This window comes from Podarcis erhardii, assembly GCF_964252035.2.
Source record: "Podarcis erhardii genome assembly, chromosome: 16".
Classification (NCBI taxonomy): Eukaryota; Metazoa; Chordata; class Lepidosauria; order Squamata; family Lacertidae; genus Podarcis; species Podarcis erhardii.
The window spans coordinates 3,531,870-3,676,048 of NC_138514.1; the positions used below are offsets into that span (position 1 = coordinate 3,531,870).

General features: G+C 43.0%; 1 protein-coding gene and 1 long non-coding RNA gene across 6 annotated transcripts; one reads left to right on the forward strand and one right to left on the reverse strand.

The window, feature by feature from the left end:
* Nucleotides 1-4,584: 4,584 nt before the first annotated feature.
* LOC309331298 lies at nucleotides 4,585-29,912 on the reverse strand. Of its 5 annotated transcripts, XR_014151790.1 has the most exons (6): nucleotides 29,729-29,912; nucleotides 28,486-28,641; nucleotides 22,641-22,788; nucleotides 22,021-22,156; nucleotides 8,767-8,818; nucleotides 4,585-4,992 (listed from the first exon to the last, which is right to left on the reverse strand). It is a non-coding gene; the product is annotated as an uncharacterized lncRNA (long non-coding RNA). The 5 variants fall into 5 exon arrangements; XR_014151791.1 differs by lacking the exons at nucleotides 4,585-4,992; nucleotides 8,767-8,818 and adding an exon at nucleotides 16,045-16,068 and having other exon boundaries at nucleotides 28,462-28,641; nucleotides 29,729-29,911; XR_014151792.1 differs by lacking the exons at nucleotides 4,585-4,992; nucleotides 8,767-8,818; nucleotides 28,486-28,641; nucleotides 29,729-29,912 and adding exons at nucleotides 16,045-16,068; nucleotides 24,041-24,119.
* Nucleotides 29,432-101,037, forward strand: ADAM28 (ADAM metallopeptidase domain 28). Its single transcript, XM_081843282.1, has 25 exons — nucleotides 29,432-29,591; nucleotides 45,443-45,549; nucleotides 47,626-47,702; nucleotides 52,290-52,368; nucleotides 65,412-65,488; nucleotides 66,777-66,969; nucleotides 68,770-68,832; nucleotides 70,514-70,585; nucleotides 72,465-72,634; nucleotides 73,155-73,239; nucleotides 77,707-77,837; nucleotides 81,369-81,546; nucleotides 82,839-82,928; nucleotides 83,818-84,013; nucleotides 84,435-84,537; nucleotides 85,727-85,883; nucleotides 87,309-87,389; nucleotides 89,338-89,416; nucleotides 91,410-91,512; nucleotides 92,301-92,397; nucleotides 94,704-94,769; nucleotides 95,647-95,703; nucleotides 98,117-98,194; nucleotides 98,974-99,042; nucleotides 100,460-101,037. The coding sequence occupies exons 1-25, from the start codon at nucleotides 29,540-29,542 to the stop codon at nucleotides 100,490-100,492; spliced, it is 2,493 nt and encodes an 830-aa protein (XP_081699408.1). The 5' UTR covers nucleotides 29,432-29,539; the 3' UTR covers nucleotides 100,493-101,037.
* Nucleotides 101,038-144,179: the final 43,142 nt, after the last annotated feature.

Below are 144,179 nucleotides of genomic sequence, written 5' to 3' on the forward strand. Positions count from 1 at the left end.
CTCTTCCATCCCTCCCTCCCCCCCCCAACCAGGGACTTCCCTCAGCTCCTCTCTCTGATTTATCTGCACATATTATTCTCTGCATGTTATAAAATTATACATATCCTTGTGTTGTCTATCTATCATGTTATCAACCAATAAATTTGTGTATGTTTATTCAAAACCTGCCAAGGAGTCCAGTTCATGTTGCTGTCTGTCTTCTTTCTTTTCTTTTTTTTTTTTTTTTTTTTTGAGTTGTTAATCAGCCCATCTGGTGTGTAGATGCTCATTTTGTTGTTCTGCCTGAGGTCTCAAGTGAGTAGCCAGATGATTCAAGGCTCCTTGCAACAGCCTTCTGATAATTTTAGAGTGAATAAGCATCTCCAAATAGACTCTACTTGTGAAGCCTCTTTTTAAAAGCTCTCTGCCTACTCATTCTCTTTGTTTTCCAAAGCTTATGAAGTGAAGCACAAACAGCTAAAGCTGTCTTGTAAAATGACATCACTGGTGGATGGAATGGATTGCAAACAAAAACTGTCTGCAACTGTAACCACCTGAGCCCAATAAATTGGGGAAGTAGTGACACAAAAGGTACCAGACAACATCACAAAGGAATGATATTTCAACAGCAATGAGAAAGCAATGAGCATCACTGATGCTGATGTTATTATCATTGGGTTGTCTCCAATTAAGTCTTACTCAGAACAGATCCATTTAATAATAATAATAGTAATAATAATTATTTATTTATTTATTTATTTATTTATTTATTTATTTATTTATGCCCCACCCATCTGGCTGGGTTTCCCCAGCCACTCCGGACCTAAGATAGCCACATTCATTAATTTTAATGGATACAATCTTCCACCTCAATTTTTCAAAATGTTCTACAGAGAAAAGAGAAAACCAGTCCATACCCACAAATCAACAATCATGTAGACGTGGCATGAGAAGAAAATGGAATGTGGAGGGAAGAGAAAAGCAAGTTTTGGAGGCTTTGATCTCCTACCCCTCCAAATTTCTCTCCAGGTTTCAGGGTGTGTGTCCTTTGAATTTGCCATTCTTCCACTTTAAATACAGTGGTACCTCAGGTTACAGAAGCTTCAGGTAACAGACTCTGCTAACCCAGAAATAGTACCTCGGGTTAAAAACTTTGATTCAGGATGAGAACAGAAATCGTGCTCCGGTGGTGCAGCGGAAGTGGGAGGCCCTATTAGTTAAAGTGGTGCTTCAGGTTAAGAACAGTTTCAGGTTAAGAACAGACCTCTGGAACAAATTAAGTTCTTAAAACCTGAGGTACCACTGTACTAGATCTCACAGGAATGGAAATAAAGAGAGACAAAATATCAGGAAACAAAATAAGATGTGAGATCTCAACATAGTACTGAAAAACTGAATATCATCAAGTAACAATAATAATGGTAAGAATAAAGGGGGGGGGGTGTTGTAAAATAATGAAGCGAGAAAGGGACAGATGCTTATGGGGCCCACCTGATCCCAGGGGATGGCACTTATAGACACACCTGGTGGCCACACAAGGGAATCATCTGTAGGGATGTGATGGGGTGATGGTGGAGAGAGGACATCTTAAGTTCCCACTTTCCCAAAGAATAAGCAAACTGAAAGTCAGCTTTCCTTTTAAATTTGCACTTCTCTGAATTTTGCGATGCAGTTCCTCAACCAAGGAAAGTCTACCAAGAATGCATATACAGTGATACCTCGGTTATCAAACGTAATCCATTCCGGAAGACCATTTGACCTCTTAAACGTTTGACAACCGAGGCGCAAAGGGCGGTCAGCAAAGTCAATGGAGAAAAAAGAAGAAAATGCAGCAAAAGCCATTCGACTTCCAAGGAGCGTTCAAAAACAGAAGCAATTACTTCCAGGTTTTCAGCATTCAGGTTTGATTTCCAAGATGCTTGAAAACTGTGGTACCACTGTACTAGGAGAAGGTTCACATAAAAATGCATATATTAATATACATATGTATGTGTGTACGTAAATTTGTACAAATGCATTATGATAGGGGAAGTTGCTTGCAAATATGTATGTTTGGAGAAATGCACACTAAAATGCTCCCAAATTTTTATGAGGGTTTTTTAAAAGCAGTTTGCAAACTGATGGGGACATATGGCAAACTGAATTCAAGAAATTGAAATTGGCAGATTTATCCATCCTTATTTGTCAGCTTATTTCTTCCCAAAGTCTCCTGACGAAGTGTTTCTGCAAAGCAGAACAATATTTATTATTATTATTATTATTTATTAAATTTATATACCACCCGTCATCAAGAGATCTCAGGGAGGTTCACACATTGGAAATCCCCCTTCTCAATTCTCCTTGAGTGCCAAGAGGAGCTCTGAGCGATTGCAGCTAGCAATCAATCAATCAATCAATCAATAATTTTAAACCATCTCTCTGATCCTTCCTCAATGTTATTGATATACCATCACTCTGAAGCAATGCCAAGTAGGGGGCACTGGGAAATTTAAAGGGCAGCTTGCTCACTGCAGCAGTGCCCCCTTGCCACCCTCATTTCCCAGTATGTTCTCCAGAGAAAAGGACATTTGGAGGGGATCTGGGAAACTGACAGCAAGTCTAAAACTGATCTAGGAAATGCTCATCTCTACCTACTTCCTCCTCCTTGACATGCAAGCTGTGCATGTGGTAAAGAACCATTTGCTGTGGGGGAAGTATCCAAACATTCAATCTCCTTCCTCTAGCAGTCTGCATTTGTAGAGCATTTCAGCTATAGTACATTATGTAGGGATTCTGCATGTCTGTCTTAGCTTTCATCTCCATAAATAATAGTGGCAGCTCCAGGTTTTAGAGAGACCTTGGGAAAGCTACTCACTGGGCCCTTGTCCTTTGGGAAAGGACCATGGTCCAACCGTAGAGAATCTTCCGTGCATGCAGAAGTGTCTCCAGATAGAGCTAGGAAGACCCTGAAGGGCCACTGCCAGTCAGAGTAGACAATACTGAGCCAGATGAAGAAATTGTCTCACTCAGCATGAGGCAGCTTCTTATGTTCCTGTTTCCTGAGTGGACCCACCACCCCTTCATTTTTCCTCTCACTCTCCATGCACTTGATTTCTCCCCCTGGAATCAATCTGTAGAATCACCCAAAGAGGAAGGGCATGGTAAGCAAAAGATGTTCTTCCCACCATGCTTAGGTGAATGACTCGAAGAGGAGGAGCAGAACCAGAAGGCTCCTGGTTTGGTTTGGTTTTGATTGTCGAGACATAAGGGGTCAGGTGGTCCCTCACATATGCTGGACCCAAGTTTTTAAGGGCCTTAAAACCTTAAAACTGGCCTGGGAGCTTATTCCAGTGGGTCTCCTGCAGTGGAGTGGGCCTTGCCAGGTGACCAGTGATGTCTGCAGCCCCTTTTTCTCTCTCCCTCTTTTCCCACATTTAATATAATTTCCTGGTATGCACCACGTGAAAGTCTGTCACACTGAACGGTTCTTCATTACACATATTTGACACAGATGGAATTTGCCATGGTAGATTATCTTTATCCATTCTTCTAGGATTAGAGCTGCCCCATTGGTGGAACTCTTGGCTCTTCAAGAAGTGGTGATTAGATTATAAAAAGAGGTTGTGACAATAATAAGTAAAGGTTTCGTGTGATTACGTAAGGTCACAGTGCAGCAGGAAACACCATGGCCTGGCCTGTTTCCCCCCCAACAGGCAAGGCTGTGAAAGCTCCATCAGGCAAGGGTGCCTTGTAATTATGTGATGGATGAGGGAACTTCAGTTTATTTTGCTCCAAAATGTGGTTTCAATCACCCAGAGAAGGCCAAACCAGATATGCACCCCAAAGTTGATCTTTGAGGAAAAGCTGTAGAGGAAACGTCCATTGGCCTGTCCCTCATTGCCATGGTCCTTATCCAAATTGCTGAGCATGTGTGCAGCTGCTATTTAACCACCTTTAAAAGTAAAAGACCCAATATATGAATCTTCCATTTCAGATACATATACTGGTCTGGCCTTATGATATGTTTGGTTGCAGCTTTAGGGAACAGCAGGCATTGGGCAGAAGGATTCCGTTTCCCTTCCTCAGTGCCTTGGTCTCAACTGACTTGGGTGTTACTACAACTGCTGGCCGGAACTAGTGGGAATTCCAGTCCAAAACAGCTGAATGACACCAGGATAGGGATGACTGACTGAGACAGTGAATGCTGATTTGGTGGGTAAACAGTGAATACTGATTTGGTGGGGAGCCCTGTTACCCAGAGCTTAGCTGCAGAACTGCTGGGTGCATGTGAGAAAGTGATGGGAAACCTGTGGCCATTGAGTTGTTCTTGCACTCCAAATCCCATCATCAGCATCTAGCATTGGTCAGAGATGATGGGACATAAAAGCCAACTCCAGGGGGCTATGGGTGCTTGGGCACTCATAATAATATAGTTTCAACATCTGAAGGGTCACAAGCAGGGATGGATGAACCTTTCAGTTTCAGTTTATCTTAGCTTCTCATTTTACTTTAGTTCAATTCACTACATTTTCACATCAGTTTCCAATTAAAAAACCAATAATCAATGTCCCCATGAAAATTTATCAGCATTTGTTCTATTTTGTCTAAAATGCATGTGTTTGCAGTGCATTTTGTACATTATTTCCCTTCACATTTTTAACATGTTCTTTGGCCGGAGAACTGTGTAATATCCAGTGCTGGCCCACCCATGAGGCAAGGTGAGGTGAGTGCCTCAGGTGGCAGGACCCACAGAGGCAGCAGATCTGGTGTCTAAGTAATGCATCGCCTGCTGCTGCTACTTCTGCTGCTGCTGTGGTAGCAGTGTCATCTGCGGCATGCTTCTTGGAGGCCGGATCTGTCATCCCCTTGGCAGCCCCTTCCACTGCCACCAGTACAGACACCTCTTGGTGAATAGGGACTGCTGGTCTCCTCTCACCCTTGTTCCTGATATAGATCTCCACTCAGCCCTTATTCCTTGGTGGAGAGGCACTATTTTGTGGTTCACCTAAGCTGCCCAAATGTCTTGTGTTGGCCCTGGTAATGAAATATCATGTATGAAATGAAAACGGAAGAAGAGCCCTGTCCAGTCCTCTTTTAAAGCTATCCAAGTAGGTGGTCATCACCACATCTTAGGGAAGGCAGGCAGGCAGGCAGGTGGGCAGGGCAAGGAATAAGGCAAAAGACAGCAACATTTAAACATCATTTAAATACTCCTTGAAATAAAAAAGTTCATCTGCAGATGGAAAGCCAGTAGGAAGAGAAGCAAACAAAGCACTCTGGACAGAGAGTTCCACCCAGCCTGGACTCCATCACATTACATGCTGTTCATGCCAACTCAGTTGCAATGCAGGAACACTTGTATTGCTGTATTATTTCCTCTTAGTTGCAGGAAAGAAGCTTATGTGTTCCTAAGGCTTATTCTTGGCAAATCAATTCAACTCTTGCTCAAAGCTGGGTGTGTAACTAAACTACCCACTAAGCTCAGAGAATGTCCTTCCGTCCTAAAGGGGGTGACAGGGTCTCCCAATTAGGGATTACTCTGAAGCAGGGGTCAGTCCTGGGACACGTGAAGAAATATAGATTGGGAGTGCCTGTGGCTTTGTGCAGAGGACATTTCCTTCAAAGCATGAACAAGAATGAACAAGAATGCCAAATATTAAAGATTAAGGAACAGGATGCAACTGGCCCCAGTTTCAGCATGGGCTTTAAGAAGTTAATCACTAGTCCTCACATCAAGCCCACAGCTAGGAGCAACCTTTCCTTCTCAGAAACCTTATGGGGGGCATATGCCAGGGGTGGCTGGGGCTAGAGGCAAAAGTGGACAGATCAATGAATGTGAATTTTTCCTTTGTACAGTACAATAGATTGATTTCCACACACACATACACATCCTTCTCTATCTTCCATCCATCCAGGCAAGCAAGTAGCACTGTTTGTGTACAAGGACATGTTCCAGGCAGGCAAAGCAAGGCTGGGAAGGGTTGTGGCTGGGGAGGGTGTGTAGCCTGAGGAGAATCCCAAAGGCCAGATTGAAAGGCATGGAGGACCACATTAGTCTCTTGGACCTGAATGATAGTATCATAGAATGATAGGGAAGGGACCCCAAAGGCAATCTAGAATCCCTGACAGATGGCCATCCAACCACTTTTTAAAACCTCCAATGAAGAAGCTCACACTGTCTGATGGACTAGATTAAAGGAGAGCTGGGTCCAAACTGCCAGGCTCACTTCTTCATTTCCCCCTATCATAAATTCAGTTCTCCACATTTCTGCAGCAATTTATGGTTTGTTCGTTGTTGTTGTTTTTTAAAAAATCCTCATGAAGATATACCAGCAAATTTCTCCTAATGTGACTAATGTGCACATTTTTCAAGAAATGTCTCCTAATACAATGCATTTTTCTGTGTTATTTTCAATAATGCATTCATTTCAATAATGCATTCATTTTTATGTGGACTTTCTCCCAGCCTATATATTTTTTGTAAACACTGGCTGGATAACTGCATTTCAGAGTTCAGAGAAATGGGAATTTGGAAGGGTGGCTGTGTGTTTTGGTAGCCATATTGTTTCAAAAATATTTGATAGTTTTGGCTTTAAATGCAAACTGAATTGAATCCCCCCCCCACCCTGATACCTACACCAAACTAAAGGCCCTGGTCTTAGTGGGCATAAGACAAACCGTAAGACAGGGGTACAGAAAGTCAGGTGTTCACCTTTTACAAGGTGAAAGGAGGGTAGTGCCATGCTGAGCTGTTTTGCAGTGTTTGAACAAGGCCATTAATAAGGCAAAGCAGACATCTAGCTGTCAGGGATGTCTTCTTCACTGAATATTGTGTTCTGGTTTGCTGCCCTGGGTGTGGGCTGCTCATCCCTCGCAATGCAATCGAGACCTGGTCACAGAGGCCACTTGAAATGGCGACAGGTCAGTATGGGATGCCAACACACTGTTCAGGAATGAATGTTCCAGGGAGAGTGATCTGTGTGATGCAGCCAAGAGCAGGGGGGTAACTTCAGGGAGATGTTTTTGAGGTACTTTGAGGGGTTTGATTAAGGACAATGAAGATTAATCAAGCTTGCTGACATGTGTCCCATATATCATTCTTTGTACAGCTCTGGGGCTCCTGTGAATCGTGGAGAGTAAACAGGTTCAGAAAAGATGGACCAAATATGAGCTGCTGGTCATTTATTTAAGTTTAAGTTTTCTCTGTTATTATCATTATTGATAAATTTATATATATACATATAAAAGATTTCATACATATCGTTACAATATAGACATGACAGCACCAGTTCCTTAAAAGCAAGTGGCCCTAAAAAGAAGAAGAAGAAGAGGAGGAAGAGGAGGAGGAGGAGGAGGAGGAGTTTGGATTTGATATCCTGCTTTATCACTACTCGAAGGAGTCTCAAAGCGGCTAACATTCTCCTTTCCCTTCCTCCCCCACAACAAACACTCTGTGAGGTGAGTGGGGCTGAGAGACTTCAAAGAAGTGTGACTGGCCCAGGGTCAGCCAGCAGCTGCATGTGGAGGAGCGGAGACGCGAACCCAGTTCCCCAGATTACGAATCTACTGCTCTTAACCACCACACCACACTGGCAAGATACAAAGGTTCACCCTATCTATACTTAAAAACACTCACAATACCAGGAAGAATGACAAGATAATAAAATAATCTTAATAATTATAGAATTTATTTATTTTTTAAGAATGAGTGACATAAAATATATTCCATGTTTGCTACAACTATATTTATTATTATAATTGACCAAGGGACTTTGGGAATTTTAACTTCATAAGGGAAACAGGGGTCGCCTAACAACTCTCAGGGACACGGGTGGCGCTGTGGGTTAAACCACAGAGCCTAGGGCTTGCCGATCAGAAGGTCGGCAGTTCAAATCCCCATGACGACTCTGGGGTTGCAGCGCTCATCTTGCTTTACTGGCCGAGGGAGCCGGCGTACAGCTTCCGGATCATGTGGCCAGCATGACTAAGCCGCTTCTGGCGAACCAGAGCAGCGCACAGAAACATCGTTTACCTTCCTGCTAGAGTGGTACCTATTTATCTACTTGCACTTTGACGTGCTTTTGAACTGCTAGGTTGGCAGGAGTTGGGACCGAGCAACGGGAGCTCACCCCGTCATTGCGGGGATTTGAACCACCGACCTTCTGATTGGCAAGTCCTAGGCTCTGTGGTTTAACCCACAGCACCACCCTCATCCCTCATTTGCAGAGTACTCTCTACAATTTTGATGGGTCTGATGTTATTGTGGAGTGTTTGTTGCTAGTCTTAACCTTTAAAACCCTTAATGACTTACATGCTCACTACCCCAGCAACCATTTGAAAATTGCAGAGTCTTGCAATGCACTGTGCTAGATCCTGTATGGTTTTTAATTGCATTTCAATTGCTATTATATTATATTATATTATATTATATTATATTATATTATAATTATAGAATTGAATTGTATTGTATTCTATCATATAATAATTTGAATTTCATAGAATTCATATAGAATTCAAATTGTAACATAATGAAATATAAGAAGGAATACAAATACCATGAACAATCAATATTTAATCCAATAGATGTGCCATCACCACAGACTACCTGAATGAAGCTTGTGGTCCACTGATGGCATACAAACCACAATTTGGGAACCTCTGGCTTAGGATCTGGACTTCCTTTTTGTTTGTGGTCCTCCGTCTCTCTGCACTCCTGATAATGATTTGAGGCCCTGCCTCAAATTCCTCAACGGCAAGAGGCAAGACTGGAGTCAACCAGGGAGAGGACATTTCTAATGAGGCACCTACCTTGTGCATTGCCAGGCCTCATCACTGTGTGCTTCAGGTGAGTGGTGAAGACCTGGATTTTAAAAAAGATCACGCAATTATTTCTGGCTCAGGCCGATATTAAGAGACCCCACACAGACCTACTATTCCCAGAATTCACTGGAAAGAGAGGTTAAAGGTTAAACCACTATGAAAATTGTAGTTCTATGAGGGGAATAGGAGTCACCTTGCATCTCTCAGCACTCTTAACAAACAACAAAGATCATTTGAGGGAAACCATGACTGGTATGATACAGCTTTCAATGTATGGAGTGGATGTAGCCTTATTACATGCCATTGCCAGTTGGCTGACTTTTGTACATGCAATGGTAGAAGACAGTGTGCCAGATTAATCCCTGGGGATACCCCTAGGCAGTCCAAATTTGAGGGGGGGGGTGTCTTGCAAATTATATGCTAATATGTTTTTGTAATTTTCTTTCAAGATCAAAAAAATATTACTTTGATCTGTTGTTGTGGGCCCCTAAAAGGCTGGTGCCGACTCTGCCTCTTTGGTAATCCGGCACTGGAGACACTACCTTGTTGTTTGCCTCAGGCAGCAAAATGTCTTGAGCTGGCCCTCCAGTGCTGGCTTTCTTTAGACAAAAACATTTTTGTGTTTGAGGTATGGGTGTGCACACAGAAGATGTATCAGGTATTAAAAGAAGGTGCTGATCTCAGTATTGTAATATAATAGCCTTTCAAGGAGAAAGGTTGCATCCTTAAGAAGGGAATCCATAATAATAATTCACTTCAGCGAAAGCTTGATAATTGTTTCATAATTGTTTTGCTTGGCCTCCTGCCAAGATCTGATTCTGAACTCAAAGAAACAGACAAAAGGAGAGTCATGCCAAGTAGATTTATGTGTGTGATATGAGGAATGTTTGAAACCACATTTCACTCATGTTTTCACTTGTTTCTGGTATCCTCCTCAGCTGTCTAAAGTTGGCCCAAGGCTTATGCAGCATTAATGTTGTATCAAAACACTTTGGAGTCAGCCAGTCGGGGGCCATTACTTTGGTCCCAACTGGACTAAAGTTACCTGCAACAAAATGTCATGGCAATCAACAGGAGCCAGAACTAACTACAGCCCCATTTTGATTTTAGGAGAATTTAAACAAGGCTAACTTTAGCTGGATGGGGTCCTTTAGGTTCCATACTGTTCTCCACCAGATGGAAGGTGGGTGTTTGCTCAAAGCTTTTCATCCTTTTTCTACCATTGATATCCTCCATCACTTGATGGAGGAAAATCATCATCATCAAACCTTTATTGGCATCACTTACAAACATTCAGAATAAATAGGCCAATGTGATCTCGTCGCCATTTCAACAGTACAGTCATTTGCCAAAGAGAAGAAGAGGCGAGCAATCTATTTCACCTCTGTGGGACTCCAGCAAGGGCAGGGTCCTGTAGCGTACTTCGGCGGCAGAAAATCAACTAGAGGAACTTAGCTACTATCTTGGTGAGCTTCTGGTCTCTCCCCTGTAATAAGAAGTGTATAACCTGTCTCTGGTTTCCATGTATGCTCGTTAGTTCGAATCCTTATGTACTGAGGATGTGGTACCTGAGGGAGTGGATTGATTATATGTTCTGGCACTCTCGCTGGAAAGACAAATTTACATTGAAGGGGGAGATGGTCACTAAGCATAGGATCACCTATGTGGAACTCTGCCACGAGGGGCAGCAATTTAGTGGGGACCAGAATATAGTCTACCACACTATTTCCTTGTGGGGAGAGGAAAGTAAAATTGCCAGAGCCTTCCCAGTCTGGCAGCCCATTAAGCCACACCAAAGCCTTGGTAAGCTGTAAGCCCGCAAGGTTGATTTCTAAGTCCCGTGATTTCCGTTCCCATAAGCAGAAGTCAGGAAGACCAGTAGAGTCCAAGATCTCCCAAGCTTTTGCATATACTTCTTGCCCTTGGCCTAGACGGGCATTAAAATCCCCTGTCAGGACAATAGGTAAATTGGGGCAAATGGTGTTCAGATTCTCAAGCAGATGTGCAAGGAGATCCCATTGATGGTTCTTGGCTGTGACAACAGAGGTGGGAGGAATATACATATTGACCAGTAACATGACCTGGCTCTCCATCTCTATCTTTGTTGCTAAAAGTTTGCAATTTGCATTGGCTGAGAGAATATGTTCACATTTTATATGGGAAGCCACCCGAGGTCCTGCCTTTCTTGTGGAGGAACCGCAAAGGCGTTATAGCCGGCAAAGTCAATGTGCCTTGTCGACCAAGTTTCTTGTAAACAAACTATGTTGTGCTCTCTTATTAACTTAACAAAATCTGGACAGCATAACTTTGAGGACCATCCTGCCATGTTCCATGACAGCAGCTTCAGGGAAGAATGCTGCACCGGGATCCCCGCCCTGGCACATAGTCAGTCTAAGTGGGTGTCATTAGATTGGCTATCACTAGGGGCCCCGGGCGGAACATGTAGCATTTCCTCTAGTGCCTCAGGGGTGCCAGTTGCTAGACCATGGTCCCTGGTGTCAACGCTTCTTGAACTGTCTGCTGTCAACTCCTTGTTCAAAATCGAGTAGCCAGTTTGGGAGGTGAGATCGCTAGGACTGAGAGCATCGACAGGAATGTGCATCCCAGAAATTGTTCCCAGGGGTTCTTCTTCTGTTGAGGTATCCTCTAGTGCCGGCATAGCCAAGTCAGCATTTGCAAGGCAAGATGAAGGTTGGCTGATGTGGTTCTTGCAGATGGGCTTTGAATCAGTCCTGGGACACAGGTGGGAGAATAGGTTGCTTTGTACTTTGTTAGGTATTATGTTACCTAGCGAAAAAGTTTCTGGTTGTTCCTTGGCTGGAGGCAATTGCAGCTCAGCACTCAGGGTGACCAGCTTCCCAGTGTGCGTCTCCTGATCGAGTTCAGACAATCCCCCAGACATCTGTGTACTTTCTGATCTTGCTTGCTCGTCCTCTGTGACTGTGGTCAAAGTCTGTTCTATGGACAGAAGTGTGGATGAAATATCTATAGCGTCATACATGTTGATTCGGCGTATAGTTGGATCCAGTCCCTGGGTCTGCAAATGCCTTTCTTGGTTGGGTGAGCCCCTTACCGGGGATTCCTCCTGTAGAAAAACCAGCATCTCCTCTTTGATGGAGGAAAATGTTACAAGTGTGTTTTTTTCAAGTACACCGGAATTATACAGGAATTATATTAATGAGGTGAGGTGTTGTGTTCCACCCAAAAACATTTCAAAGCAAGAATGTGGCCTCCGGGTCTCTCTATTCAGTCCTTGTAACTCTCCCAGGGCCCCTCAACTCCCCAGCCCACACCCTCCCTGGCCTTGTCTGCCCCTTCTTGAGTGCTTGGGGTTGGAATGTGCCCTTGTAGGATGATAATGCCTTTGCCTTTTGCTGGCCTGGTTGTAGTGATGGAGGTGGGGGAGATTGTGTGTGGAAACCTCTGACTTTTGCATAACTGGAACACAGCTTACGGTACAAAAGGAAGAGCCACATCCATTACACCACCAACTTCTGCCACACCCACCACAGCCCTCCCTCTGAAAAAGGTGTCCCACCTCTGTTTTAAATGAACCATCAGTACACTTTTTCTAAGCAAGTGCCACTAAAATGGCTGGGAGCTGTGAGATATATTTTGATTATCTGCATGAATGGGTGAGAGAGCAGTGGTGGTGGCAGAAGCAAAGGAATCAGAGGCTTAAGATGAAATTGTACACGTGTCTACTCAGAAGCAAGTCTCACTTATTTACTCCCTGATAATGGTGCTTAGGATAATGGTGCTTAGAATGGATTAATTCCATGAAAAGTAAAACCTTGAAAACTGTTAAACAACAAACGAATGAGGTATCTTTTCGACACCTTCATACTCAACACATTTGTCCAGAAGATTGTATTTCACTGGACAGCTCTAGCAATAGCATCCTTCTCATGAAGCTTCTGTAGAAGAGAATACAGTATCAAGTAAATGATTTTAATTTTGTTTTCCATTTATTGTTCTTGTTTATAAAGGTAGAAAAGCTATTTTGTATACTTGTGCTCCTTGCTTCATTAATCACGGGCACATATTACCCAAATTCCATTGAAGGGCAGGTGGAGTATGGAGTAACCGGTAAATGAAGTACTTTCTCTAGTTCTAATTTATAATGGCACACAGGAGTCAGACCATTGATCCATCTAGTTCAGTATTGTTTACTCTGACTGGCAGCATCCAAGGTTTCAGGAAATGCCCTTGCCTTACCTAGAAATGCTGGGAATGGAAGCATAAACAGAAGCTCTGCCCTTCCCAAATAATGGAGGGAGTACTTTGCGGATGTGCTTTTCTGTGTTATGTAATATGCTAAGCATTTTATGAATTTTATCTCTCTTCCTGGTTTCAGTAAGATAGGCTTGTACTGTTAGAGCAATACTGCAGTTGTGGGAGCTGAGTCAGAGAGAACGGCGGCTTGGCTAAGGCCACTTCATGAGTTCATAGCTGTGGTGAGATTTTAGCTAGTGCTGAGCTACAGATGCTATCCCATTCCAGTGGGTCTATTCACCGGCCACAGAGTGAGGGACATCCACGAGAATCCTAAAATAAATAGGCTTATGGGGGCTGACTTTGACAGGGGACAGCAGCTTCTACTCCTTCTTTAAACTGAGAGACAGAGTGGAGCAACCGCCTTAGGTGGCAGAGGCTAAGGAGCAGTGGTGGAAGCCCCCCATCTCGTTTCTCCTGAACCCCACAACTATTCCTCCAAATTAGTTTGTTGCCCTCAAGTGTAAAAGAGGACATGATCCCACCACCAGAGTAGCAGTAAGATTTAACTGTCAATCCTGTTGGCTTCTGTATACAGTGTAGTGGTTAGAATGAGCCAATGTGGTATAGTGGTTAGAGTGTTACACTACAACCTGGTATACTAGATCTCAAATTCCCACTTGGCCATGAAACACCATCAGTCTATCTTACTGCAAAGGTTTGTTGTGATTTTTGATGATAGAAGGCAGCTATTTCCATTCTGACCTGTATTTGTCACTATCAGCACTGTTTCCATTCTGCAATAATTCAGTTACAGTGGTACCTCGGGTTACATACGCTTCAGGTTACAGACTCCGCTAACCCAGAAATAGTACCTCAGGTTAAGAACTTTGCTTCAGGATGAGAACAGAAATTATGCTCCGGCGGCGCAGCAGCAGCGGGAGGCCCCATTAGCTAAAGTGGTGCTTCAGATTAAGAACAGTTTCAGGTTAAGAACAGACCTCCGGAACGAATTAAGTACTTAACCCGAGGTACCACTGTAATGCGGTAGGAGATCTGAAAATAATGTCAATATATTTCACATCTGGCAACCAAGGCACCCCTTCAGTTTCAGATAGTACATGGGTAGACAAGTCTAAAAAGCCCAGGACACAAATTTTCACAGCTCTCTTGCAGCTATAGTGGTTCATTTACCAGACGTAATGTATTGGAAGTGTATACTCAATTCTGACCAAACTAAGCCTCCTAGTGTTTATTTTACTCTGGGGGGCTTATGATAAAGCCCCCTCAGATAGCAGGGGCACAAGGGATGGGTGGAACTATTTGTATTCAGCATATCTTTTAAATGTACTCATTTATAAATCAATCCTATCCCAGTTCTGCATTAATCTCTGGAGAGAGAGAGATTCCATTCAAACATGAATGTTTTTGAACATATATGATCACAAAACACACATTTCTAAAGGTATTTTATGGAGAAAAAACCCCAAACCCATGCATTTTAAGTTAATCCCTTTTTTGAGCTCAGAACAGCACTGCAGAATTTCCAACCCACACATTAGCATGTGAGCTACAGATCAGGAGAGTTCATACTGGAATTTGCAAAGAACAGATTTCTCCAGCATTGTGCATAGAAGGGTCTCCAAAATGCATCTCAGTTTGGCAGCAGGTTATTCTGAGAACAGGCATTCCTTCAGATGCTTAGGTTCCAAACAATGAATGGCTACAAGCACCGGCACATCATGCTTCATGTACAATAAGAGAGATCTAAATGGCCACAGCCGGATCTGGAATGCTGTGATTTGATGAGGCAGAAATACTTCCTCAAGAGCTGCAAGAAGTCATTCATTTATACAGCGGAATCTTCTTGAAGCCTTCAGATATATCCAAGGGTGTGTTACATAAGGTGCTTTGTTCCTTGCTCTTGCTCTTTGGGATTCAGCTGTGACTGTGGCCAACAGCATGCAGTTTCTGTGCCCACACGGAATTGTTAAGGTCTCTTTGACTTGGAGTAAAGTTCACCTTGGTTGCACAGTTGGGGTTGGGGAGTGGGGTCCTGAGGACTCTGCCTTCCAGAAAAAAAATGTGGCACCCCCTAGACTTTCCCCCGGTGCTCACCTCCTTAGGAAAACTGCAGGAAGAGAGAGTGATCCAGCAACATTTGAGCATTTTGTATTATCCTTGGTTCTTCCCAACTGAAATTGTTTCCAGATCCAGAATCATCAGAAGCCAGATGCAAAAGTGCAAGGCTCCTGAATCTTTAAGTGTTCTGTAGAAGAGGCCATTTCAGCAGGTAGAATCACAGACACTTAGGTTGGCAGCTAAGTGACTATTTTATTCACAGAGTATCCTTCTTTTATTACCTAGTGGTTTGTAACAGTACACAAGTCTCCTTCCACTGGCAGTAAAACAAAGATGTAAAAAGATTTCAGACGACTTAAAATAAAAGTACTTGATTTTGTGCAATATTTGGGTTAATGAAGATGTAGGCTGCAAAATCTTTCTTTTGGAGAAATTAAGTTCACTTGATTTTTCTTGCAGCTGGGAGGCATCAGCCACATGACTCCTTCTTGCTTGTTCCAGGAAGCATGAAGAGAAGAAGTGAGAAGCAGGTGCTGCTGAGAGCCTGCAAAGCCACACCCACTTGCAACCTGAGCTCTGGGCTCAGGTTAACTCTTTTGTGCATGCAAGTGTGAGTCAGTAACTGTATATTTCTACACTTTTTATATCAGCTGTGCAGAAGTGAGATAACCAGATCAAAATGTTCAGTGTATAAACTAGTGGGTTGGGAAATAATGTGATCTATCAAAGAGGACATTTTGACAGGCCAGCTGGTTAAAAATATTTGTTTCTCTCTTTGTGGGGATTGGATTAGAAGCAGCTTTACCTGTGAGAATAATTAGGGAGCAGGACATTAAGGGGGAACGTGTGTGTGTGTGTGTGTGTGTGTGTACATTAAGTTAAGAGAAGGAAATCAGGCTTCCAAGGTGAATGTGAAAAAGCAGGAAGGGTTGCATTCTACTCAGGATGCGAACGGGGCTCTGGAACGGATCCCGTTTGCATCCAGAGGTACCACTGTAAAAAAAAGAAGAAGCAACAATTGATTGTCTAAAGAAAATGGAAATGTTTAGAAGTTTTGCAACTTGCTTAGAAATTGCAAAAACATTTGTAGGATACCAGGATGGTGAAAGCTTCTCTAACCATGATTTTTGCTCTATCCATAGCTGAGATTATTTGTGTGTGTAATTTATTATTTATTTCAGTTTTCAAAATATAACAAAATGCAGATAAACAACTGAACAGAGTATGTGATGTTACAGCTTAAGAGTCTACTGAACTATACACACCTGCTAAGATCATGCTGCTTTTTGTATTTTTTCTTTGTTACAGGTTGTGTTTCTGGAGTGAGGTATACAGTGCCATATAGTCGGGGGGGGGGAAGTTCTCTCAGACTATCATGCAGTTCAAATTCTTGGACTGATTGCCAATTAGCTACTGGGTGCTGTTCAAGGTGCTGTTTTGGGTGTATAAAGCTATACACAGCTTGGAACCGGGATATCTGAAAGATCGCCCAGATGATTATTCTGCAGGTGAGGACCACTTGCACATGGCACCTTATCAGAAGTTCCATTGTGAACAGTATGAGAACCAGTCCTTCCGTGTCATTACATCTACCCTTTGGAATTCCCTCTCGTTTAATATTAGATAAGCACACCTCTGTTGTCTTTTCAGACCTTCTGAAGAACTTCCTTCTTCAACAAGCCTTTTAAGCTGAGATCTATCCCAGTCTACATCCATATTGGAATTCTGTTTAGGATATTTCAAATATGCTTTTATTGCTTTATCACTTGTTGTTTGCTGAGTGAGCACCTTTGGGAGAAAGGGCAGGACATAAATTCAAATCACCACCACCACAATTTGGGTTGGTCTTTGTAAAGTAAAATTGTGAATATGCAGTCAAAAAAAAAAAAAAAAAAGCCAAATAATACGAGTCAGTAGGGGATGATGTGTGGGCAAGTGAAGCTGTCTTGGAGGAGTAGGTATTTGGGGCCAACCTCTACTCTAGGAGTGGGAAACCTTCTCAGACTGAGGTCCACATACCAGTGCTGGGAAGATCAGGAACAAAAGTAGGTATGGCTACAAGTGTACAATTTTGCCCTTATGCAGGATGGTTCATCCTCCATCCAGGTGAGCAAAAGCCTTCCTCACAAGGACACATCCCACCCAGGCAAAAATGATCAAAGAGGATGCAAAGTTGCAGTGGTAAAAGACATGGCCTGAGGGCTAGATAGAGAGGGTGGGGGAGGGGCTGCTGCATTTGGCTCTGGGTCAAATGGGGTAAGATCCCCACCCCTGCTTATTCTGTTGCAGGCTTCAAAAATCATTATGTGCAGCCATAGCTACAGGTTTGTTTTGCGCCAGAGGTTCATGATATTAGTTTCCCATTGCTTATCTCTTTAAGAACTGAGATTTCTGCACCTTTCTGCAAGGAGTGCCAAGCAGGACCTCAAGAGGCAAGATTTAGCCAGGCCTGTGACCTGTATGTAGCTGGGCACAACTCCCACCATCCCAGAAAGATTTTTATTAAAGATTTTCTTGGTTTACAAAAGTATGTGCAATGCCTCTCTCTCTCTCTCTTTTCAAGTAACATTTTTTTACAGATCAGTTTTGTTTGTTGAGACATTAGGAGGAAAAGCGGGAGAGAGGTGGAGGGGGGAGAGGTGGGGTGGCGATGTTTCTATTTTATATCATATATGTAGGGTTTGGTGTCAGCGTTGCTTGTACAGGTTCTTTGCTATTCACTTGTGTTCCTTTGATGGTGAGAGAGGTTGGGGTTGGCCTGGGGTGTGGTTGTTCATTTGTGGTTGGCTGTGGTGGTCTTTGTTTTCATGCGTGAGTGGGGTGGGTGGGTGTTTTGGATTAGGTTAGCCATATTGATTTGTATGCTGTTGGTGGATTTTTGTCATTGTCTTGTTGGGCTGTGATGTGATGAAGGAGTGTCTTCTTCTATTTGTCCCTGTGTCAGTTTCAGTTTAACCATCCCAGAAAGATGTCCATGCTGACTGGGGCTGATAAGAGTTGGAGTCCAACAGCTGGAGGGTTCTCCATCTGTGGCTTAGACCTTCCTTTTCAGACTCAAGGCCTTTAGAATAGGTTTTAGCACACAGTGCAGCTATGTGGACACAAGATGTTTTGTTCCAGCAGTGCAATGGACACATGATGTAACAAGCAGATGGGAACTAATGACGTGAGTGGTTTGCAAAATTACCTAATCCTTACGCTATGTCTTGTATCAGCTGTACTGCTAGTTCCAGTAAGGAGGACAACGGAACCAACAAGGAAGACAGTAAACATTGTTGCCATCACTGTCTTCATTCAAGCAAGAATGGCAGAAAGTTTTATTAATGAAGTACTGTGGTGTCCAAAATGGACACGAATGAAAGGAGAGGGAGGAATGGGAACATGTCATGTAGACTCACATAATTTTTACAAGAAATCAAATGAGGAAAATGACAGATATTATGAAAGGTGTCAGTATGTATCATTCTTCCCTGTCTCTGAGTCAGGACATACAAAGAGAAGCATTTCTTTAAAAATTTCATGACAAATGTCTGAAATTTAGTACTAGATGATGTGGCAATTGCTTATCAGATTAAAAAAACAGGCAAATTCATATACAATAGGTCTATCAATGGATATTAGTCATGAGACAAAATGATGACTGCAGGATAGGAAATGGACATGGGACTAATATAGGAGGGAGGGGCTGGATCTGGTGCATGGGCCTGATCTTTCCCCCACCCTCAGGGGGCCAAATTGGAAAGGTGAATAGAACCAAGTGAGCTGAGCAGTGAACGTGGGCTTGTCATTTTGGCCCAGCTCTAGATCCCCCCCTAAATATAATTATTAACAGCTACTAGTAAACAATTGTTGCATTTATCTGGAACTCCTTCTTTACAAAAAATGTGTACTGAACATACAGTAGAAAATGTTTCTGATCCTGAAGAGTTCACATAGATGCCTCCAATTCTCAAGCCCTCTTCAGGTGTTCTTACTCAGGCAATGAAAGGGAGGGGATTGAAATGAGCAGTTTGGCCCTACTCCCTTTGTCCATCCTTGTTACCTGTCTCATCACCTCTCACATGTTGGGCAGGGAATGTCAGCAGTGGAGAGCTTTCACTACTCATGCACTTAAAGCTCCCCATGCAGTTCAGACCCATAGAAGGTCAAGGTTCTAGATCTCATGGGGAACCTACACAAATGAAGCAAGCTCATCCAGGCTTCAACACATTGAACGGGATAGAGTCAGTGATGAGAACATGACTGAGGGGGTGGTGCCAATGGTCTCATTCCTGCTGTCCTCCTTACTTGATGATAATCATGGGGGGGGTGTGTGTGTGTCAGGATTCTGGACAGGAGAATAAACAGCTGTTGATGGCTTAAATGTGTGCTGCAAGTAAGCTTGGCTAGAACACACTCCTGACAATTTTATTTTATTTTTTAATTTTTTATATCACTTGATTTCTTTAAAAAATAAAAACACCTATGAAAATAAAATATTAACATTATTAATAAAAACTGTTTTAAAAATATTCAGCAGCAGCTAAAAAGAAATAAAGCACATGTCTAGATAATCTTGCCAAAACAATGTTTTTTAAAAGAAGGCACCAAAAATAGTACAGCAAAGGTGTCTGCCTGATGTCAACAGGCAAAGGGTTCAAAGTGTAGATGGTACCACACTAAAAGGTTGTTTTCTTGCAAATGTAGAATAAGTATTACATGGCACCTGCAACAGTGCCAGTTCTGCCATCCGTGTGAGCATACATGGGTTAAGGTGAATCTGCAAGTAAACTGGTCCTAAGCTGTGAGTAGCACCTTGAACACTTGTCCTGGTAGCAAACAGACAACCAGTGCAGCTCTCTAGGCAGAGGTGTTATATGGTGGCAGGGTCTCACTCCTGCCCTCAACCATGCTGCAGCCTTCTGCACAAAGCATAGCTCACTAATCCAGTGCAAGGATATCCCCGCATTGCTGTAATACAATGTTTGAGTCACCAGTGCCTGAAGTACTGTAGTTAATTCCATCTGGTGGCATCCTAAGTGTATAGGGGACCCAATGGGAAATTTCTCGAGTCTCCTTAAAATTCCTTTGGATTTTCCTTGAAATTTGTCAGACATTTTGCCTAAGAAACCTCTACATTTGATTTTTGCTCTTGGTGACATGTTGGTGGCAAATCAGGAATTATTTGGCATCTTATCTCAACCTCACAGCTGTGACTGCAAAGTTTCCTTAGATATATATTCACCAAACAAAATGACAGAGCCATGTGACTCAACATGGAGATACAGCACCAAAAGGGATAAGTGAATTATATTATCTATGCACGTTTGATTGATTTTCTTTTTATGTATTTAGGTCAAATTACATAAACAGGGAAATTCAGCTAGATGTAAAACCAATGAAATTTTTAATGGGGAGCAAAATGCAAATCCTGAGATTATCTTGATAGATTGCAAAAACAAATATTGTTTACAACCTTCCAAAGATTCTCCATTTCAGTTCTAGTAATGTCTTGTTTTATGTAAGAGAGTGATATCAAAACAACATTCCTTTGCATCAAAGCTCTTTGTTGCAACATGTTCTTCTGTGGTTTCCAGATCTGCTCCTTTTTTTATCAGCGCACCAAACACTTTCAAGTTCCCCACTTTAGCTTGTGAAAGTACAGTTTGTTGCTGTTTTAAATTACAAGAAATAATTATGAGGCCAGCATGGACATTGCAGCAATAATGTTGGCAATGATTCAAATACATTGATTTCTTTTTTAAAATGACCCTGGAATAATCTATGCATCTTTATGCAAGACAGTTCATATTATAGTAATATCAAATATTTGCCCAAGAAGTTGACCTATGAATAGAATGGGAAGGAACAAGGGGTCATACCAAATTTTAACTCCACGGATATCCACGAAAGCCTGACCTGTGATTAAAGGTTTGTGGATGGTCTGGTGACTGGGTTTGTTACCTGTAGGTCATCTTTGTTTACGGGTTATGGGATGCAGCAGGTAATACTATTTCAAAGCAAACTTACAAAAGACGTAGCAGATGGAGCTCGAGAGGATGGCAGATGCGAAAAGCTTGCATGGGTAGAATAGGTGGAAGGGACTTGTTTGGGTGGAGCAGGAGAGAGAGTCTTAAGTTAGTGGATTGATGTGGTGGGGTGTTTTTTTTAGCACCCCCACATGTGAAAGGCACTAGCAGGCAGTCATCTAGTCCAAGAGCAGAAATATCTAGTAAATGGTCTTCACTGCTGTTGGATATGATGTCTGTGTATATGATGTCTGTGTATGATGTCCTCCAGTATTTGAAGTGGTATGCTTCTGAGAATACCAGGTGTGGGAAATGTATATGAAAATAATGAAGATTGAAGTGTCGAGTGCACAGAGGAACTTAGAAACAGATCCCAACTTTTTAAATGCATGGATACAAGGTGAATCATGAGGGCCATGCACACCACTAATCCTCTGCATGTTTACCCAAAAGGAAGTTCCACAGCAGTCCATACTCACATGTTGCTTTATTCACGTTTGCATGGCATGGCATTGTTATCAAAGAAAGCATTATTGGTTCCAGATCCCAAGTTCTGGAAATATGAAGCCAGAAGGCAAGAGGAACTGTGAGCACATTCATAATGCCTTTACTTAGTAACAACAGTCAACCCACACAGATCTGAGATTCTAGGTGATCCAACACCTCTTAAACTATACATCCAGAATTTCAGCAATGTGGATTATACCTGCTGAATTACAAAGAAAATACAGATAACTTGTGCTCCTGAATGCTACACCCTGTATGTTCTACACTTATTGTACATTTATGCTATATAAAAATGAATAAAGTTGGAATTCCTTCCCTCTCTCTTTCTCTCTCTGTGTGTGGATGCATGAGAGAAACCATTTGAAGATACTTAGTCTGTATGACAATAAACTTTCTGCGTCATCTGGATAGAAAGTCTCAATGTACTCACCTACAAAGATTGTTCCTATCCCAGGAGAGTCATGTTACAAGACTGGGATGATGAAAGTTCATTCTTTTTTATCTACTGCAGGAATAAATCCTGTCACTCACAGCATGGACGTATGTCATCTTTTAGAGTGTTATATCTGTAAATGAAGTGACACATAGTTGTCGTTTCAGTTACAAAAAATACATTTTTGTTACAGATAGGTAGCCGTGTTGGTCTGCCATGGTCAAAACAAAATAAAAAAATTCCTTCCAGTAGCACCTTAAAGACCAACTGAGTTAGTTCTAGGTATGAGCTTTCGTGTGCATGCACACATGCACACGAAAGCTCATACCTAGAACTACATTTTTGTTGGCATCTGTCTGTCTCAAGAGACAATGGAGTGCTTACAGGGAGGAAGATAAGGTTGGCATGGTGCAATCAGACCAGAAGGAATGCTTCATTGGCTCTGCTGGTGCATTTGCACTGCACCAGCCTCACTGCTGCCTCACTCTTCTCCCTCTACCTTCCGGGAAGCAGCAGTGATGTAACCAACCAAAGGTCAGGTGAGCGGTGACACCCCACCATGCTGTCTACAATTGGAAACATTTCCCCTCAGGCACTTTGATTGTCAGAATATTCACCTTTTCCCAATCTAGTTAGCTGTCCTTTCCTCCCAAACTGCTTTTGCTTCTGTGCGATATCAACACACACCCTTCCTAGCGACCGCTTCTTCCTCCTTCTTCAAGGAATTAGTGAAATGGACAATCCCAGGCAATTATTGATCATGTACTGAAAGAATATCATGATGCTACATATTCAGTCAAGTGCATTTATATGATGATGTCACTGGGAATGACAAATATAGTTAGGGCCACAGCGCCCTGTTTTACTGCTTAAGGCGAAACATTAAGTACCACCCCACCCCGCCACTGCCACACTGGCCTGCTCCCACACCATCTGCCCTGTTGCCTCCATCACTGGCAAAGAAGTGGCATGACATCTCTCACACTATGAGATCTTGTGAGATTTTGCTAGAAATTGGCACTGATGCTGGTGGTGGAGGAGCACTCATGGGGGCTTCTGCTGCCTGAGAAGGCTGCTTCATCCCACCTCATGAGTGGACCAGGCCTGAATATAGCTATATGGAAGTGAAAGTCCTGCTCAACTGATCAGTCATATGACTGATTCCAGCTGATCAGGGATAATAACACTACATTACTCAATGAACCAGATTTATTCATGTTTTGAAATCACTAATGAAAATCAAAGCCAACTGAGAGCAAAATCAGGCAATCAAAATGAATCGATGAACATTTTTGAAGACATTTTTGAAACATCATCAAAGTGGAAAGGGAGTGTTTTTCTGATAATGTTTCAAAATAAAATGAATAGCTTTGGGCACTCCTTATAAGAACTCAACCATAGTATATAATTCTGGGTTTCAAACCCTAGTTTTATCAATGCACAGATTCTATTTAATCATGCAATGCTGAATTTTCTCTGTGTTTAAAACCAGATGTGAGTCATGGATCTAATTCCCCCCCTTCCACAGTGCATTTTCTGGTATTGTTCATTAGCTGAGAAGCACAATGGTGAACAGCCCAGCATGGGTGGTTAGAGAAAAGAAATTATGCAGAGTGTGTGTGTAAAAATTAAGCCTTTAGTGTTACCGGTGATGCACTTGAGATATATTTTGGCATAGTTTTCACTGGAGGCCCAACACTGATCTAACATTGACAAATTCTTTTTTACTGTACAAAGAATTATTACTCATGTCTACAAAAATGACTTTAGCTTTAAAGCGGATATGACATGTTCCTGATTGCCAAATAAAGCCAAGTGGTATGAAAAATATCTGGGTCTTGTTTTTTTCAACACAGTTGCTATTAGTTGCAGCAGCTTAGCCTCTCCACCACCACTTGGTTCTGGGCCAAAGACAGAACCTCAGAATATAAACCTTATCAGCTAAGCAATTCTCTTTGCCACAATAATCTGTAGTGGGCAATCAGAATTTAAGAGCATCAGTATCAGGTTTGCTCACCAGTCTGAGCAACAAAGACACCTGCTCTTTCTACCAGAATATTACAGTAGTGCTAAAAACTATGTATTGACTGCCAGTTCCATGTATTATTGTCAAACGTATCCATTCTTCAGGAAATCAGCCCTGAGTGCTCACTGCAAGGACAGATCCTGAAGCTGAGACTCCAGTACTTTGGCCACCTCATGAGAAGAGAAGACTCCTTGGAAAAGACCCTGATGTTGGGAAAGATTGAGGGCACAAGGAGAAGGGGACGACAGAGGACGAGATGGTTGGACGGTGTCCTCGAAGCTACAAACATGAGTCTGACCAAACTGCGGGAGGCAGTGGAAGCCGTGCTCTGGTCCATGGGGTCACGAAGAGTCGGACACGACTAGACGACTAAACAACAATATAAAGAGAGAGAAAATGCCCAAGACCGGGTTACCTGAAGGTCCTTCTTCTCCCTTATACATCAGCCAGATAACTATATAAACTGGTGAAGCCTTCCTGACTATCCCATTATTCTCATATATTTGTTTGATTTCTATGCATATCAAGGCTTTTAGCAAAGTGGCACCAGTTCTTTGGAACACTGTTCCCATTGAAATCGGACAAACCGCCTGCTGAAAATATTCCTGTTTCAACAAGCACTTTTCAAGAATTAATTTAATTCAGTATTGGTCATCTATTCTGTGTTTCATGATTTTATGATGTTTTCATGATTTTATTGCCTGCTGCCATGATTTTTTAAAATGAACTGTCCGTTTGGAAATAGTTCTTATAAATAAATTTGTCTACGGGAAAAGCCACCAGCTATGATGGGCCATCGTATTTACAGTTCTCATCACCACTTTCCCTTGCTGTTCCCAACCCCAGCAGAACAAGATAGTTATAAATATTCAATTAACTAATTTCAGATCTTACGCATGGCTACTCAGAAACTGGTCCATCTGAATTCAGTGGGACATCCCCCTACATAACTGGGTTTAGGCATTATCCTTCAGCTTTGCCAAATACAGAAATTCACCAGAGAACAGAATGAAACATGGACCATATGTATGGGAGATAATATGAAGAAGAAACACCTCCGTAGGTAGACTGACACAAATGTGTTCACGTTTACAGAAATCATTTCGTGAGAAGAGAGATGATGCAAATTTCCTGAAACAGGTATCTATCATCTTACTCTGATTGTGCAGCTTCTTCATCACTTTGTGTGTGCATGTGTGTTGTCTAGTATAGTGGACAATATCCACTGATTTGAAAGCAGCACATGAGGTTCTCTTGATGGTCCCTACTCAGTATGAAGTATGTGGTGTGGAGTCCTGGTCCTGGAGCTTTCCAGTGGTGGCTTCTCACGAGTGGAACTCCATCTGGCCCCATTTATTTTAGAGTTATGCTTAATCTGGGTTTAAACCCTGAATGGTGACATGGCTGGGAGGATGGGGAGAGGAGGGCATATGTAGGCTGCTTGTGCATCTTCTTCTCCCATCCCCTCTGGCAGGATCCCCCCTTTTGACAGCCCCAGACAACTCTAGGTGGGCCTGATCTAACCCAGGGTGATCCAGAGCTGCCCCAATCTGATCAGGCAAATCCATTTGGGATCTAGGTTTTGGATGGATCCAGTGCAGTGTGCTACTGGACACAAGATGAGATCCGACTAGTGAGGAATAAAGTGGAATTTAGAAAATGCTGCAGATTTTTCAGCTTATGCTCCCCTTCCCTCCCCATGAAAATCATTAACATAGATGGGAAGGAAAAACTGAAATAAATGTTCAGCAAACTGTGGTATGCTCAAGGTTTGGAATTCAAGAATAATTTAATAATGCACAGTTGCTTCCATTTCAGAAACAAGAACAGAGATGGATGGATCAAATCAAATTGATCAGATTTCTTCCCTACTATCTACTAGATCTTAGTGTGGTTTCTTTTTGAGAATATTTAGCAAGCTGCTTTAAGATCCTCTATAAAGTGGGATGTAAATATCCTAAATAAATATCACCTGTTTATTTAGTGCTGAAGGAAACTTGATAGGCAGGAAGAGCTCCATCCAGCCTCTTCGGCTGCAGCAAGAGGACAAAATTACATGACTCTTGCCTATTGAATTGCCACCCCATCCTGGGGTTGAAAAGAGGAAAGATTTGCCCAGATTCTGTTTAGAAAATATGATGGGCAGTTCCCCTTATTTGTACTGCAGAACTTGCAACAAAAGAGGAAATGAATCAGCCAAAATAGCATAAACATGACACAGATTTGCATAACTTTTGCATAGACTAGATGCAAATTTAGAAATATTTAGATACAAATTTGGAAATAATTACCATAATGTAATTATATAATACACCTCCCCATATGGGGGAAGACTGTGCTCATGGGTCCTGTGTGCCTGCTCAGTCTGCTGTCCAGGCAATTTCAAGGCCCTCCGACTGGTTCTCTTATCAATCTTTTGCTTATTTATCTTTAAATTAGACTTCTTTGAATTAAGTCCTCTGTAAAGGAGGAGATATTGCTACCCTAGGAAAGGGTTAAGCAGCCCTTCCCCCAGCTCTGCTGCCTCATCCAGACCACCGCATTTATCCACATATCTGCATATAAATTCCTTTGTGTTGAAGTTGAAGATCCCAACATGGTGGCTCTTCCTCTTCACATGTATTTTGATCTTGCATCTATCTCCCTTATTTTCACCAGTTCCACACCATACCTTTAAAGCACTCTTGTAGCACTTCAACAGTCATGGCTACTCCAAGAGAATCCTGGGAACTGTAGTTTGTTAAGGTGCTGGCCTCAAAGAGTGACAGTGCCTAGCACTTCAGTTCCCATAATTCTCTATGACTGTTAAAGTAGTTTAAGATTTCTTTGAATGTACGGTGTCGTTTTGACCCTAGTAGATTAAAGTGCTCTGTCATCCTGGAACAACAAGATTAGACTTTGCATACCCTCCAAGTGTCCTGATTTTCCAGGGTCAGTTCTGGAATTACAAAACCATCATGGCTTCCAATTTGATACTGGAATGTCCCTTTTTTCCCTGCCACTGCCACCAAACTTGGAGAGCAGGATGAGCCAGTACTTGTCCCAAGCGACAATGGTGGATGTGGCAGCGGCTGTGAGAGAGCATCCTGTTGCCACTCTATGGCCTCTCCACGGCTGCGGCTGGCCTCTGCTCTCGGGCAGCTCATAGCAGCTGCTGGAGAGTGGGCAAGGAGAAGGAGAGGCTGCCGCTGCGAAGGCCCAACTCCACATGATGTGCCAACTCTGAGGGGCAGGCAGAGGGCAGGGCCACCCTGGGTGGGAAGAAAGGGGGAGTGCAGCAGAGTGTAAGGAGTCTTGATATTATATATATATATGCTTTGTGCATCCATGCCTAATCCTGCTGCTTTCTAAAAAGCATTTATTTATTGGTGTGTTTTTCATTTTGTAAATCTACAAAAAAAATAAAATAAAGGGATTAAGGGGTTTTCTTAGGACAGTGGAATATATGTGTGCTGTGTCCTGTTGGCATAGTGATGGTGGCACTCGCCCTTTTTCTGATAGGAAATGCTCTGTGAGGAGCACAAAAATTGGAGGGTCCAGGAGGCTGGGGGGGGGGTGAGAGACTGAGAAATGTCCCAATTTTCATCTGAGAAATGTTGGAGGGTATGTCAATAAAAATGTGAGCAGAATAAACAGGGATATGCACTGTTTTCATAAATTATGAAATGTTTTATACACATTGGTTGTTTAATTGGCTTGTGCATTTAACTGTGTGTTATCTATTTTATGTGTTTCTTGCTTGGAGAGAGTTTTGATCAGGCAGTTTATAAATCTTCTAAAGAATTAAAGAAAAGAACCTTAGCATCCTAAGGTGCTTCCCATCCTCCTTTAAACACCAATGTTCAATGGAGGATGGAAGGTGCTTCAGAGAGTAGTTTGCCAAACTGCTCTCTGAAGTGCCACTCTGTTTGCCTGGGCCTCCTGCTACCTGCCCTGCTTGCTTGCTCACTGGCCTGCTGGTCTGTCATTATGCTGGAGTTGCCATGGCCTCCTGCTGGCAGCCATGTTAACTGCAGCGTGATGACAGCCTTACTTTTTTATTATACCATAACATAAAAGGGCAAACATATGTATGTGAGCCATGTTCTTAAGTAGCCATATAAAGTAGGGCTGTCAGCAAAGATTAGTAAACTGCATAGCTCATTAATTAATCAAATTTGGAGAAAAAGAACACATTACCAAACTATAAGCCTAAGGCAATTTAATAAACATACAGTGCAATCCCATGCAACTTTACTAAGAAGTGTCCCACTCAGTTCAGAGAAATTTACTTTCAAATAAGCACACATTGAATTGCTTCCAAAACCTGCCACCTATGTTTAGAACAAAAGACCATTGTTAATGTTTACATGTGCGTGTGTTTAAAAAGTCCATACTACCACACAATCATAGAACAAAAGAATCTCTCTCACCAAAACAGATTCAAGTTTGCAGACCTGATATAAAGTAGCTGAAACTAGATCTTCATCTTTTCCTCTCTTTCCCCCCAATCTCTGGAGATTTTCACCTTGCCTTTGTTAGGATCCAGATGCTGATCATTCTTTCACACCCACTTTAATTCTGAGCCTGCTCCTGAACACCCAAGATTTCTGCTGGAGATGGGGGGAAGAGAGGGTTTGGGGGAAATCACCTTGATGCAGTCAAATGATTCAGTGTGACTTGTCTCATGTCTATTGCTCAAGCCCTTCTCTTTCCCTCAAAACACACATCAACAGAAACTGGAACTCACAATGCATGAACAGCAAATTCCAGGGGGGAAATTGTGCTGAATCTGTTGTGGCAAAGTCTACAAAGAGGTCCATTAAAGAAGACAAGATTTATTATGGCATAAGATTTTGGGGGCTAGAGCTTGCTTTGCCAGATGCAACTAGTCTTTAACCCACACCATGATAACTCTGTTAGCATTTAAGGTGCCTCAGAAGTTGTCATTGTTTATTCCCCTGCCCCCCAAGCAACAAATGGTGATATAACCAGAACCTAGTAAAATACTTCCTGAACTCTTCTATACTTTATTAGAAAATTTGTTGTTTTCAGAACATTGTAGGAATTAGAACCCTCTGCTATCCTCTCCCCCTTCCTTTACATTTAATAGCCCCATCAACAACAACAAAGGTGTGTGGGGAGGGGGCAAGTTCAATAAAATACCCGTTCTATTAACATCCAGGCCAAAGAAAACCTCAGACATTGCCAATTTAATTTGGTCTTTGGGGTTTTCACTTGCAAGAAAAACGCCTTGCAAGAAACTATCCGTCACCTGTCGACTGACCCCAGGTAAGTCAGCTTGAAGTTCTGCCCTGCAGTGGCACTGTTGCAACTTGGAAGTTGAGCAACACCTTTGGTAAACACTTCCTCATGTAGCAGCAAGAATAAAGCCGAAGCAGTCATTCTTTGCTTTGCACAGTCAAAGGCAGGCTGGAGACAGCTCAAGTTGGCACTTCGGCTTCTGAAATCAAAGGGCTACTCCGTCGCCTCATCAACCCCCTGCCCAAAATGATCAAAGGCCTCTTTGTTACGACTTGCATGGTACTTCTTCACCATCAAGGTAAGGTGTTTTTTTTTATAAAGAAGCCAAACAAAACCAAAAAGCAAAACTCCATCAGACTTTGAAAACTTGTGTTGTCCCTGATTAGCTTCTATAGCTTTGTCAGTGTTTTTAATGATTAACAAGCCAGCACATACCCAGTATGAGTTTCTACAGCCGCACCAAGGAAAGTTTCCTAGAGACTTTGTTTCTGTTCCTGAGCGGATGCTTTTCTTTTCTGCTGTTTTATCTTTTTACATCTTGAAACAGGGCTTGAGAATGTCAGTTGGAAAGTCCTGAGAATGTCACGGTGTGGAACAAAAGAAAGTATTTCAGTCATTTGGGAATGAAGAGTTCCAAGAAACTAGAAAGGGAGGCTTGGTTTGTTGGAAGAAGTTGGAAGAAAGCAGCATTTTAACAGGAAAAGTGTGTTCAGTTTTAAACGGGCTGCAAGGGTGAGATATAAATCATAGGCACAAACTTGCATGATATCAGTGATGACGAGCAGCCTGATAATAACTAAACTATATTTTGAGTAACAGTGGATTGAACTGTATTCAAGCCATCATGACTCTAGTTACTTTGTGCAGCAGCTTACAAGAATGGAAACCCCACAGGGCTGATCTGGCACAGACCACAGCAATAAAGGAAACCATTTTTCTTCCCTTCAAAAATGTAAGAATAATAGTGTTTTATATAACATTTTAGAATGTTTGAGGCAGCTAGCACACATTATCTCAATAAAGGGCTTTCTTAATATTCAGACTGTCCAGATCCATTGCTCAAAATTATTTAATTCGTTTAGTGAGAAACCATGGGAGTGGGTGAGAGCCAAGGGTGGTGTGTGTGATTTGCTCAAAAAAACAAACATTTAATAAGATTAAGGAATGACAATTGTAATGTTAAATCTGTAAGGCTGTAATCCTATACAGTGGTACCTCAGGTTAAGTACTTAATTCGTTCCGGAGGTCCGTACTTAACCTGAAACTGTTCTTAACCTGAAGCACCACTTTAGCTAATGGGGCCTCCTGCTGCCGCCGCGCCGCTGGAGCACTTCTGTTCTCATCCTGAAGCAAAGTTCTTAACCCGTGGTACTATTTTTGGGTTAACCTGAAGTGTATGTAACCTGAAGTGTATGTAACCTGAAGCATATGTAACCCGAGGTACCACTGTACACACTTAGCTGGGAGCAAGGGCCATTGAATACCGCAGGAGTCCCTTCTTGATAAATGTGCATCAGATTGCTATGCAAACAATTTTCCAGTTTAGAGGAATGTTCAGAACACTATGGCACAGGAGGAAATCCCAGTAATTTCAATGGGCTGTCATGTAGATTATTTCTTTTGCAAGAGCAATCCTGCCTGCGTGCTGCAGGGAGGGACTGATGGCAGAGGCTCTGAGAGGTCCAAGGTCATAATGGGTACATGGCAGCTTGGGATGAAGGAGAAATTAGATTTGGTTTGTGTTTAAGGGGGAATCTACTTTGTTCACACTTTTCAACATGATGTGCAAATACAGCCATCCTTTGAAATTAGCATTTCTCTGAATTTTGCAGAGCAGTTCTCCAGCTAAAAAAGATGTACAAAAATGTGTATTGCAGGGTAAAACCTGCCTAACAATGCACATATTCAAGAAAATAGCACACCAAAATGCATTAGGTATGGGGAAATGTATTAGAAAAAAAAAAGTGTTTTGCATTTGCATTTGCTTTTCGCTTTTCAATTTTTTCTAAATAAAACTGATGCCTCTCCTGTGGGAGGGTGAATACATATGTCAGGTTAGGATATGACCTCTCTCCATTTGGCAAGGCTTCCCCTGATCCATCTCCTGCACACCTCCAACATGCCCACAATCTGCCCTTCTACCTTCCGCTTTCCTTCTCAGTGAAGACTTTCATACATTGATATGCATCACAAAGAGCTGTCACATTGAATCATAGAATTGTAGAGTTGGAAGGGACCCCAAGGATTATCTAGTCCAACCCGCAACAATGCAGGAATCTCAGCTAAAGCATCCATGGCAGATGGCCATTGAGGCTTAAACATTGTGGTCATCTGTCATGCATGCTCTAGTTGAGATTCCTGCATTGCAGGGCGTTGGACTAGGTGACCCTAGATGATTCTAGGATTCTATTATTCTGTGCAGTTGGCCATTTACAGTTAGCAGCAGGACAGTATTCCTGGGTAATATTCAATGCTACCCACTGAGTAACTTGGGTTCATTAGTTTCGATGGGTGTACTCTGTGTAGGACTTAGTGGAATACAACCCTATGACTTATTCTTAGTTGACATCAAAATAACAAAACCAAATGGTAAATTGAAATACAGCAGAGATTTTTTAAAAAACAACATATTGCATATTGTCAAGAATAAGAATAAGATAGTAGTGCAAATAAGATTAATGCAGTAAAGTTATTCATGCTCCATCAACCAGTATCTTCCATATTAGTTAAGACTGTACCTTGTAACTCACATCCTTCACTTACATAATAAACATCCTCCAAACAGATATCACTCTCCATTTCCCTTATTTTAACAACATGAATAAGTGTGATCATACTTAAAATATCCCAAAATTTCACTAGCTGTTAATGAATTGTTATGTTCCTCTTTTTTCTAGTTCTAGTCTTGAAGCTCTCTATCTTCCTTTTTTTAAAATATGGCCCAAAGGGCCACCAATAGGTCTACTGGGAATTTCTAAGTTCTTTCAAAATTCATTTATTTTGGATAAGTCCAAAATAGATGACGTTTTCTGATGGTGTGGTTCCTCTCTTGATGCTATGCATAAATGACCAGGCTTCTTACTGTGCTGAAGGAAATGGCCCCCATATGGAGCACAAAGATGGTGTCCTATGAGCCCCACCCACATTCTGAACTAGTACAGCCCAGATACAGACTTTTCAACCTCACTGAGCATCCTAAGAAACATTGTTCATACTTAGATGCTGAACATGAGTTCTGAACTCCTTTGGTCATTATGGAAAGAGGCTTGTATGCACACCCCAGCTCTGGACCCTTCTCCATTTGTGCTTCAGAGTCCTTCTTCTCAGGCTTACATGGCCCCATAAATATCTCCCTTCAGTAGGTATGATTGTCTAAGGCAAATTGAGGTACCTGCTCCATTCCCATGCTCTAGGGACACTGTTTACATGCCATAAGAGGCTAAGTGAACAGCCAGTGATGACAAGGAGTGCTGGGAGCAGAGGGTCAGGAAGCTCCAGGAATTGGTAGTGGGTGTTCTGCAGGATTGTGGGCCTTGGCAAATGCCTGCCAGTGCTGACCCCTAACGCTGGCACATTGCTATTAAGAAATCTCTGATTTCCCATTCAATTTTTCAACGTTCCATGTGGCAGTGTGGTAGCCCTCCTAGTGAGAAAGACTGACTATGGCCCTAACTGCCACTTCTCCCTCCTCTTTCTCCATTCTTCCTTGTAACATGTACCACAGGAACCTTTGGCCTGAGACCAGCCCTCCAAATCTCAGAACTCTCCCCAAGCTCTCCTCGGGTCATGCATCTCACTGGACCTGCTTCACACTATCTTTGAGTGTTTGGGCCGTGCTGGATTATATCTCATACCCTCTAACATTTCTCGGACGTTCTATTCAATTATTATTATATTATATTATATTATATTATATTATATTATATTATATTATATTATATTATATTATATATTACATTACATTACATTACATTACATTACATTACATTACATTACATTACATTACATTACATTAATACCCTGTCCATCTGACTTTCCAACATATATAAAACACAATAAAACATTAAACATTAAAAGACTTCCCTATACAGGACTGCCTTCATATGGCTTGGGGGCTGGATAACTCCATACCCGCCAACATTTCTCCATTGAAAGTAGGGACGTCCTAAGGAAAAGTGGGACATTCCAGAATCAAATCAGAAACCGGGATGGCTTCTGTAAATCTGGGACTGTCCCTGGAAAATAGGGACACTTGGAGAATCTGATATCCTTGAACTCTGATAATGCTTTTTGGATGGCAGAGAGTGTATCTAGAAATTAGTCTACAGTACAAAAATAACATTAGCATTCATTGCTCCACCTACCTCTGGCTCCTCCTACCCCTGGTATGTGGCCCTATAAAGGTTGCTTAGAAGGGGATGTGGCCCTCAGGTGAAAAAATGTCCTCCACCCCAGTGTACTATAACACAACTGTGCACCTTTATGCCCCCAACTGACAGTCAATTGTGTGATGAAGGCCTGGAGGAAAAGCACAACGACCACACACCATATTTTGTGCAATACTGCTTGCAAATGGGTAGATCGGGGAAATCATGCAACGGTGGCAGTTCTACCAATCTTGCACTGTGTAGTTTGGTACAAGCTGCAGCAGCTAAAGCAGCAGCACACTGCTTGTTTCAGGGATGAGGGGTTGTTGTTCTGCCAGGGTCCTTAAATAGCTCTGAGTGAAGTCGCCCACACCCTGCATTCTGCTAATCAAGTCCTATGTTAGTTGTTGGCATGTTCTGTTCTCCAGGTTGCTGTTGAATAATTTGCCTTCAGGTTTGGCATACCCAAAATAGGTCTTCCCGCCCACACAGAGAACAAGATCCATAACGCACCCTCTTACTCATGCCATCTGAGATGGAATAAATCCAGATGGAGTCCACCATCAAAGTATCTGTGTGATATTCACAATTCCCAAATGCCTGTCCCTAGTCCATACTTCACTTACATGGAGCACGTGGCAAACCCTCTAAGCAGCGGGTGGTTCATTTGATCACTAGATCCATCTGTTTGAATGCAGTATCATTTCATCAGTTAAATGAAGACTGCTGACTTTTGGGTCTGCTAATAAGCAACTTTTAAAACAGGCTAACCAGCAGAGCCATTTACTACTACTACTACTACTACTACTACTACTACTACTACAGTGGTACCTTGGGTTACATACGCTTCAGGTTACAGACTCCGCTAGCCCAGAAATAGTACCTCGGGTTAAGAACTTTGCTTCAGGATGAGAACAGAAATCATGCTCCGGCAGCACGTCGGCAGCAGGAGGCCCCCATTAGCTAAAATGGTGCTTCAGGTTAAGAACAGTTTCAGGTTAAGAACGGACCTATATTCCCCCCTCATTCCCCCTCTTGGAATATTACCAAAGAATCCTGTGCACACTTACTTAGGAGTAAGCCCCATTGAACACAGTGAGACTTACTTCCAAGTAGCAGCCCTTGTATTTAAAGAATGTGCTCATCTCCCCCACCTCAGTCTTTTTTTCTTCTCAAGATTAAACATACCCAGTACCTTCAACCTTTCCTCACAGGCTTATTTCCATTTTCATGGCCTTCCCCTGATCTTATTGTCATTTGTCTACACCAGGGAGGAGCAGCTGCTGCTGCTGCTGCTTCCTCCTCCTCCTCCTCCTTCTTCTTCTTCTTCTTCTTCTTCTTCTTCTTCTTCTTCTTCTTCTTCTTTTTCTTCTTGTCTTTTTGGCCTGACAGACCAGATTGTTTATCTGTCTATACCTTTGTGAACCAACTTTGACAGGTAGGTGGGTGGGACAACCCACCTGCCACTCACCTGACATCATTATGATGTCACATGATTGACTAATGGGTCGTCCTGCTTGTGTTGTGTTTCCCAAGCACCCAGCTGGTTATGGAGCACATGGGAACTGCAAAGGGGGATTTGCCACCCATATGCTATGGGTCTGGGAAGCACTGAGCAATAGGTTGGCAAAACTACTATCGAAAGGGATCTACTGCATGATCAAGTTTCCCATGGGAAACTTAGTTATGCAACTGATCCAGCAGGCTTCAAGTCCCTGCCCTTCAGCTACACTCTTCTGAAAGTGAGCCATCACAGAGCTGCACACCTGGCACACTTTGACCCATTTCTGTAGCATGTGGGAGACACACTCTGAATAAGGGGTGTGTATTGGGGCAAAGTTATCCAACATTCTGATGCACTGAGTAGTGATGAGGCCTCATTTACTCCCTAATTCATTTCCTGTTATTCAGTAGGAGTTTAAGTTCTATGCATAGCCCTTTCCAGTGAAAAGCTAATTAGTCACTACTACTACTACTAGCATTTCATAGCCTAAGGCCAATCTTATGTCTGGGCTGTGCTAAACATACAGGCAAGTCTCTGAAAGTAGTAATTTAATGGATGAACTTTATACCTGGCAGGCATGCTCACACATTATCTATGCAGATATGAATAGTCCTGAAGAAAAAACAATTCTGAATTAAACAGTCTTGGCCTCAACAAACTGGGACCAAAAAACCCTGATTCTTTAAAAAAAATATTAAACCAGAGAATCTGGAAGTTCTGAGCGCAATAGTATTCATGCAAACTTTGCAAATATAAATATAGTTACCGTAGTATTTGGCAAGCAGTTGGAAACGAGGCATGCAAGAGAATATGTGTGAGAATAATCCACATCTGTGAATAGTACATATTTTCTTACATTTATATCCCACTTTTCATCTACCATTGAACTGAAGGTGGCATACATGTGACCCATATGTTTGTTCAGCTCTGCCTGCAGAGATGTGGGTGTGAATGTGGAGGAAAGCAATAATGTGTGGGACATATGGAGCAATTTAACTAGAATGCCCCTAACTCATAGTGTCCAAACAGGAGAATATTATTGTCTTCATCAGTGGCCATTGCACCAGGCTCCACCCTTCTCAGAGGCCTGTGGGGCTGCAGAGGTGAGCAACAACAAACACAACTAATCCAACAGATTCCCAACATTTGGTGGAGCCTTTTTGCTAACGATGACATACCCCACAAGTGTCCCGGTACAATTGAGACATCCTGGTTTTTTTTATCATGAGACAACAGCGGCCATTTTGGTTGCCATAATCTTGTGCGATTTCATGCTGTGATTTCCCCTCCCAAAATGCGCTTTTGGGGGCCGCAATGCACGATGCCCCAAAATGTGTGTTTAGGGGTGTCATATCCAAAAAAGTGCTTTTGAGTGGGGGCAAACCACAGTGCAACCAAAAGATGGGAAGATGACGTGTGGGAAGATGGCGTCCTGGATTTTGGCTTCAAAGTGTTGGAGGGTATGGGAGGAAGAGGAGAAGGAGGAGAGGAGGAGGAGGAGGAGTAATATGTCTCAAGCACATGCATGATTAACCTTATCGTTTAAACCACATGAGCCCTCATAGCAATCACGAAACCACATAAAGTAGAATAAAGATCCAACAACAAAATGATAAATATACAATCCCAAAACTGAGATCCAAAGCATTTGTCTAACAAATAAATTGTTGATCTAACAACCATTTATAGCCCTAAAGCTTTCTGAAAGTGAACAGCATTTACCATTCTTCTAAAAGCCAGGAAGGATTAATTTGGCAGGGGACAGAATTCCATATGGTATCTTCATTTTTGGTGCCGATTGTATAAAAGTTTCCCAAGTTGTTATTTTTCACAGGAATGAATATCTGGGGATATTCAGGATAAGTCTGCCCTGAATTGACAACACCCATTTCTCAGCAGTTTTGCCCACCTCAAATTTGACTAATTTGAATTTGTTTAGGGCCTAAATTGTAGGCTATGGCTTTTCATGTGCATGGCATGGGAACATAGGATACTGCACCTTATACTGAGTAGCATTCTTTTCCATCTAGCCTGCACCAACTGGCAATGCATTCCATGACTTCTGACCTACCTGGAGATACCAGGGATTGAACCTGAGACTTTCTGCATGCAGAGCAGATGCTGTGCCACTGAGCTATGACTGTTCCTCCATGTCGAAATAAATATTTTTTGCCATAGTTCACATACAATCTAGTAGCAGCTTTGAAATTTTGTGTCTATTTCAGCTTAGGGATAGAAGATAAATTCAATTTGGTTCACATTTTAATGCAAATACTGTATATCTAATTTGCAGTTCTCAAAAATATGTAAACAGAAATGCAAACAGTCCTTCAAAATTTGCACTTCTCTGAGTTTTGCAACGCAGTTCTCCAGTGGAAAAATGTGTATGTTAGGGGAAAGTGTGTACAAAAATGCACGTATTAATTGAAATGACATAATCAAATGCACTCTATTAGAGAAATTTTTTTGCAAAAATGTGTATATTAGGATAAATGCACACAAAAATGCTACCTTGGTCACTTTCTTAAAGATATAAAATAAATGGCAAACCGATGCAGAAATGGTGTTGGAATGTTGCAAACTGAATTTATGATTGGGATAGCAGAAACTGAGGAAAACTAAAATTGAAAATTTGGTCCATTCATACTACGGACTGTGGACTTATAATCATCTGGATAATCTCCATCACTGATTTGTGCTGAACCATTTCTGGAGTCCACTTCTAGATAAAAAAGTATTTGGCAATCAGCATACAGAGGTACATTTTCAGGTTTTGGGGTGGCGGAGGCAAGATTCACCACAAGAGATAGTTGTTTGCTTTCAGATAAATTTGATTTGAACATACCCTCACTCCACTGCAAGGCAAACTGCTGCCCTCCAGACTTCCTAAATCAGGGATGGGGAACCTGTGGCCCTCCAGATATAGGAGGAGTACAGCTCTCAACATCCCTAAACATGCTGGCTGGGGTTGTTGGGAGCTGGAAGGACCACAGGTGCCCCATCTCTCCCTAGATACCTTGTTGGTGTCTCAGGCAAACTTTGGATTTGGATTTACAATCCTTGGATTATGCATGTCCCCACTGGTGATTGTGGGTGGGTGGGTGGCAGGGCAGGGTGTATTCTAGACACAACAGGCTCTTGGCCTCTGAACAAAGTTGTTGACAGGTTGAACTGAATGGAAAAGTTTGCAAAGAACATGCTCTATAACATGAGAGTGATTCATCACAATTTCCTCTCTAAGTCACCTCCTCCTTAGCTTTGCATCTTTATAAACCAATGCTTACTCATCCATAAGTCAGTCCTCACTCAACCTCTTTCTGCTGAGCCCACTTTCAACCCAAGCTGGAGGCAGAGGGATTTTCCTTTTCCTGGCCTTGTCACCGAGGCTTCACTCAGATAAGATGGAATTGCTGCTGGTCAGTGGGAAAGCTGGTCCAGGATTAGGGAATATAAATTGTTCTTTATGTGGGGACAGCTGTGAAAAAGGTGAAGGCTATGCTAGGGACCTTTAGGGAAGGAATTGAAAATAAAACTGAAAATATCACAATGCTGTTATACAAATCTATGGTGTGACCACACCAGAAATACTGTATATTGTTTTGGACACTATGCCTCAAAAAAGATTTTGTAGAGTTGGAAAAGGTTAAGAAAGCAGCAACAAAAATCAAGAAAATAGAGCAACTCCACCATGAGGAAAAGTGGAGCTTCTTAGTTAAGAGAAAAGGCAAGTAACCAGATACATGATGCATAAAGTGGAGAAGTGGGCAGGGAATAGTCTCTGCCCCTCGTCCCTCATAATACAAGAATTCAGGGCCATCCAATGAAGCTGAATGTTGAAAGATTCGGGACAGACAAAAAACCCCACCCTTCTTCATAGGTAAACTATGGCATTTGCTCCCACAAGAAGCAGTGATGGCCACATATTTGAATGAATTTAAAAGAGGAGTAGCCAAATTCATGAAGGATAAGTCTATCAGTGACTACTTGACACAATGACTATGTTCTACATCCACTGTCAAAATCAGTATGCCTCGGAGTACCAGTTTCTGGGAATTACAGGTGTGGAGAACGCTGTTACACTTGGGTCTTTCTTGTGGGCATCTGGTTGGCCACTGTGAGAACAGGATGCTAGACAAGATGGGCCATAGGCCAGATCCATAAGGTTCTTCTTACGTTCTTATGGATGGGATTGCTCTCCCATTGAAATACCACATTCACAATTTGAGCTTGCCTCTTGATTTGACTTTGCTCAGGTAGCAGCAGCAGTGTCCAGGAGTGCCTTTCTGTGGCTTTGACTAGCACGCCAACTGTGCTCTCTCTTGGACAAAGCAGATCTGTCCACAGTTATGCATATCTTGGTCACACCCAGGTTAGATTACTGCAGTGCCCACTTTGTGGGGCTGCCTTTGAAATGGGTTTAGACTCTTCAGCTGATGCAAGATGAAATGGACAAGGCATTTGACTGTGGATTACTGGGGGGAGGCATATCACTCCAGTATGTTTCTGGGGACAATTCAGAGTGCTCCCCATGATTAAGAAAGCCCTCATGTTTTGGGCCCTGACTATTTAAAGGACCATCTTCTCCCACATGGCCCTGCCTACCCACTGCATTCATTACTGAAGTCTTTGTTCTGCATTTCTTTGCATTCAGATGGTCAGCTGAATGAGGCATTGGATAGCAGGTCCTCAGAGACGCACTAAGACTGTGGATCTCCTGACGTCAGGAAGCCAGAGGGCTTCCTCTTTTGTGGCCTTTAGTTGCAGCGTGAAGGGATTTCTGTTACCTCAGCTGTTCATTTTTTCCTCCTTAGTAATATGAGTGTTTTCAGTTGTATCAAGTTTTGCCTCTCTGTTCTGATCTGTAGCTTATTTTCTAATATAATATATCTATATTATGAAATAGATATATGTCTTACCTTAGACCACCTGTGATGGACAGCTGAGTCTGGTGATGCAGTGTCTCGGAATTCCACCAGAGGGCTGGAGCCTCTCTCTGATTGGCTACCAAGAGGGGGTGGAGCCAGTGCTTTGGGAGGGAAAATAAAAGGAGACATTTCTGAGATTCAGATGGGGAGATGGATTAAGAGAGAGCAATTAAATTTAAAGAACTGAAGTGAAATCACTGGAAATAAGTTGCACATTTACCATGTATTCTAGTAACCTATAACATATTTAACTGAAGAGTAATAACTTAAAATAAACAACTGAAGTTTAAAAGAAGCTGTGTGTTTACTACTTTGTGTAGAAGCCTGTAATATCCACAAGATTTAGCATAATTATTAATAAGTTAACTGTTCCCTGAAAGAACTTTATCAACTGACACCACCTTTGTTTTATCAACTTTTATAAATCTTTTCTTATTTGGACGACTTCTCCCTGAGTCTCCAAGGATCTAAGTTTACCCTCACACAAAACCCAAAAGATAATTCATGGTGGTTATATATAGGGATCCATCACACCACCTCCAAGGCCTTTATGGCTGGAAAGGCAGAACTTGCATTTTTACAAGTGCCATATAATCTTTGCTGGGGTTTCATCCTTTAGTGTGGCACCAGCACACCTTGGAGCTCTGCCTATTTACATCATGCATGTATCCTATTCAAAACTTTTTTTTCAGCAAGGTTTTTCAGATATGTACTTTAGTTAGGTATACTAGGGTTTAATATTTTCTGATTTTATCTGCATATTATTTATAACTGTTTTATGTACACCACTTGAAGGTTTTTGTTTCTAATTAAGAGGTTTATATATATATATATTCTGAATATAAATGAACACCAAAGTACATAAATGAAAAATTCTCTCTCACTATCCTAGCACACAAGCGTACACACAGAGATAGGCAAATGCAGCAACAACTATGCAACAAATAGTAATTAAAAGTGGAGTGGCGTGTGACTAGTCCCTATGTAGACCCTCCTTCCCAAGCAGTGTGCTAATTTTGAAATGTTTGCATATGAGTGTGTATACTAGCCCTCCCAAACCAGGTATTCTCCAGATGTTTTTGGACACCAACTCCCATCAGTCACAACCAGTATCACCAATGGTCAGGGATGATGGGAGTCGTAGTCCAGGAGCATCTGGAGGATGCCAGGATGGAGGAGACTGGTATTCATTCATGCTGTGAATGTCACAGAATGTTCAGAAGTATTTTTAATGCTGCAAGGGGAAGAATGAAAGGTGAAAGTCCATGCAGCTGCTGTGAGTTAAGTGGACAAGAATTCCATTACATGGATGCCACAATGGAGAAGGTTTTGTCCAATGTATTGACTGATTGAGCATGCAAAGTAATGTGTAGTGGTCCTTCATGTATAGTGATCTCAAGCTGTTCAGGCTTTCAATGTAATATTGGAACTCAGGCCCATGGGCCAAATTACACCTGTTACAGGACCTAATTTGGCTTACAATGTCATTTTCACCAAACCATCCCCACCTGCCCCACACAACTGACACCATATGTGGGGTCGGGCAGGTAAGGACATGGCTGCAGGAAAACAATCAAGAGCTTGAAGTGAACTTCTGGTTGTTCCTATGCAAATGTGGCTTGCTGAAGGTAATCCTCTCTGTGATCAGTTGTTTTCAATGCAATTAGGAGAGCTTGCTGTCAACAATCATAGGCTAATTGGTCCTAAGAGCAAACCATCTGGTGATTGACAGGTAGGCAACTGTTTCCACCTGGAAGCAGTTCTCCAACTGTAAAGTTGCACTTTCTGTTGGATTTGAAAATAAATTACAAGCTGATGAATCTAGTAAAATAGGGGAGGAGATGTCACATGATCTAAAAAAAAAAGCCCTGATCAAAACTTTTGTTGCTACTTTCCCCACCCACTGAAATGTTCAAATTCTTGTCAAATATGATACTTGTTGAATATGGATCATCATCATCATCTTCAGTAATAATGGGATTTAGACTTCTTTGCTTTTTGAGACATTTTGACTCTTCTGTGTTTCAGTGCTAGGAATATTCTATAGTCTAGATTTCCAAATTGACAAAAAAATAAAACATTAAAGGGGGCTTTGTGTTCTAACCATAAGCACTTTGTTTACTGGAACACAATGTTTTATTTTGCACTTGTGAAATGTTGCCCTTTCATCCTGGAGTGACACTTGTGAAATGATGTCCTTCCTTCCTAGGTTGAGATTGTTGTGATATGTGTATGCGTAAAAAGGTTATCACATCAAAGTTGCCTTGCACTGGCTTCCCGTTGCTGTAGATTGTCCTTTTCAAACAGCAACAACAGTAGCGTAATACTGTTGTTGCTGTTTGAAAAGTGAGAGCCCAAGGGTCTGAACACTCATCCCCCCCCCCACCACTTTCTGAACACGGCCCAGGAGGAAGGAGCAGAACCATTGTATGACAGTGCCCCCAGCTCCCAGCCCCTCAAGACGGTCCAGAAGGATGTTATGGTCGATGGTATCAAATGCCGCTGAGAGATCCAGCAGAACTAGGAAACAGCTGGATGTTGGACTAGATAGTCCTTTGGCCTGATCCACAGGTTCTTCTGAGTCTCCTGTAGTGCACAGCCTGCCATTTTGCATGGTGCTATTGGTGTGGTGCATTGTGAATCATTGCATCTGAACATATTGAAGGGCATTTTCTTAGCATATCTTTCACCTAAGAACAAACTGTGAAAACAGTGGAAGACAAGCTGCTGAAGAGGAAATGAACATGGCAGATACACCAATAGAGCTTTCAATGGCTAGCAGGGTGAGCTTGGGCAATGATGTGAAAATGGGAGTGTTGCAAGCATAGTTCTAGTTTTCTCTTTGAAAATGTGTAGCGTTTGCAATATTGTATGTTGGATACTTGTCTTAGGGCAATTCAGCTGAAAATATTACATGGAATGTATTGGACTCCCAAGCTTGTTTATTCATGGAAGGATCAAAAATTCCACTGGGCTTGACCTTATCATTAGGCAGAGTGAAGCACTTACCTCAGGAAGCAGATGCTGGAGGATGGGAAAGAGCAGCACTTCCCACCAGTCGTGCCTTGAGACTGGGCAGTCCCCTCTTTTGTGTCAAGCAGCCTGATCTCTGCTTCGTCTGCTAGTTTCTGTTGGCTGCTGTGATGAAATAAGATTCAACTTCCCGTCTACTTGGCATCTGTATATGGAACACAAGATGCAAAATAGTACTGGTGAATCCTGGGAAAGCACAAGTTCTTTGGTGCATCTAAGGTAGATACATTCATTTGGGGAACTTCCACTCCAACAATTAACACTAGCTTGCAGTGTTCAAAAAGGGGTGTTTTCCCTGACCCTTTGAGATGCTCACATAGCTGCGGTTTTTATAAGGGGACCATGATATAGAGTAACATAATTTAGCTAAAATTGTGGAGTGGCTTTTGTATTCCATTAAGCCCTCCCCCTTACCTCCCCCAACCATGTTGAACACTTGTCCCAGTGGGTTGTGGAGAGAAAAACAATTGTGTGTACAGCAACAGCCCCAAGAGATTTTGCTGCCTGAAGCAAAGAGGTTGCGATGGAATGTTACACAAACGCTAGCAACGTGGAGCACGCTCCATCATACTGAGTGCAGTGGGATACGTAAGGGAGTGCAACAGGGGGTGCATGATGCACACAGTGCTCCGCTTCACCCCATCTGTCCCTGCCCAGCAGCTGCACTTGTCAGTATGATACTCTACTGCTGAGAGTATCATATGTCCCAGAGGTCTTAGCTTGTATTAAAAACTGGGCTCTTATTGTTGCAGCTCCAGCTCTCTGGAATCAATTGCCAGTTGAAATTAGATAGCTAGCATCGTGATTTTTCGGCCCCTACTGAATAAACACACACACACACAAACGTTTAAGAAGGTTTTGCCTGAGGTGTGAAGAAATTGTTTTATTGCTTTCAGAGTTTGTAAAGATGGTTTGAATGTTTTTAGAGTTTGCTGAAATCATAGAATCTTAGAATTGTTGGGTTGTAAGGGACCATGAGGGTAATCTAGTCCAACCCCCTGTAATGCAGGAATCCTTCCCCCAATGTGGAGCTTGGACCCATGATCCAAGAGTCTTGTGCTCTGCTGACTGAGCTAACCTGATTGTATTGTTTTCAAGACTTGTGTGTTATTCTGTTTTTATCTTTCACATCGCTTGTATGGCTTTATGTTACAAAGTGATCTATAAATTACTTGATGTTGATCAGAGGCGCCGAGTTGTGCCCAACATTGTGGGGGCCCGTTGTGCATGCGCAATGCACACCTGTGATGTAGTTTTAATTGTTTCTGAGTGTGCATGGATGTTTGCTATACTCTTATTTTTAAAGGCACCATTTGTGAAGGTGTTTACTCTGCTGTGATTATTTTGATAATGCTATACTGCATTTGATGCTTAAGACCCTTGTACAGTAGTCCAAATAAATGAAACTGAAATTGAAACAGAAAATCATTGTGGGAAGTGAAGTCAAGAACACTTTAGTCTCTCAGTTTGCCTTTCACTGGCTCTCACACAGCTGCTCACCACCATCATGCAGCCCCAAATGGACTGTGCCCCTTGACAGAAAAGAAGGGTGTTTGTGTGCTCACACATTTTCTGCATGTACCTTGGGTGCAGGATTAGCTGAAATGAACAGACAGGCCCAAACAGCAAGTAGTCTCCTCCAGACTACATCTTGCTAGCAGGTTGCAAAACTTATGGGAGGATCCTATGCACATTTCCTCGAAAGTAAGTCCCATTGTGTTCAAAGCAGCTTACTCTTAGGTAAGCATATATAGAATTTTAGCTGTAGGTTTGTCACAGTTGGAGGCAGTGTGCCCCTGTATACAAGTTGCTAAGAACCACAACTGGATATAGTGTTGTTGTGTTCAGCTGGTAGGCCACTGTGAGCACAGAATGCTGGACTCGATTGGGCCTGATCCTGCAGGGCTCTTCTTATGTTCATTTGTTATGTTGCTGGGTTGTGGGTTCTTTGCTGGCTTCCTTCAAATGGCCAAACCGTTTCCTTCAGCAAGGGAGCAAGGGTGTGTGCATTTGTTATTATTAGCCACCACCTGTCAAAGGCTGTTAAATCAGCCATTTCAAGAAACAAACAAACCATGCAAAAGAAATTTGTATGGAGAGAAGGTCGTTTTATGTAGCTGGGCTTCATTTCAGTAGGAAACAGGGTCTATGCTGGACTGTTCACTTAACTTATTATTATTATTTTATTATTTTTGATTGATATACAGCCCTTCATCTGAAGATCACAGGGCAGTTCACAACATGAATGGCAATTAAATCATGTGTGGGAAAGGGAATTTCAGAATAAAGCAAACATTTCTCTCTTTCCTCCTCAATGAAGGGAACTCCCTGAAGGAACTTCCTGGTGTGAAGGACTACGAAGTAGTGTATCCACAAAAAATCCATGCATTGCACAAAAGAGATGTTGGAGGAAGTCAGAACCACAAGGTAAAAAAGAACTGCCTGTTTGGTTGTGTACAGACAACAATTCATGGTGGATTTGGTGCATCAGACATGTACATGTTTTTTGTGCCTTTCACATAGAATCATAGAATTGTAGAGTTGGATTGTACCCAAGGGTCATCTAGTCCTACCCCCTGCAATGCAGAATTCTCAACTAAAGCACCAAAGACATGTACCTTCCAACCTCTGCTTGAAAATTTCCAATGAAGCTCCTTATGCAGTCATATCAGTTTCTTTAGATGCCTCCCACTTTTCATTCTTATTGGAATTGTCTGCATTTTTAGCTTCCATATTTAACCTTTAAGAAACTCCCATCCATCTTGAACTCCCTTCTCTTTGAGTTTTTGTGACCATGGGATCTCACCCAGTAGCTCCTAAAGCTTTTTGAAATCAGTCTTCTTAATGTCTAGAGGGCATCTCTCAGCTTTCACTTGCCTCTGTGTCATGAAACTCAAAAGGACAAGATCATTTCCTCCCAATATTCCCAGTACTTCCACTTTGTCAATCAAGATAGATGATCCCCTTGTTGCTTCTTCTGCTTTCTGGGAAACGAAGCAACCGAGGCAAGGCAACGTAATAGCATCCTTCTCCAAGCGGCAGACTGCATTCCGCCTTCCCTCCCCCCATTTAATTTTCATTTAACCAATCTATGGATTATGTGGTAAGGGACAAAGTCCAACATAAAATCACATGTTGCTCAAGTGTGGATGCACTGAAGTGCACCGTGGGGTGGTTTTGTGGTTTTCTACATGTTTAGTGCCGTCTATCTCCACCCCTACATCCTTTTTCTCAGCACCTGACCACAATCTGGTCATTTTGTTTCCATCAGCGCAAAGGAAATGATGCAGTGTCCATTTCCACTGGTTGCTGCTGAAGGCATGTTTACAGTATTTTATTTTTTTTTAGAACAGCTGCTTTGTGCAGGGCTGCTCTTGTGCAAAACAGGGGCATTGAGAATAGAAGTAAAATTGGCCTTTGCAGGTACAGGAGGGAGGGAGGGAGGGGGGGAGGAAGACACTTTCTCCAAACACCTCTCCAACAGATAGTTATTCCCATCCAGACTTGACCATGAGTGCTGGTGTGGGAAACATGCGGCTTATGTTACTCTCCAGTGCACACCACAGCTTCCAGTGTTGGGGGAAGATAGTGTAGAGATCAGAGGCCCTGATGCCTCTGGCTGGCTGGCCAGGGCCAGGAGGTGGGGTGAAGCAGTCATGACAGATCTTGCTGGAAACCCCACTGGTAACGGGATGCCCATGTGGGCAGCAACTCGTTGGCTCTCCAGTGGTGGGGCAGGGGCACCTTCCCATTTCACCACCTCTGTTTGTGGCCACAGAGCTAGCAGCCTGAAGAATGCCTTTGCTAGGCATTCTTCAGGCTGCTAGCTCTGTAGCCATTGGGCTCAAACAAGACACACAATTTTAAACTGTTTTTTTTTGAGAATCTGGTAAATCAAACAACATATATTTCATATTCACTCCCCCCTCCCCAAAACATAACCCACCCTCCCCTCCCCTCCCCAGACTGCCCTCAGCTCCTCTCTCTGGTTTATCAACATATGTTATTTTCTGCATGTTACAAAACTGTACAGATCCTTAATTTAACTATCCAAATGTTATCAATAAAAAGTTTGTGAATGTTTATTCATATATATATATATATATATATATATATATATATATATGCCATTTTGCTCATTGTGACACATGCTTGAAACTCTGGGTATGGTCCATGTTCGCTACTGCACTAATCCAGAGACAAAAGCTTTTTTTTAAAAAAAAACGATGTCTGTACAAATGTGCACAATGGGCTTCAGGTTTATAGGTTGGGGAAGTTGCAATTGAGGTGGTAATTAGTAGTAATTGAAATTGTACCTTCCTGGATCTGAGGCCTTACTGTGGCCTTCAAGACGCAAATGAGTGACTTGGGATGAGGTCTTTAATTCAGCAGTATTTATTAGCAGTTGTTGTGATGCTATAGCAGTTTTCCTTTGTTTGCCTGTCCCCCGCAAAACCCCCCACCTCTAATCAACAGCTGTTCATCCACACTTTTCAAATGCAGGCCAAGTATGAAGATGCCGCAGACTATGAAATGAGAGTGAATGGAGAGAAGGTGGTCCTTCACCTTGAAAGGAACAAGTAAGTTAGAATAAGGTTACCAGACGTCCCCGGATTTACAAATCAGTCCCCATACAAAATCCATTGAAGCTGAAAAGTGTCCCCGAATTCATTGAAAAGAATCTGGTAAGCTTAAGTTAGAACTGCAGTTTTCTTAACATATTCAAGGTGACAACATGGCAGAAAATAATGGCAGTTATAAGGAACACATTCCTGTGGCGATATTCTTTCCCCACAATTATTATGGGTTAAGTTAGACATTGGAAGAGATATGGAAATGCTTCTATAAGATACATAGAACCAGTGCCACTTCCGGTCTCTGTTCTTTCTTTCTTTCTTTCTTTCTTTCTTTCTTTCTTTCTTTCACAACATATAGCAGCAACATGGAGGGGTAAATGTGTTCCCATATGACACAAAGCACATGCAAATTTTATGCAACAATGTGCTTTCTTTTGTGAAACACTGACCAATTTCCAGTGGAAGTCACCACTTGCTGGTTGCTGAAATTCTTGCAAAGAACACCGTCCAGATTGCGCCCCCCTAGCCCTGGCTGGACAAATTAGCTCTTCTTTCCGCCTCTCCTCCAACATCCACTCCACCCATTCAATTCACCCTCTATTAAAAACCATTATTATGAGGTAATAATCGATATTTTCCTGCCAACCTAGCAGTTCGAAAGCACGTCAAAGTTCAAGTAGATAAATAGGTACCACTCCGGCGGGAAGGTAAACGGCGTTTCCGTGCGCTTCTCTGGTTCGCGGCTTAGTTATGCTGGCCACAGGACCCGGAAAAACTGTCTGCAGACAAACGCCGGCTCCCTCGACCAATAAAGCGAGACGAGTGCCACAACCCCAGAGTCGTCCGCAACTGAACCTAACGATCAGGGGTCCCTTTACCTTTAATAATCAATATTTATATTTATGGACATATTTTTAAGCTGATTTTGCGCCCTCCCCCCCATCGCCTGTGCCCCTCACCACCCCCTAGCTACGGCCCTGCCCACCAGCCAGGACCACAATGCTCAGCAGTGCATTTGCACCACACCTCCCCCCATCTCAACGCTCCCTCTCTCTTTCCTGGTAAACATACCTGTAAGTGACCCAGCTGCTGGGAAGTTAGGTAAGCAGCCCCACTGCCCCAGGCCATGCATTCCTGGCAGTGGTAGCTGTTGCCCATTGGGACTGGTAGAGCAGAAGGCAGAGCAGCTAACAACAGGTGGAGCCAGAGTGAATGACAGGCAGAATCAACTAATTCTGGGTTTGCTCCCATCCTCCTTCCTGTTGTATTCTACAAGGGCAACCCTGTGACAAAGGAGGAAGGTGACAGCCAGGGCCACCCCATGAACTGGCTGTAAATGAGGAGTTTGGCAAGTGAGAGCTTGGTGGGACAGCGCCCCATTTGCTTTACTGGGCCAGCCTGCAGTGATGTCTGGAAACAGTTAAACAAAACATGCCCCCAAAGAAGTATTCTGAAACAAGACTACCCCAAAATAAAAATTTCCAAACTCCTGGAGTTTCTTCCGCACCACTCCCTTACTAGTGGTGTGTTCCCAAGTTTTGTGGTCTTTTTCTAATTATGCCTTAAGATCCCAAGATTTCTTCTTGCTTTATGCATTTAAAATATAGATGGATCATGGGGATTCCACTTTATATATATATATATATAAAGGTAGACTGTGCTAGTCTCCCTAGAGCTCAGGACCATCCAATGGAGCCAAATGGTGGAGGATTCAGGACTAAGTGCTTATTCACACAGTGCTCAACAGTCGAACTCACAGCTGCAAAATGTACTGATGCCAGCCACCTTGGACAGTTTTAAAAGGACTAGATAGGCTTTTGGTCTGCTTGAGCTGACAGCCTCTTATTTTTAAAAAATCCTTTTTGCTTTTAAGTTGTTTTTAACTTTTTAGGATTTTATTGTTTTGTTTTTCAGTTGTAAACCACTGTGATGTATCTTTATGTCACAGTGGTATATAATTTTTTTAAATAAAAATAAAAATGCTTTTGACTGAGTTCCAACACACAAACGCCCTCTACCTCACTCAGCGTGGCCAGGATTTAAAACTGCACATGTGGCCTTGTTATGCATGCATTGTAGGCCAAACCCATGCTGCATGCATGCCATTGCAGACCTAGACCTTGATGCCTTCAGGAGCTCAGGAGCTTCAGCTGCATAACAAAAGACAGGAAGGATTCTAAAGCGCTCCAATGGTATTTGCTGGTAGGGGCAGGCAGCCAATCCCTGCTGTGATAGGGCCAATGTTGTGATTCGCTAGTCGCAGCATAAGGCAACCTATCACAGGCGGCGCAGGGGGTGTGTTGCCTGGGCTGGCTTAAGGTGTCTGTATACTGGGCTGAGTGCCCCTGTTTGTCATTCCTGTTCCTGCTGCTTCAATAAATCCTTTTGAGCTGAACCCAGGGCTCGGGTCATGCTTGAACCCACCTACAATTCAGCCTCGTCTATAGAAACCCTAGCAATTTGCATATTGTTTTCTAAGAGCCTTTTAAAAATGTTAACCCTGCATCCGAGTTGATATATTATACAGGCAAGGCATAAGAGGAAATGGCCAAGAAATATTCCTGATATTTTTCTTTTAAACTGATCCATTGGTAGCATAGCGTTTTAGTCTTGTTAAGGGTGAGGAGTGCTCAGCTTGAACTATAGATCAAGATTATTAATAAAGATAAACTTCAATAGAATTGCCACTTGGCCAGTTTCTGCATAATAACTAACCAGCTCAACAGGTTTGTCTCTGTCTCTCCTCCTCCCTGCTACTGGCCTGGCCTGGGATGGGTTTTCTTTTTAAAAGCTTGTTTCAGTACTGGACAGTAGGCATGCATTAAAATGAAATTATTTCCCACCTGCACTAATGACCTGTGGTAACAGCCTGATTTGCTCTGCTAAAGAGGAACCACCTGCAATCAGTTTTTCCACTACATATAACTGATAAATGTTAGGAGTGTGCACAGGCCCCGAGATTTGCTTTGCATTTGTGCATTTTAAAAAATTCCAGTTGATTTCTGAGTCTCTCTTTGTACTTCCTCGATTTGCATTTCACATCCTGTGTAAAACAAAGCTCTCTACTTCTCCCATTTATTATACAGTAGCACCTCAGCTTACCTTACCCTCAGGTAACGTAAACTTCAGGTTGCCAAAGCGGCAACCCCGGAAGTGTTTCACTGCGCATGCATGCCTAGAAGTGCTCTACCGTGCTGCGCGCATGTGCAGAAGCAGTCCGCCACCACATGCACAGAAGCAAACCCTCCAGTTGCGGAAACTTCAGGATCCGACCAGAGCTCTGGAACGGATCCCGTCCGCAACCAGAGGTACCACTGTAATGGGGAATAAAATAACAGCTCTTTCCCCTTGAAGCCAAAATGGATTAAATCTAGGAGGCAGAGTACCTCCAGAGTGGATTAAGTTTGCCAAATTGTAGACAAATAGGTCCAGACTTTTTGTGGAAATACAGTGGTTCCTTGGTTTTCAGCATCTCGGAAGTCGAATGTATCAGTTTTTGAATATCGAAAACCTGGAAGTAAAAGCTTCCGTTTTCAAATACACCTCTGAAGTTGAACGGCTTATGCTGAGTGTTTCTCAATTTTCTCAATTAAATTTGCAGACTGCCCTTCGTGCCTCGGTTTTCAAACGTTTTGGAAGTCGAACGGTCTTCTGGAATGGATTACGTTTGATAACCGAGGTACCATTGTGAAAGGAAATTCACTTTTCTCTTTGCTGAGGCTAAGAGGTCTGGGACTAGTTAGTGCCTGGGAACAACATGAACACCACCTTGGGTTCCATGATGGATGGAAGATGCACACACACACACACACACACACACACACACTTTTTCTCTTCCTATGATAGGCTCATCTCCACCGTGTTGCGTGTGAGCACTTATGTGCCTTCACAGGTATTCCTTGGCAGTAGGCAGAGCCAGTGAAACTGGTCCTACCTGCACTATACATTTAAAGCAGTATCATGTCACTTGAAACAGTCGTGGTCCCCCCACTGTAGTTTGTTAAGACAGCTGATAGTTGTTAGGAGGCCCCTATTCCCTTCACTGAGTTCTCTGGGAAGAGGGATTGAATATTAAAGCATTCTGGGAATTGTAGTTCTGTGGGGGGTAGTAAGGGTTTCTTAACAACTCTCAGCACCCTTAACAAGCTATACTTCCTGGTATTCTTTGTGGCAAGCCATGGCTGTTTAAAGGTGCATGATACTACAACTTAATTAAATGCACAGTGCAGGTGGGACCTAGATTGTGACGTGTTCTTGGTTGTGGGGTGTGTGTGTGTGTGTGTGGTGTCAACAACTGTTCCTTCAGTTTGCAAATTTGCCCATGACCGCCCCCTCCCCACTTGGCAGCCCCTTAATCAAAGGAATCAAGATTTGTGTGCTTTGTAAACACTGTTGATCCCCTTTCCTTTTGTTTAAAATATGTACCGTGGAGAAGCTTAAGTGCCTCCCCTCCCCTTTGATATCCTACTCTGAATCTAAAAATAGACATACAATGCCATTGGGGAAATATAATTGTAGGCTTATTATGCAATTATCTCTGGCCCAACTTAATTTTCATCTTGAATAACAAACCCATTGTATTCTTTGCAGGGATCTTCTTTCCAAAGACTACACTGAGACCCATTACTCCCCTGATGGCAGAGAAATTACAACAAGCCCAGATGTTGAGGTAAAGGCCAGAGCATCTCGTTGTAAATGTCATGAGAAGGGTGGGCTGGGGTGCATGGCTATAAGTGAGGCTCTCAAAGAAAGGTGGCGTGCAAATGCATGAGGATCCACTGAGTCTAGACCAGGGATGGATGGATCAGTCTTTTTCTGGTCCATCTCATTTTTGCACCTCATTTTCATCACTCTCCCACTCCCTCCCAGTCTGCCCAGCAGCCCTGCTAGTGGGAGGGCACATACACAGCACCACCCCTCTCAGCTGGTTGCTCCTTTGACAGATGCTGTTTTTATGTCCTCACTTGACACTACTGCTGAGTGGATGCAGCTGACCATTCATTTTTGTCATATTTCTGCATTTGATGTACGCTGCAGTTCTCTTTTATCACTTGGCACGATGAGAAAGGCCAAAGATGTTATCGTGGTGCACCCGATGTGTGGTGGAATTCTCCTTACATGTAACTTCTGTGTGCCATTGTTTGATTGATTGATTGTATATCTGAGCAAGCATAAACACAGATATACCTGTAGATCTCAGGGTGGTTCACAACCTAAAATGTTGCATGTAATTTGTGTTTTGTGGCTAGTGCTTTATTGATGGCTGTGGGGGGTGTGCTCATTGTTCCCCTGTGGGTGCCAGTGAACATTTGAAAGCATCTCTCGCGGGTGATGCAGCATATCTGTTTTCTGTTGCTACCTGTTCAGGGTAGGACTGAACCAATAGGTTAAAATTACAAGAAAGGGGATTTCAGCTAGACCAAGCATGTCGAAAGTCAGTTTCGGTGGCCTAATCCAGCCCTCCGGTCAGTTTAATCCATCTCCTGTGGCAGTTTATTTCCTGGGGTAAAATCTTTAAAAAACTCAACAACTCCAACCCTAAAAAAAGCCCAACAACTTCAATCCTAAAAAAGGTCAATAACTTTGGTTGGCCCTTTGGTCGGCCCCCACGGCCCTTCACTTCATCAAATCTGGCCCTCTTTGAAAAAAGTTTGGACAGCACTAAGCTAGACATTAGGAAGGACTTCCTGATGGCATGAGCATTTTACAGTGGAACAGATTGCCTTGGAAAATGATGGACTCCCTGGTTTTTTTAGTTGGCAGATAGATGGCTATTGTAGCAGTGGATTTCCTGTATTATCAGTGGGTTGAACTAGATGAGCTCTGAGCCCCCTTTGAACTCTGTGATTCTGTGCTTTGAAATGGTATCAGTGTGTGGGCGAATGGCATGTCTGAGGGTTCATTCTGCAGATCTTGTTGTGTAGCCGTATTGTTGACCTCCAGGAAGGCAAGTTTGGTGGGAAGAACGGCTTGTAACCTGAACAGAATGTCCCACAGTCCCTCCACTTTGATTGCCTGCCCTTCCCCAGAACTTGTTAGTTTCTCTCAGAGACGGTTTGCAGTCAGCTGTGCTCTCAGTGGACTGATCTTCTCTTCTTCCAAATAGCTATGGAGTTATGAGCTGTAACAGCACATTTGCTTGAAAGTCAGTGTAACCAACATCTTTTATCATTTGCCTGCTGTCTGTGATGTTTCTGTTTGTTATCAACATTAGATTTAGAACAGTTTTGACCCAGCTCTGTTTGAGGGCAGGTATTGGCACACAATATCTTACTCATAATCAGCACTGTATTTGGTACTGCTTAATTTTAATTTCTGTGAGAAAACATTTTTAATCTTCTTTGATGTGAACTGTGGGTACATGCCAGCTTGTGTTTGTCTTTTAAAATCCACATTGCAGAAGCTCAATAAAAATGCCTTGATGTGCATCTGCATGAAATTGCTGAGTCAATAACAGTACAATCCTAGGCATGTCTATTCAGAAATAAGCACCACTGACTTTAATGGGGTTTACTTCCAGGTAAGTATGTAGAGGGTGGCAGCACCATTCAATTTACTACAAAGGTCTTGCAATGCAACAAAGAAGGCATTTGCACACCAGAAGCTGAACCCAAAGACCTTGAATTTGCACTGCCTCTCATTGTCTTTCCAATCCCTCCCTTCTCCCTCATAAGTACCCTTTGGCTCACACATAATGCTAAGCCATGGTTTGTTAAAGTATGGTTTAATAGACCATGAATTAGTGTTAAGTGAGACTTCTGCTGGCTGGCTTAACCATGGTTTGTTTACTGCCAAGAAACCTGAAGTGTTTGTTGTTGACTTACAAACCTTGGGTTCTAGTCAATTAACTTTTATTCAGAGCAGACCTATTGAAATTAATACTCATTCCAAACTTTGGTACATTGATGTAAATGCACCTACTCTGAGTCAATGTTAGTGGCATACAACCATTTGATTTAACTGTGTCACATGTGAAATCAGCGCCTTTCTTTAATCATGGTTTGGATGGTCACCAAGCTGCAAAGCAAAAGTCATTTTTTAAAAAATCTGGACTCAGCTAGATTGGTGAAGAAAAAGTGTTTTATATGTGTTTTATATGTGATATAACACTGCAACACCAGATGGCGCTGTGGAGTCCTGTCTTTCCCTACCAGATTTCCCTGTATGAGTTTACAGTGCGTTTAACTCAATCGCTTCTTTGACGTGTCTAGATCCAGCCTCTGTGGGACAACTCATAGTTAACACATAGTTTGTTAAATAAACCATGGCTTAATGGTATGTGCAAACTAGGTCAGTATAGGTTTCTTCTGGCTGAGATCTCCTTCAAGTGTAAATTTTACTACTGTTTTTCTCTGGGGGAAAAGATCCCATTTCTGAAAATGTGTACAGTGGTACCTCGGGTTAAGAACTTAATTTGTTCCGGAGATCCGTTCTTAACCTGAAACTGTTCTTAACCTGAGGTACCACTTTAGCTAATGGGGCCTCCTGCTGCTGCAGCGCCGCTGGAGCACGATTTCTGTTCTCATCCTGAAGCAAAGTTCTTAACCTGAGGTACTGTTTCTGGGTTAGTGGAGTCTGTAACCTGAAGCGGCTGTAACCTGAGAAATGACTGTATTTCTGGGTTAGCGGAGTCTGTAACCTGAACATCTGTAACCTGAAGCGTCTGTAACCCGAGGTACCACTGTATGTTGTGGGCTTCATGTCCTGCCTTCTTATGTTCCTATTGCCTCTAAGAAGTCCTGCTTGTGAACTTCCCAGAGGACTCTGGACTAGATGGATCTTTAGTTTGATCCAGGAAGGCTCTTCTTATTTTCTTATGTTTGATTTCAGAAGGTGCCACCGCTGAGCAAACATAAACACAGATTTACAATTCACACCACAAATGGATTAGAGATTAGTGCGCACTAAGTATAGGTCTGACTACAACAGAGTTATTGCCTCAAATGTTTGCCTTCAAGTAGAACTAGCTGAGAGCTGTTCTAAGCCATTGATGGAGTGAACATATGTATGTAACAGGAGGAAACACAGGAAGCACATGGCCGCAGACAAATGATCTGAAAGTACACAATGGAACAACCTTGCTGAAACTAAGTAGCTTTGGATCTTTCTAAGACCTGCATGAGAGAGTGCCTAGAAATGCTCTGTATGCAGAGTTAGCCCTAAAATGATCCATACTGAGCCACAAGACTGTGACTAACTTTCCAATGTTTGGCTTCATTGGATGGTTCTGGTATTACGAGAGACGGAGGGGAATGTCTCCTGCACACCAAACATAATCTTGTACACCTCTATCACCTCCCACACTTGCTCACCTTTCCCCCATAAATGAAGCCCTCGCCAACTCATATGGTTATTTTCCCATTCCCTATCAAATTACTCTAATTTGTGTAACTATCTGGAACAAACCTTTTCTCATAAAAGAAATATTTGTCCTGCTCAGAGGTTGATGGGTATCACCTGAACCTTCTAGAATTCCCAGAGAAAAAAGGCATGGAGCTGCTTGAGTCACATGCGTTAAGAAAATGGAGATATTCATTTCCAAAGGTTATACCTCAGTAAGCATCCCTCACAGCAGATGTTTTACAGGTTATTCCAGATGCTTTCCTTGGACCATGATAATGAGTTACTCAGTTATAGGCACAAAAGCAGTCACTGTGTCAAGTTCCCTGAGAATAAATAACTAACTGCATGTTCTAGCAGTTCCTGTTTCTAGCATGTGAAACTGGTTGTTTTCAGCCTTGTGTTCACTGTCATGTTTCCTACAATGAATAACTCTAATAATACACTAAAAAGTTGTTGTTTTTAATATAAACTATTATATGGTCAAAATGAAACCAGATTTTATTTAACTGCATTTAGGGTATAATCCTGTGCCTCCTGGGAAGGCATTTCAGCAGCCATAGGATAGAGCAGATCTCCCTCACCTAGGGTTGGGGGAGAAATCCAATTCAATTTCCAATTAAAAGTGAATCTACTTATTTTTATTTAATTTTATTTATTAAATTTATATACTGCCCTTCATCCAAAGATCTTGGAGGGTTCAAAAGATAAAAATACAAAAATAAAAGGACAAATAAATAGTTAGAATAAAAACAAAACAATACCAACACATTTTAGAATATTAATCAGCCAAAGGCCTGGTCGACAGGGGCGTACAAAGGAGTGTGTGGTGGGGGCGGTTCGCCCTGGGTGTCAGCCCAGAGGGGGGTGACAAAATCCTCCCTGGGCTGATCGCACTGCCACGCCGCCATTGCCCGCCCCACTGGGAGGATCATGCCACTGCGCTGCAATACCCCTTGGGCGTATTGCCCCACCCCATGGGTGGGTCGCCATGCTCCGCTGCTCTGGGTGCAGGGAGCAGCTAGCTCCGCCACTACTGGCTGAAAAAGAATGTTTTTACCTGGTGCCTAAAGATGCATACCATCCATTGCCGGGGGGGGGGCAGCGGGGCATCTGTGCACTCTTTCTGTCCCCCCCCCATCCGCATGGTCTTTCTCCCACCCCACCCTGCACAAGCTGTATGCTCTGTTTGCCACCACCCCAACTCCTGATCCATATGCTCTTTCTCCAACTACCGGACCCAATCCGCACATTCTTCCCGCTGCTGAATCTTTGTGCCACAACGGCCTCCTCTCACCACAGCCTTACCTTAGCCGGCTCTTTCTCCTCCGCCACTGCTGCCATAGCTAGGTCTTGGCCTTCTTGTGGCCTGCTTGGCTTCTCTGCAGCCACCAGAAGAGGTGCACCTGAACCTCGAAGTGGTCTTCCAAATGTGCTGCACCCACTTCTGAGAATATGGCGGCAGCGGAGCTCAGCCACAACAGCAGTGGTGGTTGCCCCAACCACTCTGGAGGAGGAGGTGGTGGTGAGGCAGCAAAAGCAGGATACCAGGGTGGCTTTTGTGAATTTGTGATGTTCCACTTAATTCAGGGCACTTGAGTGATGAGAAGATGTATAATGAAGGAGCCAGACAAAACTTCCTGGGGAGAGCATTCCACAAATGGGGAGCCACTGGAGGAAAGGCCCATTTTCATGTTGTCCCCCTCCAGAACTCGTGTGAAGGAGGTACACACAGAAGGACCTCAGAGGACAGCGGCTGGCTTATATGGGTAGAGGTGGTCCTTGAGGTATTGCAGACCTCAGCCATTTCCAAAACAATATGCATGCCAAAACACAGCTATCCGTTGCAGTTTGCACTTATTGGAATTTTGCAATGCAGCTCTCTAGCCAAATAATAATAATAATAATAATAATAATAATAATTAAAAAATAATAATTTTATTTATACCCTGCCCTCCCCAGCCGAGGCCGGGCTCAGGGCGGCTAACAACCAATAATAAAAACGAGTTGAATGAATACAACTTAAAAACAAGATTAAAATACAACATTAAAACATTAAAACAGTTAAAATGCAGCCTCATTACAGGAGGAGAAAGGAAAAAGAAAGAGGGGGAGGGAATCAAATTGACTCCAAGCCAAAGGCCAGGCGGAACAACTCTGTCTTACAGGCCCTGCGGAAAGAAATCAGATTCTGCAGGGCCCTGGTCTCATGAGGCAGAGCGTTCCACCAGATTGGGGCCAGTATTGAAAAGGCCCTGCCTCTGGTTGAGGCTAATTTGACTTCCTTAGGGCCCAGGACCTTTAGGGTGTTGCTATTTATGGACCTTAAGGTCCTCTGTGGGGCATACCGGGAGAGGTGGTCCCGTAGGTATGAGGATCCTAGGCCGTGATACAGTAGTACCTTGGTTTAAGAACAGCCCTGTTTACGAACTGTTCGGTTTATGAACTCCGCAAAACTGGAAGTAGTGTCCCGGTTTGCAAACTTTACCTTGGTCTAAGAACGGAAGCCGAACGGTGGAAGGGCACCAGCGGCAGGAGGCCTTATTAGGGAAAGCGCGCCTCGGTTTAAGAACAGTTTCGTTTTCAGAAAGGACTTCTGGAACGAATTAAGTTCGCAAACCAAGGTACCACTGTAATGTGTACAAAACCTACACTGGCTCCCATTACATTTCCGAGCACAATGCAGAGTGTTGGTGCTGACCTTTTAAAGCCCTAGATGGCCTCAGCTCAGTATACCTGAAGGAGCATCTCCACAGGATTTCTTTCCCTGGCAACACCTACAACAAGGAATGAATACATCACCCTGGAGCTGGCATTAATACTTAAGAACATACATACATTATTTTATTTGTTTGCTGCTTTTCCACAGTCCAAACCAGTCTCAAGGCAGCTTACAACATGAAAAAAATATGTAATTGCAAACATAACAAAAATAGTCATAAACAATAAAAAAAATCAAAAAATACAAAGTGAAACAATTTCCACATAAATCATAATTGAAAATAAAAATACAAAATATCTAAAATAAATGCAAGACATCTAAAATAAAGTTACAAAAATAATAATAACAGCAACTACTCTCCCAAACACCCCTCCCCTTAAAAAATATCCCAGCTCAACATAAGGAGAGCTATGCTGGATGAGGCCAAGGTCATCCATGTGGGCTGGCACACCCATGAGGCAGTGTAAAGCTGCTGCCTTGGGTGGCGGAAGCCCCTTTGGTGGTGCCCCTATGGGCGCTGTGCATATACTGCCGCCTCTAAGGTAAAGATAAAGGACCCCTGGATGGTTAAGTCCAGTCAAAGGTCCCTAAGCAGTGTGGCACTCATCTCGCTTTCAGGCCAAGGGAGTCGACGTTTGTCCACAGACAGCTTTCTATTTCATGTGGCCAGCATGACTCAACCACTTCTGGAGCAACGGAACACTGTGACGGAACCCAGAGCGCACAGAAATACCATTTACCTTCCCGCCACAGCGGTACCTATTTATCTACTTGCACTGCCATGCTTTTGAACTACAGTCAAACCTTGGTTGTCAAATGTAATCCATTCCGGAAGACCATTCGACGTCTGAAACTTTTGGCAACTGAGGCGCAGCTTCCGATTGGTTGCAAGAGCTTCTTGCACTCAAGCGGAAGCCACGTTGGACATTCGAGTTCTGAGGAACGTTCGAAAACCAGAACACTTACTTCCAGGTTTTGGGAGCCGAAACATTCGAGAACGGAGCCATTTGGGAACCAAGGTTTGATTGCGTTAGGTTGCCACCCTTGCCACTGGCATAGAACTAGTGCTGGCGTTGGGGCTAGAACCTGCCAGTGTTGCTGCTTTGCAACCAAGTAAGGGATGCTTTCGTGGGGGTGGGGTGGCACTTCCCATTTTACCTGATGCACGGAAACACCGTTTACCTTCCTGCCAGAGCAGTACCTATTTATCTACTTGCACTTTGACATGCTTTCGAACTGCTAGGTTGGCAGAAGCAGGGACCGAGCAACGGGAGCTCACCCCGTCCCGGGGATTCAAACTGCCAACCTTCTGATCGGCAAGTCCTAGGCTCTGTGGTTTAACCCACAGTGCCACCTGCCTCCCAATGAAGTCCCATTGAAGGTGGAACAACACAATTGTGGCCTTGTGCTTTCCCCTTTAATAGGAATCAATGGGAGGGAACTGGAAGAGAGCAGAACAAGTAAACACTGGGAAAACCATGCAGATGCCAACTTTTGTTCCTCCACCACAGATTCTCACGGATTGTCTTGCCATTGTTTCTGATGTTAGGTCATGGGGAGGGAGTATAGCTTAGGGACAGATGACACGTTTAGCATGCTAAAAATCCTTGGTTCAATTCCTGGCATCTCTGGAATGAATGATGAAGTCTATCTTACTAATGCCATAGGGTATGCCTGATTTGCTGACAAAGTTTTTATGACAGCTTCCAGCAAATGTATAAAGCAGAATGGCAAACATTTTAAAAATATTGCCTAAATATTAGACAGGATGAACAATAGTGAGCAAAGAACTCTTACTAGCCTTGTCTATGAATTAGGGATTACAGGAATGTGGGAAATTCCCTGTGGCAATGTTGTACACGTTCTGTCTTTCTGTTCATTAAGTAAGAATTACACATGACAAGTTCTCTATTTTTAACTATTGTCTTAACTGTGGTCAGCAAAGTTCTTCTTTGACATCCTCACATGATGCGCAGTCAAGCTGCTGTTGAGCCAAATATGCTGTAGGTAGCAAAAGACTGCTGTTCACTGGATGGCAGCTATTGTGGGATAATGTGAGGTCTTTGACTGGGCCAGCATTTGTTGCTGCTGACACTAACAATGTGTAAAAACTGCCCTTAAATTCTGTGGCTGTTCCAGCCTTTTTGCATACTTCCATTGCACTTTACGGAGACTTTTTAGGGGAAATTGGTGCTTCACAATTCAGTCACAATGCATTTAGAGGATTACATTCTTCCACATGAATCTATTTACCCACTAGTTTGAGAGACCCTTCTTCAGGTGCTCCTAACTTTGGAGTTTAGGCAAGTGGCCAGCAGGGAGAGGGGGCCTCTTCATTGGGCCTAGTGACCTTTTGGGTCACTTCCAAACATCAGCTTTCAGCAGGGAGGGGAAAGAACTCTGATGTTGTGTGAAATGTGCAGTTGCCCTTATTTCCTCTGCAAGAAGATCAAAGGGAAATTTCTCCTCAGACCTAAGTACCTTGCAAAAATCTGGAAAAAGTAACCCATGCATTTTGCAACTGCAATTGCATCCCAAAAATGACATGCATGTTTTCTGACGTTTGAAGCATTTAGATAGTTGTTAGGCAGGGTGTGCAGCTCTGATATTCATTGCATTTACCGGTATTTGCATTCTTATGCTGGGATCACTGAGTTCTTTTTGCTTTTGACACAGTCAGGAGAGAATAAGAGTGTTGGAGAACTTTCTTTTACAACTTTGTAAAAAAACAAAACAACAAAAGAAACCCCACATTTTCTCCATAGAGAAAATAGAAAGTGAGAAGAGTTGTAAATAATAATAATTTTTTTTAATGAATATATATCTTTGCTGACATTCTAAGTATTGGTGTTGACCTTTAAAGTCCTAAATTGCTTCAGCTCTGTATATGTGAAGAAGTATTGTTCAGTCCAGACACTGTGAAGAACCATTGTTCAGTCCAGACACTGAGGTTCATCTCTGAGGACCTTCTGGAAGTTCCCTCACGGAGAGAAGTGAAGTTACAGGGAACCACACAGAGGGCCTATTCTGTTTTTTTTTTTTAAATAATTTTTATTCAATTTTCAATTTTAAAGACAAAACAAACTTACATAAAAAAAAAAAAAATCAAAACAAAAGTAAAACAAACACAAAACAAAACAAAACACAACCAAATTTTCATCTCCTTCTTTCAATGACTTCCCCGCACTCCCCTGCCCACCTTCCATTTTCACTACATAGCTCAGCAAATTATTTATTAGGTCTCTTAAAAATTATTCAATTCTTTCCTTCCAATTTATCTTTTCCCCCTTTTTAACTTATCATAATTTTACATGTTCCCTTTCCCATATTGGATCTATTCTCCAAGGTCGGCGTAATTTCTCTCCCACAAATTCATCCTTTTTTTTTTTCCTTTTTTTTTTAATATTAAATCTAAAATCATAATATTTCAGTTCCAAATCCCAGGTTTTTACCACCCCAAATTCCCCTCCCCCCTGCCCCCGCTTTGCCCCTACCCAAATAGATAAACAACAGTTTTAGCCTGGATTTCTGACATCCGAGGCCTTCAGGCCCCAGTTAGCCTCTCTCCGCCGATTTTGTTTATAGTCCTCTTTGTTGGTCTTCCCTTCTCCATGAAGTTCTGTCAGCAGCTCCTCATATTTTCTTTCTTCCAAATCAAACAAAGACAGTTTTTGACCAAAGACAACAAATCTCCCAAAGTCCAGCCCCAGAAAGAAGTCCCCATTGAACTTGTTCATTCTTTGTTGATTCAATATTCTGATTATTCCAGGGGCTTCTCTCTTCCTCTGGCCCTGCAGATCTGCAATCCCATAGTCATCCTCCTTGTTTCTTTGATTCCCAAAAGTTACAGGTTTCTGTTTGCATTCTTGTTGAACTCTTTCTTTTTCTCCTTCCCCCCATAGGGTTATCTCTCCTTCTGCAGCTGCAAATTTTTTTTCCACTTGTTTAGTTCCATTGACAGAGTCGTTAAGTTTAAGACTGAAGGTCATCAACTGTTCAGTCATAATTGTGTTCTGTTTTTGCAAGGTTCCCACCAGACAAAACATTTTTTGTATCTCTGCCAGTAATTTTCCTTCAGCAGCCATTGCAATGTCATCAGTTCCCTCCAGAGGGATCTCCATCATGAATCTCACCCAACAGACAGTTACTTTGTTGTTAAGAGTTATTTTGTTTCCAATCAGTTCAATCAATTCAGTTTCAATGTAGCATTTAATCCAGAAAAGCAGTTATAACACAGTTCCACGTTTCGGCTAGTCGTTTGACAGCTCTTTTTGACAGCTGTCAAACTCCTTATTCTGTTTCTCGGGCTCCCACACTGGGCGCTACCCGGGTCTGGGGGGGTCAACTTAAAAAGCAAAACCCCCGGAATTCCTCTTTCTTCCACTCCTGCTCAAATTACTTCTTAATTCAGTTTGTGAAAGTTCTCCGTTTAAGCACCAAAGTCTTTCCGACCTGGTGCTATCTCTTTGCTTTAAATCTTTTGGTGGGGAGGGGGAGTGCGGACTTCCTTTTTAACACGTCCCCCCGATCATACTCGAATTCGTAAATAAGAAACTTTTAGTGCCGAAATTTCCTTTTACTCACGGGTTACATTTTCAGTCCAAATTTTAAGAAGAAAGACAGCGCTCTCCGGTCATGGCTCGCGGCTTCGCTCCGCCAAGGCAGCGATCGACTCTCAGCACCACGCCACTCTCCGGTCCACTCCGTAGCCTTTAAAAAGGCTCTTCGCGGGTCAGGGAGGGCGCTTAAGGTGCCCACCGAGTCACCATGTCCGCAGGCTTCCGCGCCTGCGGTTTCTAAGGGTCCCCGTGTCGCCGGCACGGCAAGACCCGTCCTTAGCGGAGCCGACTCCCTCCGGAGCTCAGAGGGAGTCCGCCATTACCCGTTCGCGCTATCCCGGAAGTCCCAGAGGGCCTATTCTGTAGCTGCACCCGCCTTATGGAATGTCATCCCATCAGATGTCAAATAAATAAACAATTTTATGACTTTCTATAGACATCTGAAAGCAGCCCTGTATCCAGAAGCTTTTAATGTCTGATGTTTTCTTAATCTTTTGGAAGCTGGGCGGGCTACAAAACAACTTCTTCTTCTTCTTCTTCTTCTTCTTCTTCTTCTTCTTCTTCTTCTTGAAATAGCTTTGTGTGTGTTTGTGTTAAGGGTGTGTGATTATGAGGCAGTCTAGCCCTTTCCACTTTTGCATCTGGTCCCATCCACTACTGGAAGGTGGCCCCTGACAGCTTTCCACTGGAGTAATGCAGCATTTGGTTTGAAAAAGTTCCTCCATCCCTACACTATACAATCCTGGCTCAGTTGTACAATGCTGTTCCTACTCATGTCCTTCCTCTCCTTCCTGCCACCTCCCAGATACTTGTCCGCAACAGCATACTGTATGTGTGCTTTTCACAGCAGGAGTGCAAAATTGCAGATATTCATGGCTATCATGTCATGTCATATTATGTCATCATATGATAAAATGTAACTTCCCATCATACTATGCCATATATGCCATGACTTTTTAGATTGCTTTGGCAAAAGTCAGTGGAAGTTAATGGGAGGCTTTCACACATTTTACTGGGTGTATAAGGAGGCTTCTTTAGATGTAGCTTTCTAGTTTGTCACTAGCTTCATAGCAATGTTTTATTGCAGTTGAGCTTGAATGGGAAAACAAAGAAAATGGCAGCCCTATGCCAACAGGGCATGCAGATAAGTGGTGGGAAATCTGAACCAGCTGGATCTGCCAGTTTTAAAGCTGCTTTGTGGTTAGCAGCCAGCCAGTAATTCCCCTGGACCCTGGGTGGTTAAGCTTCCTGTTTTTAGAAGCCTGTGTACCAACTGCAGGCTTTGCCTATATTCAGAGCAGCTCTCGTATCTAATTTCATTTCGCTTTTCAATCTTTCTATGCATTTCTCCTGCTCTGGAGGGTAGAACTCAAACCCATGGCTTCAAGTTACAAGAAAGGAGATTCTGACTAAACATGTACGCTCCCAGTACGTTTCCGAGCACAATTCAAAGTGTTGGTGTTGACCTTTAAAGCCCTAAATGGCCTCGGCCCAGTATACCTGAAGGAGCGTCTCCACCCCCATCGTTCAGCCTGGACACTGAGGTCCAGCTCCAAGGGCCTTCTGGCGGTTCCCTCAATACGAGAAGTAAGGTTACACGGAACCAGGCAGAGGGCCTTCTCGGTAGTGGCACCCACCCTGTGGAACACCCTCCCTATAAGTAAAACTATTTTACTTTTAAAAGACAAAATGAAGGCAGCCCTATTTAGGGAAGTTTTTAATGTGTGACATTTTAGTGTATTTTTGGTCTTTGTTGGATGCTGCCCAGAGTGGCTGGGGAAACCCAGTCAGATGGGCGGTGTACAAATAATAAATTATTATTATTATTATTATTATTATTATTATTATTATTATTATTATGAAAAAACTTTCTGAGAGTGAGAGCTGTTCAACAGTGGAATAGTCTCCCTCGGGAGGTTGTGGACCCTCCTTCCCTGGAGGTTTTTAAGCAGAGGTTGGATGGCCATCTATCAGGGATACTTTAGCTCAGATTCCTGTATTGAAGGGGGTTGGGCTAGAGGACCCTTGGGGTCCCTTCCAACTCTACAGTTCTTTGAGTCTATCAGTGTGCTTCTCTGTCTCTCCATACAGGACCACTGCTATTATGAAGGTTACGTCCAAAATGATACTGACTCTACAGCAAGCATCAGTGCATGTCGTGGGTTGAGGTAAGATGGGTCATTGCCATTTCTTGACATTGTTTTTGTTTATACTCTGATAACTCTTTGGGGGTGGGATCAGAGGGGGGGATGATTTCTTCAGGAATGCCTTGTTGGGTGGAACATGGTAGCTACTTTCTACCAGGTCAGATTATTTGTCCATCTAGTCCAATATTGTCTGCTCCAACTGGCAGCTGCAGTTGGAGAGGTTTTCCCCAATTCTTTCAAAACTGGAAATGCAAAGGATTGAACCCGAGACCTTCTGCTTGCTATGGTCCTTCCCAACCACAATGGCAATTAAATGTAGATATAGAAGAGCATAGGAACCTGCCTTCTTCCAAGCTGGTAGAAGCCCAATATTCTCTATGCTGACCGGCAACAGCAGAATTATTTCCTCTCACCTGTTACCTGATCTTTCCTTAACTGGACAAGCCAGTGATTGAACCTGGGCCCTTCTCTGTGCCCTGCCACTCTTAGATGAGTCTATGTGTATTTTCCAGATCTTCTATCTCTGAGTTGTGATATTATCCATGGCTTGAACCAGGAACCTCATGCTCTCAGGTGGGGATTTAGCTACCCAGGACTGCTGTTTGTTCTTGGTTCCCAGGTCCATTTTTATGCAAGGGAAGGTTGCACAACAGCCACTTCTCAAAGCTGTGGACTGGTATGATATAAATATTAGGAATCTGGACACCTTAAGAACATAAGAGGAGCCCTATTGGATCAGACTGAAGGTTGATCTAGTCCAGCATTCTGTCCATGCAACAGTGGTCAACCAGTTGCCTCTTGGGAAGCCCACAAATAGGATTTGAACACAATAGGACTCTTCCTGTAGCATGACTATCAAAGCAATATTCGTAACTTGCAGGGATGCTAGGTTGGTTAGGAGAGGCATGTACTTCAACTCTGAATTGTGACCTTGCCCCCTTAAGGCCTGATGCGACACCAGCCTGACTTGGATGTTGCAGGAGAAACCGGGTGCATGTACACCATACATTTAAAGCTCATGGCACATGTATGGCATATATGCAACCTTAATCAGGCAATCTGAGTGAAGGAATTGTGATCCTGATTTCAATTCTGGTCTTGGAAATAAGTAACAGTTTATGCATTCCTGCATAAAACTGTTGATTTGGTAGGTATAACGTTGGGTGCAGAAAGCTAGAGCAGGAGAGATGTGAGGAAATACAGGAAAATAAGATCCAATGTGGTTTCAAGGGGAATTTAGAGTAGAGGAAACGGCTTAGTAGTTGATCTTCATCAACTTATTTTGAAGTGGTCTTCTCATATTTTACAGAGGGTATTTCAAGAGTGGTGGCGAGAGGTATCTTATCGAACCTCTGAAGCTCTCAGACAGTGAAGCACATGCAGTCTTCAAATATGATAGCCTAGAAAAGGATGAGACCCCCAAGATCTGTGGGGTAACCAACACTACTTGGCAATCAGAAAACCCCACCAGAAAGACCTCCAGGATGAGCACAAGCGCAGAAGTAAGTGGGGCATAGTGGATGGACAGTGGGTTGCATTCATTCCCAACATTTTAAATTGCACTGTTTGTTTTCAAATGAGTGAATAACTGCAAATGTATTTAAATTTAGTACATTAATAATTGATTCATGTTAAAAAACCAGATTACTATCCCATCCGCTCTTACAAAATCTTAAATCAGCTGCTAGGCTTAGAAATAGTCAGGTGTTTTTGCCCAAGAGAGGAGTGTGGGAGAAAAGCTTGGTTAAGAATAAATAATGCAATAAATAAATAAATAAATTCTCTCTTGATTTATTTCTGGAAGTCTGGCTCGATGATGACAATTAAATTCCATTGGTGTTTGAAAGAAAAGAAACCTAGTTTTTATTTGAAAGTTTGTCACATGCGAACCAGATGACAGTTTTGCAGAGCTGGCAGAAAAAGTGTCATTGACATATGATGGCAAACACTGACATTTTCAGTGCTGTTGAGGCTGGAAACTGGGAGAAAGAGCTAAGAGACAATTAATACTTGCATAGTGACTTGTGCAAATTAAATTCATAGTTCTGCTTCTACAAATATTAGCCTGACCACAAATGCAAGATAATGTGCAATGTAGAGCTCAGACCAAAATTGAGCTAAGCCATACTACTTGGATGTGGATTGATATTGAGATGTAAGTTTCATTTGCATAGTTTTGCATATTTTCTGCTACTGTGTTGAGATGGGTATGTTCTCCTCAGATCACCTTACATTATTTCAGAAATTATCTGAGCTTTTGTAAAAACTATATATATAGGTAGCCACTGTTTCTGTCCAGTAATTCATTTCATAATGCAAGTCCTGAAAAATGGAATCTTTACATTCTGTACATTCAAAGATTTTAACAAGCTCTCTAACCTTATAAATGTCTTATCACACACAGCCAGCATTACCCAAGGTTTATGTGCTTTAACCAGGCTATAAAACAGCAATCCTTAGTTTATCAGACGATCCAATGTTCCTGTGAACCAGGGCTATATAATGGGCAGCCAGACCCAAAATAGGCAGCTGAAGGGAGATCAGAAATAACATTTAGGCAGTTAAAAAATCCAAGTCATGCAAAAGTTAAATTATGTTAGGTGATCTAAAAAGTGAGTGATGACCATGTAAAAGAGTAAATTAAATGGTCCAGGCTCCCCTACAATCCCAGACCTTGATCAATCATACACGTTTTTCTTCCTCCCAAATACACTTCCCATAAACACGATTGCTACTCTTTACTAAGTAGTCACCAATGTTTCTAAGATGACGCAAAAACAATTTTAGAACTTGGAGACCCCTTTCCCAACAAGGCATGCGAAGTTGTGATGGTGATTCCAGAAACAGCCAATATGATGTTCTTCACAGGGACTTTATAAGTGAAATATTTAAAAAGAGAGAACTCTACCATTTAGATTTATGTATAACTGTAATGGGAATCAGCCACACATTGACCTCAAAGTGGTACTTAGAAAGTTAGTATTCACAACCCTCCCAAGACTCTCTTCACTCTAAATGTCAAATTCTCAGTTCTGAGGATTTTCTGAGCAAGAAACCATGTATGCACACATACACAAAAACAGGCTGGTGTGTTGTAGTGATGCATGCACTGAGAGTGAATTATAATCACATTCCACTGGGCACTTCAACATTTTCCTTTTATAATAATAATAATTTATTATTTATACCCTGCCAATCTGGCTGGGTTTCCCCAGCCACTCTGGGGAAAACCCTTTTAAACAACCCTGCCGTGAACTTTGTGTGGAAACTCTGACCAATCTCAACTTTCTTGTTCCATTTAGAAGCAGGCATACCTGAAGGCCAGGAAATATGTTGAACTTTACATAGCTGTAGACTACACAGTGGTAAGTATCCCAAGGAATGCTTTCCTCCTTAGTTCTTTTGAAGCATTCGCTGTACAGTAAGCTTACCAGATTTTTTTCAATGAATCCCGGGACACTTTTCATCTTCCTACTAAACAGATGGATTTTGTCAGGGGACTGATTTGTAAATCCGGAGACTGTTCTCAGGAAACGGGGACATCTGGTAACCTAACTTTACAGGGGGAGCACTGCAGTATGTGAACTGCCATGTTAGACCAGACCAAAGCGCAAGGTTCCCGCTAGTCTTGCATTTGCTGTTTCCAGTCGAATATCTCTGAGAAGCTCACAAGGAGGGCATGAAGGTGATGGCCTTATATTGTTATTTGCCCGCAGCTTCTTATATTCAGATGTATATTTCTTCTCAACATGGAGAATACATTTAGCTATAATGCATAATAGTCATTGATTGAACCAGTTTTCCTTCTTTTTCCTCAGTGGTAGCAAACTCCATAAGATAAACCCTATTTTGATATTCTTTGCTCCTGTGCCCATACTTGAGGTTGTGTACACAAACAGTGTTAACTTCTGAAATAATAATATCAAAGGAGGTGGTGGAAGGTCTCTCCAATTACAGATTTGGTGTTCTGCTAACGCTTTTACAAAAGGGAACAGCTGGTCTTGTGAAAAATTAGAGGAAATTGATATTGTGCTGATGTCATTTAATGATGCCATTTGTTGTTACTTCCTTCTAACCACGGTGACACCATTTCTTGCAAGAATGGAAAAAAGGCATTTGAATGAACAAAGTTTACTGTGTTTCCAGTCTACTGTAAAGTCACTGCACAATTTCCCATATTTAATGAGAAGCAGCTGACCGCAATTACTGAGAAGCAGCTAACCTCATCAGTTTCATTATCATTCAATGAGTTTTCAATGAAATCCAGAACTTAATAAGGAAGATGCAAACCTGATACTTGTCCTGCAAATATTTATCTGCATGTTACTGGGGACAGTAGGTGCAGCCACACTATGCATTCAATTTAATTTAAACCAGTTTCCAATATCTTTAATTTCCCTGAGTTGGAGATCATTAGTAGTTGGGAAGACGGGTGAGATATTAGATAGATAGATAGACAGATGATAGATAGATAGATAGATAGATAGATAGATAGATAGATAGATAGATAGATACGAGTAGGAAAATGAGAGCACCCCTAAACATTTTTTTTACAAAAAAAGCACTGAAGGTAACTAACACCTTCCCAAAAGAGGCATCCCCAAGGAACTAAAAAAATTGGGAGGGGCCCTTATGGGCTTCAAGGGGGGTGTCTGAGAGTGCTCTTGTGCCCATAGGTGCCATGTTGGGGACCCAGGTTTAGGAGGTGAGCTTGTAAGAATCCACTATGAAGAACTTGTCATAGGTTGTAAGTTGTCAAAAAAGCATTTTCTTCCTATATGTAGGTTCACAGATTATTTTGCTACAGCAAGGATGAGTTAAATGCCTTCCTCTTTCCCTGTAACCCAGGCATCCCCAACCTGCAGCCCTCCAGATGTTTTGGCCTACAACTCCCATGATCCCTAGCTAACAGGACCAGTGGTCAGGGATGATGGGAATTGTAGTCCAAAACATGTGGAGGACCGAAGGTTGGAGGTGCATGCAGTATAACCTGTACCCCACTCTGCTCAATCTGTTATTAATACTTTCATCTTTTTCTTTTTGCAGTTCAGGAAGTATAGCCGCAATATGACTGGCATTAGGACAAGAGTATTTGAAATAGTCAATTACATAAACATGGTAAGATATAATGGCAATGACCCTGAGTGAACAATAGTGAGGCGTAGATATGTTTTAAAATGTTTTAAAACATATGTTTTTAACCATATGTTTTAATATGGTTAGATTGGTCTCAACTAGGGCCAGGGCCTTTTCAGTACTGGCCCCGATTTGGTGGAATGCTCTGTCACAAGAGACTAGGGCCCTCCGGGACTTGACATCTTTCCAAAGGGTCTGCAAGACAGAGCTGTTCCGCCTGGCCTTTGGTTTGGACTCACTCTGACCCTTATGTTGCCCTCCCCTTATGGTCTTGATCTATCGGCTACTTTTAAAATGAGGCTGCATTTTAAATTGCATTTTAACCTGTATTTTAAATTGGTTTTCCCCCCCTCCCCCCTATTATGTTTTTACTGTGATTTTATTGGTAGTAGCCTCCCTGAGCCTGGTTCTGGCCGGGGAAAGCAGGGTATAAAGAAATTATTATTATTATTGTTATTGTTATTATTAAAACTCTGCATTAAATTAGCAATGGTCAGAATCCTCTTAGCTTGTTTCTCTCTGATTTTTGCAATTAGTGTTCAAAAACTGGGCATTTAAAATTAGAAGAACATTTCATATTTCTATACAAATCACTCAGTTATTCAATGGAAGTTTTCTCTCTTATTCAACAGACTTTTCATCGCATGTACCTCAACACTTCTTTTAGGTGCATGCGAAGAAATCTTGTTTTACACTCTGAGCTGACAAAATGATGTTTGATTTGAATGCATCTCAGCATTACTAGATGAACAATTTTTGTATTCCTGACCAGGTAGTTATAGAGCACAGCAACATCACTTATCACAGAGATGCCCACCTTTTGTATTCTTAGGAAAGAAGTGCAGGGCCTAGAAGTAGGTTTAGGAATGGGGAGAAATTAAATTCAGTTCGCATTTAAAGTGAAACCTTCCTAGCAATTACAATATGTGAACCAAAATGTAGCCATCTTTCAAAATTCATACTTCAGGTTTTGCAGTGCTGTTCTCCAGCCAAGGAATGTGTATAGAATGCATTTGTGATTTTGTTGTTGTTGTTTTGTGCTTTTGTTTGGGGCTTTCAATGGAAATTTTATTTGGTTTCAGGAGTCTGTGGAAGCTTTTGTTGATTAACCCTTTCTCTCCCCTTCTCAACCCAATCCACGCCCCCCCCCCCCACAAAAAATGATGGTTGCTTTTAAAGAAAATAATACACAAAGAGATAAGAACCTTGGGCTTGCCTCCAACTAAATCCTGCAATGAGTAGACACATTTGAATGAATGACCATAACTTAAGCAATTTTCATCAACTTAAGTGGGCCTACTCTAAGTAGGACTAGTATTGGTTACAATCCTGGAACTTCCGTATCTCTTTTAATGTTGTCCTAACACCCTGGTTAGGAATGTGGGTGGCGCTGTGGGTTAAACCTAGGACTTGCCGATCAGAAGGTTGGCGGTTCAAATCCCGGTGACTGGGTGAGCTCCCGTTGCTCAGTCCCAGCTCCTGCCAACCTAGCAGTTCGAAAGCACGTCAAAGTGCAAATAGATAAATAGGTACTGCTCCCGCGGGAAGGTAAATGGCATTTTCGTGCACTGCTCTGGTTCGCCAGAGGTGGCTTAGTCATGCTGGCCACATGACCTGGAAGCTGTACGCCAGCTCCCTCGGCCAATAAAACGAGATGAGCACCGCAACCCGAGTCGTCCGCAACTGGACCTAATGGTCAGGGGTCCCTTTACCTTACTAACACCCTGGTTTCAAAGTATATATACAATTTAATCTGCTCCAAGTTGGGGTGAGGAGCATAAAATCCATTACCAACTTTTCCCTAAGGTATTTCTTAAGGTATTTTTGTGTGTTCCCTGATTACAGTTTGTTCCTCTCATAGGTTTACAAAGCCATAAACGTTCATGTAGCATTGATCGGCCTAGAAGTTTGGTCTGATGGGGATAAGATTGATGTGAACGAATCTGCGGGCAGCACTTTAGACCGGTTCTCAGCGTGGAGGCAGGCAGTTCTGTTGAAGCGGAAAAGGAACGATAACGCTCAGCTTCTCACGTATGTATCTCTGTGGCAAAAGGTTGTGGGCAGAGGTGGAGTAGCTTAAGTGAGCCGTATGTTTCCAAAGTTTCAAAAATACTTCTCCCGAATGCTGTCAAGAGTGGTGGGGGTACCATTGCCCCCAAATGGCCTCCTCAGTTTTTCACCAGCCCTTTTCTTCTGGGTGTCATTGACATGGTACTGGAGTGGGGGGGTGAGGGGGGATGGTACACCATATTTTCTGCAACATTTGAACTTTTGGCTAAATTTGTGGGAGGGTTCAAATAACCTCTACCATTTTCAGGGTGCAGGATGAAAAACGGGGGTTCTGGCAAAACTCATTGATCCCTACTTTTCTTGCATGTGCCTTAGTTCTGAGACAGGTTGCAGCTGAAATATTAATAGTCTACGACTCCATTGGGAAGAATTGCCAAAGGCTTATTTGCCAAATGCAGCAATAGATTCTATGAATGATAGAAGAATGGAGTCTTTCTGAATGAGATCTCACAGTCTGTTCTCTATCCCTCCTTTCTTTCAGAGGAATTGACTTCAGTGGACCAACAGTAGGACTGGCCTATGTTGGAACCATGTGCAACCCTGCTCATTCCTTGGGAGTTGTTCAGGTTTGTGAAATTAGATAGGAGGAGGAGGGAAGAACATTGGGTTGCAGGCAAGGAAGGCTTATAAAATGGCATTTCCTTACTACAAACATAAACCAACTTATCGGCTGTGGGTTCCTCATCCTGGGAACTAGCTTTGCATGTGGCTGAGTCTTAGGAATTTGTTGTTGTGCACGGCTGAGTTGGCTTAGAGTGAGAGCAGACTTTGCTCATTCTGTTCTGGGATGCTTGAGGAACTCAATTCCTGTGAATTCCAAAGTGAACAGACCGAATCCATACACCCCGTGTTAATTGTAATGTAATTATTCTTCTGTTTTCACATTTCACTGATTTTTCAAACACACATTTCCACTCAAAAAATATGCCCAAATGCTTTAAAATGTGTATTTAGGATAAACCACACATAGGCCAGGGACGCGGGTGGTGCTGTGGTCTAAACCACAGAGACTAGGGCTTGCTGATCAGAAGGTTGGCGGTTCGAATCCCCGTGACGGGGTGAGCTCCCGTTGTTCGGTCTCTGCTCCTGCCAACCTAGCAGTTCGAAAGCACGTCAAAAGTGCATGTAGATAAATAGGTACCGCTCCGGCAGGAAGGTAAACGGCGTTTCCGTGTGCTGGTCTGGTATACCAGAAGCGGCTTAGTCATGCTGGCCACATGACCCAGAAGCAGTTCTGCAGAGTTGTTCATGACTGGACTTAATGGTCAGGGGTCCCTTTACCTTTACACATATACAGGTGTAAATCTACATTTACTGTTGCTCCAGAGCAGGGTTAGCCCATGTGGCCATGCTGGCTAGGATGGATGGGAGCTGGAGCCTAACCACATAGGGAAGTTACCACATTGACTCCCCCTACGCCAGAAAAAAACAGAACTAGATCTAATGTGTGGAAGTTGCATGGGAGCAGATTTTGGATAAGTGTTAGTAGAAGGAATGGCAACTGTTATTTGACAGTGGAACAGGCTTTCCAGAGAGCTGGTGAGTTCAACTTTGCTGGAGGTAATTACACAGAGGCTGGAAAAGGGGTTGGACTGAATGACCTCAGGGATCATTTCTACCTCTAAAATTGAAGGATGTAGGCTGCCTCGAACCCTGTGGAAGGAATGACCAATGCCAGCAGCTGAATGGCTGTGAATTGTGGCCTGTGGGGTGCTTGGAAACTTGTTCCACTTTGCAATCTGAGGCAGGGAGCAACAAAGAGGTTTCTCCTCAAGCCTTTGGTGGGTCACCACATGTAGCTGTTCGGCTGTGTCAGCCTTGGAAGAAGCTCACAAATTCTGTAGGCCTAGATCTTGCTGAAATATCCTGGGAAGGAAACAGAAACACAACCAGCCTCCACACATGCTGCTGGAGCATGCCATGCGTGCTGTTAGATTATTAATTTCATTTACTCTTCCCCTTTACCTAAACACTTTGGCCTGCCTGAAAGCAATGTAAATTGGAAACAGAACATATGAATAAATAAGTTACCCAGAAGCAGCTCACCTGGCAGGGCAGAACCACAACCCCAGCTTCTTGGTGACACCATTACTGCTGCTTCCCTAGAGGGAGGGGGGAACCCTGGTGAAGCTGATCTGGTACACCAGATAATTTGGGCAGCCTTCTAGGGGAATGGGGAGGGATCACAAAAGTGGGTGGAGCAAAAAATATAAATTTTTATCTTTGGATAGTGGGCTAGTTTCCACATATACTCACTTCTGCACAGATCTATACATTAAGTAGCCCTCTCCATCCACTATCTAGACAAGCAAGAGACATTTACAAAGATCAAGGACAGGTTGTAGCCAAGCAAAAGCACTCGGCTTTCTTCCAGCTGGAGCTCTAAAATATCTCAGGTGGGCACCATTGCCTTTCTAAAAGAACAATTATGGTTTCATGGTCAGTTCTGGTACCTCTTTTTCTTGAAAAATAGCACTGCAACGAGGGTGCAAAGTAGGGCCAGTCAGGGGCATGGCCGGGGGGGGGGGCATGTGGCCTGAGAAGATAGAGAGGTCTGGGAGGCTGCGTTTGAACCCTGGGCCTGATGTTCCTCATCCCTTATCCATGGAGTAGCCATAGGTCTGTCTAGTTCAGTATTGTCTACGTTGACTGGCAGCAGCTGTCCAGAGTTTCGGAGAGGGGGCTTATCTCCAGCCCTGTCTGGAGATGCCAGGGATGGAACATGGAACTTTGCCTATGCAGAGCATCTGCCTTCCAAGCAAGTTGCAGCCCTTTCAAAAAATGCTCTCTTGCATGTGATGTATAAAGAGAGAATAGAGCTGAGCAGAAATGTTTTCCCCCAGATTTGCTTTTCCATTCAGAAGTGGCCATTTTTTTGCGGGGGGGGGGGGTCAGAAACTGTTTTTCTGAAATATTTTAGTGGTGGCAGCTGCTCCCTCCCCTCTGTGCTCCTAGAAGGAGTATACATCACAATATAGTTTTATTCCAAGGGCAGAAGTGTGGAGGGGAATTGGCAGCCAAGGGATCATCAGCAGAACCACCATGGCCACTTGCAGCAGTGATAAAACTATGGGTTTTATCCAGTGCTTATCCTACACAGAAAAGATCCATTGAAGTTAATGGGCATGGCTAACTTAGCCCCAGCGGGACGCGGGTGGCGCTGTAGTCGAAACCACAGAGCCTAGAACTTGCCAATCAGAAGGTCAGCGGTTCAAATCCCCGTGACAGGGTGAGTTCCCATTGTTTGGTCCCAGCTCCTGCCAACCTAGCAGTTCAAAAGCACGTCAAAGTGCAAGTAGATAAATAGGTACCGCTCCGGCAGGAAGGTAAACGGTGTTTCCATGCGCTGCTCTGGTTCGCCAGAAGCGGCTTAGTCATGCTGGCCACATGACCCGGAAACTGTATGCCGGCTCCCTCGGCCAATAAAGCGAGATGAGCGCCGCAACCCCAGAGTTGTCCACGACTGGACCTAACGGTCAGGGGTACCTTTACCTTTACTTTTAAGTTTGTTGTTGTTGTTGTTTAGTCATTTAGTCGTGTCTGATTCTTCGTGGACCAGAGCACGCCAGGAACTCCTGTTGAGGCATCTAATCATAAGCCTGCATTTTTATCAAAGCTTCTATATGTTTAATCAGGGCTTGCATTTTAAAATAAGCTTAAAGATTTTCAAATGTTTCATGCCAGGCAGAGAAAACCTTGGCCATTCTCCTAAGACAAGGGGGCCCCATTGATTTATAGTAGAAAAACAATTCTCAAAGTCATAAAAAGAGGAAATTAAAGGCTGAGAGCGAGGACACTGATCCTACATGATACAGAAGATAAAAAAGGCTGAGAAAACACCATTAGGAATGGGGAAAATAATACCATTTGCCTCCCAGTAAAATGAGCCATATCTTCTTCCTAAGGTTGAAAGGCCAAGAGCAATGGAGAAGCATCTAGCTGGCTGTGAAAGGAGGGGTGCAAACTGAAGAGGCTTCTTTTAAAAGCTGTTTTACTGAGTTCCTTCCTTTTTACTTTGAAAAGCTTTATTCTTTTAAGAGGCTACCTATGATAAATGTATGAAATATATTAGCTTAAATATATTGGCTTAAATGTAATTATGCAAAGGATTTAAGAAATGCTAGATTCTTATTTCATAGAGTCATATTGCAATAGGAGACCAGAGGGGCAAATGAGCCTAGCCCCCCTGCCAGACAGAAGACGCCATCCAAGCAGTCTTGATATATAGTTGTCAGGCATTTGTTTAGAAACCTTAAATGAAGGAAATCTTTCAATGTTGATGTGAAACTCAAGATCCTTGACATCTGTTGAACATAAAAATGTAAGATTAACCATTTGTTTTAGAAGGCAATAGGGCAAGGAGGGCAAGAGGTGAGCTGGTAATTAAGATTCCATGTAAGATATATTATTACTTATATGTCATATATATAGCTCTTTGTCTCCCTTATAAGGGCAAGGAAGTGGGTGTATCTTTTGTGGGTGTATCTTTTGTGATTGGTTCTAGCAAACAGCCAATAGGAATTTCAACCAGGCTGATTGGACAGAGGCAGCCACAGGAGGAGCAAAGGGGGCTGGATTAAGGGAATATAAGTGCTGGCCAGAATGGCAGGAGGCCAGGCCAGAGCTTGGTAACCATGTACCACTGTGCCTCTTATTTATTTGTCTGACAAATAAATTACTATTTTAATTTCTCTATTGCTGCGTTGAATATTTCATTCCAGCTAAGCGTTAACCACAAGCAGGGTGCTACACTGTCTTCCACTGCCTCCCGCAGTTTGGTCAAACATCTTTAACTTAGGCCCCTTAATTTTTCGGCAACAATTCCATTTTTTTTTAAGAAGTGAAAAAATAGCTGCTATTAACAAACAACAGACCCTTGAAAATGACTAGATTTTCTTCCCTCCCTCCATCCACCTCCAGAGCCTAATATTCACTCAAAATTTCATTGAGCTTTTCTGTGCAGTGCTAATAACCACCATCATCTTCTGTTTCCTGGAAGACTAACAATAGGTCAACTATTCTCCCTTCTGCAGGATCACAACCCAAACCCAATTGCTATTGGTGCAACCATGGCCCATGAAATGGGGCATAACTTTGGCATGAATCACGATGCAAGTTTCTGTAAGTGCAGTTCTGGATCATGCATCATGGCGGCGCAACTCAGGTGAGTCCCCTGTACCTGCCAGAGGAGTCTGGCAAAACCTGTGGTTGCTTTTGAATGCAATTGCTGCTAAACAGTTTTGAATTAATAATTCAACTGTGTTGCATGGGACTGTTGCCAGGATGGTGCAGTTATCTGAAAACTCTGCTGGAGAGCAAAAGTGTTGAACCCATTGTCTGCTGAAACTAGCACCTGCTTCTTTATTATCAGAGGAGAGATTTAGTTAAACTGGGAATAAAAACTGGGTTTTCTTACAGCCAAGTGGTATATAAATTTTGTTAAATAAATAAAATTAGAGAGAGCAATCTTGAACTGATAAATGGTGGGAGTAGAAAGGGTTAAGCAGCCCTCTCCACATGTTCCTTCCACTTAAAGTGGCAGCACTTTGCAGCTGCTTTTTATTTTTTAAGAAAGTTGAGAGACTGTTAATGCATTCCTGACTAGTTCCTCTCTCAGTGAAATCAATTGATCACAGAATTTTGTTTGCTGGCTGATTGATGTTGTTGTTTTGCTTAGGCTCGGAAATAGGTCTTGCTAGACATTGCTCTATTGCAGACTTCTGCTGTCTTTTGTGTGAGCTTCTTGCAGCCTTGATAGAGCATGCAGTTGTTTGGGAAGTTTCTGTACTTGCTGCAAAAAGCCCAGGGTGCTCCTTCCCTCATGTTCAGGGAGTTATTTAATGGAAGTTGTGCATCATATGCAGTTTTAATATGTGAAAGGATGTCTTTGGTGTTTCACACAGAAGCACTTGCTTCAAGAATGTCTGCTTTTCCCCAACAAGCAAGTGCTGAGGTTTCTGGTGCAACTTTGTTATGACCTTAACAGAAAATCACGTCTGGTTGTGAGTGGTTTTCAGTAGATCCCCTTTTGCTTTCATGATGTGACTTGGTGACCATTGCTCACCCACATTCCTCTCCCCCTCCCTCTCCCCCTCCCTCCCTTAATATGTGCTTTCTGAAGCAATAGAAACATCCTTTGATATTTTCCCTCCTCTGAATTCAGCCACACATTTCTCAAGTCAAGCAATGTGTATAGTAAATGTGTATGCTAGTGTAAAATCTGCACAAAAATGCTTATATTGGCAAAAATAGCATACAAAAATGTATATAAACCTGAAAAATTCACACTAAAACGCTGATGAGTTTTCATGAGGACTTCTAACATTAAAAAAATGACAAAATGATGGTGAAAGGTGGAAAACTGAACTTAAGATGGGAGGAAAATGAGAAACTGAAAGAAACAAAAAATGACAGATTTTCCCATCCCTAATCTCTATTTAAGTGTTCCTTTAAGCCTAAGAAAATTATTTCACATTGGGGCCAAATTACACATTACATTGGAACTGTGTGCATGATTTTTTTTATTTCTGCAAATGCAGCCATGAGGTACAATTTAGATCGAGGCCATGCATGGGAGGTTTATCATGCACCCAAATCAAATCCTTGGAGCTTTTCTTAGCCATGGAGGGGGAAAGCAGAAAACTTATATTTTAAAGCCAACACATCTTCCCCTTCAAAGCTAATAGCAGGTCTGAAGGAGCAATTTGTATTGGGGCCATGATATTTCAGAGAAGAGTTAGATCGTTCTTCCTCTAGCCATTGCCCTGATAAAAAACAACAGCTGCTTAAAAAAAAAGAAAATTACATATGGAATTCCAAACACAGAGCTTTAATGTAACACATAGCTTGGCTGCTAGTTTGACCAGAATAAAGCTTTTTCAGATGAAGTGACTGAATAATAATAATAATAATAATAATAATAATAATTTATTTATACCCACCCATCTGGCTGGGTTTCCCCAGCCACTCTGGGCAGCTTCCAGAAAAATATTAAAATACAAAAGGCCTGAATATTGACATTACATATAAACCCCTTAGCAGTTTGGGACCAGTTTATTTGTAGGATCACCTTACCTCATATATGCCCAATTGACTGCTTAGATCCGCTGAATTGGCACGGTTACAAGTAACCAGGACCTTTTCTAAGCCAAAACTCACCGGAACTGAGTTCCTGCACCTCTTAGGTGGGCACCATTGCCATTCTAAGAGAATAAGGGAGGTGTTCATGGTTTCTTTTTCTAGAAAAATAGTACTGCAGATAACACTCATTCTATACTTGAAAGAAATCAGCCTTTTAATGTGGCAGGACCTACACTTTGGAACTCCTTGCCTGTTGACATCAGGCGCCTGCTTAAAACATTTGTTTAAGGCAAGCCTATCCAGAAGTACCCTGCCAACCTAGCAGTTTGAAAGCACGTCAAAGTGCAAGTAGATAAATAGGTACCGCTCCAGCGGGAAGGTAAACGGTGTTTCCGTGCGCTGCTCTGGTTCGCCAGAAGCGGCTTAGTCATGCTGGCCACATGACCTGGAAGCTGTACGCCGGCTCCCTCGACCAATAAAGCGAGATGAGCGCCACAACCCCAGAGTCGGCCACGACTGGACCTAACGGTCAGGGGTCCCTTTACCTTTTTTATCCAGACATACAGATGTTGGCATGTTTTGATCTTTTACTGTTAATTTTAATTATATTTCACATGTTTTAATTACTTGCCTTTTGTACTGTTTTATTGATAAATGTAATATCTCTTGTAAACTGATTAGAGGCATTATTTTTTAAAAAATGGATGTGCATTGAGCAAATCAGTTGCAGTCTTCCCTGGTGACTTCTTCTTGATAGAATGCACGTCTCTCACGGGCATGAACATTGGTCACCAAGTCACGCTGTGCAAAAAGGGATCTTGCATAATACTAGTGGTAAGCAGAAATAGGTTTCTTAGACGTCTATACAAAATTCTGCAAGAAAACTGCACCACAGAGTGAGAATTCTTGTCCTGACTGTGGTCTTAGGTTTTGGTTCTCATCCAAAATACAGCTTTCATTGTATTTTTCTTTTCTTTTTTAAAATGACTATATAACCTGGTCTTTAGACTTGTGCAGAATCTGTGAGAACTGGTTGTGACATATTGAGGGGAAAGGTGTGTTTGCATCTTATATAGACTCGGGGTAGATGTGGCCAAAATTGACACATTAGGAAAACAAAATTTGCACCACTCTAGTCTATCCATGCATATGCTGTGTTTCCTAAAGAATTTGAGGGAGTTAGTGATGATGAATCTTTGCTTATTTAGGACTATAGGAAACTACCAAGCCACACTATTTAAATATCTGTGCAGCTGGTTCTTATATTTTAGAAGCCTATTGTGGCATTAAGCAATTCGTTGATTCCTGCATTGCAGGGGGTTGGGCTAGATGACCCTACAACTCTATGGTTCCAATAGATATAGTCCATCCATACCAGTATTATCTGGCTCACTGAGAATGTACATCCCTTTGGTTCTTTGCTAAAGGCTTTCAACTTGAGGTGGTGGCTGTGATCTGATGCAGAGGACTTTCTCATCACCTGTTTGCTGCTGCCAGACCTGTGTTGATTGGAGGTGACCTTCTGCCTACAAAGCATGCGTTCTACCACTGCACTATATTATCCCTCCCAATTATTGGCTAGAATAATTTCCCACATATCTTTTCATCTTTACAGCTACAAAACTCCCCGGGACTTCAGCTCCTGCAGTTTGCAGGATTTTCAGAAATACATCATGGACCGGACCCCATCCTGTATAACTAACATGCCATCTCCAAAAGATATCATTGCAACCCCAGTCTGTGGGAATGACTTTGTTGAAGAGGGAGAAGAATGTGACTGCGGCTCTCCAGAGGTATCTGTTAATGAACTGCTGGGAAAAGGAACTTGTCAATGGGTGGAATTCTTAACAGAATCTTATGGCTGTTTCACGGCATAACTGGGTGCACTTTCACATTAAAAAACACATGGATTGGCAATGCAAGATATCAATGTACCAATGTCCCAATTTCAAATTTGGAAATTTTAATTTTGAAGTGAGGGTTGCAAAAGTTCCTTAAAAAAATATTATTAATGCAGATAGAAGCGCTGTATCCTCTGTTTGAAGGAGCCAGGAAATGCAAGATGATACCAAATTGGAAAAAGAAAATGATGTGTGAAGGGAAATAACTGCAATTTGGGGGGTTGGCCAGGGGGGTAATTACTCAAGCCTAGCATCAGCAGCCAGAACCTGGGCAGCTGCCCTCACCCTGGCTCTGAGACAGGGCCCACGGCTATTGACTTCTGTCCTGGTGCCTGTGAGTTACCATTTAAATTTTCCACAGTGCTCCTGCCTTCGTGTCACTTGGGCATTGTGGAAAAGTTAAATAGCCACCCACTGCTCCCACCACTTCTGTAAGGCAAATCCACTGATGTAGGAAAGAGTCCATCCGAGGATATGTTGCTGAGGACCCCATCAAACCTGGATCTTGCCCTGGGAGAACTACGTAGCAGCAGCAGTGCCTTTCCTTTTCCTTTTCCTTTTCCTCTCTCCTTTTTCCTTTTGCCAGCGCAAGACCAAACAATGCACCTGGAATGATACAATGCCATGATGTAGTATCTTTCCAATAGGACCTTAAAGTAACAATGTGGTAAATACTGTACTCATTAACTGTTCTGTGGGAACATAGAAGAAGCACTGAATATGGCATTGGGTGCTGAACATGGAACATTTCAGATTATGTTTTCGAATGAGAAGCCAGAGATCTGCTCTGAGCGTGATTTGCAATTGGCAGGGAGAGAGTGACAGTCTCTTGCATAAACCCATGAGGAGCTAGACAGAATAAATTATACAAAATAAAAGGGGGGAATATTATGCAAATATATTTGGTTTGCACAATTTATGCAGATTGCAAAATTAAACTTTTCTTGACACTTCATTTAAATTAGCTTAGTGCAGAATTTTCATTTTTCATTTTGACTTTTTTTAACACCAAGGTCACACAGCTCTGGTTAAATACGCCTTTCAGTTTACGATCATTAGTCTTTTAGATGAAGTGCGCTGAAGAAATACTTTCCTCCTTTATTAGTTACCCATCTGAAAAGATACTAACTGGAAGAGATCAGGCAAAATTAAGTTGATAATACAGGACTGTTCTTGGTTTTAAGGAATGCAAAAATGACTGCTGTGAGGCTGCAACTTGTAAACTGAAGCCAGGTGCTAAATGTGGATATGGGGAGTGTTGTGAAAATTGCCAGGTAAGACTTTGTTTCCTACACTGAAAATAATGCCTCTCAATCTTGCTGCACATTGGTCAAATGGAGATGTAATCTCTGTTTCTCTCTATTGCCCGTATTGATAGCAAACATATTTTTATTCTTTCTGGGTTGCTTTCTAAAGCTCAGTTGAAACTTATTAACATGTCTGCACAGGAATTTGTGGGGAGGTTGAGTAGTTCTGTTGCCACGAGAGGAATGGACCTCTTATGGCAACCTCGTAGTTCTGGTAAGTAACACAAGTTGAATATGATGGTTTCCACTTATGACATGAATGCCATTGTGGCTTTCAGGCAATGTAACACTATAGGTTGTAGCCAATTAACTTTACTCAGACTAGATCCAGTGAAATTAATGGACCTAGGTTAGCCATGTACATTAATTTCAATGGGTCTGACTTAATGTTGGATACAACCCTATGGGCTCAGTCGGGAATCCAGGCTATGTTTGGACTTCTCCAGATGACCTGTTTATTGAGCATTCATTCTGATTTGTTTGTGGAGAGCTTATAGAACAATGAGCATTCATACTTCTGGATGCATTTCCCTGCCTCTTTCCTAATTGAAAAATAGTTCTTTTCTTGTTTAACAGTGGATTTATTGCAGTAGAGCACTTTAATCCACACTGACTTTACAAAACTAAATTTTCCAGTATGTGCTTGAATCCCCTCCCACAAACACTGAGGGTCTCGTGGAAACCCCTGGAGCTGTTTGGGTTGGGATGCCCACCCTTCCCTAGTAGGTAGCCAGCAAGGCAAATGAAGAGAAGGCTTCACTGTAGCCTGGAAGAACCATGATCATTTATATTTGATCTCCACTGCTAAATATGATAAATAATGAGGGATTGGATGACCTTTCACTTTCCCCTACAGATTAGAAGAGCAGGGGCTGTATGCCGGCCAGCGAAGCATGACTGCGATCTACCAGAACTGTGCACAGGGACCTCTCAGCAATGTCCCATGGATCGCTTCCGAGTGAATGGATTCCCTTGCAAAAATAACGAGGGTTACTGCTACATGGGGAAGTGTCCCACTTTGCAGAACCAATGCATTGCACTTTGGGGGCCAGGTGAGTGAACCCTGGAGTTACTGAACATCTAACTTGAAAGAGGCTTACAGATTTGTTTTGGATTCGGTGGAACTTGGTCTTTCCTGCTGAGCCGGAGCTCAGCTGAGGCTACATTGGTGCCATTCCTTCACTGTAGCTCAATCAGGGCTCAGCTGCCTCTGCTGGGACACATCCAGGAGAACCGAAGCTGGTGTGACTCCCTGAAAAGGAGTGGGATGGGGCAAGGAGAGACTTACACCTATTCCAAACCTCTTTCAGCTCAGCCACACCACCTAGCAACACAGCAGAAAAAGGACTGGGAAAAAGTTGTGCCTTATGATGTGCCTTTGGTTTGATCTGGCACTGTGCTGTGCTCGCGTTCTGCTTTTGCGATTCATTATACTGCTACGTATAATGAATTTTATTTCTTTTGCCTTTTCAGGTGCCACAGTGGGTGTGGATTCTTGTTATGCTATAAACCAGAACGGGGTTTATTATGGCCATTGCAAGAAGGCTAATGGCACATACATACCATGTGGAAAAAAGTAAGCACCACAAACACAAATCAATCCCAGGGCATAGTTTGTCTGAGAGCACATCACCTTGGGTCTGGTCTGACCAATTCCTGGAAACCCTGTGCATACCACCTTGAGCTCTGGAATGAGAGAAAGGTGGGGTATAAAAGTATCCAATAGGAGGAATCATGAAAAATTAAGCAGGGGCTCTTTAAAGGTCAGTCGTCTCTGCTTGATTTCTACAAGGAGGTTCAGGTCAGGAAGCACAACCTGCTGCAAATGGTCCTCCAGTTCTGCTCGCAAACACCATGGTCTGCTCTCACCTTTCAAGACAGGCAGATTATGTCAGCTGCAGGTGGTGGGAATTGGGTTCTTTGAGTATTCTTTCATACCTTGAACCGTCTCCTAAATGAGCTTCAGAGTTCTGTTGGGCTATGCAAACAACCCAGTTAATTTGGGGGTGAGGTGAGCATAAGGACGAGGGAGAAACTAGATTCACTTCACATTTAATTAGCACATTCTGAGACAATATGTGAAAAATAGCCATCCTTCAAATTTTGCACCTCTCTAGATTTTGCAATGCAGTTCCCCAGATAAGTAACGTGTTCAAAAATGCATATTAGCGTTAAATTCGCTTATAAATGCATATATTAGTGAAGATAGCATACAAAAAAGCATTAAATTAGGGGAAACTGCATGCAAAAAATGTGTATATTAGTCAAAAGTTCATACAAATATGTGTATATTAAATTTGCTCTGAAATGCTGACAAATTTTCATGAGGTTTTCGTATAAAACCTTTTTTGTGGGAAATTCTTGTGGAAGTGCGAAAAATTGAATTTAAGACTGGGGGGGGGGGAATGAGAAGCTGAGAGAACCTAAATTGATAGGTTTATCCATCCCTAGATGAGCAGTCTTCTGCTTATCCTATCTCTAGTAATAAAAATAAATAATAGAATCATAAAATTGTAGACTTGGAAAGGTCCATGAGGGTCATCTAGTCCACCCCCTGCAATGCAGGAATCCTTTGCCCAAGGTGGGGCTTGAAACCACAACCCTGAGATGAAGAATCTCATGCTCCACCAACTGAGCTATTCCAGAAGGGCCAATGAATCTGCTGAATGCATGAGGATTCCAAATGAGAGAAAAATATGACTTCCCTAATTAGCCTGTTCTTGTTTAAAAGAAAAACTCAAGGTAACTGTCTGCTTCCTTTTCAGAGATATAAAGTGTGGCAAGTTATATTGTACAGGGGGTTCTCGAATGCCTTCAACTGGAAGTCTAGTGTCGTTTGATACATGCAAAGGCAGTTTCCCAGGCAAGGACCAAGAAGATGGTGGAATGGTTGCCACTGGAACAAAATGCGGAGAAGGCATGGTTAGTGACTCACATTCTCTTCCTTTGATCCACAGGTGTGGTCAGGGGGGAGGTTTCTCAAGCACAATTTCTGTAATGCGGTTGTTGGAATTGCTGCAAGAACAGAGTGAGCTGTTTCACACCGGTAGCTTGCCAAGCGGGGCTGCACCTTTGGGGTTCATTTCATTTGTCAGCCATGCTGCCTGTGAACTGAGCCTGTCCAAGTTATGTTCACATACTTCAAATGCCGGCACAATAATATCCTAGACCTCAGCGTCCGGGCAGAATGATGGGGGTGGAGACGCTCCTTCAGGTATACTGGACCGAGGCCGTTTAGGGCTTTAAAGGTCAGCACCAACACTTTGAATTGTGCTCGGAAATGTACTGGGAGCCAATGTAGGTCTTTCAAGAATTTCAAAAATTGTAATTCCATTACAATTTTTTTTTTCTGAGCCCTTTTAAGGAGTGAAATTGGCATGCACTTATTCTTTGAAAGCAGAAGTCACCTACCTGGCTCCCACTGGGGCTCTGGGGCCCTTGAATTCCTCTTGTGGTGCCTAGGAAGCCCTCTGACCCCATACTCACTGCTTCCATGAGGTGATGAGGGTGGTTACCTTCTTCGTCCCTTGAAAAATGCCTAGAGCTGGAAGCTGGAAGAGTGATGATCTTTCCCTCTCCCTTTACAAGGTTCAGATTAGTTCTACTGGATCTTTTCCCAGATGCCTTGGGAAAAGGAAGTGTGTGTGTGCTTCTGTCTCATGTGGGGTGCTCAGTGCTTTTTTAAAAAGGGGTACTGAAGGGTACGCAGTACCAGCACCTCCTTTTGTTGTTGTTAAGAAGTGTGGCACTTACTGGAACAACTTCATGGTGAGTACCGGCACCTCTTTTTGTAGAAAAGAAGCACTGGGCTTAGAAGAAGCACATCTGGTGTAGAAGGGAGAGAAGTGACCAGAGGAGGTGTCACCCACAGCACCCACTCAAAAATTCAAATGTGCCCATGAGCCTAAAAAACATTGATGACCCCTCTTCTAAAGTGACATGGATCTTAAGATGGAGGTCAGATGTTAGTATAGCTCAGTCATGACTGGCCATCTCCTCCCCAGCCAAGCAGGTCTCTAGACTCACAGGCTCAAGAAACTGACAAGTACCCCTTCTTTGAGGACACAACAAAGCTAGAAAGCTGCCATATCATTCTGTGATCTGAGCTGCCTACCAACATGGCGGGTGGGAGCACAGGGTCAGAAAGTTATATCCAGTCACACTATTTGTACCTTAAGCCAGATATTATCTATACTACCTGAGGCTATCCATGTTCCCACACAGAAAAGGCTCTTTCACTTTACTCACTACTTGAACCTTTTAACTGAAGCTTCAGTGGTGTTCAGTTTTGCATAAAAGAAAAGAACTGCCCCACCCTGTTGATCATCTTTGGCATTTTGCTTTCAGGTCTGCAGCAACGGGCAATGTGTTGAGATTGAGAGAGCCTACAGGTCTACCAACTGCTCTTCCAAGTGCCAAGGACATGCTGTAAGAGTTACATCACGGTTAAGGGAAGAATAATGGTGGCTGCTTTTTAGTGGCCTTTGTAAACGTTCTGCTTAGAGACACAAGCCTTTCCTTCCTCTGTTGAGCACGTATGCCTGTATTCTTCACCCTTCCTCTCACAGTATTCTCCCAGGACCATGTTCCTCAATGAGTCACTGAATTTCTGCATTAGAGACTTTGGTTTTTTTGCTTTCCCCCACCTCTGCCCATGCCCAGTATTTCTTCTGTAGCTTCTGACGGATGCCAGTGCCCCAGTCCTGGTTGTCAGTTACAAGATACCGTGTATGTTGCTCTCTGAACTGTCTCTACTAGGGATGGGGGAGAGAAATGTGTTCAGTTGCATTTTAATGAGAATTGGAATGCAGCTATCCTTCAAAATTTTAACTTATCCTAATTTTTGCAATGCAGTTCTCTAACCCAGATGTGTATATTGGGGGAAAGTGTGCACAAAATACACATATTTCTGTGCAAAACTGCATTGTATTCGGGGAAATTTCCTTCAAAACTGTATACATTAGGCAAAAATGCACACAACAAAGTTTATACTAGGAGAAGGAAACAAAAATGGATAGATTCACCCATCCCTACTTTATACTGGAGCCAATGAAGATGTATCTGGACATGTACTTGGGCTCCCTAGTTGAGGTTAACCCTTGAGTCCCGTGGCATGAAGAGCCCAGAGTTTGTTGCACTAGCCAAAATGTGTGGAATTGGATGCAAAGTCCTCTCTTGCTGGCAAAACCTGATGGTGAAAGCAAGCCCTGAACCAGATGGCATTGCAACAGTGACCGTTAAATGTCACAATTGTTGTTGTTGTTGTTGTTGTTGTTGTTGTTGTTGTTGTTATTTTATTAATTTCATAAAATTTATTTACCACTTGATTGTAAAAAACCCTCAAAGTGGTTTACAAAAAAGAAAATATTAATTTAATATTATTACTATATTGTTGTTAAATGTGTTATTCTGTTTTTTAAAATATTATTTAATATTTATATCCTTCTACCAATAAGTACCCAGAGAAACTTACAAAAGAAAGAAAAAAAGGAAACCTAATAATACATTGAAGAATAAGCATGTATTACTAAAAAACTTACAGCCATGAAAAGCAGCAATTAAATTAACAGTCTGAAGACAAGAGGAAGGGAGCGAGGTGATGTAGGCCCAGTGTAGGCCATCCACTGTCCTGAGCAAGACAGTTTTGGTCCTAAAACCAAGACAGAAGCAAAATTGGTTTCATCCTGAAAATCCTGAGAAGTGACCACACACTCAGGCACCTTGCCCAAATCAGGAAGGTTGGAGACAGGATCACAGTTTCTAAGGTTAGCCAGGTCATCATAGCAGGGACATAAGATCATGAGAAAAGCCCTGTGGAGTCTGGCCAAAGGCCCATCTTCTCCAGCATCCTGTTCTACAGCAGTCAACCAGATGCCCATGGGAAGCCCAAAAGAAGGACAGCAGCAGTCTCTCCACTGCTGGAGTCCTGGCAATGGGTGACCAGAGGTTTACTTCTGTAAATTGCGAGGGTCATTCCTTTCCACAAGGAGGCCTTGACCACCTTTGAATCTCAGGTAGACAAGACATTTTTGAAAGTTTCCCCCTTCTCAAAGAAGTGTGTGTGTGTGTGTGTGTGTGTGTGTGTGTGTGTGTGTGTTCAGTATTTTGGCTAACAGCTGATGACTTACACCAATTTTGGGATTGACTGCAGTTTTGATAATTTGTTGGAGCTGTGCCTTTGTTATCTATATAATTTTGTATTTATTTTAAAATGTTTGTTTTATGACTTGCACTGCATTGAATAACAGACCTGATCAAAAGGCAGGATAGACATCTTTCCAATAAAAATAAATAAATGAATGAATAAAGCAAGCATGGTCTGCTTCTTTTCCATGTGCCCATTTTAGAGACTAATGCTAGGTCTGTGCTATCACAGGTATGTGACCATGAGCTGCTATGCCAGTGTGAAGAAGGATGGGCGCCACCAAATTGCGATGACCCCACAGCAAATAGATGTGAGTTAAAGCAGGAGCCCCCTGCCATACTCCCCCTTTCTTTTCACCTAACATAACCATGGACTCTTTTGTCATATGGCTAACAAAATGACCTCTTCCCCAAATTTGCCACCCAATTCACAGATGATTTTTTTTGGGGGGAGGGGGATTTGGGCTATTGGGTGAGGACTTCTGAATGGATTTGGAGGCAGGCTTACTATTTGCAATGGGGGCGGCCATGAGTGTCTACCCCATTTAAAGCTCTAAACAGTAAAATGAAGGCAATGATGGAGCTCTTCTCAGAAGCTACCAGTTTGCAGCTGACATGTTTTCCCCAGAATGCCCCAAATCCAGCATCGTTCTGGAGTATTCTGGGGTGAAAAATGGCATCCACCAGCTGCTAAACAGAGCTTTATTGTTACCTTATTGGGAGTTGGGGTGGCGCGGGGGGGGGGGGGGGCAGCGGCACAGCTTCTCTGCCACAAATGGTAAACCTGCCTTACCATGAACTCTTCCAAAAATCCCACCTGAAATATTGGCTGCTATTTCAGGGAACAACCCAGCCTGTCCCAATATTGTTGAAAGTTTGCAGCTGCAAACTCAGTTTGGCATAAGCCATTTCTCTGTGTGTTCTCCTGCTCCACATAGCTGGGCTAGTGATGGAAGTGAATGATCATTTAGGTAACAACATCAGGACATCAGGTAAGTTCTGTAATACATTGCTGGAGTTGTGATGGGGGAACTCAATGCACTGCTGTCATTTGGGGTGACTCACCTTTGCTTCCTATAAATTCTTCCCTTACTGCTGATTTCAGTGGCATTAGGTTGGCCATATTTACCAAAGTTCTGTCTCCAGGACACGTAGCAAAGTGTACACCAAACTCTCTTCTATTGCTCTGCATGACTGCAAGTTTCTCCTGATAAAGTAGTAAACTCAGGCGGCCCAAAGTATTAACAAGTTTATAAAAATATGGGGGGGGGGTGGTAATTACTAGTAAAATCTTAACCAAATCTACTCAGTCCTACTGAATTCCATGGGACTTATCCCCAGGTAAGTAGGGTTAGGACTGCGTCTTATGTAATTAGGGGAAGGATCCTTGGGTAGCAGGAAAACAAATGCAATTATCCTAGCATACAGTGTGATATCATCCTGTTGAATTCTTGCTGGTTTCATGATGGCCAGAAAGAGGAGACGAAGAGCTCTATTTGAAGAAGGATGTAGCTCATTACTTAGCTGCAAGATGACCCTTCTCTGAGCAAGAAGTTGTATGCAAAGAGGATGGTGGCCCATTATTTATTTACCTATTATCAACACATTTCTTTATTATATTTTTATCCTGTCCTTCACTCCAAAGAGCTCGGAGTGACACACTGTCTCTCATGCACACATTTATCCTAGAACAACAACTACAAGCTTTTGTGTATCCAAAGCAATTCACTTACAGTAGCTTGTTTTAATCCTTACAATTTCTGTAAGATGGGGTAGTATAATTAACCCTATATTACAGATGCCAGGCAATTCTCTAAACCATGGTTTAGATGGTCACAAATGAACTGCAGCAAAGCCTCAGGTAGGTTCATATGCAACCTCCCCTCTTCTTCTTTCACAAAAGGAGGTGAATTTATTCACCTTGGACTAAACCATGCTCACCTTGAGGTGATTGTGGTCTCTCCATAGTTACAACAAACCAGGGTCAAACCATGCATTGACATTCTGGTTTGGTAAGTAACTAGAGTTAGAATAAACCACAGTTCCCTCATGGTTTAGTCAAAAGTGAAAACAGAAGCTTTAAGTCACTTTTGGATATGAAGGAGAAGATAAGGGAAGGTGTGAGGCTTTCTGACAACACTTTTGTGAAAATCTAGTTTATCACGAACTGGGCTGAGAGAATGTGTTTTGGGTCATTTCCTATGTCACAGATGAGGAATAGGGAGTCTTTGAGGAAGCATGATTTCCAAGAATTGTCTCTCAGTACAATCTCAGATTTGTTTATGGCCTGTTCTTTTTTTGCAGATATCATCATCATTGTTGCAGTGTTGTTAGCCATTTTAGTCACAGCAGTCACCATCATTGTCTTGTTCCGGTACAAAATTTCAAAGAAGAAAAATAGTCCAAGGTGAATCTTTTAAGTGAAGAATTGTCAGCCAAACTTTTGCAAAAGGGTTTAACTGCTGGATTTGCTAAGCGCTCAATACTAAGAATGGCATGTGTGGCCAGATTGAACATTGGGATAGAAAGCCAACTCTGGCTAGTTTGAGCAGTAGAGTCTTAGATTTTGGATGCCAGAAGCTGCTGATTTGGAGCTATAATTCGCCTTGATTAAAAGCAGGGGTGGAGGACTTGCAGCTGTTCAGATTAGGGATGGCTAGCACAGCCTATCTGTAGGCACTTGCACCATAAATTGTAAGTGTTTTGTATTTATGCATTTCTGATAAAACACAGTTTTGTATGCCCGTTTCCTGTAAAGTAATGCACGTTTGTATGTATTTTGTACCAAAACGGCAAGGCAAAATTCAAAGTGGAGAATTCATATGTGTATTCCAATTCGCATATAAGTCTGAAACCAGTTTGGTTTCCTTTAAAATACTGTAGGGCTAGACAACAAGCTCTTCTGGAATCAGTCCTCCTGATCAGGTATACCTCATTTCTCCTATGCTGCAATGGCAAAATCCAGAGCTTCCCCTCCAAGAGCACTGTGTTCCTTTGGAAAGAAGGACGGGATGTTATTATTATTATTCTGGACCAAACAATATATGATTCAGGAGAGACAGTGAAGGTCTCCATTCTCTGTCTTTTCTGCATCCTATATTGTTTGACCAAGACTTCTACATTTCTGTGTACAGAACACCAATGTTCTAAGTTATGAATTCAATATGCATGCTAATATTTACTGTTTTTTGATAGCACCCACAAGAGTGTGGCTGGATCCACAAACCATGCCTTCTCAGGTCAAGATCAGAAGAGAAGACAACATCTTGGCCCTGTGCCTGGCCCTCCAGAGGTGAGAAGCAACACAAACGGTTTAAACATCTGGGCAAAAGCAATGATCCTGTACCATTTGCAGTCCATTCACTTTGAATAAGGTTATCATAAACATTCTTCCCAATAATACTGGCCCTCAGGTGGGTGAGTTTCTGTCAGTTTGGAAGTAAAATTGGGCTACACAAAATTTCTACATACTTCCTAGGTAACCCAAGTTCCTAAGTTTGTAAAATAAATGAACAATATTTTTTAAAGAAAAAAAAACAGAAAAAACACCCTTACAAGGAATTGTAAGTTTCCAGGATATACAAAATAGTGAGGTGTCAGTAAAGCCATGGGAAGGAAGCTGAAGATGGCAGACAGGGAGATGAAATTGAACTAAGAAGCCTTTAATGAGTTACAGTAAGTATCAAGAAGAGGAGGATTACCATATTTTTCACTCCATAAGACGCACCTGACCATAAGATGCACCTAGTTTTTAGAGGAGGAAAACAAGAAAAAAAATATTCTGAACGAAACAGTGGATGTAGTATTTTTGTGGTTCATGCTGTAGCCATGGACATGCTATGTGATCTGATGGTGAATTTGGGGTGACCCAATGCAAAAATCCTGAGGATCCATGTGGATCCGTGCTTTGTAACCACATTTTTGCACCATTGCAGCCCCATGAAACAGTGGATGCGTGATTTTTTTTTTGGTGCAGGCTGTAGCCATGGACATGCTATGTGATCTGATGGTGAATTTGGGGTGACCCAATGTAAAAATCCTGAGGATCCATGGGCTTTTACCTCCCCCCTTATCTCTCTTGCGATCCCACTGATCAGCTGTTTCCTTTCAACACTCCCTTCCCTTTTGTTTGCCTTAGTGTCTTTTCCTTAGCTGGAGCAGTTTTTTGCTCCTCCTTTTCTTCTAATTTATCTCCTAATTGCTTTAGTCTTCCTGGTTTCCCCCTTTGCAAGTTTGCTGTCTTTACCTCCCTCCTCCCAGGCAGCCCCCTTTATCTCTAGCGTCCCTTATCTCTCTCCTCGATCGGCAAACACCCCCTTGCCTCCCCCCCCCCAAAAAAAGCATGATCTGCTTTTTGCCCCTGGGCAATTCAGCTCCAGGGACCACACATTCGCTCCATAAGACGCACAGACATTTTCCCTTACTTTTTAGGAAGAAAAAAGTGTGTCTTACGGGGCGAAAATAACACCCTCTCCTGGCAATATGCAAGAATATTTCAGGTGAAAGGAAAGCAATCTTTTTTTAAAAAAAAATTCCAACTCCAGGGAATCCACCCCATGCTATATACCAGAACTGTTTGGGTTCCATGGTCCAAATCCTTATCAGGATCCACCATACTGGCCAAATTTGATAGGCGGGTGAGCCTACCCACCTTTCAATTTCATGATGTCATGGGATTTGGTGCTTTGAAGTCCCAGAGCGAGGACACTTTGCTCCAGTGGGCTTTGGCAAAGCACCGCCCTTACCTGTATGACATCAGGTATAGGACGAGTCAGTATGGCTTGCCCAGAATGGCCTTAGAGAAGGGTGATGAGCCCAGATTGGCTCATGAACCAGAGGTTCCTTACCCTGCTGTATAGCTATGCAATGCTCAAGTTCTCAGCAACTCCAAAATTGAGCCCCTAGCATGGTGCGTTTATTTCATTTTTTATTTTGTTTGTTAGTCATTTTGCACTAAAAAGTCTAAAAGTGAATTAACAAGATATAATACAAAAATAAAACCAATTAAAAACCAGAAAACATAAAACACTGTACCATATAACCAGTTACAGATAGGTAGCCGTGTTGGTCTGCCATGGTCAAAACAAAATAAAAAAATTCCTTCCAGTAGCACCTTAAAGACCAACTGAGTTAGTTCTAGAACTAACTCAGTTGGTCTTTAAGGTGCTACTGGAAGGAATTTTTTTATTTTGTACCATATAAAATATCCTAAGATGTTCACCCAACAACACAAATATAAACGGTGAGTCTTGTCCTACCTCACTGTGTTTATCTTGTATATGCTTTCATTTTCTACTGAAACATCTCTGACTTGTATGCAACTAAGTCACACTGAGAGTAGACCCACTGAAATCAATGGACATGACCTGTTTAACCATCCACTGATTTCAGTGGATCTGCTCTGAGTTTGTTTTAATTTGATACAACTCACTGACTGAGCACTTGCACGTCTACCTTTCAGTCCTGAAATGACCGTCTATATGTTTCTCTAGCATGCCTGTGTAATGTGTAAGATTCATGTGACAACTGAGGATACCTCATTGTTGTTTTGAAAAGCAAAGATGGCGCACTGTTTAAAAAGCTGTTTCTTGCTTTTAGGTCACCTCTTCCAGAGTTCTGCTCCCTCCACCTCCACCCCAAGCAAACAAACCACCAGTTTCTGTTGTAAGTAATATTAAATGAAATAGTTATTCCTTAAAATATGGACCACAACAACACTGGAAACTAGAATGCTTCTGGAATTAATTGTTTGTGAATTGCAGCCTGAACTGACCAATCAGCACCAGCTGGATTAATGTACATATCAGAATATAGTTGTTCTTTGGATTTTACACTTCTCTGAATTTTGCTCAAGAATGTGCATATTTTGTGATAAAATAAAATACATTTAGAAATGCATCCTTTGAAAAAATGTTCAAAAATATGCATTGAAGTACACGTTTTCATGTGGGTTTCTAAGAACAAAATTCACCAGATTAAATGCACAAAGGGGATGGAACAGAAAGCCTGCTAAATTGTCTCTGACCAAGATTAGATGGTACCATCCTTTCCTCCTAGTAACAGTAAAATCTAAGAAAAACCCAGCAAATGTAATGCAATATGGAATCTACACAATTATATCTCATCATTCTGACAAGGAAATATATTTATGCTAATAGCAATGCTTAAAAAAGAATGAAAGCGATGTCAAAAATGTGCAATACAATTGTATGTATTTCTGGTCAGAACTAAATTCCACTGCATTTAATGTGACTTGTTTTAGAGTAAACATGTGTACTAAACATGTTAGTTACTTTAAAACACACACACAACCACACACACAAAATTAACATGTCACAGATAAACTTGAGGCAAAAACCTTTCTCCCCAGCATGGTGTTTTTCATGTTCATGGAAAATTTTGTTCTTTTAACATGGGGAATGTTGAAACGTGTGTCTTTGTGATTTGTTGGGGTTCTAGAAAGTCAGGTGGCATGAAAGTGTATTCAACTATTCCGCTTTATAGAAGCACTAACCAAATGTTGCTTCTTATAATTCCTCAGCAAATTCCAGATGAACCGTGCAACCACATATCAACCATGTATCAAAATGTCAGAATGGTAAGTTCCTAAATGAGCTCAAGAAGGATCCTTCTGGAGTGGGAGAAAAGCTGAATCAAGAGTGCTATTATATCCCCACTAATATTGACCATTGGAGTTCCAGGGGGATCGTATGGCACCATTTCTCAACTTTCATATCTCAATCCATAGAAGAGTAAATAGGGTGTTAAATCCCATGTTTTTGAGGTCAAGGAAACAAATGGTCATGTTTTAACTGGCTGACAAATAGAGTATACTGAATCAGTAGTTTATTCAATCCAATTTATTTATTCCATTTATTTGAGGGTTGGACTATATGACTTTTTTGGCGCCTTCCAATTCTACAATGATTCTATGAGCCTAAAAGGGACGCAGGTGGCACTGTGGTCTTGAGCTTGCTGATCATGAGGTTGCATAGCTGTCAACTTACAGATTTGAAAATAAGGGACCAGCAGCCAAAATAAGGGACCTGCAGCCTCACCTGTTCCAGGCACTCCAGTCTTCCTGTCCTCCTGCAGTCTGGTCAAACTCATGCTGGGTAGCTTCGAGAACACTGTCCAACAAACTTTGTAACCAGAGGTTCAACTGAATAGAATCTGAATCACATGCACCACAAGGCCTATGCAGCCTCAGTTTAAGATGGCTCCCCAGCCTGGCATTGCACTGCAAAGTTTGCAGCAGCACGTGCAACGAAATGGCATCCAGCATTCAAAAACCTCCTCAGCTTGCATTAACTAGCCACACACAAGGCATGCAAGCTCCACCCCCCAGTCGTTCTTAGACTTCTTATTGGGTGAGCAACACAGCCAAGCAACACAGTTGGAGCCTCCCTCCTCCCAGGCCAGCAGGGAGAGAGGGAGAGGAGCTGCTTCCTTTGAAATTTAAGGGACATTATTTAAGGGACATTTAAGGGACATCCATCAATAAGGGATAGCAGCGGGACATGGCGTTAGAATAAGGGACTGTCCCTTCAAATAAGGGACACTTGACAGCTATGTGAGGTTGGCAGTTTGAATCTGCATGATGGGGTGAGCTCCTGTTGCTCTGTCCCAGCTCCTGCCAACGTAGCAGTCCAAAAGCATGCCAGCACAAATAGATAAATAGGTACTGCTAAATGGCATTTCTGTGAGCACTCTGGGTTTCGTCACAGTGTCCCATTGTGCCAGATGCAGTTTAGTCATGCTGGTCACATGACCTGGAAAGCTGTCTGCGGACGAACGCCGGCTCCCTCAGCCTGAAAGCAGAGATGAAAGCCGCACCCCATAGTTGAATTTGACTGGATTTAACCACTCAGGGGCCCTTTACCTTTTTACCTTTTTACATGATTGTGGGATGCTTGCCTAGATGAATAAAACAATGAGTTGGACTTCTAAAGCCATTTCACCCTGAGTCAGCCCATTGGTCCCTGCAGCCCAGTATTGTCTATATACAAAGGCTGGGGAACCACTTTTGTCCAGTGAGCCAGATCAACTAGAGCCACTCCTCCACGGACCACTTTTGATTGGTGGGTAGCTCCACGCACCTGTCAGTCACCTGCCAGCATATGACATCAGGTGAGCCTGCTGGCAAGCAGCAGGGCTTGTACCCGGTGCTGAATTTAAACAGTTCTGAATGCAAAAGCTATTGCCAAGGAAAAATTGGGAACACATTCCTGTGCTCATGATTGTTCCTTGGCAGCTTAGGTTTTACCTCCCCCACTCCAGTAGTTATATGGCATCTGGTGAGTGGCCATGGCTTGCTTCAGTGAAGGTTTTCTTATGGTAGAGTTCACATAGCTTGTTGCATGGCCAGCACACAGTAGTACTCCCTTTGAGTAGTCCCTTTTATGTGCACAGATCACACATCTACACCACCAAACTATATAGGTTTTATCTGGGGCGGATCTTGGGGTCTCAAATTCAGCAGCACCCTGTGTGATGCAAAAGTTCAGTGTCCCCGGCCTCTTGTGCTCTATTCTAAATCATAGATTCAGCATCCCCTAAGGTGTCCCCGAGGCTCTATGCCCAGTGTAACTGAACCAGTTTTGCTCCCCTAAATCCACCTCTGGTTTTATACCAATTTAATTGTCACAGCTTCCTGCAAAGAATCCTGGGCATTGTTGTTTGGGGAGATTGCTGAGAATTCTCTGTAAAGAGTGCCCTCTCCTCTCCTAAAAGAACTGCTGTTTCCAGAGAAAAGGAAAAGAATGTTAAATTAGTATAAGTCTATGTTGCACACACAAGCCCTGACAACAAGCTCACTTAGCTGGCAATTGCTGCAGACAGCTGAGTCAGATTCTGAGTATTAAGAAAACACAGAAAGCACTGCTCCTGCCTTGCTTTCTGTCCCCTAAAAAATGGTGCCTTCTTCAGATATCCTTGCCTGCTGTCTTGATATCTTTCTTGCTTACTATGCGGAAATGTTTTAGATAATCTCCTGTTTTCTTTTATTCCAGCCAATTGTAAAGCCAAACATTCCTCCGCCTCCGATTCCAACTGCCAAGACAGGGTTTTCTTCTGTCAACAGCAATGCAGTAAGTAATTGCTTCAGGATTTTCTCTCTCCTTTCTAGCTGGTGCAACTATCACCAGTGTGATTCTTCTTCAATCAACTAGTTGTCCATTTTCACTTTTTCCCAGGGTGCTGAGAGAGGCTGCAGTTAGAAAAAATGGCAAGGGTAGTTCAGATAGATGCCATTACCCCCAAAGTTAATGAGGCCCTCTGTTAACTACAGAAGCAGCCTCAAATCCTGATTTCAAATCTTGGTTAAGGGGGAACCTTGGTAAAGGTTGACAGGAAAAAAATCAGCCAGATTACAGATGGAACCTGCAGTCCTATGCCTCCCACCCCACCCTGCTTTTTGAATGTGAATTGGTTGTAAATCTCCTTGAGATTTTGGGTTGCATCCAACTAAGTTCTATTCAGGGTAGACTCACTGAAATGAATGAACCTAAGTTAGCCACATCCATTAACTTCAATGGGACTTCTCTAAGTATGACTAGTATTGGATATACACCCCCCCCTTTTAAATAAAGTTTCTAACAAATGCAAATCATCCTCATCATCTGCTTTTAAGACTGCCATTTGTTTTTACCTTATTTTGTACTGTGCTGATTTTGTGCACTTTTGCAGAAGGCAGGATAAATCTCCATTATGATCAATATCGTATTTATTTATTCATTGCGTTAATATTAATATTAATTGGAATTGGAATTTTCAAATAAGCTCCAAATAAGCTGCCTGGGTGGGTTGGTTGTGTTGAAGAGAGAAAAGGGGGGTGACTGATCAGGAACATGTGGCACTTCTCTTACAGGCGGCAGCGATGATGGAAACTCCTTCTCCCCACTTCAAGCGTAAGACAGCTCCGCCACCTCCGCCCCAGGTAAGGAGCCCCAAGATTCACAAGGAAGATGCTGAGCTGCAGAGTGTCCAGTCGCCCGCTGTTGGAGGCAGGATGTCTTTGAATGATGGCTTCTGGGAGCAGCAGGCTGGGAATGTGCTGTTGGGCTCAGGCCCTGCTTCTGGGCTTCCCCTAGGTTGGCCACTGCAAGGACAGCATGCTGGGCAAGAAGGACCCTGTGGCCTCATCTCTCAGGGGAAGACCCAGCAGCCATTTTCTTCATTCCTGTGGCAATGTGCTCAACCATAACCTTTTGTTCCCTGAGGCAAAGAACGTGTGCATTGCACCTGAGGGAAGGAAGCCATTTGGGGAGCGTAGGGCAGGCTATGCAGGCCTGCAAGCAGAACCTGAGCACAACTGCACTCTCCCCACTGCAATTCCCAGCAGATGTTGTTCAGAGCCATGGTGCCCCAGCAGTGTGCATAGAACACAGCTGTTGTGGCTAATAGCCAGTGGTAGCTTTATGCTCCATCAAGCTGTCTAGTTTTAGTTTAAAGCCATCCAAGTTAGTGACCATCCCTACCTCTTATTCAAGGGAGAAAGGCAGGAATAATTTGAGGATGTGGCACACCACAAAAATGGATGGTGGAGATGTATACATACATACAGGCCCCACTTACTGAGCACAATGTGTTTCCTAGAAATCATTCAGTCTGCAAGTGTTTACATGAGTCCACTATTTCTACGTGTAAAGGTAAAGGGACCCCTGATCGTTAGGTCCAGTCGCGGACGACTCTGGGGTTGTGGCGCTCATCTCGCTTTACTGGCCGAGGGAGCCGGCGTACAGCTTCCGGGTCATGTGGCCAGCATGACCACATTAACTCACAGCGCCACCCGCAATCCATCTTTTCTACGTATACCTATGGGGAAATTTCTAATGTGTTCCTGACCATGGAATTTTGACCCCGCCCCCCAAAGCCAAGAAAACCTGTGAAAGCCTAGAAAAAAGGCTCACTAATTTGTCTTATCACTACGCCTCCCTCCCTCCATTCCTCAGCTAACCAACAAAAGGCAAACAAGGAAGTAAAAGGTGCTCTTTGTTTGGAGAGCTGAATCTGTGGGATCTGCATGTGTGTACAAATATATCAGAGCAAAGGTGAAGAGCATATATCAATCTATGTAGCCAGAGAAATATGATGGAGGAGTTTCATTTTTCATTTTTTGTTTTTAAGATGCTATTTTCACATTTCTTATCAATTTGTATGTATAATGATTTTATTATTGCTTTTATTGGGCTTTTATGCAAGCTGTCTTGAGCACCTCCATTTTTGTATAACTAGCTTAATCAAACTAAAATAGCTAAAAAATAGGTGGTGTACTTAGGACTGCAACATGGAGAAACTTGGGAAACTTTGTTTTTCTTTTCTTTGACTTCAGCATCTCTTTGCTTTTGTCTTAGGCACTGAAGCCCCCAGGTAACCCCAAGATATGAAGCAAATGAAGGACCAAAGCAAATACTGTTCTCCAGTTTCAAGGAACCTTCACCCCCATCACCAATCCCCATGGTTTCTCCATCTGTGAAGAAAACAGAACAAGCTTTGTTTTTAAAGGTCTAATGGTTTTGTCAGCAAAAGGAATTGAAGTATTTGTGTTCAGAGTATTGTTGCCTGCAATCCTCCTGACACTTCAGCAAGTAACTGAAAGGTGCAATATTCAAGCATTTTGCAATATATCCGTAGTGATAGAATCATGATTTAGGAGATCCTGGTACAAAAGAAACAGTGAACTGAGCCACGTAGTTTTAAGCAATGAAGTTTCTTTCTGGGCCAGTGATCTCCATGCCAGTTGTGATCGCCCATCACTGCCATCTGTGGACAAGATCTGAGGTTTTTGGAGGCTGCTCAAAGGTTTATGGGATTAGGAGTGGGATTTTTCCCTGACTACTGAACTGCTCGTCTTATTTTCGTGGAGTGAGAGCATACCACCATGCCTTGAACAATCCCTCAAAACAATGCAGGCTATTAAAATGGGGGAAAGTTAATCTGTTTGACCCTTTTCTCCACCTTGATGCGTCCACAAACCATCACTTTCTCAGGATGCTCAGACTCCAAATCTCTTGTGCTTCACGCATTTACTGCTAAACAGCTTCCATAATGTGCAATGGTACTAGTGTTGCCAGCTTCTTTTACCAGCACTGCGCCTGTGCATTTAACAACAGCTTGATCTGCAGATATGTGCAGGTGACTGTGTTTCTCTCTCAAATGCTGATTCTTTCAATCCAAGCTGCTATTAAAGGCAGAGGAGCAGGGCAGTTGGCAACCCTAAATGATAGACGGCATCCTTGTTAGCACTTGCTTAGACTAGAGTTCCATTTTAAATAGTTTATTTATCATAGAGTGTAAACTTAAGAAACACTACTATTCAAATGCTCACATATGCTTTAAGCACCTGATTTGTATGTGGCTGTGAGATAAGTTGGAATACAACAGTATATTCTTTCTTTTTGGGTTAACTCTATGAAAAGGTCAGTAGTGAAATGATTACTGTAGAAATTAGCGGGGGAGCAATGGGATCCAATGTACTTCGTGCAATATCAAAAAAATCAGGTACACCAACACAACTAGAAGTATAGACTTGTTAGGTCAGAACAATTACCTTTCACTGTTTTTTGATAAGGATTCTCCATTGCTCGCTCTCTCCTCACACAGAACACTGTGCGCCCACAGTTTCCTTCCTTTTCAGTTAATTCATGTCTCCTTCCCTCTGCATCACCAAAGCAAGCATGATGTGATCATATGCACAGTTGCATCAAGATTCCTTGGGATACATGCATGCATCAGTAGCACACTCTGCATTGTAGTGAGGGATGTGATCATATCAGGATTGCTTTTCTGCAGTGTTTTACTGAGAGATATGCACATCAGGACAAGAAAAGTGGTAGACAGAAGATGCATATGAACCAAAACAAATGGTGTGGTTTGATTCTGAAATTAATTACAGATTTTTCTCTGGTTAAATTGGAATTTGGAAAGAGCAGAACTCAGGGCTGGCTGGAACAGAAATGCCATCAGAGCAGGACTTTAGGGCAGGTGACAGGGGTTTGACTCAGCAGAATGAACATGACTGCAGAAGGGCTGGTTTAACCACATTTTGAAGTAAGCACATTACAATGTAAAACCAAGGAACAGTCTAAATTGCCTAAGTGGAAAGCTCACCTAGATTCCTTGACCTGCAAGCTGTACAGAGCTCTCTGAAGGAAGAACAGGTCGAAAGAGTAATCTGTGAAATTAAAGGATACCACACAAGGCACAGAATCAAAAATCCATAGCACGTGTCTCTTCGTGGACCAGCACTCTCAACCACCTGTTCATGTTTTTTGTTACATTCACAGCACAGATAAGACCTCAAAATACCGTATTTCTGTGCATACAGAGAGCTGTAAGATGGTCTTTATTTATCAATAGTTCAGATGCAACCAGAGTTTGGGCCTTAAATACAAGAGTTGTGAATGTGGAGTCATGGTGAGCATTTATGGAAAAGCAGCAACAGCAGTGGGGAAGGAGTTAACCCTCGCTGCTGCTTTTTCTCTGCAGCCAGTGCCAGATTCAGGGTTGTGCGGACAGTTCCTCCCCACAGGGCACTGAGCAGACAGGGCACAAAACTGAGAAGATCCATTTGGGGGACAGAAAATTTTAGCCTTGCACATGACACCATGTTACAAAAGATTACCAACTCCACCCCTTCTGTATCCCCTTCTAAACTCGTATCCCCACTGCTTAGCTCGGAGGTATTAGAGTGGCGAGTGTGTTTGAGAAAGAGAGTGATTCCCTGCAAGTAGAGCAAATAAAGCAAAGAGAGAAGTTGGTTACAACATTTCCCCTGGGTGTGCTGCTTTTCTGCTTGCAGGGGGTGCCTGGACATGGGGAACACACTCAAATGGCAGCTGCCTCCCACCTTCAGCCTCAAGTAGTCCCATCTATTCTGCCATCCCCTTCAGGGCTCTACCACCTCATTCCACTGCTTGTGGACATTAAGCCTGAGAGATCAGGTTTCTTGGCCTGAGGAGAAGGAGCAGGCAGGCAAGAAGAGGGAAAGCAGGGCTAAAGGAATCATTGGGCATCACCATTTCTCCCTTGCGGCTGTCCCTGCCTATAAGCCAGACACACAAATAGAAGATTGCCAAGTTTCATCTACAAGTCACATTTTTTAGAGAGTTAAAATGTTTAAACATAAAGATAAAGCCACTACCCTGTCAACTCTCTACTCTGCTTTTAAAGCTCAGATGTCTGGGGATGGCATCCCTGCTGCCGTTGCTGATGACACAGCATTATCAATCAGTTGCCTCTTGTTTTTCTGTCAAGGACACATTCCAGGCAGGAAAAGAGCTCCTGGAGGGTATGGAGCAGACCCACTCTCTTTAACAGCATATATGGAATCTTCTGCAGTTGTACTCTCCGATGCACCCTCCATGCATTTCAAAGGGGGCAGGTCAAGAAAGTTTCTCACTAGCTCATATCCCTTTTCTCCAGCCATGAGTTTTCTATTGATTATTTCTTCTGTGTTTCCCCACCCCACCTTGGTGGAGCTATTTTTTTAATGTACTGTAAGTGATTTTGCGGGACATGGGTGGCGCTGTGGGTTAAACCACAGAGCCTAGGACTTGCCGATCAGAAGGTCGGCAGTTCGAATCCCCGCAACGGGGTGAGCTCCCGTTGCTCAGTCCCTGCTCCTGCCAACCTAGCAGTTCGAAAGCATGTCAAAGTGCAAGTTGATCAATAGGTACCACTCCGGCGGGAAGGTAAACGGCGTTTCCGTGCGCTGCTCTGGTTTGCCAGAAGCAGCTTAGTCATGCTGGCCACATGACCCAGAAGCTGTCTGCGGACAAACGCTGGCTCCCTTGGCCAGTAAAGCAAGATGAACGCCGCAACCCCAGAGTTGGTCACGACTTGACCTAATGGTCAAGGGTCCCTTTACCTAAGCACATGGGTGGCGCTGTGGGTTAAACCACAGAGCCTAGGACTTGCCGATCAGAAGGTCGGCAGTTCGAATCCCCGCGACGGGGTGAGCTCCCGTTGCTCAGTCCCTGCTCCTGCCAACCTAGCAGTTCGAAAGCACATCAAAGTGCAAGTAGATAAATAGGTACCGCTCCAGCGGGAAGGTAAACAGCATTTCCGTGCTTCTCTGGTTCACTAGAAGCGGCTTAGTCATGGTGGCCACATGACCCAGAATCTGTACGCTGGCTCCCTCGGCCTATAAAGCGAGATGAGTGCCGCAACCCCAGAGTCGGCCACGACTGGACCTAATGGTCAGGGGTCCCTTTACCTTTACTTTTTAAGTGATTTTGCATCTGGTGAATGGAGATTTTGAAATGTTATATTGTTATCTATGGAGAAAGTGTATTTACAAATATATCTGTATTTAAAATGTTATTATATAAAGTCTAAACTTTCCGGGGGAGACAAAAACCCCGCCGTAGAGTATCTTGTCTATTTATCCATTATTTTATTTTGTTTAAATTGCTTCTGTGCCAATTTACATTTCTGAAAAATGTCTAGGTTTATGACCCTATCTCAGCATGGCAAATAGAGACCGTTGCAGAATGTCAAAACAAAGCCTTAAGCATGAAAAATAAAATTAATATTGACCCTTAAAGCAGCACAATTAATGAGGGACACACACACACACAAAACATTCTATATTTTGTTTTCATTTGTAATGTAACAAATGGTGTGGAATACAAATGTGTTATTGTATTGTTGCAATTTGAAGGACTTATGGTGCTCCAGAACAAACCCAATTCAGCTCCTGTGTGTGTGCTGTGGGGGAGATGGGAGTCATGCTATTGTGCTATCCCTTCCTCTCTGCATTCCCCCACTCACTGCTTTCACTAGGCGAAAGAGCCCTCTCCCCACTTGGGATTCTGAGCATATTGCTGTGACAGTGGAGGCAGAACAGGGCCTTCCCCTCCATTATTTGGTCTAATTCTCTTTTAAAACCACCCAAGTTGGTGCCCATCGCTGCTTGTGGGAGTGAATCCCATAGTTTAACCACACACTGTGTAGGAGAAGTACAGTGGACCCTCTAGTTACGTACCGCTCTGGATACATAACTTTCGGATTACGAATGCGGCAAACCTGGAAGTGTATACTTCCATGTTTCACCATGCCGGCATGTGCAGAAATGCTCAATCGTGCTGTGCACATGTGCAGAAGGAGCGCCCCTGCCTATGGACTTTTTGGGTTGCGGATGGACAGCGCCATCTTAAGCATATCCAGTGCCATGGTGCAAAGGTCCCTCCGGTTCCCCCCCCCCCATTTCCCAGAGTTGTTGACCTCCGGCGAGGCTGGAGGAGGCAGGCAGTGGCTGGAGGGTGGCTCCTCTGGCGGGGAAGAGGCAGAGGCTGGACGCAGCACCTCCTGGCTCAGCTGGACGCTTTGTGCTGCGGTAGCCATGGCAGGTGGAGACTCCAGGTACGGCGCTGCTTCGGTGTGGAATGGCAGAGGCAGGCAAGGGTGGTGAGCTGATGCCGGGAGCCACCGCGTCCAGCCTCTGCCTCTTCCCTGGCGCCCCGTGCCACTAGCCTCTATGGGCAGGACGCCCCTGTGAACGGAACCCCAGAACGAATTTAATTCGTATCCAGAGGGTCCACTGTACTTTCTTTTGTGTGTCCTGGATCTTGACCAGCTTCGCTGGGTGTCCCCAAGTTCTAGTGTTAAGAGAGAGGGAGAAAATGCTGAACTCTGCCCACGTTCACCACACCACGCACAACTGTGTATGGAACGATTAAAACCATTTCAACATATATAAAACATGTTTAACAATTCCATTTAAAAAAAACAATTCAAACAAGTTCAAGTTCAACACAGATTCAGACGGACAAAATGTTCACTTAAAAGACTTGATGGAAAAGCAAGATCTTCATTAGGTTTCCAAAATGGTGCTGATAATGGTGCCCATTGAATGCGTAGCGGGCAGGGGTTCTAAATTACCGCCAAGTTTCAAATCTTCCATACCTGGGTAAGGTAATTGAGAGAGCGGTTGCTGAACAGCTTGGTAGGTTTCTGGAGGAAACATCGGCATTAGATCCATTTCAGTCCGGTTTCCGTCCTGGTTTTGGGACGGAGACGGCTCTGGTTGCCCTAACAGATGATCTCCGTAGACAACTGGATCGAGGCGGGTCAGGACTGCTGATCCTTTTAGATTTGTCAGCAGCCTTTGACATGGTCGATCATGATCTTCTGGACCACCGCCTCGCAGACGTGGGGATACAGGGCATAGCCCGTAACTGGTTGTGCTCTTTTATCTCTGGTCGGGGACAGAGGGTGGCACTAGGGAGGGAAATGTCGTCGCGCCACTCCTTGGTGTGTGGAGTGCCGCAGGGCGCAATTCTCTCCCCGATGCTTTTTAACATCTTTATGCGCCCCCTTGCCCAGATTATCCGGAGCTTTGGGCTGGGCTGTCACCAATATGCTGATGACACTCAGCTCTATCTGCTGATGGATGGCCACACCGACTCGACCCCAGACACACTGACCAGATGCTTGGAAGCTGTGGCTGGATGGTTTTGTGGGAGCCGATTGAAACTAAATCCTTCGAAGACAGAGGTCCTATGGCTAGGTCGGGATGGCATGGGGATGAGGGACCAACTCCCTTCTCTTGCGGGGGCCCAATTAGCGCCATTGCCTTCCGTTAAGAGTTTGGGTGTAATCCTTGACGCCTCCCTTTCCATGGAGGCGCAGGTTACAGCAACAGCCAAGGCGACATTTTTCCACCTTCGCCGCATCAAGCAGTTGGTCCCTTACCTTTCCCGCCCTGACTTGGCCACAGTGATCCATGCGACGGTCATCTCTAGGCTTGACTACTGTAATTCGCTCTATGCGGGGCTGCCCTTGAAGCTGTCCCAGAAACTCCAGCGGGTACAGAATGCTGCAGCGAGGCTCCTCACGGGGTCTCTGCCATGGGAGCATATTCACCCAGTGCTTTTCAAGCTGCACTGGCTCCCGGTGGAGTACAGGGTCAGATTTAAGGTGCTGCTTTTGACCTTTAAAGCCCTTCACGGCCTAGGACCCTCATACCTACGGGACCGCCTCTCCCGGTATGCCTCACGGAGAGCCTCAAGGTCCATAAATAGCAACACCCTAGTGGTCCCGGGCCCTAAGGAAGTTAGATTGGCTTCAACCAAAGCCAGGGCCTTTTCAACTCTGGCTCCGGTCTGGTGGAACGCTCTGCCTCATGAGACCAGGGCCCTGCAGGATCTGATTTCTTTCCGCAGGGCCTGTAAGACAGAGTTGTTCCGTCCGGCCTTTGGTTTGGAGCCAATTTTATTCCCTCTCTCTCTCTCTCTCTCTCTCTTGTTTCCTTTTCCTTCTCCTCCTGTGACGAGGCTACATTTTAATATTTTAATGTTCCATTATTTTAATGTTGTATTTTATTTTTGTTTTTAAGTTGTAATCATTCTTCTTGTTTTTATTATTGTTTGTAAGCCGCTCTGAGCCCGGCCTTGGCTGGGGAGGGCGGGGTATAAATAAAAAATTATTATTATTATTATTATTATTATTAAAGGGTGGGTGCCACCACACTAAAGACCCACTTTATATATCACACAGAATGGTCTCCCCTGATGAGATGGCATCTGCAGGAGGTCTTCTCTTGCAGGACACCGTGTATAGCAGGTGGGGCAATCTTTCAAGTATTTTTCAAATTTTGATGGTACTCGAGCTCCCATCAGCTGCAGCCAACTTGGCCAATGTTCAAGAATGATGGGATATTTAGTCCAACGACAGCTAAAGGGCCCTATTCCTTCTTCAGGTGGTATAGTGGACAGCAACTACTAATACAGAGTGCAGAGGGTGAAACCATTATTCAGTGTTCTCCTTGTTAAAATAGAATAGATGACACATGTCTCACAGTACTGAACAACTCTTTCTCCCTTTTTAATAATAACAACGTGGGGGGAGAGAGAAAGAGATCAGGATTGGGATAGCAGGACTCTCCTCACTGCACTGTAGCCCCAACAAAAATCACACAACCCTTTCCTGCAAGGCCAGATTAAAGTGATGGGGGCGGGGCTTTCCTGTTCCTTGTTGTTCCCTACCTAGACTTTAGGTCAAAAGAGTACTTCAGAACTGCACACCTGTGTATCTGCAAAGCAGCCCTGACATCTACTGTTTAAAATCTACAACTACATTCCAAAAAGAGATGTAGCATTTTCATATTACTTTTTCTTCTGGGTGAAAAGAGTTGTGAGCAACTCAAATGCTGGAATGAAGCATGAAGTGCAGAAGACACAGGACAGACAAAAAATCTAAACTATATGGAATGTGCTCCACCAAGATGTAGTCACCAGTTTGGATTGTCTATAAGTGGATCATTAGACAGATTCATGGGGGATAAGGCTACCAATGACTACTAGTCACAATGGCTATCTTCTACTTCCACTGTGGAGGAAACATGCCTCTGAATGTCAAACAATCAGTTATTATATAATCACAGACCTGCTAAGCAGAATACTGGTTGCTGGGAACTGCAGGTGGGGAGAGCCCTGCTGCACTCACTTCCTGCTTGGGGGCATCCCATAGGTACATGGTTGGCCGCTGGACCATCTTCTTATATTCTTATGGATGTAGCTAAACAGAGCTCCCCACTAGCCATGTGAATCCTGCCAAGAGAGGCTCAACAAACTTTTTTCAGTTGGCATCCAGAGACTTGGAGGTTTTTAAGCAAAAGCTGAATGGCCATCTGTCATGGATGCTTTAGCTGTGTTTCCTGCTTTGTGGAGGCTTGGACTAGATGGCCCTTGGCATTCCTTCCAACACTACAATTCCGTGATTCTATGATTTTATGACTGCAAGGGAAAGGGAGGGGCGCAAGTGCCAAGACCCTGGCAGGCCCCGGTACATGATTGGTGGGGATTGTTCAGCCTGGCAAGTCACATGTTGTGTGGACCTGCCTTGGGCATCGTCATATGTTTTGCCACTACTCTGCAGCCTTCCCAGCTGCCCAAGCTTTCTGATCTGATAAAGTGCATGGGAGGAATCACCTCTTGATGGCATCCCATGGGCTTTAGCTGAACCCTGGGCACCTGGAAGGCTCTTGACAAGCAACAACATAGAACTGAAGCTCTCTGCTCTCAGTCAGTTATGCGGATGCTGCTGGACCACAACTCCCATCATCCTGAATCATAGGCCATGCTGTCTGGGGCTGAGAGGTGTTGTAGTCCAACAACGTCTGGAGGGCTACAGGTTCCCTACTCATGTTCTAGTGCAGGGGTCAGCAACCTTTTTCAGCAGGGGCCTGGTCCACCATCCCTCAGACCATGTGGTGGGATGGACTAGATTTTGATGGTGGGGGGGAGAACAAATTCCTATGCCCCACAAATAACCCAGAGATGTATTTTAAATAAAAGGACACATTCTGTTCATGTAAAAACACAGATTCCTGGACTGTCCGCCGGCCAGATTTAGAAGGCGATTGGGCCGCATCTGGCCTTTGGGCCTTAGGTTGCCTACCCCTGTTCTAGTGTCTACATTTCACCTTTTTCTGCATCATGACCACAAGGTGGAGCAAGAGGATGACACCAACACAGCCTGCAAGGAATCACACCCACCCACACCAATTTTGCATTACAGTAACAGCCCACCTCTTGTCTTGTCTGACAAGCTTCACTTACACTTAACTAATTATGAATCTTGGTACATTTCCTGTTGGAGACATGTGCATTAACCATGACAGCTTTAACCTAAAAGCACAGAAGTCTCAGACAGTCTGGCACCAAAAGCAATCAATAGGTAAAGCCCATTTCTTCCAATAATGCATCACCAAAGGAATTATACATGCAGGAAGACCGGGGCAAAGAAGGAGCTGTGATCTTGCATCTTTTCATAAACTTAACCTGGGCTCCAGACTATCTGACTGACTGCAGAGTTCAGAAGGGAAGATGGCAAGACCTTTGGCCGTGGGCTGGGGGCTGAAGCCAATATGGTGGGGGTGGGGATTTGATTCAGTTTGCATTTAAAGCTGAACCAACTTAATCGAAACTTTCTGATAGAATGCGGTGTTGCAGGGGATATTTTTCAGGCCAAGGGCTGAGGACCACCTGCCAATGGCGGACAGGGACAGATGCATGAATAGATGGAGCAATGAATGTAAATGTGTCATGGACTGGCTAGATGCAGAAGAGTGGTGGGAGGCACCATCTGGGGAGGTCCCAAGGAAAGGCGGCTTGGAGCCAGGAGATTGGTGGTGGGATGACAGTGAGTGGTCAGAGTGAGAAGAGGAGGTGTCGGAAGCTGAAGAGGTAACAGGGCTTAGTGGGCAGGGAGAGGCTGTGCCAGAAAGCAGTCCAGAGCCAGAGGCAGAAGTGGAGGCTGGAGAAGAGGGGGCCAAGAGGCAGAGATCAGGCAGACTGCTAAAGAAGACAGGGAGCCTTCCCCTTCTGCTGTGACCAGGTCCCCTTGGTACTGGTCTCACAGAACATGAAGAGGAATGAAGAGGGTAGAGCAAAGAGAGAAGACAAAGGAGTCCCAGGTTGCTTGGGAAGGACCTCAGATAGGAGGAGACTTAGGGAACTGTGGGAAGGCAGGGACCTTCAGTCCTCGCAAGATCTACTGTAGAGAGCTACTGGGCTCATTAGGCCTGGACTGTTTCATTTCTTTGAATAACGAGTTAACCTCACTGGCATCATGTGAGTTATTACTTACCCGACCCTGGCACTCTCCTCTGACAAAAAGTTACCTCCGTACAATAGGTTGGACTTTTGACATACACTCAGATGTCCCTCTGCCCTCTGTCTGGGTAACCAAGAAGCATTATCAGGGTTCAATTCATTCCAGCCTGGCAAAAGCATTTGGGGTGTGAAGCAGGGCTAATAATGCATGTGAGTTCTAAGAGTCAGATATAGTGGCCTGGAAGGGCAATACAAGAACTGAAAGACAGCCATCTTTCAAAATTTGCAGTTATTTAAATTTTTTAATGTCCCTCTCCAGCCAAGTAATGTGCTTTTAAAATGCACAGAGATTATGGGGATTGAACCTGGGATCTTCATATTTATTTATCTTATAAAAGTAATTCTATATTCCCATTGTCAAAATATATCAGTGCAGCATACAGCATTAAAACATAGAACAGTGTTAATATTTACAGAAAATCATTAAAGCAATAGGCTAATACAGAGAAAAAAGGTTAGCTTCCAAAGCATAAAGAGATCCACAAGCAATACTTGAAAGTGGAAAGTGAAGGTGCCTGCTTTTAGTGACTGCTAACCCTGATGCCTATTTGCTACCTCCAGCATCATAAGATTCTGAATACCAGCTGTGGGAGATCACAAGAGGGGAAAGTGCTGCTGCTCTCAGGTCCTTCCCATGGGCTTCTGGTTGGCCACTGAGTGAACAGGGTGCTGGACCAGATGGGCCGCTGACCTGATCCAATGGGCTCTTCCTACATCCTTAATCTCTGCTGGAAGAGTCTTCCGCAGCATGGGACCAACAACAACACTAAATGCCCTCTGTAATACAGGAGACAACCAACACAGGGGGCAACTCCTCTGGAGTTTGCACACCAGTCACCACCACTGGAAAGGCCCTCCCTCTGGTGCCCCTTTCTGGCACAGGGAAAATAATCCCTCTCTTCTGAGTGTTGTGTGGTTAATAGAGCCATATTTTCTTTCCTCTGCCTCTACCCACATCCCATAGCATGCCAAGCTATTACCAGACGTAGAGAATCATTAGAAACTCCTAAATGCCCAATCAGCATTTGCTTTTATTCAAGTTCGAGTTAAGCAAGCTCTGAGGTCAAGTGAATTGCACCTAAGCTAGGTGGGGATTTGGGGGAGTAATAGAAGGGAGCGAATTCCTAACAAGTTTCATAGCAATCCCTCTAGTAGTTTGGACAGGAATCTCTACCACAGATTATTACCTTCCTTTCTCAAAGCCTCACAGGGTACGTGCTTCTTTTTTATCCTCATAACTACCCAAATCAGTTCAAAGCCTGGATCTGAGTCATGTCAGCTCTGGATTGACCCAGGTTGGGGTCAACCTGAAGTCCTGGACTGGAACCCAGATCAGGTCAAGAGGGTGTGCACAACCCTAACAACAACTGTTCTAGGGCAGCCTTCCCAACCTGGTGCCCTCCAGATGTTTTGGACGACAACTGCCACCAGCCTCAGGCAGCATGGCCAATGGTCAGGGATGATGGGAGTTCTGCCTCCAACAGTATCTGGAGAGCCTAACCTAGAAACCTTTATGACTCAGATGGGGTTTAAACCCAAGACTTGAAGCCACTACACCACACTTGTGTAAATCAGTGGATGGGTCACCAAAGCGATTCAGTGAAATGGGGGGCGGTGTTGACTCCTCTATTTCTTTTTTTAAAAAAAATCTCCAAGATAGTTATGCAATATCCTAGTTTGGAAGCTTCTGCAATTGTCAATCTCAGCCATCAGCTATGTATTACTGATAGATAAAGGGCATTCATGGTTAATTACAAGCTTATTGACAGCCTCCCCAGGGTTGCCTAAATGGGGCCTCCCATCTCCATATGAGTGCCTGTGCACTCAAAGAGAAGAAAATGGGCCAGCCAGCAAGGGCTGGGCCCACCGGATGGCTTTTAGAGTACAGTATTCTTCAGAAAAACAACCAGGATATTGACACATGGTAACTGACACGAGATCCATAAATAATTCTGTGTAATATATGACCTCTGCCTTCCAGGAGTCTCTAGAGTGGAGAAAGGCAAAGGATATTGACTGATACATCAATAACCACTATTGGGGAAAAGAAAATAAGTTTCTGTGGGATTTTTCTCTCTCTCCCCCTCTCCTTTGAATAGCAGAATTCTTTTATCCTCTAACAGAAAAGATAAGAACCACAACAGCAAACCACTGCAGCATTGTCTTGGTGTGATAGACCTTGGATTCAGCAGAGAAAGACAGAAAAGGATGATTTAGAGTGGGGGTGGCGAACTGGATCTGACTGGCCAGATCATTATCTCTCCCACCTACTAAGGGTCAAGCCTGTCACCTGGTACCACAGTGATGTTGAGAGACTTGTCTTTGCCCAAATGGTTTGAAATCAAACTGTGCTGGGGGAAACAGTCCACAAAGAGCCAATGATGCGCTGATGGTTGGGTCCTGCAGTGTGTTGTGTACAGGGATCTGCAAGACTTGACAACCAGCTGATTGCTAGACCTTGTGGACCTTGGGGCTTTACAGGTGCCCCGATCATCTGATCAGCAGTGTCTGAAAGCTCCTTTTCAGATAAGCCAGGGTAAGTAGGCATGGTTTGGTTGAAATGGTTGAAATGGCTTCAAGGGTCAAGTGGAGAAGCCTGGTGAGCCTACTGCTGATTTAGAGGAGAAATCAATGACTATGAAATGGAACCAACAGACAAGCTGTGCCTTTAAGAGTTGAACCTACAGCCTCTGTCACCCCTGGAGGGAACAGACACCAAAGTCCATGAAGTTCTAAAGAAACTTGGAGTTTCTTTGTAAGCCCTGAAAACAGAGCACTTTGGGGAGGTGAGAAGGCAAAGTTTTTCTAGATCCAAAGCCAGTCCTTCTACTTGCAAGTTGTGATGAGAACCCTGATCTAGGCTGGTTTCCTGTGCCAGTCTGGTACTGGCAGAGCAAACACAGAGACCTTTCCTCTGCCCCCCCCCCATGCTTGTGTCCTGTCCCAATTGTGGGGCTGAGCTCCTGTCTGGATGTGGCTGTGGCTCCACTGTTTCATTAAGCTCCAATGCTGCCTGCCAGGGGTTATGATTGTTTCCTTAGTGTGACACTCAGAAAATCTGGAGTTTTAGCAATCATAAACACAAATAGTATGGCAGCACAAACAGGATCAATCAACATCTGACAGGGCCAAGCAAATTTTGTCATAGGGAAATAAAAGGGAGGACTTCCCCTATTCAGAATGCTACTGTAGTTGCCACAAGTTCTATCCCCCCCCCCAAAAAAAAACACAATGCTAAGCTAACAGCAAAGCCATGAGGGAACTGGAACCCCACAGTCTTTTCAGAAAGTGTGTCCTCTGCAGCAGCAGGAAAACCCTGTCCTTAAGAGAACTGCTGACGAGCCCTCATGTCTGAATCATCCGGCGATCACCCGATCTTTGGGACGCCTGTAATTTGCCAGAAATTATCATGCCAGCATCAGCCGTGTTCTGCAGTACAGAGTGATGTGGAAAACAGAGCTAAAATATTAATAATACTAAAGTGCAGTTCAGACAGAATACATATACAGTTTGTATCTAAAAGAAGCACAGGAAAGATGAAGGAAGGTGAATCACCCATTTTCATGCAAATACAGTCATAAAGTTGTAGAGTTGGAAGGGAGCCTGAGGGCCATCTAGTCCAATCCACTGCAATAAAGGACTCTCATCCTTAAGGATCCATAACATTGCAAGTGTGAAGTCTGTTTCTTACTGCCATATGATAAACTCTGAATCAGTGCAGCAGAGGTACATCTTCTTTCCATGGTGCTGATCTCTGTACCGTGATGAAAATGGCTGCAAGCCCTTGCTGATACTAAACCTACCAACCCCTTGCAAATGCTATTTGCCACATCAACTCCCATCATTACTAATTTTGGAAAGTAGAGTTGAGTCAGGACTACCCACAAGATGTCACGAATATTTTCAGCAAAATACTCCCCAACCCTCTCCTTCTGTTGCCCAACAGCCACCATTGGGCAATCCTCTCCTTTTAGTGTTTCCCCTCTGCAGAACATGTGCTTATTCATTTACATTACCAGTACTTGCCCACACTCTCCATGTCCCCCACTTGCCCTCAGTGATGCCATCACATAACTAACTCTGCTTATAGCATCATGGCATCATCCCATTCATTGCATGGATCCTCCCTGACTGAGTAGTATCACGTGTGACAAACAACACAGAACATATCCATAGGCAAGTGGTGCATAATGCCTTGAATTATGACCACCAAACTTCTTGGGCACATTTGGAATGTTGAGAAGGTGCCGTGAGCACAAGTTCCAAAAGGGCTGCCACGGGAGTGTAGCTTAACACAAAATGGCTGCTATGGAAGGGGTGTGCAGGAGAGGCTGGGCTGAGCAGGAAATGCAAACAACTCCCCGTGTACAGAGGAGATCTGAGGGGATGTTTACTGAGACCTTTAGCAGGCACTGTAGAAGGCACTGGTGGGCACAGTGATGCCCACAAGCACCACATTGGTGACCTCTGCCTCAAATGAGCCAACATTTAATAAGCCAAGAAGGGAAATGAAGAAACAGCTGGATAGTGGGAAAAATGCACAGATCCAGCAGCAGGCGGAAGAAATGGTGGCTTTGCAAAGTACTGAAGGGAAAGGTGACCACCCACACAATATAAGGGGCAAGATCCAAATCTGCTGCAAGTGTGTTGTCCATACACAGAGGATTCTCATCATCTCAACATATCCATTTCCTCCCTTTCTCCTATTCTTCCCTTGCACACCCAATTTAAAAGCCACATTTTAAGCTCATCTTTGGGTGAGATGCATGTAATCTCTGCCTGCCCTGCCCCCCCCCCCCCAGCAGCAGCAGCCTGAAAGCAATGGAATGGAAGCCCCTCATTACTTATTTAAAAGATGGAAACCAGAATGGATTTTTTCCCTGAGATATATTTCAGCCCTTTGGTCAGAGAATCAGCTAGGGAGGACTGAGAAAGAAAGACTCTTTCCCACACCTCCCGAAAATGACCCCTCCATTTATGATTTGTGGGAATCTGTCATCTATTATCATGACTGCTAAAGGCTATTTTAATGAAAATGCGCAGGGCCAAGAATGCTGCTAAACTTAAACAGTAACCAAGAAATCACACTCTATTATATAGCAATCCATGACTCTGGAAACAATGTTTTAAATGTGATCTTGAAGGGAGGGGTTAGGGGAAGGGATAATTTCTGTTTGCATTTTAATGTGAGCCTACCCAAATTGTACATTATGCAAAAATGTGTGAACCCGCTGTCTTGCAAAATTCACACTTCTCCAAATTTTGTGATGTGGTTGCCAAAGAAATGTGTGGGAAAATGATTTGCATGGGGGTTGTGTTCTGGGCAGGAGCGACAACTCATGGGGGCCAAGCTGTTATGCACCCCAATATCTTTTGGGAGGGGCGGGGGGCAATATTGAGGAGGAGGAGGAGGAGGCTGAGAGCAGAGTGGACTCCTCCTGCTGCTGCTGTGGAAGGAGACCAAGCGTGAGAGAGGAAGAGCTGCACTGGGCTCAGCTCAGCCTTCTCCCGATGACACTGGGTCTCCTCAATCTTTGGCACAAGTTGGTCCTCTGATTCTGGGTGATTGCACACGTTGGCAGAGCACACCTAAGGCTGCCCTGCCATGTTCCGCCCTTGTTCCGCCCTCTTCTGCCTGTATATTTGTGTAATGTGTGCATAAAAGTGGATGTGTTCATGAAAATAATGCAAAAAGAAAAAAAGAAAAAAAGAAAAATAGAAATCCCATGCAAAAATGGGAAGCTTCTTGCAAGAATGATATGTTAAGAAAAAAGCACACTAAAATGCTGACACACAAAAATTCATGAAGACATTTTTGAACAACTGTGAACTGATACAGAAATGTGGCAAAGTGATTTTAAGATTGGAGGAGTGAGAAACTCAGAGATACAGAAATGGACAGATCCGTCCATCTTTGTTCAGGGGGAAAGAAGGCTGCTGTGATGTTGCCTGCTGTGTACAGGCCTTTGCTGTGATCCAGTAGGGCCCTTCTTACGTTTTTCAACCAGAGAGGGGACCATAAGCCCTCCAGATGTTGTTGAATGGCAACTGCCTTTCAGCCCCAGCAATCAGGGCCAAGGGCTGGGGAAGGTGGGAGTTGTTGTTCAGTGACATCTGGTGCAGCGGCAGTTTTAGGGTGGTGAGGGCAGTTCTGCCACACAGGGGGTGCAAAATAATAGTAGTAGCAGTAGTAGTAATAATACCTACCTATAGTAGTAATAATAATGATAATACCTATATTTTATGGACACCTACCAAGAAGATCCATAAAAAAGCAACTGTACCAAAAGGAATTATTGTGAAAAGAAGGGGGCAAAGGGGGGGGGGGATTTTGTCCTCGCTTAGGGTGCCACATTACCAAAGTCTGACCTGTCTGGAGGGCTAAAAGTTTCCCACACCTCTCTTAAGCAGAAGACCATCTTAGATTTGTTAATTTTAAAATCTGTTACTTTTAAAATACTTTTTTCTTAAAAAGAACACAGGCAGTCCTGATTTATTACATTTAACTTACATCAAGCTGAACTTCAGGAAGGTTGCCCTCTGGCTGAAAACATCTCCCCACTCCTGAATAAATCCTATCTCCTCCATCTGCTGTTGTGGTATCAGATTAATGGAACTGAAATTGCACTATTACATTTAAACAACAACAAACAACAGCAATCTAGCATAAGACTAAGGCCTCTTTTTCAAAGCAGAGGGCATCTTTCTTGTTGGTAAAAGTGATGTGAAGTAAGGTCATGGAGGGCAGCATTATAATCTCATTAGCAGAATGTTTCTTCCAGAAGGACAAGATCAGATATAGATATATATATATAATTGATCCCCTCCAGCTTGTCATACATCTTATCCAAGTTTAAAACATAATAATGGTACCTTTCCTGCTAAACACATTACAAAGCCATGATATTTTATATAGCTAAGAAACAGTTAAGTTATAGATCAATAAAGATGCAATCTATATTCCATTACACTCTGTAATGGAATATAAATAATTTGACGTATGGGAGGTTAGAAGCAAAAGGAAAAATGTGAAGAACACGACTATCAAATCTGGGTAGTAATGTTAGTTATATGCATTTCATGTATTATGTTTAGGGTGTTACCCAGTCAAAGTCAAGTATCTTTCAAACAGGAAACTATTCTTGAATCTCTTGAACGTAATGGAACTTTTTTTCTGAGTAGCCAGATATAACTATCAACTGTAAAGGTTGCCCTGTGCCCTGAATTAATTAGTCTATCATCTTTCCCTTGTCTTTGCTAAATGACATATAGCAGCTGGGGTGGAAGGGGATACAGGCAGACTGGCACAGTGATCAGGACCAAACCAGCCCTGATGCCCACATCAGATGGCACTGGGGCCAGCTCATGGCCCTTTCCATGAGGGAGGGTTTCCTCTGTAAAGTCCTCTGGGCAGGCCAACCGATTGCAACTCAGCAGAACACACACGATGCTCCTGTGGAGTCAGTTACCCAATTGGTTTCTTCAGCAATGGAAATGTATCAGTATTGAAAAATTTGGATTGCCTAACATGCCAAAATAATGTGAGTTAGGGAGACAATCATTCAACTAGCCAGTTGTCAACTTCATCATCTTTATTCATTTCAGCAGCCCCATTGTATTTATCATGGGTGAGATCCAACAATAGTCATACTCAGAGCAGACCTACAGAAATCAATGGATTTAATTCACTTTATATGTTTCCCTCCCCACTTCAATTTACATAGAAAGCTCTAGGATAAAAGCCTGTTAATGTCTAAAAAGATCTAAGCTGCTGCCTACGTTGTGCAATCAAATCACAATGCCAGTACTGTATGTCTAATACTGATCAAGCTTAATTTGTTCCATACTTGTTCAAACCAGCTGGAAAGAATGGTATAAAATTAGGTACAGTACTACAGATGACTGGTTTCAGTCCCTGTTTCCACACTGTGAAAGACTTCACTTTCTACTCTTTGGTGGCTATGTACAAAGGGTAGGGATGAGTGAATCTGTCGATTTTCTCTGTTTCCCATTTTTCCAATCTTAAGTTCAGTACTTTTTTCTAAAGTCTTCATGAAAATTCACTGGCATTTTAATACAATTTTGCAAGCTATTTCCCCTAAAATAATGCATTGTTTTATGGTATTCTCACCAAAATATGCATTTCTTTGGGTACATCACCTTGTACACATTGCTTGGCTGGAGAACTGCATTGCTAAATTCTGAGAAGGGTTAGTTTGGAAGGATTTCCCTGTTTCAATTCTTTTTTTTTCTTTTTTTCTTTTTTTGGAAAGTGTGAAGTGATTAGAAATTCTCCCTGATCCCAACCTAGAGCATCTATTTCTCCATGTGAGTGGCAAGTTCATACTGCTCCATGTTAATTATTTTTATACATTAAGTGGAAGTATTTCTACACTGCAATAATTATGAATAAATATATGTTAGAGTGATGATAGTGCACATCTAAAAAGCAAAAGTATTATTATTTGCAAATGGCACATGCAACAAAATGTTGCAGTGTGCAGTGCTGCTTCTAACCACTCTGCTCCATCCCAGTGATTCCTCCCACTCCAGCCCTGATAGTCAGCATTCTATGACTATTGACCACACTCACTCCTCAGTGGGGTGCTTTGGGGTGTATTTCCACCTTAAGATTCCTTCTAAAGGTTTTTCTATAGTTTTGTGAATCTTGTAGTTCTTCCAAGCCTGTTGCACCTCTTGTGCAAAAGTGGTGCTGCTGTTTTGAAACTCAGAACCTGTACACTGGCAATAGAGAGGACAATTCATTTCGTTATAATTCTGTCTTAACTTCTGTGATTGATATCAAAGCTATATGTCTATATATATACTAGGTGGTCCAGGCACTAACCAGACCTAGCTTAGCTATAGCAAATTATAACATGTACCTTTAGATCAGGAATGGGGAACCTGTGGCCCTCCAGATGTTGCTGGCCTACAATTCCCAACATCCTTGCATGTTGTTCATGTCGACAGGAGATGGTGGGAGTTCAAGTCCAATGATATCTGGAATACTACATGTTCCCCACCACTGCTTCAGATGATATGAGATAAAACAACCTTGCAGTAGATGCTGTAGAAATGTAATGTGTGCACGAGTTCATGCCTACGGAATTCTTCTAATCTTCCATTAAAAATCTGTAGTCCTCATTCACAGAATCACATACAGCAAAAGCTCTCATGTCAGTCAGTTGAAGACATGTCAGGTGTTTCCACCACTTTCCCTCTAGAAGGAGGCATTCAGTTTTCAATGAAGTTATCACATTTTATGGCAGGCTTCCTCAACCTCGGCCCTCCAGATGTTTTTGGCCTACAACTCCCATGATCCCTAGCTAATAGGACCAGTCGTCAGGGATGATGGGAATTGTAGTCCCAAAACATCTGGAGAGCCAAGTCTGCCTGCTTTACATAGCTGTCAACGTTTCCCTTTTTTAAAGGGAAATTCCCTTATTCGAAATAGGATTTCTCGCAAGAAAAGGGAAAAGTTGAGAGCTATGCTGCCTTATGGGGTTCAGTAGACACAATGGACATATAGGGGATTTAACACACTATGATACCACTTTAAGTCATTGCTCCCCCCACCCCCGTATTAAACACTGTGATTCTACTTCCACATTTTTCAGAGTTTACTTTTGATGATGAACCTTAAAAGAAGGCAAGCAAAGCATCTCAGGTATGGTACATTTAGCTGCTGGGTTTTAGATCAGAAGAGCCATCGCAATTAAATTTCCCCCATGGAAATCAACCATCACTGGGTATTCATATACAACCTAACAGTTTCATTACCAGAGGACACACCCAGCATACAGCTTGCAAAATGCCATTTATGCATACAGAGTGGAAATAGTGCTGCATCCGAGCATGGCTGCCAAGAATAATGCTGCAGAGAAAATCCCATATGCAGCTGCTGGAACAAAGATTGCATACTGACTGTGCATGCTGTGCAAAAAGAAGCCAAGCAGAGCTGGCAACAGAAAGGCAGACAAATTCTGGAAGAGCGTCCTGTTCCTGAACTCTTTTGTCTTGTGTGCTCCTTTCACATGCATCAAAGAGCACATGTGTTCAGATGCAAAGTGATATACACTGGAACTCCATGGCTGGATCCAGACACATCAAAGAAGCGTTTCCGTTTAAAGCGTTGCAAATTTAAACTGTGAAAACAGGTAGAGAAAAATGGGACTCCACATTGCTATCTGGTGACACAGTGTTAAATCGCATATATAATGCATACAAATCGCTTTTTCTTTACCAGCCTAGCTGAGTCCCAACTCATATGCAATGAGTGACAAACCCTAATGTCACAGAGGGGGGGGAGAAAGGAGAAGGGGCTAGAGAAGGTGGAAGAGGGACTAAGGGGAATGAACAAGCTGTTAAAAATTAATTGCTCGGTATCTTATATATAAAAGGGATGCGGGTGGCGCTGTGGGTTAAACCACAGAGCCTAGGACTTGCTGATCAGAAGGTCGGCGGTTCGAATCCCCGTGATGGGGTGAGCGCCCGTTGTTCGGTCCCAGCTCCTGCCAACCTAGCAGTTTGAAAGCACGTCAAAGTGCAAGTAGATAAATAGGTACTGCTCCGGCGGGAAGGTAAAAGGCATTTCCATGCGCTGCTCTGGTTCGCCAGAAGTGGCTTAGTCATGCTGGCCACATGACCCAGAAGCTGTACGCCGGCTCCCTCGGCCAGTAAAGCGAGATGAGTGCCGCAACCCCAGAGTCGGCCACGACTGGACCTAATGGTCAGGGGTCCCTTTACCTTTATCTTATATATGCAGTGGATAACTCACTGGAAATGTTCAACCAGGCCTACAAGGATACTATGAAAAGGGCAAATTCAATGCTAGGAATTATTTTAATGTATTAATTTCATAGAATCATATACTTGTGGAGTTCAAAGGAGCCCCCAAGTGTTATCCAGCTCAACACACACAATCATTAATTAGGACTGTGAATGGCCCCTAATTTCTGTACTTTGAGGTGGCCCCAATCTGACATGGGCCCTGAACTGAATCAAAGGCTTTACATAGATTTAAAAATGCAATGAAATGTGGTTGTGGAGGGGGAAAGGGGAAACCTGGATGTGTATTTTAATCCCCTTCCTCCTCAGCCCCTTACCAACCCCCTTCCCCTTTTGACAGCCCCAGATCACGTCAGGTGGGCCCAATCTGACCTGGGGTGTTTCGGGCTATTTCATCCCATTCTGGTCCAATCCCAAATTGACCCAAATCACCTTGATTCAGTTTGCAATTAAAAGTACAATAAAAACTGCAAATGACACAAACCTAGGGGAGTGAAAAAGACCACCAGAAAGCAGAGGAGAACTCAGTGGCACGGAATAAACAAAAAGCCAAAACAGAGAAATAAAAATTCACACTTATTATGTTTAATTCACCTTACTATTGATGGCATGCAGTCATATTGACTTTCTTTTTTGTATTGAAAAACTCAGTAAAAACTCTTTTAAAAAACCAATTCACAGAAGTAAAACAGTACTGAACAGCCACATAAATAAAGTCCATGGGCAGGGGGAGGGTATTTGCATGGCACTGGAAGGACGTTAAGTTGGCGCCAGGTGTATCTGCCGCTGTTGAGGTCCTTCTACATCCTGGAGGGCCAACTGAAGGTGAATTTCATGCTCACCTGCTTTGTAACATCCTGGAGGAGCAATTCATGTGCAAAATGCATGTAAACGAACTACATACAGCATGTGCAGAATATAACCGGAGCTGAAAGATTTCCCTTCCTTCCCTTTTTAATCACATGATTGGTCATTATTGCCCTCTCTTTTCATTACACAGACTCATTTACTGGAGCCCCTCATTTTACTGGCACTTATATTTTCCCATCTATAGTCACATGAAATCCAATGCATGATTTATGTTTGGTTTGTTTAATAAAATCCCTTTTAAGATGATTTGCTTCTTTTCAATTAGGCCATATCTAATTTTCTCCTGGAGGAAAAAAGAAGAGTAAGATTGGCAGCCAGCAAAATAAATATGTCCAGGATTTCTTACCTTGTGTTGAATTGCAAATCAGCTACATACATTTATGGAAGTGCAAGAATCACCACAGACTGCAATCCTAACTGCACTATCCTGGGAGTGAATTTAATAGGACTTCTAAATATGCACGGGTAGGATTACACTGTAAGGCTGCAATCTGACACTCACTTACCTGGAAGTAAGTCTGATAGAACTCAGATTTCCTTCTTAGTAGACACGTATAGGATTCTGATGTAAGGCTGTATTCCTATTCACACTTTCCTTGGAGTGAAACCCACTGGATTCAATGGGGCGTATTTTTCAGTAATGGGCCAGAATCTTTCAAATCCCTATCCATAACAAGGCTGAATCCCAAGTCTGTATCCATCACGGCAGTTGTTCACATCGATCTCATTACCCTTCTCATTACTCCCTTTCCAACCTCCTCTGCTGTCAGTATTCAAACTGGAAGCTCTATGGGGCAGAGAATGTTGTTGAGCAAAGGATACTTTTCACAAATGCTTAGCTGTCATTATTTTGGTCCAATTTTTTTTTTTTTATCCAAGATAAGGATTGCCTGAAATGTGACATGCCCTAATCAGAGCACTATCATTTTCATCTGCCCAAGATTCCCTTGGCTGACTTTATTAAAACAACAAAAACCAGAGGAAATGTGGACAACCCTGTGGGTTTTGTATGTTGCACTGTGTCATTGTGATGTGTGCTTGCGTGATACACACACCTACACCCCCCCCCCACACACAGAGAGACACTGAATTATGGAGAGCAACCAAGCCTGCACTTAAGCGGTGGGCAGGACACCAAAGCCCAAAAGCTTTCATCTTCATTAACCATGATTAGATGTGGCGGGTCTTTTATCAACCTCTATCCTCTGATATTCACTTTATTAAAAAAGCCCATCATGCCAAGCCTCATAATGGAATTGGCAAGGAAGGAGAGTTAATTTATTGTGGCTGAAGAGGCAAGAGGGAGGTGAGAGGTAGGAAAATCCCCCGCCTTCTCCCCACACATAGCAGCTTCTTCTGTGAGGAAGACATATTCAGGAGGACACACAATGTTTGCGGTTATGGTGAGCTTGGGACATTGCTGTACAAATGAAAGCAGCAAGTGAGGAACATTTCTAAGGGAGCAAAATGAACACCCAAGGTCCTCATAATGAACACCCAAGGTCCTCATCAATCCAGGGGTGCATTGCATTCCCCTCCCTCTATTTCTCAAGCGAATGAATCAAAATTGAGTCCAACCCACGAAATAGCAGCCATAGCTCAGTGGTAAAGCACACGTGTGTGTTTTTCATATGGAAGGTAGAGATGGATAATTAGGTCAACTTTCCATTTTCCAACCTTACATTCAGGCCTCTCCATTTCTGTATCAGTTTCCAAAAATTCATACTCATGTTTGTGTGCATTCCATCTAATAAATACATGTTTATTATAATAACAACAGTTTTGTACATTGTTTCCTCTAATCTAAGCATTTTCTGTAATCTGGGCTTTCCTATACACATGCCTTGCTTGAAGAACTGTGCTGCAAAATTCAAAGAAGGATAGCTGTGCTTCAATTTGCAGATTGATTTGGAAAGTACAAAGGTGTGCTCAGATTGAGCAGGATCCTATGCTTTCAGAACAGAGCTTTCCCCATCCATCGCCTCATGCTTGTACCCCACACACTCCCCAAATCTCCTCTAGAGGGTTATGGAACCCCTAGAATGTTCCATTGTACAAGTAGAAATCACTGTGTTGATGGGGCATTCACATAGCATGACTTTGGATTCAGCCCATTAAAATATGAACTGTGCTAATTTTCTCCCTCATCCTCCCCCATCTCTAGTAGAAAGTTCCTGGTTCAAGTTCTGCCATCTCCACTGAGTAGGTCAGGAAGCAGATGAATTAGATTAACATCTAATCTCTTGAAAGTATCTGGACCTTTACAGACCACCAACTGTAAATGCTACAGAGTAGCTATCAGGCAGTTTGAGAAAGATTAATGCATTAAGGAGTGTCACCAGCTGTAAGGAGCAATGCTTAATTCTTGGCAGGGGAAAGATTTCCATCAAGCAGAGCTGTTAAAAGGTGTGACGATTTATGTTCTTGTTTGTGCTCATATGTTATATATATAGTGTGTGAAATGTAAGGCCTATATTCTGTTTCTCCTGTTTCATCCCTAGCCATTAAAAGAAATTGCATTTGAATGAGAGGAGAAATTTTGGAAAAAAAATTGTGAGCAGGGTGCAGGGGTTTTTTGGTGTGCTTTTGGGGGTAGCCAGGGCGTGTTTGTGGGTGTCCTTGCTTTCTTTTCTTTTTTTAAAAGAACCTCACCAATAGTCTGCATTCTGCGGCCTTCCTGGGTCCCAAGACTTTAGTTAACGGCATGGGACTTTTCAGATCAGAACGTGTGGGCAGCTGGGGAGGCTGCAGAGTGGTGGAGAAATGATTTTGTAAAAGAAAAGCATACAACACCAGCCTTGCAACAGTGAGGTAAGCCCCAAGTCTCCCTGACTGAAATTTGAAAGAAATGTTCAAACACTTTGCAAACAAGGCAACAAAAATAGTAGCTTCTTTGACAGGGGAAGAAACCTTCCAAGAAACTGGAGGACAGATATCAGCACAACACTAGTTCAACCTTGTCACTGGTGCTTTCAGTACAGGTTTGATAGGCTGGAGGCAGGGGAACCGTGCTTTTCGTCCTGAGTTACTTGAAGGAAGGGGTGGATAACAATGAAAAAAACAGATCGTTGCATTGTCTTTTTTTGTATTCCTCATATAGCTTGTGTTGGCGCTGAGATGTCTCTGTGCAATCCAGATCTCCCGTGGGAACTGCTTTACAAAGGATTTTGTTGAGTCAGCGTTTTGGGGGTCAATACAGGTCTAAATTTTTCTCAGTTCTCCTCTTGAGGCTAGATTTTTATCTATGTTGGCTATGTCAAGGAGAGAATCATTACAAAATTTCTCCTTTCTCCCAGAGACCAACCTGGTAAGCTGTCTTAGTTAATTAGGGATCAGGGGGAGGGAATATGATTCTGTTCAAAACAATAAATGAACCAAAACACAGGCAACCTTCAAAATTTGCATGTCTCCAAATTTTTCAGTGCAGTTTTCCAGTCGAGTAATGGGTACAAAGATGCATATACTGGAGCAAAGTGTTTCTATGAATGCATATTTTTGTGAAAGTGACATACAAAATGTAATAACGTGACATTGCATTAGGGAAATTTGCTTTACAAAGTGTGCATATGGGGAGGGGGGATGACACACAAACACCAGCACTCATGCCACCTTCCAAAGCCAGCTAAGCAAGGTGCCAGACTTTGGGAAGGTGGCATGAAGCTCTGGCAGGGTCCTAGAGCCTTACCATCTCATTCTACAAGCTGGGCAAGTGCTAACTTTGCTTTGGGAAGGAGGAGGGAGGACTCTAGGACCCTGTCAGAGCCCCCACCCCCACCCCTTTCCCAAAGCAAGTGCTTACCAGGGTTTGGGAAAGAGGTGGGAAGGTACCCTCTCTGCTCAGCACCCTGTGTGGAGAACCAGTTGTGCTGCCCTAAGTCCACCTCTGCTGAACTAAGAACAAAGTCAAAACAAAATAAAAAAATTCCTTCCAGTAGCACCTTAAAGACCAGCTAAGTTAGTTCTAGGTATGAGCTTTTGTGTGCATGCACACTTCTTCAGATACACGTGTATCTCCTTTAACTCCTGTTTTTTTCTATTTGTGTATCTTTATCTGAGACAATATATTCTTTCTTAAAACCTCTTTTTAATCGTTCTTGAGGGGGCAGCCACTGATATTAAATTAAAACAAATAGTGTTGTGGCAAATTGGAGACTTGTATTTATATTATTTTCAAGAAACAAACAGGTGTCATTTTCCAGTTGACCCTTGGCTCTCTCCAGCTGGGTATCATACTGATACCCTCCAACATTTCTCTGATGGAAACAGGGACACCTGATGCTCACCTGCAAAGAAAGCCAGGGAGCAGCATATAAGAGGAAGAGCAGAGCAGAGAAAGCAGTCTGCCTCTCAATGCCAGATGCTGGGAATTGCCAGTGGGGGGAATGGTGCTGCATGTGGGTCCTGCTTGTGGGTTCCCCATGGCCTCTGGTTGGCCATGATTGGCCTCTGTGAGAACAGATGCTGGACTAGATGAGCCTGATCTCTTGTGCTCTTAAGCTAGTACTCAGCTGAAATGCCCCCTCCCAACAACGACTCAGTTCATATATAAGTAATTGGGAGGGCATTTTAATGATATGGGGGACAGGTGTGTGAACAACTGCAAGGTGTAGGGGGAATTAACTAGTAGTTGATCATGTGCGCCATGTATCCTTTCACATAAGGGTCTGGAGTGAGGGCAGAGAACATTAGTTCATGACAGTGCCATTCAAATGGTGCATCATCACAGTGAAGTCAAATCAGAGTGAAGACAACATTTCTTGACCTCACTCTGAAGCATTCTCTGCGTGTGTGGAGTGGGGTACGACTGTGCCAATAGCATAGTTGTGGGAGCATGGTTGCTTCTGCCTAGACCATGACACAGCTGAGAGTTGGGCAAAAGATTCCTGCATTGCTGGGCATTGGACTAGATGACCCTTGTGATTATTTTATTTTATTTTTTAAAAAATAATATTTATTGAAATTTCCAAAAAAAGAGAAAAAATAAACAAAAAGAAATAAAGAAATTACATAGTCCAAAAAAAGAAAAAAGTACAGAATACAGGGGGGGGGGGGAGGAAAAATAAGAACAAGTTAAAAACAAATCCCTCTTTCTCTGTCTTACAATTCATTTACTTATTTCCATGAACTTCCTCCCTCCTCCCTCCTTTGTATTCCAATTCAAATAATTAGTTCAGCAAATTTTTCCCTCTTTGTTTTATCTTAGTTCTTTATCTTAAACATATTATATCATTCTATTTTTCATCTAATTATCAAGCCATTTTTTGCATATTCCTTTTTAACCTTATTGTTAGAAATCACTTCGTTTCATTCCTACTTCATTTTAATATCCATTGATTTTACACTGTTTCTGCAAATAGTCCTTAAATTTCTTCCCATAAAGTTTCAAAATTTAAACCATGTTTATGCCTAACTTCTTCAAACCTTTCTACTAATGCCAATTATTTCCTTTCCAACAAATTCCCTGTTATTTCATTAATATCAAACTAATTCCAAAAATAAATAGAAATTCTCCTCAAATTTTTATCCAACGTCCCTTCTTCCTGGTTTTGGGTTATGTCAGTCCTTTCAAGTCTCACGTCCAGTCCATCAATCTGGTGTTCTGATATCCGAGGCTCTTAAGTCTCTTCCATGCCCCCTCTGCAGATTTTCTTGTTCCTGTTTAGTCTTACACCCTTCCCTATCCCTTGTTGGTTTGTTTCGTAATTTCTTCCCTTTCTCCTTGGGAAGTGGGCTTCCAGGGAACTCCAACCGGTAATAATCTCCATTTTCCTTCATCAGGCTAGCCCATTCCCCAGAGTCCCACTCCCCCAGGTTAATTTTGTAATCCAAAAAGTAGTTGTTCCAGAAGTAGTTATCAACCCGTTCCAGAGTCCCGCCAGAGCTGAGAGCTTCCTTAACTCCAAACACTTCCAGAGACACACCATATTCAATCTTGCAGTACTGCGGCTTTTGGTCATGTAGGACTTTAGGTTTCTCCGTCTGTGTCTTTTGAAGTGCAATCACAACCTCTTCCGTCATCATCTGCCCTTGAACTTGCCCTGTCAAGCGAGTTTTCTGAATTAATTGTTGTGGAGCTTCTTTATCCTTATTTTCTGTTAGTTCATATTTACTGGCTACAACAGACATAAAGTCTAGCTTTTCATTCATCAAGTTCATTTTCTCATGCAGCTGCTGTAGCATAGCATTTATTCTGCCAAGGTCAGACGACAAGATTTCTTCCCGGCACATTGCTGTTCAAGGTCAGGTGGCTGGTCCCACGGTCTAATTCCCAGGGTTGTAGAGTTTCACTGTAAACTGCAGCAACAAATTGACAAGCTCCCTCTAGGGGACACAATTTCAGTTCACATCCATCTTTAAAATGTATCCAACAAAGGAAAATTTACTTTCGGTTTTCAAATACTTTGTTTCCTTAACATGCAAAATGCAGAAAGCAGCATTAAAGTTAATTTGTTTCTCTTCTTTTTGCTATCTGTCAAGAGTAAACCACTTTCAATCAATGGGCATCTCCAAAAATTTCTGTCCTGACACCCCGTCCCCAGGTTTGGGACGACGGAAACTTATGTTCCTTTACTCTCTCTCCGCAGGCTTAGGAAATCAGAGATTTTCCCCCCTTTCCCCCTGCTGTCAAGGGGGGTTTTGTTGTTTATGAATGCAGGAAATTTCAGTCTTTAAGTCAATTTTCCAGGCTGTTTAGCTTATAAAGTCTTTGCTTCAGTCTATTTACAAAGCGGAAGGCGGACTTCCTGTTTAGACCTTCCCGCTTCGTGCCTAATTCATGAATTTTGTAATTTTCTTAATCGAATTTTCCGTTTTTACTCACGGGTATTTTTTGAGTCCAATTATCATCTGGAAAAAGTCAGCACTCTCCGGTGATGGCTGTGCAGCTTCCCTCCGTGAAAGTAGCAGTCAGTTCGATGCACCGCACTGCTCACCCCACTTCACTCCGGAGCCCCCAAAAAGGGGTTTCCCAGAAAGTAGGGGAGGCACTCTTGGCGCTCTGCCAAACCCCACGTCCCCAGGCTCCTCCGCCTGGGGTTTCTAGCGGGCCCCCACCTTCGCCGCGGTGGGAAGACCCAGCTTTCACGGAGCCCGCTCCTCCAGTCGGAGGAACTCCGCCATTCACCGATGGCGCTAACCCGGAAGTCGACCCTTGTGATCCTTTTAAACTCTACAATGCATGATTTTATTATTCTAACTGTGACTCCTTAAAGTGCTTTAAATGTGTAATAATACTAATACTAATAATAATAATAATAATAATAATAATAATAATAATAATAAATAAAAATAATAAATAAAAATAAGTGCAGATGAAGCCTTGGTAAATAAAGAGTATTGGAGCATACAAAGATCTCGAAGAGCCACTATATAAATTATTGCTTTTCTCTCCGATATGCTGTTCTATGAGTTCTATTACTAATGAACCCAGCTATTATCCAGGGGCTTGTTTGCTTGTTTTTTGCACATCGCAGCATTCTCTATACTGGCAGATCATTTTTAAGTCCTCCTTTTTAAAATGTATGCTCGACACCACAGAAGCCCAAATCAATATGATACCATTTACTTCTTTATTGATTTGCAATACTGACAAATGATGCATGAAAGATTGGCAGGGTTCTTGCCACTGGCCCATAAAATTGCAACAGTAATCAAAGCTGTGCTGTTTTCAGCAGTTTTTGATCCCTTCCTTCTACACTGACTCTGTGCTTGGAGGAACTTCTTCCTCATCTTAAATCGTCAATGAGCACTTAGAGGTAGGGGGACATGGGGGGGGGGGAACCAAGCCATTTGTCATATGTTTAATGCTTGCCAACGGCAACTAAATATAATGTCTTTCAGGAGCTAAAGTGTTCCTGTGATTGTAAAGGCAAGAGGTTTAGAAGAATGGTAACTGGCCTGAAGATTATGGGTGTTAGCCTGGAATTATATTATTAAAGGGTACTAGAGGCCTGCATCATGGTTAGATATGTGTATGGGAAACAGCCTTATATGGCGTCAGATCATTGGTCCATTTTGGTCAGCTTTGTCTGCACTGACTAGCTCTCCAAGGTTTCAGAGAAGAGACACTCTCAGTCTGACCTGGTGATGGTGGGATCGAACCTGCAATCTTTTGCTTGCAAAGCCAGTGCTCTACTATTGAGGAACCCCAGTGCCATGAAACTCCCTTTTTGTGGGTACCATATAGGCATTGACTGCTTTGGGATTTGGGAGTATACTGAAGACATTTTTATTCCTACAGGCTTCCCCCGAAAGATAGCCCTGCCTGATCACTGTTAATTTTGGAAGAGTATTGTGTCATTTTAATAGATTCCTATCTGATTCTTAATATATTGTATTGCATTTCTGTTTTCTTCATCTCTTTGAGGCACTTCTGAATATAAAGCAGTAAATAAACTTTCTGATTTAATACACGAACAGCTTAAGAGCTTAAGAGTTTCTTCCTCAGATATTCTTTGGGGCAGAGGTGAAGGGATGGGGGTGCTGGGCTCGCTTTAGGGGTCAGGAGTAACCTTCTCAGCAGGCAATCATAGGTGTCACCAAGGTGCACTTCAGATATTCTCCTAGCCATTGTAAAAGCAGGGTGAGCATGAGCTGGGTGAACATTTTATAGATATAGCCCATAATCTGTGATGAGCAAGGCACCAGATGTTATGGGGAAAACTAGGGGGTAAATGATTGTAGACCACTAAGCCCTACTCAAGGGATACGGGTGGTGCTGTGGTCTAAGCCACTGAGCCTAGGGCTTGCCAATCGGAAGGTTGGCGGTTCGAATCCCCGCGATGGGGAGAGCTCCTGTTGCTTGGTCCCAGCTCCTGCCAACCTAGCAGTTCGAAAGCACGCCCCAAAGTGCAAGTGGATAAATAGGTACCGCTCCGGCAGGAAGGTAAACAGTGTTTCCGTGTACTGCTCTGGTTTCAGTGTTCCATTGCGCCAGTCATGCTGGCCACATGACCCGGAAAAATGGTCTGCGCCGGCTCCCTCAGCCTGTAAAACAAGATGAGGGCTGCAACCCCAGAGTCATTTGCGACTGGACTTAACTGTCAGGGGTCCTTTACCTTTACCTTTTAAAGCCCTACTCAGGGCAGACTAACTGAAATTAACCCAATGCTCATCAATTTCAATGGGTTTACTCAGAGTAGGAATAGAATTGGATGCAAGCCAAGGTCAAGGAGCAAGTCCAAAGTGAAGGCTGAAGTTGACACCATTGACTAAAAACATGAAATGTAATGGCTTTGTCATTAAAACTACCCCCTCCTAAATAAAATAAAATAAAAAAGGAGGAGGTCTCACAGCTGTGACATCTGGATATGGAACCTGTTGTGTCCTAAGTGACTCAAATGTTCTGGAATAATTAACATTTTTTAAAAAATAGCCAACGACAGATTATTAAGGGACACATGGCAACCCAAACTAGAAGTGACATTTTCAAGAGGTGTGATTGCCAGTTTGTTAAGGAATATTAATGTTCAGATTTGGTTTATAACCTGGAATAGGACCAAGAACAATATTACAAACCTGTCAGTCCAATCCAATAATAACTTTTCTGCAAGAACTTCTTTTCCCAGTGGCTTCATCTGTCAACCAGGAACATAATAAGCTGTAATGGCAAACCAAACCATGTCTTAGCACAAATGTACTGTGTGAGCAAGAGGGTTCATGGGGTGGAGATGGCAGCTGCTTTGCTCCTCCCCTGGTCCTCCTGCTGCTACAATGCTGTGAGCAACCTATGGTTTGTCTTAGCGTGTCATCCTGACTGCAGGTCATGGTTTGGTAAGCCAGAAAAAACACAAGTTCTAAGCCCCAGAACAAACCTGGGTTGCAACTTGTGGTTTGTCTAGAGTGAAACAAACCATTAGGTTCATGGGCTCATGAGCCTAAAAATGATTTAGCTCACAGCTAAGCAGCAGCAACAGAAACAGAGGAGAAGCAAAGTCATAACCATCCATTCAGAAGCTGCACACATGTGCATTCTTACTATGCCATAGTTTGAACTAGATTAATTGTGTTATTTCCCACCCAACATTTTACGGTAAACCATTGCATCTGACCCATTCTCCCCCAACCAAATAAATTTCATTCTTAATATTATTCATTTCTTCTGGCCTAAGGGATTCTTCAGCTACTGTACTCACAGTTCCAAAATGATTAAGCATTCTTTAGCATGGATATTAAGCAGCATTAATGTTTCATAAAGCAAGTACAAGCAGAATTAGCACTGAAGTTGCTGATAACATTTTCTTTAAAGAATGTCTAATACAGTATTTAAAGCATGTGATTCACAATTATCACAAAAATCAATGAGATAGCATGGCTTTGATAGCATATACATTTGCAGAGAGACTCCCTACTTGATTTTGCTCTTAATTTTTGAAGGCTGTTATGTTATGTATTGTATTTATTAATCAACTCCACCCTTCTTCCAAGAAGTTCATGCAATATACACAATTCATTTATCCTCACACAGCAACCCTATGTGGGAAGCAAGGTTCTGCAATAATCACCCAGCATAGGAGCCAATTCCTAGAAGCCATGGGGGTTTCAGCCCCCACAATAAAATTTTGAGGAGGCCAGGCCCCCACAAAGTTGATAAGCATTCTCATTCAAATGGTGTGTGTGCACTGTGTTATGTGATTGATTATGTGGGGCAGGGCTTATCTGGGTCCCCACCATCTTTATTCATGTTGGCACCCTGTCACCCAGTGAACTTCATGGTCAAGCGGAGATTTGAACTTGCATCTCCCACGTCCTAGACCAACACAAAATCCAATGCACCACATTCAAGATGCTTGTAAATTGCATTTTCACATATAGCTGGTTGGATTTCCCCCCTAATGAACTCATGAACCACCCAAAAATCATGAGTGGCTTGGACATAAGCACGAGCTCGATATAAGAAGGGGTTTATTGCAAGAAAAGCTCAATCAGATCAGAACCACCAAGTTCTGTGTATACTTCCATTTACAACAGAGTCCTCCTCCATTCCTTACTCAGTGCTATCTAATGACTTGGTGGGGTGAAAATAAAGCCCATACATTCAGAATTTTAAAGTTACCAGTCTGCCCTATTGTTTCTCAGCAGAGGCTGGTTCATTATAGCAAACGAGACACTGTTTCGCCAACCTCCACCTGCACTTAGCCAGTGATCACTCGCCTGAAACTTTACTGTATTTACAAAAAGTCAGTGGGTGTCTTTGCCTGCTGCTGGTCTCCCTGTCCTCTGCCCTGTCAGTCCACCTCTGCTGTTTCCTAGCTTTGCTAACTGAAATTAAGAACGTAAGATGGACCCTGCTGGATCAGGCCAATGGCCCTTCCAGTCCAACACCCTGTTCTCACAATCGACAACTAGATGCATGTGAGAAGCCCACAAGCAGGACATGTGCACAACAGCACCCTGTCCAGCCGTGATTCCCAGCAACTGGTATTCAGAGGCGTTCTGCCTATGACATTTGAGGGAGAACACAGAAATGATGGAAGGATGAAACCAGAGACCTGGGATCTTCTGGGTGAAAACATGTGCCTTTCAAGGCCTGATCACCTGTTCATGTATGATTCTCCCTTAATTCATTGCACACTTCATTTCCCATGCAGAGCTATTTCCACACCACCTCACAAACTCATTTCCCTGCTTGCACAGCTAACCATAAGAGTGAAATCTGCTTGGTATTCAAAATATTAAATGTTTTATTCCATTACAGCTTTGCATTCCATATCACCACTTAGGCTGTCAAGTTTTAGAAGAGACAGTGGCATTAGCTCCCCCCAGGGCCCAGACAAATTTTGTGAGGGCTGGTAACTCATTAATATATTGCTAAGCCTCATGGGGGGAGGGGCGATGAAAGGGAAAGGAAGTAGTCCAGGGAATAAGCTGGGGAAAAGAAAGTACAGGACATGCTTGCATTTATTAGCATTCTCTTGCAAGGAACAGACTCTTCCCTTGATTTCTTGGACCAGGAGTAGGCAATGTTCTGAACTACAATTCCCATCCACCCCAGTCAGCATGCCCAATAGTACAGCAAGAAGGGCACCAAGTTGCCTACCCCTGGTTTGGATTATGGAGTAATGCTGATACCATCCCTCAAATATTTCCCATGATCTGCATTGAAGGGCAGAGGCGTCAAAAGGGTACTTTTCCTAATCCCCACCCCTATTTTACAAGAAGACTTTGTTCTCCTCTTAGAGAAAATCAGTGAAAAGAGATAATTTTGAGAGACCATTTGGACATCTTGGCATTCCCTCTTAAAAGAGCTTTTGATTAATGAAAGTCATACAAAGACAAAGTAGGCAGCCAGAGCACTTTGCATTCCTTGTAGACAAGAACTGCCTCATTATGTAAGCAGTGATCATACATTAACTTCAAACTTCGTCCAGTTTCCTCTCCCAAATGGGTTTAATCTGGATATTTATTTTGATTTCATTTTCCCCATTTTATTTTATTTTTTTGCAATGTGTAAGAATTCAATATTTCATTGCCCATTCAAAGACATCTGAAACATTTCCCCCCTTTATTGAACAAGCTTATCTGTGATGCATCATATCAATGCACTCAGCAGAGTTGATGCATCTTAAAAAAAAACCTCCTGATCAATACTGATCAGACCTGGCAACACAGAGAATAACACTATAGCTGAGCCATAGCTCAGTGCTAGAGCAACTGCTTTGCATGCAAAAGGTTCCAGGTTGTCCAAGCCTCAGCATCTCCCAGCATCTGGGAGAGACCCCAATCTGAAATCCTGGAGAGTTGATGCCAGTCAGTGTACAATACTGAACTAGATGGCTCAATAGTCTGACTCAGCAGAAGGCAACTTCCTATGTTTCTAACAGCTGCCATTCTAATCAGAGACATGTGTAACTCAAGGATGAATCTCATCTTTCAATCCATTTTCATGGCACAGAGCAATGGATGCAGAAAGCACACCAGGCAGAAGGCTATGGCATGGAGGAAGGAGGATCATCTTCAGGCCAAGGAGGCGAAAGTCATCCATGAGGGGCAGAGCCCAGAATAGTTTGTCTGGGTGCAACCTCAAAGGCCTCAAGTCTGCTCTCAACGTGTTTGTTGGAACACGTTGCTCAAGTTGGAGCCGCCTGTGGTCCTGCAACTTCTGAGTTGGCTTTGCTGTTGGGTTCAGCAACAGGACAGAACAAGACATCCTGCCCCCTCCATCAGTAGTTGTCCTCCCTGCCACTATTACCAGGTGATGCTCCTCCTACCTGCCACTGGCTTGCCAGGCAGAGAGCCTGAGTGAGAGGTGGATGAACAAGGAATGAACAATCCAAGGATGAACAATCCAGGGAGCTTTTTTCAACCCCCAACCCCCTGCTGGGCTGTGGGCTCCTAACAGCAGCCTGGCCATGTTGACCCATGCAGTATTCATGCACCGAAATGACACTAAATGGATTGCTTCCTAGATGCATTTCCCCCATGTCATAATCTTGCTGCATGTGGAGGCATCTGGGAAATGGTTAATTGGCTGCAATCCTAACTCCACTTGCTTGAGAGTAAGCCCCATTGAATCCAATAGGTCTTACTTCTGAGTTGCTATTTTAAGGTTTGCATTGCAGGCTACAACTTTTCTATTTGGGAGGTTAGTTTCACAGTATTCAACCATTCACTAACACTCTGAAATGACGCATGGAAAGCTGAAAGGGCCCACTTACGCACGGCCAAAATAGATCTCCCCAAAAAGAGGTTTAAAAATTGCATAACATTTCCATATGATAATTTGAAAGAATTTAAATTGATATACATCTCACCCTAGTATATGAGCAGGTGATCTGTGTGCCAACTCAGTCTGCTGTCCACATGTGAAATGTTGACAGCTAAATTCAAGACCCCCACCCCACATGCTCTCCCTTCTGATGTTTATTTTTGTCTTTCAGATCTGGACAAATAAGCATTCAGAGAAAGAGGAATCCTTTAAAATCTATTTTATTTAGTTAACAGATTTACATTCCCCCTTTCAACAGATTTTATTCACAAAACATAACTAAAATATATTTTTAAGGCCATCAAGAGAAGACAGTCCTCTTTAAATTGAGAAACAATGTCACCCTAACCTTGATCCGTCCTCTGTTCTGCTCTTTTGGCACATGGAAAAATGTTTTGGAGGGTGAATTAAGTCATTTAAATAATGCAAGCAGATCCCAGAGAGAAAAGTACTGGTTACACTTTAATGATCAAACTGACCAAAAACTGTATAATTTGAGGGGAAATAAACAGAGACATATCTCTTAGTACAGGCTCTGTACAGATCAGAGAGACATCTAACTAAAAGTGCGAAAGGAAAATGTCTCTCAGAACTACTCAGTCAATCAGTGATCATTCTCCTCAACCTGGTTGCTAGTTAACTTTAATAACTAAGGGAACTAATGCTTCAGTTGCACAAGGAATGATACCTGCTGTTGCACTTTCCAGCATTAAGGATCACAGAAGTGGTCCTTTTGATGTGGACAGAACTGTTGCTCGGGGATTCACAGAAGCCTGAAAGGAGCCCACCTTTTGGGGTGGGGCTGTCATATCTGGTTCTGTTCTGTTCTGTTCTGTAACATTTTCATTGGCTCTCAGTAAGGGAGAGATAAGAATCATTCCAGTTGCATCACTACTTTCCATTATGAATTGCTCTTCTGAATACCAGCCAGGTGTGGGTGCCAAGACACACTGTCTAAAGCTTTCTGAAGAAGTACCCTTCAGAGTGTAATGAGAGCACATTTCATCTTCCCCCTGCTTTTTGTAATCAGAGGGTTTTTAGTATTCCAGCAAACCTTTTTCCAGGCGGCTCAAGATGTAGCTGGAACTTTGAGAAAATGATTCACTCCCTCTCAAAACACAAAACACCACTTCAGTCTCCGAGATTAGGAGACAGATGCTTCAATTGAGAAAAATAATAATCCTTTCCTTCAAACACATAATCAGCCACTGTAAACCAACTGAGGCACAGATTCTAAAAGTATAATTTTTTTTTAAAGGGCAGATTACTGTGGAAGATGTGTCCATCAAGTGGGTGTGAATCCCGGTAGCCGGAGTTGCTTTTTCAGAGGCAGTAAATTTCTCTGATCACATATGTCAGGGGTTCAGGGAGAGAGGCGCAGATGAGGGAGGAGACAGAGAGCGAGGGGGAAGGATTCCAGGGTGACGAGGAAGAGGACGACAATGACCCAAGATTGTCCATGAGTCCGTCCAGTGAATCGGAGGACTCCCAAAAGGGAGCCCCTCTGGTCAAGCCAAGGGGAGCTAGAGGGGGAAGCAGTCAGGAGCAGGGAAACGAAGGGGGAACCCCCAGTGGGAGTTGGAGATCGGGACCGGCTGCTCCGCCGGAACGGAGTGAAGGGGGTGGAGTGACCAGTGTGTCAGAAGGAGCAGAACAGGAAGCAGAGAGGGGAAGGAGATCAGGGCAAGACGTCCTGCCGGAAGGGGAGGAAAGTAGTATCGAGGGCAGTGTAACTATCGAAGGGAAGGTCAGGAGCAACGTACGCGCACCAAGTTCAAAATGGGAGGCGCGCGGAAGTGAAGAGAGTCCTGGGGAGGAGCCTGGTCCCAAAGCCCGAAGGAGGGGGGAGGAGGCGCCAGAGGATTCAGCCTCTGGGGAGACCCGAAGGGAGAGAACACAGGGGGGCAGAAAGACCCTGCGGAAAAGGAAAGAGAGGAAGAGGTGGACCAGTACAAGCCTCTTAAACTGGTGTAGAGGCGGGACTGACTCAGAGGGGACTTCAGCGGTCTAAGCGTAACAGACGTAGAGTCACGGAGCTCGGCTGTGAAGCTAAGAATGTTCTTCAATAAAAGCTTTTGTACATAAGCCGGACTGGACTTTGGTCTCTTGTGAGCTGGGACCACGGGTGACTCTGACAACATACTTGAAAATAACAACATGAGAGATGTGTGGATCCAGGGGTGGGGGTGGGGTGTATACATAGCTGATGGCATTGTTCTGGAAATTGTATGTGTAGTGCTTGTGTGTGTGTGAGAGGGGGGGGGTGCATGAGAGAGAATAGGAAGCTGCTTTATACAGAGTCAGACCATTGGTGCATCCAGCCCAGTATTCTCTGAACAGACTAGCAGTGGCTCTCCAAGGTTTCTGGCAGGGAATATTTCCCAGCCTTGCCTGTAGATGCTGGGGACTGAACCTGGGACCTTCTGCATGCAAAGCAGGTGCTCTGCCACTGAGCTACAGCCCTCCCATCACAACTCTGAACTTTACCCTGTGTCAGTATGTCACCTGCTAAAGGCCTTCACTTGAGCCCTTCACTTCAGAGCCTCCTGCTCACATAGCTGCTTTCCTGTTGCACTACATACTTCAACAGGCAAGAGCAGCAGTGTTCAGAGTGCATTCTTCCTGAGAATTCAACTTGTCAGTAATGAAAGACAGATTATGCAGCATTGCCAGATTTGGCCTGCAATGCAACCCTGGAGGACTACAGTGGTACCTTGGTTCTCCAACTTAATCCGTTCTGGAAGTCTGTTCCAAAACCAAAGCGTTCCAAAACCAAGGCACACTTTCCCATAGAAAGTAATGCAAAACAGATTAATCTGTTTCAGATTTTCAAAAACAACCCCTGAAACAGCAATTGAACATGAATTTTACTTTCTAACGAGACCATTGATCCATAAAATGAAAGCAATAATCAATTACTATAAAATAAATAAGACAGTATTGTAGATGATTAAAAAATAAAATTACTTCCCCCCCCCTTACCTACACTGATGATAGTCATTGTTTGGATGGGGGGCTTTTATCCATTTCCACAGTCACACAATCAATCTTTTTTTTTTTTAACGACGGCACATACTTCTTTTATTCATAATTATAACAAGACATATTATCCAAAAACATATCATCCTTGTTTCCCCCCCCCCCATTTTTCCTCCCTCCCCCCCCCACAGAACCCACTCACCCCCACCCCCGACTTCCCTCAGTTCCAGTCTTTGGTTTCTCTAAGAATGCTGTTTTCTGCATGTTACAAAGTTGTATAGATCCTCAAACTATTTAGCTGATTATTATCAATAAAAAGTTTGTGAATGTTTATTCAAAACCTGCCAAGGAGTCCAGTTCGCCTTGTTGCATCTTCAGATACTTTGTAAAGGGTTCCCATTCATCTTTAAAGTCACAGTTATCCTTGTCCCGTAGCTTATATGTCAGTTTTGCCAGTTCTGCATAGTCCATCAATTTTTCTTGCCATGATTCTTTAGTTGGGGTTTCTTCAGCCTTCCATCCTTGTGCTACCAGAACTCTCGCGGCCGTTGTCACATACATGAAGGTGTTTTTCAACTTTTTTGGCAGGTCACACAATCAATCAATCTTCCGGGTTTTGGTGTTTGAGAACCAAGGCATTAGAAACCAAGGTACCACTGTATTGGGCAAGTTGCATGGATGCCCTCTGTAAAGTGAGAATGCATAGTCTGTATATTTGTGGCTCAGGAGAAAAAGAAATCACTCTAATATTATACCCGTAGAAAATGGCTTTGAGTACTGTTGTATTTAGATTCTGCTTGTGGGCTTCTCTTAGGCATCTGGTTGGCCAGAACAGGATGCTGGACCAGATGAGGCACCTGCCTGATCCAGAAGCAGCTCTTCTGATCTTCTTATGACTGATTTGGTAAACCTGTGACTTGGTGATCAGGGCTCCAGAGCCCCAAAGGGCCACTGCTGATGTCTGCTGTGAATGCTTTGAGTACCAGGCAGAGAGCTGCTATTTAAATGTCCCTTGATGCTTTGAGATAGCATAATTCCAATGCATTGTGGGGCAGCAGCCCCCAGTGGAGGAACCCCCCACAATGCCTCAGCGATGTTACCACTGATGTCAGGTAAGAATGCTAGGAGGCCCACTGATGTAGAAAGGGGTCCATCCAAGATGGCTTAGCCATGGAGCCACCTCTGGCGATTGCTCTTTCAGACTGCACACTAGCGCCCACATGACGGAATGCTGCTCCCTATGACTGATCCCTCCACATTAAAACAAACTGACATGTCTTCTCTCTGACACGCTGTTTTCTATATATAGAGTAAGAGCCTTTGATCCAGTGAAAGCAAAACCACCTGCAGTCTGAAGTGGTACAGCTCAGGCACCTTAGTAAGGACCTGAACAATGTAGCATTCTCTAGAAATGCTGCATTTCCCCCTGCTTCTGCCGAGAGAGTGGAAAACAGAATTGTTTCTCCACAGGAGCTACCTCAGCAAGGAAGGGGGGCAATGAATTTGCAGCCCACTGTTGTGTGGGCAAATGCTGCAGGCTGATGTCAGATCTGCTCATTCCTGACCTAGACATCCCAATAGGCTTTTAAATTCTTGCTGCAGCAACTGCAGAGATGTGGGTGGGGCTCAGCTTTTTATTTTATTTTATCTTTATATCTTCTCGAGCCAAAGGATAAAGGTACCGTATTTAAGGATGGAGCCATCTGCCTCCCCTCCCAATTAGTTAGAGAGCTGCTGGTTTGAAAATAATACATGACTGCTTTAAATACATTTATGTAGATGAACCAAGGGGAAAAGACACACCATTTTAATTAGAGTTAAAGCATTTTCACTCTCTTTCCAGTTTGCTTGATGAAGCTGAAATTTAAATGGCCCCGTTTACAAGACAAGGCTTCCAACAGATCATACAGATATGCCATATAAATGTCACCTGGCACATGCACTGCAGTCAACAAGCAAGAAACCATAAAGACGGCGGGAGATTTCCCCCTAGTAAGAGCTCTGGGGACTTTCAAAAGCCTGTTGCAAATGAGACAAAAGCTTTAGAAGCCCCCAAATCCTCTCAGTGACTGCTCAGTGACTGAGCCAGAGAAGAGCCCTCCACTTCAATGCCCCCTCCCTCCTCACAAATCCTTGCTATCCCTCTCTCCTGGTCCATCTGTGTTTTGCACCCTGACACTCTCCTACCTAGCAGGGGTCTTGCCTTCCATGAGTGTAAAATTTATGTACACAATACCTGAACTGCATAAATTGACAAGTGTTCACACAAACACTTGAATAACTGCAGAGTCAGCTTGTACCTGTTTTCAGTGTAATTAATGAACAAGCCTATTGTGTTTCATGAGCAGGAGGGAGGCGGAAGTTGGTCCTCCTCTATGCTCCACCTGTGACACTTGTGCTGATTCTGTGGCTGGACAGAAAGAGGAAAGAGAAGGCAGAGTGGAGGCTGGCAGCAAGGGCTTTTACTGACGGGAATGGGCAAGGACATTAAATAAGTGTGTGAAACTGAAACAATCATTTAATTTGATTGCAATAAGGTATCAAAGAGTTCAAACTACTTCACACTGCCTGGGGCAAGTGAGAGGGAGGAAAGAGACAATGCATGCATTTGATTTATGAGATGCTCAGATTCCTGATCACATGAATATTTATTCTCCAAGTCTCAGTAATGCAGCAGTCGTAAAAGTTCCTATTTCTTTGCATCTCAGTGCCAACGAGATCCTTTATCACTGAGGCCAGTAGGGCAGTTTTGATGCACCATGCACACGTTTCAGTATAAGTTGGTGTGAGGATCTTAGGACATACCCATTGGCTGCACATAAGCCAAGGCAATGAGTTCGGAAATGACAGAGAAATGCCTTCTAGACTGAATGGCTCTGGTATTGTCAATAAAAACTTAATTTTGCAAGAAATTAAAGCAGAGGATGGCGTATAGTCTTGCAGGGCAAAAGTCAGGCCGAATGTATTCTATGCCAAAATTAATAAATAATTTGAAATTCCACATGAGGAAACACCGTATTCTGCAGCATTGTGAACATCAAGCAAGATTTGCATCATTTCTCTTTAATTTTTTTTTCATATTTTTCATTTATAACAAACATTTCAACAAATAAATTAAAATAATTCTCACATATTGAAATTTGACTTCCCTCCCCCTCTTTCAGTGGTTCCACAAATTTACCCTCTTTTTCCTGCACATCCCAATCATCTATTTCATATGTTTTTAAAACTGCAAGATTTTACAATAATCCTGCTAATGTCTTAATTTGTTTGCAATTGGTTTGTAAATATATGTTGTCTTGATTTCTTATTTTTCCAGTAAGTTTTGCCATTTCTGCATAGTCCATTAATTTCTGTAGCTATTTTTCTTTTGTTGGGACTTCTTCTTCTTTCCATTTTTGGGGGAATATCATTCTTTCAGCAGTGGTTGCATACATAAATAAATTTCTATATTGTCTAGGTAACTCTGACCCCATAATTCACAAGAGAAAAGCTTCTGGGGTTGTTGTTTTTTACAAACATTAACTTAAACATCTTTTTAATTCATTATATATAATAAGGGGTGTGGGGGGGGGGAGCTATGGGAACAGGACACAGTTATAACATCTCTCATCCAGCAATGCCTATGCCTCTCTTAGTTCTTCTAGGTCTGCTGCCTTGGCTTCAAGGGATGCTGTGCGTTCCTGAGGAGCTGGATGTTCACTGCACACCAGACGCACCCATGGTTTCTGTCACACATATGGAAAGCATGGATAGCTCTCCCCACCCCCATGCTGGTCTTCTAACTACATGATTGTTTTTGTATCTGAAGAAGTGTGCATGCACACGAAAGCTCATACCAAGAACTGACTTAGTTGGTCTTTAAGGTGCTACTGGAAGGAATTTGTTTTGTTTTGATTGTTTTTGTAGTTTAAATTAATTATCAAAAGTTTTGGTTTTCCTTAGGTCAAAGAAAGAGGGGGCAGACTGGTATGCCCTGACTCTCATCCTGCTGCTGAACTCACACATCTGCTGAACTTGCCATGATACTTTGTCATCTGGGGCTTCTTATAATTCATGGAATGGGCTCCCTTTGCTAGCTGGCAAGGTTGATAACTGGGGATTGGGCAAGGACTGATGAGTAAACTAGCACTTGACTGTGGGAGTCATAAAGCCAAGGCAGAGGCTTGTAAATACTGCAGGGTGCCCCCTGACATTCCTCTGGGCAATGATTACCTTATATGGTGACGGATGCAATAAAAGCCTTGACCGGATGAGGTAACAGGAGACTTTGGAAAACGGCCATGCGGCTGGGAGGACAAAGGATAATAAAAAGTTGCCGGAGGAGAGAGGTTGGAAGCAGCTGCCCGGCCATTATGAGAATACTCGCTGCCTCATTGTGTCTTCTTTCTATGCTATGCTAAGCACCATCTATGATGGCAGGATTCCATCACTTGACTCCTTGGGGGGTGGGCCTTCCTTCCTTCCTGGAAGTCTGTTTTACACACTCTAGCTTTTACTTTATTTTTGTTTTATTTACTGGCAACAACACACTTTGAAAAGTCCCAATTACTCTGTAGTTTTTGATACACTAGGCTAGATTTTAGCTGGTCTTAATCTGCACTGACATCTGGGACTTTCAGTTGAGGTTTTTTTCCACGTATTAAAGTGCTAACCTTTATAACTTAGTAAAACAGAATGAGTCTGCTCATTCTAAAACCAAACTGGATCCCCTAGTAGCTAGATCTGGGCTGTGTGGAACAATGTATATACATAAAGATAAAGCGTGGGTGGTGCTGTGGTCTAAACCACTGAGCCTCTTGGGCTTGCTGATCAGAAGGTCGGCGGTTCGAATCCCCGTGACGGGGTGAGCTCCCGTTGCTCGGTCCCTGCTCCTGCCAACCTAGAAGTTCGAAAGCACAGCAGTGCAAGGAGATAAATACAGTAGGTACCACTGTGGCAGGAAGGTAAATGGTGTTTCCGTGCACTCTGGCTTCCATCACGGTGTCCCGTTGCACCAGAAGTGGTTTAGTCCTGCTGGCCACATGACCCAGAAAGCTGTCTGTGGACAAACGCCGGCTCCCTCAGCCTGAAAGCGAGATGAACTCCACAACCCCATAGTCGCCTTTG

Coding starts and splice junctions, on each gene's coding strand:
- ADAM28 (XM_081843282.1), top strand. CDS start 29,540: ATGATCAAAGGCCTCTTTGTTACGACTTGCATGGTACTTCTTCACCAT. Junction 45,550..47,625: donor GAGGAAGTCAGAACCACAAG/GTAAAAAAGAAC, acceptor TTTCAAATGCAG/GCCAAGTATGAAGATGCCGC. Junction 84,538..85,726: donor TACATACCATGTGGAAAAAA/GTAAGCACCACA, acceptor CTTCCTTTTCAG/AGATATAAAGTGTGGCAAGT.